Raw genomic sequence first — 137,456 nt, forward strand, 5'->3', positions numbered from 1 at the left:
CCTAACAATGTTAGTATTTGAATATTGTTACTTGAAGACTTATTCCTGGTTACAATTATACTGTTAAGAAAGTATTGTCTTATACTTTGCCTAAAATGAGAATGCATCATAATCAGTGGCAGCTGACAAGCAATTCTATTATGGTCATACTCTTGTTTGCTAGCGGCTACGATTTCAGTACTATTGAAGATCTTTGCTCCTTCTCAACTCTGTGGTAATATTCTTTTCACAAAATCAGAATCAGAATAGTTTTATTGCCATTGTTTGAGAACGGGTTCACAAACTACCCCGATTCCTATTTTAAACAGTCCGCTCATTTGAGCAGGAAAACGCTGAACACCTTTGTTTTCTACCTGTCAACTGTCAGTTTAGGCTGCTCGCCAGCTCCTCATCACCACTTCAAGATGACGGTCGAATTTCTCGCGTCACAGCAGCAAATGCTGCGTCTACTTATAAGATGTCTATGAATACAGCAGTCCTTCTCAAATAGTGGGACAGTGTGCAATGTCGGGGGGGTGGGGGGAATATGATAAAGCGTATGTAGCACTTGGCTTCACTGTAACCACGTTGGGAGACTAGAAAAGGCTGGTGTGTTGATTTATTTGTTAATAACCCTACAATGTCACGCAGAGGTATAGTTATAAAAAATTTTACGAACAAATTATACTATTTATAGTCACGGAGAGTAGAGGGTGGCGCGAAAAATGTTCTTCTTGCAAGAGTGGCTGTTAAAAAAATAATTGAGAAGCACTGCTGTACAGTGAGGAGAATAAGTAATTAATTGATACACTGCTAATTTTGCAAGTTTTCCCACTTAAAAAGCATGGAGAATTCTTTATCATAGGTACTCTTCAACGGTTAGTGACAGAATGTAAAATAAAAAATCTAGAAAATCCCATTGTATGACTTTTTAGATATTTTTTATTTACATTTTATTGCATGACACAAGTATTTGATCACCAACTAACAGTAAGAATTCCTGCTCTCACAGAGCTTTTAGTGTTTCTTTAGGACATCCTTCTGCTCTCTTCTCATTACCTTTATTAACTGCACCTGTTTGAAATTGTTAACTGTATAAAGACACCTGTCCACACACGCAATCAAACAGACTGTAACCTCTCCACAATGGCCAAGACCAGACAGCTGTGTAACGACATCACAGATAAAAGTGTAGACCTGCACAATTGTTAGAAAATGGAAGAAGTTCAAGACAGTCTATCTCCCTCGGCCTGGGGCTCCATGCAAGATCTCACCTCGTGGAGCGTCAAATGATCATGAGGACGGTGAGGGATCTGCCCAGAACTACACGGCAGGACCTGGTCAACAACCTGAAGAGAGCTGGGACCACAGTCTCAAAGAAAACGATCAGTAACACACTACGCCGTCATGGATTGAAATCCTGCAGCGCACACAAGATCCCCTTGCTCAAGCCAGCACATGTCCCGTTTGAAGTATGCCAATGACCATCGGGATGATCCAGAGGAGGAATAAGAGAAGGTCATGTGGTCGGGTGAGTCATAAATAGAGCTTTTTGGTTGAAACTTCACCCACCGTCTTTAGAGGAAGAAGGATGAGTCCAATCCCAAGAACACCATCCCAACCGTGAAGCACGGTGGTGTCAACATCATTTTTTGGAGATGCTTTTCCATAACGAGGACAGGACGATTGCATCGTATTGAGGGGAGGATGGATGGGGCCATGTATTGCGAGATCTAGGCCAACAATCTCTTTCCGTCAGTAAGAGCATTGGATATGGGTCTTGGCTGGGTCTTCCAGCATGGCAATTACATGAAACACACAGTCAGGGTAACTAAGTGGCTCCGTAAGAAGCATTTCAAGGTCTTGGAGTGGTCTGGCCAGTGTTCGAACTTAACCAACCAATTAAAAATCTTTGGAGAGAGCTGAAGGTCCGTATTGCCCCCCGACAGCCTACAATCTGAAGGATCTAGAGAAGATCTGTATGGAGGAGTGTTCCAAAATCTGTGCAAAGCTGGTCAAGAATTACAGAAAACGTCTAATCTCTGTAATTACAAACAAAGGTTTCTGTACCAAATATTAAGTTCTGTTTTCCTTACAAATCAAATACTTATGTCACGCGATAAAATGCTGATTAATGACTTAAAAATTATCCAATGTAATTTTATGGATTTTTGTTTAAAATTCTGTCAATCACTGTTGAGTACCTACAGATAAAGATTACACTAGTGGGAAAACTTGCAAAATTAGCAGTGTATCAAATACCTGTTCTCCTCACTGTATCTGTGCTTTTGGGCTTGCGCTGCATTTTAAAAGGCTACTGTCATTAGTGTCTCAACAAACAGCATATGTAGTGCTGTTGGACAAAAGCCTAAACCTCCATTTGTCCACCAATTGGATTTATACTTGAAACCGGGGAATAGAGCAGATGTAAAGACTAAATATGCTGGAACTGAAATAGAAAGAAAATGTAAAGAAGTGTGCCTGTCTGGTGTTTTTCTGTTTTAGAGAGGGACCATATTTTGCAGGTGTAAACCTAATGAATGTTACTTGGCTAAAGTTAGTTTTTGCTGGCCCCATTGAGATAAAATATTTAGTTTTGGTCATGGAAATTCCATAAAAAGTCATGAAAATTATTGATAAACAAGTGTAAGAACCCTGGTCTATTTTTCCCCGGTCTTAAGATTTTGTTCAGAAGTGTATATTTTCTATTTAAGTTGGTTGTGTCATTCGCTGAAATAACACATGGTCAGACATTGCATCCCCAGATCGGTCGCATGTTTTTTTTATCTACCGTTTGGTTTGTAAATGATCCTCCGGGCAAAAGCGACCGCATGTGTAATCAAGACAGACAGCTGTTGACAAGTAGATGCGAGCCTCATGAATATTTGACATGTCATGGCAGATAACTTGAGATGGACGGCGGAGAAGATATGCGAGTGAATGCTACCCCCTACTGCTGGTCAGCCCGCGAAGGAGGCAACATCGCTGGCGGCCGCCTGGCTCGACGCAGCAAGAAATCCCGCAGTCTGAGCACTTCATCGGCCGGCAGCTCGTCTGATTACAGGTAGTTGACAAGCTTGAATCTTCGCCTAGTAGCGAGGGGTGTTTATTTACTCAATTGCAGAGAATAACAGTCTATTAGGGCTAGTGATGTAAAGATATAAAACATGTCCTATCATGGTTATTGTTATCGTCAAATTGTTAATTGTGCTCAAAAAGTACAATTAACACACTGAAATATTTTAACCATTTTATTTTTTTTAAATAAATAAAAGTAAAAACACCTGTCTCGTATTCTGAGTTTAGAACGATCACTCTGTGGTAGGAGAGCACAGCTTGTAGGTTCAATGTACAAAGTTAAATCTTAGTTGCTCAGACAGCAATGTGTTTATATGAGTTTAGATTGGGGTTTGTTGATTGGGAAATACTTTAATGTATTTTGTTTTCTTGTTAGCATTTAAACTAGCGAGCTGGCACCAGTCAGTCATTTCCCCTATCAACTATGGGGAAGATTAATAATCCCTTAACTGATCATTTTTTGGAATATGTTTTTGATTTGAGTTGCTATAGAACAGTGAACGAGATGAGATCAACAGCACCTCTGATGGCTGCAGTCTAATACTGCACTTAATTTTCCAAATAATTACCATTTCAGGGCATTCAGTTGATCGCAACTTGACTGCTTGGTTTGTCTTCAAACTTAAAGTGTTTACAAAGTACAAAGAAGAAGAACCATGACAAACATTCTCAATTTATTCATCCATCCATTCATTAATTCTTAAAGTAATCTTACTTATCTCATCATATGAAATATGACTTACTTCACCAATTATTATTATTAAATTCTTACTATTATTTATTTATTTATTTTTATTGTGATTACTTATGGAGTTTATTGTGAAAAAATTGTGAACAGGAAGTGAACAAAAAGTTTTGCAACTGTTATGTAAAGAAAAGGGGTAGGATTAAATAAGCTCTGCTTCTTCCTACTCCTTTTCGAACATGTTGAAAAGAGAAACTGGAAATTGTGATGTATCATGTTGTATGCTTGCATGTTCGAAATAAACTCAAACTCAAACTCAGATGTTTCGCCGCTCATCCGGGTAAGCTTCATCAGTGTGTGCTGATTAGATTGGTCAGATCTGGTCCAGCGGCCGGTGCCAAAACCCCAAATATTTATACTCCAAAAACCAGGAGGGTGAGCCTGGGCAAGGATGGTTTCGCCCAATCGTAGTGAGAAAAACAACTGTTTTAATGCAAACGAGCAATCCTAACTGCCAAAGCCAACAACAGTCGAAGTGGAAATTCCCCTCGTTAGTATTGAGGTATTGTGTGGCAGAACAATCGCTGTGGATCGACTACGATGCAGTCATAGATAAATAATTACTGTCATTTTCGGTCTATAACACGCTCATTTTTCCTCTGACTTTGAAACATATTGTTTATACAATGATGCGCCTAGTTTAAGGATATTTCTGGGTTCACTAGCCTTACTTGACGGCAATAAATTCAGCCTTGTCACATCAGACCAATGAAATTGCTGAACGGGTAACTGTGACCCAATGAAATTGTTTACATTAAATCGAAAGCACTGTGTGCACTCACCCTAATCTTGGAGAAGACGCGATGAAATGCTCACAAGTCACGGACCACGATCAAAAAAGTAAACGGCCACCGTACAGAACGGAAATCCACCACCAATACCGGGGCCTGAAAGTTTGGACTGCCGTGTGTAAAAGATGGCGGCACAAGCCGAGAGGCGGTCTGCCTTGAGACAAAACTCTCACCGCCAGACGAAGCAATCCCGAGTCCCCTCACCTCCGATAATATATGTACAAAATAACATTTATCCAAAAATGAGATGGATGCGGCTTAAAAACATGTGCGCTCTGTAGCTCGGAAATTACCATACTTAATTATTGTGCCCAACCCAAGCTTGTATGATAGTTTTTTTTATCATATTGCATACATATGTTTTTTTCCATGAAAAAAATACAGATAATTAAAGTTATTTAAGCATTATATACCGCCCTCTACACCTCATGTAACACCCATGTACACACATTAGCTTGGTTAGTTATCAGCTAATGATAAGGATGTAGCAAAGTTTAGTTACTAACGTTAGCTATCATTAAATGTAGTCTATTGTAACAACACGACTGCAGTTGGTTACAGTAGTTACTTCTCTGGGACTGATTTTTGTGTACGAGACAGTGGTGAGTGACAGCCTAAAAGCCAGACTTTTTCCTCGGGCCGACAACCAATTTTTATTTACTGTAATTAGTAAATGTAAAAATGATAGGCATTTAAAAAAACAATACATGTTCTGTTAAACCACTAATGGTAAAATAAGCTAGCTGATGGTGTTGATTATTATGTTTTTGCTTTGAAATATGTAACTTTGAGCTAGTTGAAAACAGACCCTTCAATAAGACTACCGTATTTTTCGGACTATAAGTCACAGTTTTTTTCATAGTTTGGCCGGGAGTGCGACTTATACTCAGGAGCGACTTATGTGTGAAATTATTAACACATTACCGTAAAATATCAAATAATATTATTTAGCTCATTCACGTAAGAGACTAGACGTATAAGAATTCATGGGATTTAGTGATTAGGAGTGACAGATTGTTTGGTAAACGTATAGCATGTTCTATATATTATAGTTATTTGAATGACTCTTACCATAATATGTTACGTTAACATACCAGGCACGTTCTCAGTTGGTTATTTATGCCTCATATAACGTACACTTATTCAGCCTGTTGTTCACTATTCTTTATTTATTTTGAATTGCCTTTTAAATGTCTATTCTTAGTGTTGGGTTTTATCAAATAAATTTCCCCAAAAAATGCGACTTATACTCCAGTGCGACTTATATATGTTTTTTTCCTTCTTTATTATGCATTTTCGGCTGGTGCGACTTATACTCTGGAGCGACTCATAGTCCGAAAAATACGGTAATATGTATTACAATAAATATATGGTGATATACAGTACTTAGTCCACTGGTCATAAAGATAAAAAAGACAATTTCAGAAAAAAAAACAATTTCTTGAAGAGTTGTATTTTCCAACAGTCTGAGAGTCCGTAAATGGTGATTGGATGAGCATGGGAAAGACCAGGAAAAAAGTCAAGTCATTGTGTCTGTGCAGTTAAGAGAGACTGCTGTAGATGTTGCTTGTTAAGTGATTATGAACTCCCTCCTCGTCATCCTTTCAACATCCAAACCAAAGCTACTGTATTTTATGTGTACAAAAACATCAGAATCCTGAAGATTTGTAACTTCAGTCCGGAGTCTTCCGCAGAATCCGGAAGAGTTGGCAAGTCTGAGGAGAATGCATTTCCCAGCATGCTTTAGTGTAGTTCCATTGATCACTTTTGAATGTGTTAACATACATCTTTTATGTATTATTTTGTGCAGACAAGCGTTTATAGTTAAAGTGCTCTATTTTTTAGTTATGTAAAGTTAAAATATTGCGACTCTTTGGTGGTAATCTAAAAACCCTTTAGAAAGAATGGTTAGTGCAATGCATCTTAGTAATACCACTATCATCAATTGTTAACCAAAGTTACATTTATAAATGATGAATGTGGGTAATGTCACTCCCTCACCTTATTTGACACCTTTGTTGTAGTTCATGCTTTCCTTCAGGGTTTCCCGCTGTTTCCGTTTTTGGGTGTGGCACTAGTGTTTTCATATATTTTCCCACTCATGTGTTGTGCTTTATTTGGGTTAGGTTAAACATATTTGTAAAGTTGTTAATAAGTCAGCCCTTTGTCAGCTTGACTTTGGGTTTTCTTGGATTTTACCGTCACTTGTGTTTGATCAAACCCTCCATGACAGACTATTCAGAAACATAATAATTTGAAATTGAGAGCAGTGTGTGTTTGTGTTGCACCTGGGTGTGTCCAAGTGTTAAATGCCTTATTTGGACTTGACTTAAAAGCATCGGCCCGAGCGACTGCACTGTGATATTTCCAAAACCTCCAGAGTGGCCTTGTGACATATGAGCTAAGTTGCATCACCCACGCACGTTGCATAAATGTCCGTCTTCAAGGAAGCATTTAGTTTGAAAATGTGTGTTCATTGTCAACGTTGCAAAACCTCCGCGGGTATGCTTTAGCAAGCCTGGTGGGGATTTTTCTCTGAGAGGGAAGTGAAACATTAAGGGCTTGTTTTCCCTTGTCCTCAACACACCATTCTTGTTATAATGGGTGTAGGGATACAAAGACACATAATCACATTGTGTTGCTCAACAAACCTGGCAACATTTTTGTCATTTTTTTTCATAAATGAAAGGAATTTAGTGTTGTATCTACCTTTTATTATTGAGTTGAGTTCAGTTTATTTCGAACATGCATACAATACAATTCAAATCAAACTTTATTTAATAAAGCGATTTTCATACATAAAAGAAATGCAATGCAAAGTGCTTTACAAACTTAAAAACAATACCCCGATGACCCAGATCCCCCATTATCTCAGACACACACACAAACACAAATACCAAACAAAAAACACACATATACAGCAATATGAACAATTGAATGCATGGCTGAGTACAGAGGAGACAGGTGAGTAAACACTATCACAGCAGCCATCTGCACCAAGAGGTCATCAGACCATGGCCACCAGGACGCTGACACAAAGCGCCCCCACAGCTTGGCTGATAACCCCTGATGCAGATGGCTCCCTCTTGAGGAACGCTGGAAAGTAAAAATAATAAATCCTGTAAAATAGTAAGAACCAAGAGTAGAGATAAAGGATAAAATACAAGCAAGACAAATTAAGATAATAAAAAATAAACAATAAATACATATATTATATAGACCTAAAGATAATCTTGCATTACTAATAAGATCAAAAGTAAAGTAAGAATGACTTCAATAAAATTAATAAATATTAGAAAATTAATAAATATAAGGTAAAAGCCTAATCAAAAAGGTGGGTCTTAAGCCTACACTTAAAAACAATGCATTACAATGTAATGCATCACATGCAGCTGAGATAGGTTCCCGCACCCCCGTGACCCCGAAAGGGATAAGCGGTAGAAAATAGATGGATGGACATATTTCCAGTTGTTTCAATACAGCATGTCCGAAAAGGAGTAGGAAGAAGCAGAGTTTATTTAATCCCACCCGTTTTCATATCATAGAGGTTTTATCCCATTTGTTTTTGTTCTCTTTCTCACAGAACAGTGAATAAATAAATAAATCATAAGTAAGTAAACAAATATTAAATACATAATCTATCTTTTTTTTTTTTTTAAAGGTTCAAGATATTTATTATAATTGTTCTTCTTTGTACTTTGTGACCACTTGTTTGAACAGTCTCTTAATCTCAATCATTATAGTGTAAGATTTATTTGCTTAATCCATAACATAATTTAATTCCACATACTTATATGCTAAAGTTCTTAAGTGTTGTTCGTGCATACAAATGATTTAAATTTTAGATTTTTCTCTAAGGTTGTATTTCTCCTCTTTTGTTGAGAATAATTTTTGTACATTATTGGGGAGCAGGTTATAGTTTGTTTGTTAGTTTAATAATAGTTTTGTTTACCATATTTGGCCCACATTAATAGCTAAAAAATGTAAGCAGTTTAAGCCTTTCTAAGCCTTAAGGGTTAGAAATGTATGTGTCAACATATTGATATTTACCAGTGCAGGCAGGTTTAAAATGTTTTTGCTCTTAATTTTTCCTACACTGTTGCACCTCTGGAGTCTTCTGGTGTTCACCTCAATCTCTCTCTACAATGGCTGTAATAGATGATCAGTGGAAAGAAGTGTCTTTGTGTTAACATTGTCATGCAATCTTGTGTAATGAAATTTAATCGAAGTTCATGCAAATAAGTGGTGCACCTGATTGATTGATTGAGACTTTAATTAGTAGGTTGCACAGTGAAGTACATATTCCGTACAATTGACCACTAAATGGTAACACCCGAATAAGTTTTTCAACTTGTTTAAGTCGGGGTCCACTTAAATTGATTCATGATACAGATATATACTATCATATATACTATCATCATAATACAGTCATCACACAAGATAATCACAATGAATTATTTACATTATTTACAATCGACCTGCCCAAATATAATAATTTCATTAGAATGTATTTTATCTGCAGTATCTCATCGTCAGCCAAATCTGTCTAAAAATGTGTATCGTTAAAAAAATAATAATAATAATAATTTTTAAATGGAAAAAATAAAGAAGTGTGAATACCGCCTCATATTTTTCATTGTAAGCAACCTTCAATGTGAAGCAACAAAAACGGGCATGAAGCTGTTTGTAGTATTTCACTGTCATGTTCTTTCACCTCCGGTAAACCTGATTGGACTATTATTGAGGGCTTGAAAATACTTCTAGCCAATAATGCTCTTTGTTTGCTTTCAGGAGGACCCAGTCGCTACACGGGCCGATCCCTGTGACTACATTTGGCCCAAAGGCATGCATGCTCCAGAACCCACATGCAGTAATGTAAGTACAGAAGGACGTAATTTAATTAGAGCTTTTGCTCCTACAGTAAAATGAGACACAGTGCGGTTGCCTCTGTTCAATACTGGTGATTACAATTTAGAGGAAATCATGGATGGAAAATTATGTTACTGTTTTACCTAGAGAATTAAAACAAAATATTACTTACAATAAATGGTTTAATTTTAAGATTGTTAAATGGGACCTGCACTTCTTTAGGAATTTCATTCACAATCATTATGAAAGCAATGAGGACGGATGGATTTAAAAAAAAAAAAAGCATTCTAAATGTTAAATAAATTCGATCAAAAGGCCGCTTACAATGGAGTCTATCGGAGCCGTTCAATTCTGCCTATAGAGCCCCTAAAAAAACATCCAAAAACCTCAGTTAGGGTTTTATATACATGATGTAATGTACAGGCATGTGATTTTTCCGTCTAAAGTCGGAATTCCGTCTTTTTTAATCTCGGGAAAAAAATTAAAAAAATATCTCCCGTTTTTCCGTTTTTTTTCCGACCCTAAATCAAGATTCGAGACGTAGTTTATATTACGCCTTAGTTTATATTACGCCGTAGTTGATTGGTCGATATGTTCCTTGTGACCAATCAGGACATCTGTTATGAATGATGACGTTAATAACGTCATCATTCATAATGGTTATTAGCGCCATTTTCCATTTGTAAACGATGTCGGTTCTCGAGAGAAAGGACGCTTTACGAGTAAAAGAAATTGATAAACATGTCAAAAATAAGTTTCGATGGGACTGGATGGAAAGGGAAATCACTGATACTGTTGGGAAGAAGGAAGTTACGACTTTGTTCGGTGATTTTATTCGGAAAATCGATCGTCCCGGAAAGGTTTTGTGCATGCGGTGTCATGATAATATTGACTATGGATCACGAGGTCTCAAGGCTTTGGAAGTACATGTGAAACGCCAAAAACATATGAAACAACTTGAAGCAAGGAAAACGGACTTTTCACTAGCTGGTACTTTTGGATGTCAACCGAAAGTGAGCAAACCTTACGGACTTCATCTTGTTTACATCGACAACTGCCGTAGACATCGAGAGGAAAGATCCACCCACTTCAGTTGCAGACAGTGTTGTTAATAATGAGGTAAGCTAAAAAATATTGGCTTGCGAAATACGCATGTTTGTTTTAAATATTAACCAATTATTGCTTTGCGAAATATAAATGGGTTTTTCTAAAAATAAAAAGCCACGTGAAAATATATTATGAAATTACAGAAATTCAAAGAGTCGCATTATTGATTCTAGTTAACAATTTATTTGAAATAAATTTGCATATAATACTATTTTGTAATATTAAGTTCTTATGTAGTCTGTTGAAACTATTGTCAGTGGTGTAACAATCTTGAAGGTAAATATTTTCACACTTGTTTCATGCAATATGTCAGTGTCCTCACATTATTATTATTTCCTATTTTCAAATATGAGTAAACAATACTAAACATGTTTAATTATTTTCATAAATGTATATCCTATTTTGGCGAAAAGAATGAAATGTTTACATTACATTACATGAACTGAAGTAATGTGGTAATACTGTAAATAAACTGTAGATAACACTGATCAATGTGACACCTGTGGATGTGAAATGAACACAAGATGTAAATATTAGTGACTAAATACTGTTGGGACTGAACCATATACAGTGATTCATTAGGATAATTGGGTTATGTATGTTCTATTAATGATGTTTTCATGTCTTTAAACACTAAAATATTTTCTTCAAATGGTGCTGTCTTTGTTAATTTTAGCATGTTAAATTGGTGAAAAACCAGGAGCTTCGGGGGGCGTTGCCCCCCTTGTCCCCCCACCAGGGCACTGGTGCCCTGGACCTGGCCTTCGTCCCCCAGACCCCCGGAAATTTTTTCAGTCTTTTTCATTGTGGTCAAATCACATGCCTGATACTCTGATGATTAACTTGTGTGATGACTGTATTATGCTGATAGTATATATTTGTACCATGAATTGATTAACATATAGAATACGTATATAGTACAGTACATATTCCGTACAATTGACCATTAAATAGTAACACCTGGCTTTCGTCCCCCAGACCCCCGGAAATGTTTTCAGTCTTTTTCATTGTGGTCAAATCACATGCCTGAATGTAGTAAGAAGCACTTTTATATTCGTATTTAATATTCACGTATTTTGATCATTTTAAGCATACGCGGCACATTATTTAAAAAACGTATCACAACGTTTGCCTTTTTTTTTTTTTTCTTAATCACTTATTTCTGCTTACTACAGACTTCATGAGAGCCGGCAAACATAATAAAACAGCACTTAATGTACAATGTCTGCAGTCATTAGGATGCTGACTGCTTGGATGTTCATATATTGTCATTTAGATGAAAAATGGCTCATAATCCTCGTGAGGAAACGGGGTGAGGAGTGGGGGAGACAAACACCTTTTGTGTCGTTCTTGCCAGTTCCAAGTGTCCCAACTTGTCAGATTATATTCTCAGCCATCTACTTTCCAGGTGGGATGCATGATTTATGATCTACAAAAAACAAACGGAGAGCAAGGAAGCGAGGAAACCGTAGACCAGTGGTCCCCAACCTTTTTGTAGCGGGGGACCGGTCAACGCTTGAAAATTTGTCCCACGGACCAGCGGTGGGTGGGGTATTTTTTTTTTCTTTTTCCATAAATAAATACAATCATGTGTGCTTACGGACTGTATCCCTGCAGACTGTATTGATCTATATTGATATATAATGTATATATTGTGTTTTTTATGTTGATTTAATTTTTAAAAAAAAATATATATATATATATATATATTTTTTTTTTTAATTACATTTCTTGCGCGGCCCGGTACCAACCGGTATCGGGTGGCGGCCCGGTGGTTGGGGACCACTGCCGTAGACCATTCGATGATGTAAACATAGAGACAAACTGAAGTGATCACGTCGCTGCTATAAATAGTTATTATGCGTTAGTGCATATAATAACAATCACCAATACTTGGTTAATTTTCAAGTCACGAAATGTAAGTTCAGTAATGTTAGTGTTTTTTGAAGGGTTATTTATCAGATTTTATGGGCGGAATTGTAGAGCTCCCATTGGCGGATTTTTATTTATGTTTATTTAATATTGAAAATGTTTTTCTTTTATAATCCATCCTTTCTCATGTCTTTCATAATGATTGTGAACGATAGGCAATGTTAAGATGAGGACAGTTGAAGATATTGTGAAGTTACACTAAAAGCATACGTTTGACAAACAAATCAATATTTTTTAGCAGTTTTTTTGTAATTGTGCCAACATTCTGAGAAATAACTACTCATTGAAAACACCTCTTTTCTGGATGTTGTCCTATCATCTAACCAGAAGTGTTTTTTTTAACCAAATATTTAGTGATAGTACTTTAAATTGTTAGGCACCGACTGTTGCCTTCAGCTTTGTGTGGGAATTTTGATAGTCATTTTATTAAAAAAACAAACTCAAAAACTGTTCTTTCTATTCATAGAAAGTAAGTCAAGTTTTTTGTTATTTCCTGTTTCCCACTAAGTGGCAGTGGGATTGTAGGGGTGCTCAAAAAATCTAATCACATCAAAATTTTAATTTTTGATGATTTTCAATCGATTCATAATTTTCAAAAATCTATTTTGAGAAAAAAATAATTTAGTGCAACATTTTTCAATTTTTTAAGAATACATTTTTGATTAAAAATAAAATATTAATTGTATTATTATATGTATTCATACTGTTGCTTTTATTCATATTTGGCTTTCATTTTTTTAGTAATAGTATTTGTATGCCAATTCAATTGCTTTTTAAATGTCTATCCTAAGTATTGTAAAGCTGGTGTTGGAATGGAGATGCTCTTGTTTGTTTCATTAGATTGATTAATGCCAAGCAGGGAGGTAATGGGTCCCATTTTTATAGTCTTTGGTATGACTCGGCCGGGATTTGAACTCACAATTTACCGATCTCAGGGCGGGCAGTCTAACCACCTCAGCATCAAGGGTTGGAATTGGGGGTTAAATCACCAAAAATGATTCCCGGGCACGGCCACCGTTGCTGCCCACTGCTCCCCTCACCTCCCAGGGGGTGATCAAGGGTGATGGGTCAAATGCAGAGAATAATTTCGCCACACCTAGTGTGTGTGTGACAATCATTGGTACTTTAACTTTAACATTGTGGGCTTTTTAGAAATAAAGTAAAACATTTTAAAAGATGTCTTTTAGGCCAACACTGCCCCTGAAAGTCGTACATTGAAAAAACACATTTATTTGGGTATAAATGTCACAGGTTATATCACCAACAACATCTTTTTACAATCAAGGCATGAGAGTAACAATCCATCCATCCATTTTTTTCCGCCGCATACCCGAGTCCGGGTCGCAGGGGCAGCAATTTAAGCAGAGATGCCCAGACTTCCCTGTCCACCTCCTCTAGTTCCACAGGGGGGACACTGAGGTTTTCCCAGGTCAGCTGTGAGACATAGTCCCTCCCACGTGTCCAAGGTCTTCCCCGAGGCCTCGTCCCGGCTGGACATGCCCAAAACAACTCACCAGGGAGGGGTCCAGGAGGTATTTGTAGTAGATGCCCGAGCCATCTCAGCTGGCTCCTCTTGACATGAAGGAGCAGCACCGAGCTCCTCACCCTATCTCAGCGTGTGATCCCAGAAATCCTGCGGAGGAAACTCATTTCTGCAGCTTGTATTCACTACCTTGTCCTTTTGGTCATTACCCAAAGCTTGTGACCATAGGTGAGGGTAGGAACGTAGACTGGCCGTTAAATCTAGAGCACCAGTAAATCAAGAGCTTTGCCTTTTGGCTCAGTTCCTTCTTCACCACAACAGACCGGTACAGCGACTGCATCCCTGCCGATGCTGCGCTAATCAGTCTGTCAATCTCACGTTACATTCTTCCTTCACTCTTGAACAAGACCTCGAGATACTTGAACTCCTCCACTTAAGGCAGAATTTCATTCCTGAATAGGGGGATGCATTCCACCCGTTTCCAACTGAGAACCATGGCCTCGGATTTGGAGGGGCTGATCCTCATCCCAGCAGCTTCACACTCTGCTGCAAACCGCCTTAGTGATTGCTGAAGGTCCCAGCCTGACAAAGCCAACAGGACCACATCATCTGCAAAAAGCAGAGATGCTGTCCTCTCGCCACCAAACTGGAAACCCTCCACACCCTGCCAGTGAATTGATTTACGTGGACCCCGACTTAAACAAGTTGAAAAACTTATTCGGGTGTTACCATTTAGTGGTCAATTGTACGGAATATGTACTGAACTGTGCAACCTACTAATAAAAGTTTCAATCAATCAATCAATCAAAAGTGTGGTCCCCCTTCTTGAAAAGTGGGACCACCACCCCGGTCTTCCAATCCAGAGGTACCGCCCCAGACTTCCACGCTATGTTGAAGAGACGTGTCAGCCACGACAGTCCCACAACATCCAGAGCCTTGAGGTATTCGGGTCAAACCTCGTCCTCTCCTGGGGCCTTGCCGCTTGGCAGATTTTTGATTACCTTAGCAACCTCGGCTCCAGTAATGGACATGTCTGCGTTTGTGACCTCAGACTCTGCCTCTTCTACAGAGAGTGTATCTGTAGGATTAAGGAGATCCTCAAAGTATTCCTGCCACCGCCCAACTATATCCTCAGTAGTGGTCAGCAGGTTTCTTTCCCCCACTATACACAGTGTGGACAGGGCACTGCTTCCCCCTCCTGAGGCGATTTTTTGTATCCGCCACTGCCAAGGCCGCGACTCGCTTGGCCTGTCGGTACCTGTCAGCTGCTTCGGGAGTCCCACAAGCGAGCCATGCTTACTAGGACTCCTTTTCCAGCTTGACGGCCCCCTTTATCTCTGGTGTCCACCATCGGGTTCAGGGGTTTCCGCCATGACAGGCTCTCTCTTCACACGAGTGTCCAAGACATGCGGTTGCATATCTGATGAAACGACTACAAAATCGACCTGCGACCGAGTGTGTCACATGCACTTGTAGGCACACTTATGTTTGAACATGGTGTTTGTTATGGACAAACTATGGCTAGCACAGAAGTCCAAAACCAGAACACCACTCTGATTCAGATGGGGGACACCATTCCTCCCAATCACGCCCCTCCAGGCCAATTTGGGCGTTGAAGTCACCTAGTTGAACGACGGAGTACTTGGGGTGCCCTGCAGCACTCCCTCCAGGGTCCCCAAAAAGGCCGGGTAGTCCGAATTGCCATTTGGTGCATACGCGCAAACCACAGTCAGAGCCTGTCCCCTGACCCGAAGGCTCAGGGAAATAACCCTCTCGTTCACCGGGGATGACTCCAACGAAAAAGCACCAAGCCGGTGAACCTATAATAAGCCAACACCTGCTCGTCGCTTATTCCCCACGGCAACTCCAGAAAAGTCCAACCCCTCTTAAAGCGTTTGCTTCCAGAGCCTATGCTGTGCGTTGAGGTGAGCCCGACTATATCTGGACGGTATATTTCGACCTCATGCACATGCTCAGGCTCCTTCCCCGCCAGAGAGGTGACGTTCCGTGTCCCGACAACCGTTTTTTGCAACCAACGACCGGATCACAGAGACAATCGCCTTCGATTGCTACCCAGTCCACATAGCACCTGACTCTCATGGATCCCCCTACAGATGGTGGATCAGTTCCACATTTCTCTTTCCAAGGAGGAAATCCCGGGCACCAGGCGCTCGCTGACGAGCCCCTGCTCCATATTGGGGCCCCGGTATCGAGGTGCAGTTCCTGGGTCTTCTTTTCTTAATAAGACTCTTTTGAACCGCTCTTAGTCTGACCCAGGGGCATGTAGCCCCCGACAACATCGCTCCTTGCTTGGTTCATTTGGGTACTCAAAACTCCTCCACTATGTTAAGGTGGCAATTCATGGAGTAGCCTTGTAACAATCCACATTTTGTATAACTACTATCACTAACAAACAGCATAAGTAGTGTCCAAACACGGTGTTGCCTCTATCTCAACACGGCACATGGTTCCGCCCTCTCTGAAGACGCCAACTAGTGGTGAATATAGGGAAAGGCAAAGTGACGTTACAGACAACTCTTTACAACTTTGGATTGCTGAACGGACAGACCACTCTTAGATGGCAGAAGTGTCGCAAAAGGCACGTGTAAAAAGATTAGGGTTCCTGCTTCGCACAAATCTGATTACAGACACATTTTTTTACGCACACACAACTTTTAGACACGGATTGCTTTACACATACACAAACCTGAAAACCTATGATTACGTACACACAACTCTTTTACGGAATAATCATAGCATAAAGTCACATGTAAGTCACATCTCTCTATTTTATGCTGTGCTGTCACAAATTTTATTTTATGCTGCTGCTGTCACATATACTGTAATATTGTACATGGTAATTGTTATATATTGTATATATGTTATAGACATAATATATCTGTACATATAATATACTGTACACATATGTATATATTCATATTTATGTTATAATTTATATCGCTATATTTAGTCTATTTATACCTGCATTGTCCTTTCCATCCTTACACTTTCCATCATTGTAACTGAGCTACTGTGTTGAACAATTTCCCTTGTGGATACTTAAAGTTTGTCTAAGTCTAAGTAAAAAGACAGCCAATTAAAAAAATGCGGACAGACATATATTTTTTATAATCACAGGCAAATCATAATACGGACAGACAACTTAAAACACGTATACGCAGTTCAGATTTTACACACACACATTAAGATACAGACACACACATTAGTACACAGACACGTAAATAGAAATCACAGACACACAGATTGAGATACGCATTTGCAAATAAATTTGCCCAAACTAAGCATCCTGTCGTAAGCGGCTTGAAGATTGTCTGTAAAACATAATCTATATTAACATTTTGACAGAAGAACCACCATTAAATGTTATGTAGACCACAAGAAAGTGTTTTACAAGTGGAAAAAAATCTAAACCCCTTTAAATGCTCAGCAATTTGTTAGTGTCCATCTTTTTGGTACCTATGATGTTGGTTTGGGCTCAATTGGTCAAAGTCTCTGGGTGGAGGGGTTCGGCAAAACATCACTCTTGATTTAATGGCCAGTTCAAACCAAAATGGCTGACTTCCTGTTTGGTTTAATGTGCGTTTTTGTCTCTTTGTCTCCTCCAAATTGTGTGACGATTGTTAAAACTGGTGGCAGGGTTACATTTTTTAAAACAAATTATAGGACTGCTGAATCCAATTTTACCTCAGATTTAATGCATGTTGGGGCCCCCTAAAATGCATGCAAACATACAGATTTGTAATAACAACATAATCTTTCCAATTGGGCCCTTGCATTGCTATGGCTCTGGGCTCAGACCCTAATAATAAACACATTGTCACATGAATACCTCTCTGGCAGTGTCAACCAAAAGTGAGCTGTGTTATGATATTATGCTACAGCTGTTGTATTGGATAGTGTGATTATACTGTTGCAGGTGTACTTCATGTTTCTAATGTTTCATGATGAAAATGTCAGCCAGCAAACTCTAAATGACTTCTTGCTTTGAATTTGAACAAAGCAGGGTTGGTTGTATCCACCTGGGACTGCGCTACAGAGAAACTTGTTCCACCTTTTTCAACAATGTTGTGCCACTGTGACTTTCTTTTCAAGCTCTCATTCTTTCTATGGAAGGGGTGTGGTTGCGATACTTTTATTTTACCTTGGGAGCCCGCAACTTGAAATCAGTAATGATAATTAGCGGACTATATTTTACCCATATATGCGTCTCAAAAGTGAGTGTGTCTATATATGGTATAAGTGTCTGTCATCTCAGCTGTTTGTCACGCAAGTCAGATGCAGGGGTGTGGTTGTGATACTTGTTTTACCTTAGATAATGACCAGCTTCTATTTTACCCTTTATAAGGCACTCCTTGCATCTCATAAAAAATAGTGTGCTTGTACACTGCATCCGGAAAGTATTCACTTTTTCCACGTTATTACAGCCTTATTCCAAAATGGAATAATTACATTTTTGTCCTAAAAATTGTACACACAATACCCCATAATGATAGTGTGACCATGTGAAAAAAGTTTTTTTTACAGATTTTTTGCAAATGTATAAATACAAATTCACAGCCTTTGCTCAGTACTTTGTTGATGCACCTGTATTTGCTGCCAACGGTGCATCAACAAAGTATTGCGCAAAGGCTTTGAATATGTATGTACTTAGTTTTTTTTATTCTTAATAAATTTGCAGAGATCTCTAAAAAAAAATGTTTTTTTAAAAACGTTTTCATTTTGTTATTATGGAGTATTGTGTGCAGAATTTTGAGGACAAAAAGGAATTTATTCAATTTTGGAATAAGGCTTTAACATAACAAAATGTGGAAAAAGTGAATCGCTGTGAATACTGTCCGAATGCACTGTATATAGTATGAGTGTCTGTCATCTCAGCTGTTTGGTAGCTCGGTTGGTAGAGTGGCCGTGCCAGCAACTTGAGGGTTGCAGGTTGGATCCCCGCTTCCGCCATCCTAGTCACTGCCGTTGTGTCCTTGGGCAAGACACTTTACCCACCTGCTCCCAGTGCCACCCACACTGGATTAAATGTAACTTAGATATTGGGTTTCACTATGTAAAGCGCTTTGAGTCACTAGAGAAAAAGCGCTATATAAATATAATTCACTTCACTTCACAAGTCATGCATGTCTAGCAGTTTAATTTGTTTAATCTTCTGTCCTATTTTATAAAGAGGTGACACGCTTCCCTTACAGACTGGCAAACACAAACCGATGATAGATACCTTGCCTTGAGCAACTTCCGTGTTGGTGCTCATTGTGAATGCAAAAACACTCTCTCACACACACACACACACACACACACACACACACACACACACACACACACACACACACACACACACACACACACACACACACACACACACACTATATATATATACTGGATACACCATGCTTGGATGCTGATTATTACGATCCCAGCAACTAATTATTACAACATGCAAGATAGACAACAATCATATCCTCATACAAGAAGCCCGTTAGCTGGTCATGTAGATACAAGTCTGCAAATATTTAGTAACGCCTCTTATCTGCTCTGCAAAGACTCCTTTATAAAAACATGTCTGCGACATAACCAAAAAACCCAGAAGATTCATCGTCTTTCAGGAGCAACAGCAATACGTAAGAGGTATTGATGCCGCGCAATGCCTTTTCTTGTGATTTCAGAGTAGGGAGTGGACCTTTGTAACTGTCTGTTTCAACATTTTAAACCAAAATACATTATACATTTTTTCCATTGACATTTGTGTGACAAACTGCTTGTAGTTCCACTTTATGGCATGTTGTATAATCCAAAGATGTACTTACATCATTTACCCTTTTAACAGAATTCACTTCCCCTTGCTTAACTTTTTTCTATACAAACATGAGTTTTGGATTTTATTTTTAACATATCTAGTAGCGTCCCTGGTTTGTTTAGGCATGTGTTTTGAAGCTCACCCGCACACATTTGAAGTTATTTTTTCCTCTACTTGTATTTCCTGTTTGAACAAAGCCTTTCATTACAGTGCATAAACTGCTTCTGGGTAAAGCAAATCAGCGCTGTCAACTGTGAAACACACCTGTTGAAAAAAATGGATAAAAAAAAAAGGACAGGCCTTCCTTGAAATGGGCACACAGAGGAGAGTGGGCGGGGCCTTGAGGAAGCTTAAAAGCTGCGAGAGTTTTGATTCAGCAGCAGAATGCACTGGGAGGCTTTAGTCTTAAGTCCTCACTGGGACAAATATAGAAGCCGTGCGTATAGATAGTAAGGTTGTTTGTTGGAGCTTCACCACAGCGGACACAGCCTCAGCCCGGGTATCGACTCGACCACCGGAACCGGCTCGTCGACTCATGCGTCTCGTATTCAAAGATGGCTTTGGGGCTAGGATGATTTTTGGAGGGTACTCCAGCTGAAAGCCTGAAACAGCGGCACCCTTTCCAATTACATGTGTACAGCCATGAAGGTGTTATTGCAGGACGTGCCGGGCAGCGACAACACCGACAACAAAATGTGGAAATGGTGAGAGGACTTTTTTCACAAAAACAATCTTCCTTTTTGTCAGCTGAGGGGACTTGTTTTCTGGGTGAAATATTAACGTTGTGTGGAAATATTCAATCCAATCACTTGTTCAAACAGTGTGGAAGAAAAAGGGAGCTGAGCGTCTGCTTTAGACTGAGACCACCTGCTGAATGAAAGAGGAGCTGGTTCGAGTGGTTATGAATGGATCAAAGATTGCCCATGTTTAAAATGCTGATTGTATGTGATATCATTGTGAACACTGGTTTGGTGTAGTGGTTTGTTGTGTCTGGTTTAACTGGGTTGAATTGACTATTTAGACTACTCTCCATTCTGTGGAATTGATTGTACATTTTGAAGCAAATGAGGCAAAATTGAGTGCACTACTTTGCTGCAACAAGCATAAGTGCTGTTAATACAGTTTCAACTAGGTTCCTATCTCATTGTGTGAGTGCCCACAGACTCGTTAGCTTGTTGTTCTACAACTGAAGTGATCTATTTATTATTATTATTCTTCTGTAGCGTTCTTCGTCCGCGTATTCATCCGATTGATCCCGTTCAAACGACAAAAAGTTCATTGCTTTAAGGACACGCAGGCTCATTCAACAAACATTTTTCAAAATGAATGGTTTTACAGTAATTCCTAATTGTCCTGTATTTCACCTTTTTTTTCTTTAGACTACTCCTCCCATGTCTTTCCACTAATGTCAACCATTCCATCATTAAGGCATTTGTCTTGATTAGGATAATATAACTTGCTATTTTTTTAACCAAACATTCTCGTTTTTTACAGTATTCATGATTTTCCAAAATATTGGACAATATAATTGGTACTCCTTCCATCATTCTCACTTGCGGTTCCACACTATCAAGAAATACATTTACTGTAGTAAAAAAAACATTTATTCTGAAATTACCTAAAAAGCAACACTTTCGCAGAAATGCATTCTGGGTAATGTCATTTTGACCTATTGCGTTAGGATACGGGCAGCACAGTGGGCCTGGGGTTAGTGGATGTGCCTCGCAATACAAAAGTCCTGGGTTCGATCACGGGGCTCGGGGTCTTTCTGTCTGGAGTTTGCATGTTCCCCCAGTGACTGCGTGGGTTCCCTCCGGGTACTCCGGCTTTTTCCCACCTCCAAAGACATGCACCTGGGGATAGGTTGATTGGCAACACTAAATTGACCCTAGTGTGTGAATGTTGTCTGTCTATCTGTGTTGGCCCTGCGATGAGCTGGCGACTTGTCCAGAGTGTACCCCGCTTTCCGCCCGAATGCAGCTGAGATAGGCTCCAGCACCCCCGTGACCCTGAAAGGGACAAGTGGTAGGAAATGGATGGATGGATGGGCTTTAGGGTACGTTGGCCATTTTTGTATTTCAATAAATACACCCTTTTGCAGCTCATATGCATTATCTTAGTGATAATTTAATTGTCCATATCTTAGGTATTTATTTAATTGTGCTTGTGTAACATTCTTCACGTGAAGCTTAACAATGGAGTATTCTTGTAATGACAAACAGCAGGAATCCAGCAGCAACAAGTGTAGGGATGTAGTCATCTCATGTTGGCTGACTTACAGATTCTAGCATAAGGTGGTAGCATTTAGACTGGGAGCTCTTTATTACCCCTATCAATATAAGCTACGGTTTTAACGTTTTCTCTCTCTAAATGTTAGCTTGTTTGCTAGTAAATGTTTCATATAATGAAGTAACATAATCAGGTAACATATTTAATTGTAAAAAAAATTTGATTTTACCCCAAAATTAGATGAAAACGTACTGTTGCAGCAAATAATTTTGGGATGTCATTTTCAACTGTTAAATCACTCCCGTTAACAACCAAAGTTGGACACCTGCTGGGGAGCTCGGTCTTTCAGTTAAATGGAATTGACGGCCACCTTTCACCCCAGTGACTTAGGTTCATATCCCGGCGCACCCAAAAGCATTAATCCTATTTACGGTAGATCATTTTGCAGCCATCGATGAGTCATTTAGTTAAATTCCACCTATTACAACATGCATTTATAATTTCTTTATTCATAGTATGTTTTAGTACAGTTTCCGATCTTCCATCCATCCATTTTCTACCGCTTATTCCCTTCGGGGTCGCGGGGGGCGCTGGAGCCTATCTCAGCTACAATCGGGCGGAAGGCGGGGTACACCCTGGACAAGTCGCCACCTCATCACAGGGCCAACACAGATAGACAGACGTTCACACTCATGATTTAACATTTAAATAATTTCTACAATCAAAATATTTCTATATTCAAACCATTTCACTGTCAAACTGTTTCCACCCTTCCTTCTACATCCCACTAGCATTTCAACTAGCATTTATCAATATTCAAACCATTCCTACTGTACATTCAAACATATTCTTAAAATCATTCCTTCAATACTTTCTTTCAGCATTTCTATTCAGCTGCAGCATTGAGGCATTCATTTTCTAGTTATTATTATTCAAATGAAAATTTCTCTTTCTTGAGTATCATCTCTAAACTAATGACATTTATAATTCAAAAAATATTAATTATATAATATAAAATTAACACATTATTGATTATTAGTAGGGATGTCCGATAATGGCTTTTTGCCGATATCCGATATGCCGATATTGTCCAACTCTTTAATTACCGATACCAACCGATATATACAGTCGTGGAATTAACACATTATGCCTAATTTGGACAACCAGGTATGGTGAAGATAAGGTACTTTTTAAAAAAATGAATCAAATAAAATAAGATAAATAAATTAAAAACATTTTCTTGAATAAAAAAGAAAGTAAAACAATATAAAAACAGTTACATAGAAACTAGTAATTAATGAAAATGTGTAAAATTAACTGTTAAAGGTTAGTATTATTAGTGGACGAGCAGCACGCACAATCATGTGTGCTTACGGACTGTATCCCTTGCAGACTGTATTGATATATATTGATATATAATGTAGGAACCAGAATATTAATAACAGAAAGAAACAACCCTTTTGTGTGAATGAGTGTGAATGGGGGAGGGAGGTTTTTTGGGTTGGTGCACTAATTGTAAGTGTATCTTGTGTTTTTTATGTGGATTTAATTAAAAAAAACAAAAAACAAAAAAAACGATACTGATAATAAAAAAAACCGATACAGATAATTTCCGATATTACATTTTAACGCATTTATCGGCCGATAATATCGGCAGACCGATATTATCGGGCATCTCTAATTATTAGTTAACAACTTCTTGCATAGAGCATGAGCCAATACTGCAAAACTGAAACATAAGATCAAAAATCCTTTTTTTATTTGGCACTTTATATATCAGACCAATATTTATAATCAAATGTACTTGTCAGCCAGCAAGGAAAAATTAATAATTTGACATCTCAGTATGGCCAGTACTGTTTGTATATGCAAATCAAGTTCCCAGAAAGAGTTATTTTGAATTGTATTGTTGCTATAGTTGAACTTCTGCCTGCTCAAAAATCTTGGGGATGTTCGGCAGAATCAGTTCTTGTTTTTTTACAAAAGGAAAAGGGGAAAAAAATATATACAGCAAATAATTAAATCTGGGGTTTAACCTCATGCACATTGTGTTATGCTGACTTAGTTTTGGATCTTTATTTTTCTCTTTAAACATAAACCCTCCTTACTTTTTCATAACATGGTCACTACTGCCTAGTTTCTCTTGTTATATTCTTATTTTACTGTTATATTTTTATTCTCATCGTTGCTTTTTATTTTTATTCTATTGTAATATTTTTCTATTTTGTCTCCATTTATACCCCCATTATTTACTTTTTACTTTTTACAATTTTGTACACTGCTGCTGGAATTAAAATTTTCCTGAGGGAACTCTCTTGAAGGAATCAATAAAGTACTATCTATCTATCTATCTATCTATCTATCTATCTATCTATCTATCTATCTATCTATCTATCTATCTATCTATTTATCTATCTATCTATCTACTATCACAGTTTTGTGCCGTACTGTCGCTCCTTTCACACGGACCGCATTGTTTTCCTCTTTCTTTTGTGTATTTTATTGATGCCCACGGTGTCATTATCTTTCCATTTTGGTCAAAAGTGAGGAGCTCTTTACATTCTGGTCCAATTTGAGAAATATGTGCTTGTAAATACTGTGTAATTTGTAAAATGTAAAAGCTCTCTAAACCCACCAGGCTCCGCATGTGACCGGTCTAAATGTCACACTGGGATACTGTAGCTAATATGCAGTAACTCAAATAGCCTTTAGGGTGAAAAATTATAAACACAGTTTTGGTTTTTAAGACTTGTCTGTAACTTCATTGTCAAATGCTGTAAAATGTTCGTCACACAAACCCAAGGAGCTTGTTGACGTAAGAAGTTTAGGGAATGAGTTTAAAATACGTTTGTTTGTTTTGCTTGCTATATTTTCTCCCAGAATCTGCTCTTATTTTGATTTAGGATTTTCTACTGATTTATTTTTCCACTTTCTACCTGTCAGTTGTTTTAGTCCAAACACCCGCCAGACTTTGCTGAACCCTAGCGGACCTTAAGCCACTGCCTTTATAATAGGATAGCACCCACACACTGCTTATTGCATTCCCGTTAGCTTCTTAAGAGGCTTAGGAGATGTGTGTGTCTCTGCCCCTGAGGTGAAAGTTGTTGTTTACCTGTCCAAAGGCACATTCAGGACCCTGCCACCCAGAGACTGACGTGGAACACGCCCCCCAAGAGCGTCCTGGTCATCAAGAAAATCAGAGATGCCAGCCTGTTTCAGCCTTTCAAGGAACTCTGCACATTCCTCACTGAGGTAATGCAGAAATTAGATGCTGAATTGTATAGTCTTGAGAGGTGGGTGATAAAACTTTGAATGTCTCTCAGGTCAAAAAGATGATTGTTTATGTGGAAAAGAAAGTTCTGGATGACCCAACCATTTCTGGTGATGAAAACTTTGGGACTATGAAGAAGAAATTCTGCACTTTCAGGGAAGGTATGAAAAACCTCTTGGTGTTACACTGAACAAAAATATAAACGTAACACCTCTTGTTTTTTCTCCCATTTTTCATTAGTTGAACTCCGAGATCTTAATCTTACACAATATACACAAAAAACCTATTCCTCTCAAATATTGTTCACAAATCTGTCTAAATTTGTGCTAGTGAGCATTTCTTCTTTGTCAGGATAATCCATATCAAGATGCTGATAAAACAGACTGATTTTTGCACAGATGTGCCTTAGGCTGCCCACAATAAAAGGCCACTCTGAAATGTGCAGTTTTATCACACCGCACAATGCCACAGATGTTGCAAGTTTTGAGGGAGCGTGCAGTTGGCATGCTGACTGCAGGAATGTTCACCAGAGCTGTTGCCTGTGAATTTCATTTCATTTCTCCACCATAAGCCGTCTCCAAAGGTGTTTCAGAGAATTTGGCAGTACATCCAACCGGCCTCACAACCGCAGACAACGTGTAACCACACCAGCCCAGGACCTCCACATCCAGCAGGTGCATCTCCATTATCGTCTGAGACAAGCCACCCGGAGAGCTGCTGCAACAATTGGTTTGCATAAACAAAGAATTGCTGCACACATTGTGAGAAACCGTCTCAAGGAGGCTCATCTGCATGCTCGTCGTCCTCATCGCGGTCTGGACCTGACTGCAGTTCGTTGACGTAACTGACTTGAGTTGGCAAATGCTCACATTAGACGGCGTCTGGCACATTGGAGAGGTGTTCTCTTCACGGATGGTTTCCGGTTATCACTGTTCAGGGTAAATGGCAGACAGCGTCTGTGAGGTTTTGATATTGGTTTGCTGATGTCAACGCTATGAATCCATTGGCCCATGGTGGGGGTGGGGTTATGGTATGGGCAGGCGTATGTTATGGACATCGAATGCCAGTGCATTTTATCGATGGCATTTTGAATGCACACAGATACCGTGACGCGAGCCTGAGGCCACTGTTGTGCCATTCACCCGAGACCATCACCTCATGTTGCAGCATGACAATGCACGGACCCATGTTGCAAGGATCTGTACACAATTCCTGGAAGCTGAAAACATCCCAGTTCTTGCATGGCCAGCATCCTTACCGGACATGTCACCCATCGAGCATGTTTGGGATGCTGTGGATCGGCGTATACGACAGCGTGTTCCAGTTCCTGCCAATATCCAGCAACTTGGCACAGCCATTGAAGAGGAGTGGACCAACATTCCACAGGCCACAATCAACAACCTGATCAACTCTATGCGAAGAAGATGTGTTGCACTGCGTGAGGGAAATGGTGGTCACACCAGATACTGACTGCTTTTCTGACCCCCCCAGATCCCCAATAAAGGAACACTGTACATTTCACAGCGGCCTTTTAACGTGGGCAGCCTAAGGCACACCTGTGCAATAATCATGCCGTTTAATCAGCATCTTGATATGTGGGATCTTGGCAAAAAAGAAGTGTCCACTAACACAGATTTAGACAGTTGTGAACAATATTTGAGAGGAATAGGTCTTTTGTGTATATAGTAAAAGTTGTACATCTTTGAGTTCAACTCATGAAAAATGGGAGCAAAAACAAAAGTGTTGCATTTATATTTTTGTTCAGTATATATGGTAAAGGCATATGTGGGAAAACAACACCTTTTAGTGTAATGAATATGTGAGGTGCAGACAGACTTAGATGTGCTAGTAGTGCTGTCAACAACAAAAAGTATGCAAGTTACAACCTCGCCTTAGAAAAATCCAGTCAGTCCTGTGTCATGCAAGTTAAACCACAGAATGTAAAAAGCTTGAACTAAACATAAATTGGTTGCAGATTATTTCCTTTCTTTACAATCAGCTAATGAGCAGGACGGCATGGTTTTGTTTGTGTTTCAGACATACTTACAATGTTTCCCACACATTCATTTATTTGTGGCGGCCCGACACGAAAGAATTACGTCCGCCACAAATAAAAAATAAAAAAATGTTTTATTTATTTTTTATTTATTTATTTATTTTTATTTGTTTTGTCCTCTTCAGCTTCTCAGGCAAATCATATAGTTGAAGTAGATGCCCATATCGGCTGTTCAGATTTACTTTACAAAAGAGAAGTGTAGGATACTTCTCTTGTTGCCTTATTTGTATTTGACTTTATTAAATGTATTTATATTAGAAACACAACATGTGTATATAACAAAGGGTGCAAAGTCTGCAGGCAGTAGGAAACACATAGTTAAGTGTAGGGAGTAAAACTGATGGCAGTCTAAAGTTCAAGATTTTTGGAGCTCTTTGTTCAGTGGATCAGATGTTTGATGAAGCTCTGTGTCTATCTACCACCACTACTGTTTTCTGTTTATTTGTTACTGACTGTGGCAGGACACCTCTGCCTCTGTTTCACTTTATGTTGCTGGTAAATAATATGGTTGTAGTAGTAGGCTAAAGTTAAATGATTTAGTATGCACTAATTAAAGTGGCAGAGCTTTATGAGACATTTTAGCTTTTATATTTTATAAGATATATTTTTTGTAAGAACCACAATTAATAAATATATTTCAGTGAATAACTTATTGTTCACATCTGTATATAAATATGTACATAAAGTGTTGTAATTATATTGTAAAATGGATGGATGGATGGACGTTTGAAACAAAACTGTTATTATTAATTAGTAAGTATACATTTTTTGAGCCTTTTTAGAGAAAATCATATCATTGTAGTAAATTATGCAAATTACTCAATGATGTCATGGTGACCACGCCCATAGCCACGCCCCCACCGCCACAGGTATCTTGGCAGTTTATGGGAAACACTGGCTTATATTAATAAGTTACATTAAGGAACATCGCATGTTTGCCCAATATTACATGTCTGAAAAGGAGTAGAAAAAAGCGGAGTTTATTTCAATCTTGGCCCTTCTCCATATCTGTAACTCACAATTAATTCTGACCATATCTTTTACTTGTAGACTTGCACGATATTTTGTTTATTTAATGTTGTTATTTCAATTTTGTTCAAGACAAGAAGGGAAAGTGTTGAACAAAATGAAATATAAAAAATGTCAGCTTGTGCAGTGTAAAGTAAAGGATAAAATAAGGATTAAAGTAAACATTTAATAAGAGTAAGAGTTTATCACATTCTTTATCAAAGTGTTGTCAATTGCAAATTTCTGTGGTCTCGTGGTGGCTTATTCTGCAGCTGTGCTCATTTGAAAAAAAAAGCACAGAGACTCAGGTGTGTGACTTTTTGTTTTGGAGCTCGATTTCACAGATTGACACACATCCAAACAGACTGGCTTGTTAGGTGTCATGTTTGACGACTGAGATGACAAATATTTGCCAAGAATGGAATGATGCGGAAAGTGTGTAAGAAAACCAAGGTAGCCGCATACTAAAATTCAAGTAAAGACTTGACACAAAATTTAACTTGCACATTGGAAAATCAATAAACTGATGACTGAATAATACCCATCTCAGCATGTATTAAACCAGGGGTGTCCAAAGTGCGGCCCGGGGGCCATTTGCAGCCCGCAGCTAATTGTTTACCGGCCCGCCACACATTCTGGAAATGCTATTGCAAAAATGAAAAAAAAAAACATTAAAAAAAGTGGAATGAGGTGAAATCTAATTAGAAAAAGTTGCAACGTTGACACAAAGCTGCCATGCAGGCTGTTTTTTTTTCTTTTGTCTATCTTTATTTTAATTTTTTTGCCATTGCTCCAAAAAAAAAAAAAAAAAATCAATGTTATAATGAATTATTGACCTATTCAAAGCTCCAATTATTTCAAATATTTCACTTTAAAATGTTTTATGTGGAAAATATTGCATATATTGTGTGGTTACTGAACTATCTATTAAACAAGACAAGAAGCAAGGAATCAAACAGAGACAGGATTCAATTTAGCTCATGAGGAGAGTGCGTCGACCTGCACCCTCGCGCAGTGTCACCCTGCCGCTCTGAGGAACAAGCTCCACACGCCTCCTCATTTATTTGGGCCTTTCCTGATTACATGGCTGCAGCTGCTTCTAAGGGGAGGGGTCATAAACAGCTGCTGCACTGGGTCATAAACAGTTCAAACAAAAAGGTGCTTGGAACAGTGTCAGGTTTGCCCCCTTTCTGCTCGTAGATTTTGGGTCCTGATAAGGTCCTTCCTGTGGCTGTCCAAGATCTGAGAAACTGACACCTCTATGGCGCATTCCGTCGCACACAGTGGAGGTTTACACGCTGTCTGCCTTTTGCTCGATAAGATCAAAGACAGCTTTTGTCTTCACGCAGGGCAACCTGAACTCATAGCAAACAAGTTTCGTGATAACTTCTATACAATTATTCTGACAAAAACATTGTTTTCTTTGACAAAAGGGCATAAAACAAACAAAATAATAGTTTCAAAGTAAAATCGACCGATGTATCTGAAGTTGATCTCGTAACTTAAGTGTTGAAAGTAAAAGAAAAAACCAATAAATATGTATCACTTTATGAGTGAGGCACCTTTTGGATCCCAAATATATTTAATGGGATTATATTTATCTTATCACTGTGATTACTCAGTAATAATAATGAATTGAAATCAATGGTGTCCTGCATTATTGATCTTTTTAGGGCTCCAATTACTTTCTGAATGTTTTGGGCGGTGGGGGTATTACTGCAAAATTCAGTTTTACTATAAAAAACTAATTTGAAACTAAGTTTTTTTTAAACTTTATATCAACCTGAAGTAAAAAATGAAAATAATAATTTGACTTATTTTTATCAAGTTAATGATAAAAATAAAAAAAAATCCATATATTTTGTTATGGTTTGAAAATGAAAAATATCCAAATGGCCCCCCGCATGCTTTCATTTATCCGCGTGCGGCCCTCAGTGGGAAAAGTTTGAACACCCCTGTATTAAACTATTGTTTGATATTCTCAATACCACCAACAGATCTGGATGACATCTCCAACCGTGTGGACTTCATCATCTGTCTCGGTGGTGATGGAACTCTGCTGTACGCTTCTTCACTCTTCCAGGTATGGACATGTGACCACACATTGTGCTTCTGCAACACTCGTTCTAATGCTTTGCTGTCTGAGCAGGAGAGCGTTCCACCAGTGATGGCCTTCCATTTGGGCTCCTTGGGCTTCTTGACCCCTTTAAAATTTGACACTTATCAGTCTCTGGTCACCCAAATTATTGACGGTATAATTATGTTTCTCCAGCATTACACCGCGTGTAAAACACATTTTAATTGCTCTTTTTATTTCCAGGAAATGCTGCTATTGTGCTGCGCAGTCGCTTGAAAGTACGAGTACACCGAGAAAGGGAGAAGGCCGTCATTGTGACCAACGGAGATGTGGACAGCAGCCACAAAACTGCCAACTATCAGGTAACGCCTCACGTGCACACAAGTGACTTTAGGTTGCCCAAACATTGACACCACAGATGACGACATCATGACTCAGCTGTGGCCTTTGAGCTGAGGCCAGAATGTTGCTTTACATGTCAATGATACACAGGACCTGAAAATTAATCCATTCATCCAAGTGAATTAAACTTAACAGGGCTGTACGGTGCGACAAATTTACTCTCAAATGCGACTAAAAATAGACTGTGCGACTTAAAAAAACAAAAAACAAAAAAACCTGTCTCACATGTGCAAATGCGACTAAAAATAGACTGTGCGACTTAAAAAAAACAAAAAAACCTATCTCACATGTGCAAATAGGGATTTCAAACCCATCACATTGTGCTCCTAAAAGAAATCCATCCAAATTTGATCAAACTAGAGTAAAATGTTTGCCCACCTGTGTTACGTGTTTGAAATAAACTCATAACCATTAACAAATGGACTAAGGATTGACGTGGAAGTGATCACTCAGCGCGCGCTGAAACTGTATGTGACTGTATGTATTCCTCCTGCGCCACGCCCAGAGGGGAGCCCCGCTCCTCTGAGATCACACACTCAGGCCCCGTTCACGCTAAGCCGACTGTTATCCAGGGCAAATCCCACCTAACCTTATCCTTGTCCACACACAACAATGCCACCGTTTAAGACCCCCGCCCCTTTCCGTCCGCCGGCGCAACGCGACCTAATACGCATGCGCGGAAAATGCGTACATCATAGTCACATCCAGTGTTGCTTTGAGTGCAAGTTCTTAAATTTAAGTTATCTGAACAATATCCAGTTTTGTGGTAATTCAATTAACTGGAATCCAGTGTGCTCTGGGACCCTGTTGTAGTGAATCACACCTGAGACATCATAAATTAGTAAAATCTTTATTAGACACGTAAACAATGTGATAAAGAACATTTTACATCAATCAAACTAGGGATCTAAACACTCCTCACTCTTTTGCCTTCACCTTCATTGTCCATTCGTTTTTGGTGACTTTATATACTCTGGACCTAAATGTTGAGTCCGCGACATACATGGTGGACAATAACTGATACAGTCTGCTTTGCCAGTCCAAAAGCATTCGCCGTTTTCTGTAGTTTTCCCTCGTTGGCCAGGTAATACAAAGCACATGCTACCTTTTTTATCACACCCATGGAAGCCCGCATTCTTGTTGACTCTTCTTCGACAAATGGACGAAGTTTTTCGCTAAGTAGAATCGCAGCTGACCTGGACATTGGAAAGTTCTCTTTCCGCCTGAGAAGTGTTGTATCCTAAATAGCTGCAATCACTTTCTTTTAAGGTATTCATGTGTGATTTCCACAAGCGTCTGTACAGACGGAAGAAGAAACTCGGGCATGTCTGGATGACTCTCCTTCATATTTCTAGTGGTTACCTCTGAGTTACGAAACCGCTTTATAATGAAGCTGGCTGTGGCGCGTTCTTTCTGACGTCACTTCCTGTGTGGGGAGCGTTTTTTCTGGCGTCACTTCCTGTGTGGGCGCGGTCTTTCTGGCGTCACTTCCTCTATGAACTCAGTTTGTAAACGATCAATGAGTGCCGAAGATTCAAGAAATACACGCCACACTTACCCGTGTAAAAATTTGCCCGAGGAACGGGACCTTAAACGCTGGTTTAGTGTGGCTGAAACGAGGCTTAGGCTAAATAATTATTCGTTTAAAGGGGTTAAACGACTTAGTGTAGACATGGCCTCAGGCTGACTAAGCCTTCCCAACAGGGACGAAAGAAATCTTAACCCGTCAATAAAAAATGTTTTTTTCACCACCTTAAAGGCCTACTGAAATGAATTTTTTTTATTTAAACGGGGATAGCAGATCCATTCTATGTGTCATACTTGATCATTTTGCGATATTGCCATATTTTTGCTGAAAGGATTTAGTATAGAACGACGACGATAAAGTTCGCAACTTTTGGTCTCTGATAAAAAAAAAAGCCTTGCCCCTACCGGAAGTAGTGTGACGTAGTCAGTTGTTCGCCTCCTCATATTTTCCTATTGTTTTCAACGCAGCTAGAGCGATTCGGACCGAGAAAGCGACGATTACCCCATTAATTTGAGCGAGGATGAAATATTTGTGGATGAGGAACATGAGAGTGACGGACTAGAATGCAGTGCAAGACATATCTTTTTTCGCTCTGACTGTAACTTAGGTACAAGCTGGCTCATTGGATTCCACACTCTCTCCTTTTTCTATTGTGGATCACGGATTTGTATTTTAAACCACCTTGGATACTATATCCTCTTGAAAATGAGAGTCGAGAACGCGAAATGGACATTCACAGTGACTTTTATCTCCACGACAATACATCGGCGAAGCTCTTTAGCTACGGAGCTAACGTGATAGCATCTGGCTCAAATGCAGATAGAAACAAAATAAATAAATCCCTGACTGGAAGGATAGACAGAAGATCAACAATACTATTAAACCATGGACATGTAAATACACGGTTAATAATTCTCAGCCTGGCAAAGCTTAACAACGCTGTTGCTAACGACGCTGAAGCTAACTTAGCAACCGGACCTCACAGAGCTATGATAAAAACATTAGCGCTCCACCTACGCCAGCCAGCCCTCATCTGCTCATCAACACCCATGCTCACCTGCGTTCCAGCGATCGACGGCGCGACGAAGGACTTCACCCAATCACAGATGCGGTTGGCGACTAGCGTCGGCTAGCGCGTCTGCTATCCAAGTAAGTCCTCCTTGTTGTGTTGCTACAGCCAGCCGCTAATACACCAATCCCACCTACAACTTTCTTCTTTGCAGTCTCCATTGTTCATTAAACAAATTACAAAAGATTCACCAACACAGATGTCCAGAATACTGTGGAATTATGAAATGAAAACAGAGCTATTTTGTATTGGCTTCAATGGGCTACTGATACTCCTGTTTCACTGGCTACGTCACGCGCATACGTCATCATCCAAAGGCGTTTTCAACCGGAAGTTTAGCGGGAAATTTAAAATTGCACTTTATAAGTTAACCCGGCCGTATTGGCATGTGTTGCAATGTTAAGATTTCATCATTGATGTATAAACTATCAGACTGTGTGGTCGGTAGCAGTGGGTTTCAGTAGGCCTTTAAAACTTGACACAAATTGCACTGCGTGCTAGTAAGATTGTAGGGAATATTGAACAACAAATCAATGATAGAAGTGACACTCTTGCCATCTAAACAATACACTGTTTGTTGACAATAACATACAGCCATGGAAGCACATTCAATGTATTTATTGATCAGAGAACACAAACCAGTGAAAGGTTTAAAAAAGCTGCTAGCCTGCAAAGCTAACAAAACAGCTCAAACTCAGACTCGCTGACGTCACATGTCGCTAGGCAACAGGCACCGCCTTTTAAAGGGTTTGACGTGGTTTGTGGAGCTCCACAAACCACGTCAAACCCAGATTCCGATCTAACAATGGTCTTAACTCATTCTCCTTCTATGCCACATCAATATGGAATGCACTCCCAACAGGTGTAAAAGAAAGGGCATCTCTATCCTTCAAAACCTCACTAAAAGAACACCTCCAGGCAACTACAACCCTAGACTAACACCCTCCCCCCACCACATCCCACCTCCCCGGATTGTAAATAATCAAATGTATATACTTGTTCTTATGCTTTCTGAGCTCACTATGTTCATTGCTCGCTGTACATATCCTACCAAGTCAGACCTACACTGTTTCATTGTCCATTTCTCAGATGATATTATTGTTGATGACTGAAGTGCTGACATCAACCAAACTTAACCCCCCCCCCTCCACATACCACCTCCCGGATTGTAAATAATGTAAATAATTCAATGTATATACTCTGATGATAAACTTGTGTGATGACTGCATTATGCTCATAGTATATATTTGTACCATGAATTGATTAACGTGGACCACGACTTAAACAAGTTGAAAAACTTATTCGGGTGTTATCATTTAGTGGTCAATTGTACGGAATATGTACTGTACTGTGCAATCTACTAATACAAGTTTCAATCAAACACACAATGCTCTCTCAAGACACTTACCTCAACTGCACTATGCCAAATATTTAAAGGTTTTTTTCAAGCAACACATTAAATAATTTTCTTAGTAATTAATTACATTTATTAAAGAGTAATTCTGTAATTTAATCACTTTTTTGGTAAAGTAACTATAATTAATGACTTTTTAAAGTAAATTTCAGAACACAGCATGTCACACAACATCATGACGCAGTTGGCAGGTTGGTGTTCCTGGCTAACATCTTTGTGTGTATGTCCTATGATAATGTTTATTGTTACAAGTCTATTATTTTAATGTTGCTGCTGGCGTTTAAACAAGTCCTCCTAAACCAGGGCACTTTATTTACATTTTGTTTTCTTATATTTGTGTTGGCTGAAAAAATTAGCATAGCTAAATGTTTTTTAAAACAAAGATTGGAGATTATATTTTATTTTTCTTATATTATTTTCAAGGCGTTTCCTTTTTTACTATCTCAAAACACCTCTTAAGTTTAGATACTATTAGACAAAATCTACTTTTCTTACTTGTTTGCACAGGTTTTTGTGTATTTGGGATCCCCATCATTCCCAAAAATTGAAAATCAAGGCGTGGTAAAAAATATTTCGTCACGTCAACGGATATTTCCATTAATGGGTTAGTTCAGTGGTCCCCAACCACCGGGCCACGGCCCGGTACCGGTCCGTGGATCGATTCGTACCGGGCCGCACAAAAATTTAAAAAAAATAAAAATAAATGTTTTTTTTATTTTTTATTAAATCAACATAAAAAACACAAGATACACTTACAATTAGTGCACCAACCCAGAAAACCTCCCTCCCCCATTTACACTCACTCACACTCATTCGCACAAAAGGGTTGTTTCTTTCTGTTATTAATATTCTGGTTCCTACATTATATATCAATACAGTCTGCAGGGATACAGTTCGTAAGCACACATGATTGTATTTTTTTATGACCAAAAAAAATAAAAATACCATAACGTGCCTTGAGGAACGCCTCAGTTATGTAAATCACAAGTTTGAACCCCAGTGTTCAATGTGTGCTAACAAGGTTAAAATAATCTGTGTTCCACACTGCAAAAAGTGAAATCTAAGTAAGATTAAATATCTCAAATAAGGGTGATATTTGCTTATTTTCTGTCTGATAAGATCATTCTTCTCACTAAGCAGATTTTATGTTAGTGTTTTACTTGTTTTAAGTGTTTTGGTCCTAAATGATCTCAGTGAGATATTACAGCTTGAAAAAAATCATGACTTTGACACAATTGTGTCTCATATTAAAACAGATGACAGCCATATGGACTTTGCAGTTTTACTTTCAATGAAACAATAGACAACACGTACATATAGTAGTACAGTTGTTATTAGTGAGAATATACTTATTTTAAGGTATTTTGGGTTTCATTGAGGTTAGCTAATTTTACCTGGTTTGGAAAGTCTTGACAAGCCAAATTTTCTTGTTCTATTGGCAGATAATTTTGCTTACCGTAGTTCAAATAAAATACCCCTACAGGGTTTCCCACACATTCATTTATTTGTGGAGGCCCGCCACGAAAGAATTACGTCCGCCACAAATAAAAAAATAAAAATTAAATAAATAAAAAAATTTAAAAAATAAAAATAAATATTTGTTTTATTTGTTTTGTCCTCTCCAGCTTCTCAGGCAAATCATATAGTTGATGTAGATGCCCATATCGGCTGTTCAGATTTACTTTACAAAAGAGAAGTGTAGGATACTTCTCTTGTTGCCTTATTTGTATTTGACTTTATTAAATGTATTTATATCAGAAACACAACATGTGTATATAACAAAGGGTGCAAAGTCTGCAGGCAGTAGGAAACACATGGTTAAGTGTAGGGAGTAAAACTGATGGCAGTCTAAAGTTCAAGATTTTTGGAGCTCTTTGTTCAGTGGATCAGATGTTTGATGAAGCTCTGTGTCTATCTACCACCACTACTGTTTTCTGTTTATTTGTTACTGACTGTGGCAAGACACCTCTGCCTCTGTTTCACTTTATGTTGCTGGTAAATAATATGGTTGTAGTAGTAGGCTAAAGTTAAATTATTTAGTATGCACTAATTAAAGGGGCAGAGCTTTGAGACATTTTAGCTTTTATATTTTATAAGATATATTTTTTGTAAGAACCACAATTAATAAATATATTTCAGTGAATAACTTATTGTTCAAATCTGTATATAAATATGTACATAGTGTTGTAATTATATTGTAAAATGGATGGATGGATGGATGGACGTTTAAAACAAAACTGTTATTATTAATTAGTAAGTATACATTTTTTGAGCCTTTTTAGAGAAAATCAAATCATTGTAGTAAATTATGCAAATTACTCAATGATGTCATGGTGACCACGCCCATAGCCACGCCCCCACCGCCACAGGTATCTTGGCAGTTTAAGGGAAACACTGCCCTAATTTGTTTTCTTGTTTTTGAACACTGACTTTTTGCAGTGCAGGTTCCTCTAAACAGGAGCACTCTTGTGTTTTTAGGAATTTGCTGCAAAAATGTTTCTCTCAAGTTTGGAACTGAACTCGGTATGGTGTACTACATATTGCTACTACGGTACATTTTTAGTCTACTTTATACCTGCATTATCCTTTCCATCCTTACACTTTCCATCCTTTGTAACTGAGCTACTGTGTGGAACAATTTCCCTTGTGTATCAATAACGTTTGTCTAAGTCATCTTAGAATTGATTTTAAAACCTTGCTGTTCGTTTTTAAAGCTTTACATGGACTGGCACCTCCAATATATCTCGGACCTCATCCAAATTTACACTCCTGCGCGCGCTCTGAGGTCCGAGAGCCAGCTCCAGCTCGTGGTGCCCAAGACCAGACTTAAAACCAGGGGAGACAGGGCCTTCTCTGTGGTCGGCCCTAAGCTCTGGAACAGTCTGCCCCTCCATGTTCCAACTGCTCCCACAGTGGAGTGTTTCAAGTCTCGTCTTAAGACCCACTTTTATTCTTTGGCTTTTAACACTACGTGAGTTGTCCTGTGTTTTTAAATGTTTTATTTTTATTTACTGTTTAACGGTTTTACTCTTTAAAATCATTTTTAATCATATTTATTTTATATTGTTTTGTTTTATATGTATTTATTTTTTGTTTTTATTCAGTCATTGGTGGAGCTAAGGATAATATTTTAAAAAAAAAATTAAAATATTGTTGTGCAGCACTTTGGAAACATTTTATTGTTTAAATGTGCTATATAAATAAAGTGGATTGGATTGGATAAGTCATTGTTGAATAGCTCTGCTTGAGTGAGCTGTGTCCATATCAAAGTGTCTATCCATTACTGGCAACAGGAAGTAGCAGGCTAATAAAAAGGTGTGGGCGCAGGACTTAATGAGAGGTTTTCTTTTGTTTCAGGTACTGAACGAAGTGGTGGTGGACCGAGGGCCGTCCTCCTACATCTCCAACGTCGACCTCTTCCTTGATGGACACCTCATCACCACAGTGCAGGGAGACGGTGAGCCACGATGTTATATTTGTCCCCGGGCTACTTCTTTTGTCCTGCTTTCTTTCAAGCTAAGTGAGGCTCAGCAGGGACACGTTGGGGAAAACCCGCGTGGAAAAAAGGTGTGTCACTTCTCTGACGACTGGCTTGTCTTGAAGACTCCGCTGTTGCGCAACATGTCCGCTGCAATAAAGCTCTTTCAAAAGTTTTTTTTTTTTGTCGGCAGCTTGAGGGTGCACAAATGTCCTTTTTTAATTATGCATCCGGTCCACAGGTGTGATCGTGTCCACACCCACTGGCAGCACCGCGTATGCAGTGGCTGCAGGAGCCTCCATGATACATCCAAACGTACCAGCGATCATGATCACGCCCATCTGCCCACACTCGCTCTCCTTCAGACCCATCGTGGTGCCCGCTGGAGTGGAGCTGAAGGTACACACACACACACACACACACACACATGCTTGTATTTGTTACCTTCTTGAGACCTTCCGAAAAATGCCTACCTCTTTGGAACCACCCTTTCTAGATATATAAAGATTTGTATTTACAACATTAATAATATATACATATTATGCAAATATAAAAAAGGTAAGCTTTTAGTTGTTGTTTGTAATTGTTTTTTAATCTTCATTATTTACTTCAAGTTATGTCTCTGTATAAAAAAAACAATTATTTATTAATTTTGGCCAAAGGGGATGCATTTCAATTTCTTACACACACTTGTTATTTCGTATGTTGACCAGAGGGGGAGCACTTTTAAAACCATACTTGCCAACCCTGCCGAATTTTCCGGGAGACTCACGAATTTCAGTGCCTCCCCCGAAAATCTCCCGGGACAACCATTCTCCCGAATTTCTCCCGATTTCCAGCCGGACTTAAGGCACGCCCCCTCCAGGTCCGTGCGGACCTGAGTGAGGACAGCCTGTCGTCACGTCCTCTTGGCCAACCAAAAAGTAACCATAGAACACTATACCGTATAGTGTTCTATGTTTACTTTTTGGTTGGCCAGCGGTTTAGGTTGTATTGCGCACCCTGACGGCAAGTGTGGGAGTCGCTTCTGAAGTATGAAGTAAAGAGACGTAACTTTGTCACCTCGCCTGGTTATTGACTCCAACCCAGAATATTACACTGCCCATACCTATGCTCCTTCAAAGGCTGTGCTACTGGCTGCAAAGCATTGCACTTTCAAATACAACAATGAGTAGAGTGTTTTGTGTGTATATGTGTAAATAAATGAACACTGAAATTCAAGTATTTATTTTATTTATATGTATATATACATAATAAAAAATTTAAAAAAAAATTAAAAAAAAAAAATATATATATATATATATATATATATATATATATATATATATATATATATATATATATATATATATATATATATATATATATATATATATATATATATATATATATATATATATATATATATATATACACATATATATATATATATATATATATATATATATATATATATATATATATATACACATATATATATATAAGAAATACTTCAATTTCGGTGAATTGTAGCTATAAATTTACTCCTTGACGCGATGATGTCATGTTATCGATGGAAAAATGCATTTTTAGACAATATGATTTGCCTGAGCGGCTAGTAGACCCCGAGAGTAACAAGCGGTTGCCTTGTTGCCTTTCCATTAAGAAAAATAAACTAGTTTTTAGTATAAGTTTGCTGGTTTCAAGAAATGTAATGCCGAGCGCATATCATTATGTCAAGATAATGGCACTAGCATTTACTTAATTTAAGAATATTTTTCAACATATTGAGAAAAAAGGTCTCATATAATTTTTTTCTATCAAGAAAAGTGCACTTGTTATTAGTGAGAATATACTTATTTTAAGGTATTTTTGGGTTCATTGAGGTTAGCTAATTTTACTTGTTTTGGAAAGTCTTGACAAGCCGAATTTTCTTGTTCTATTGGCAGATAATTTTTGCTTAGTTCAAATAAAATACTTATTTTTTTTCCTTGTTTTTGAACACTGACTTTTTGCAGTGTAAGAAAAACTGCAGGGGGTCCATCGTCTGGCGGTGGTTTGGCTTCAAGTGGGAATATGTCCAACAGACAACCGTAACTTGTCAAAAAGTAGCATTACTGCTAATATGTAGCATCGTTTGAAAAGTCACCCGCTAGAGAATGAAGAGTGCTTACTCCGCATGTCAACATCTCCGTTCGGTGCCAAACCAACAAAATGCCGAGCAACCATTTCCACATCAACACCGTATGAAAAAAATAGTCCACGACATAAGGAGATGACGTCCGCAGGAACCTACCACATAGCGAAGGACGTCCACGAATTGATTTCCAATTATGCAGCTCATTTTTATTTGACACTTATTGAAATATCTTGTGTGACATCATGCACAAAAATGCACTTTATTTGTTTTAAACTATTGTAGTGGCGTTCTGTACAAAAAGTGCACTTTAATTTAGTGTTGTTTTGATAAGTCATCTTGGTGACATCATGCAGAAAAGTGCACTCATAGCTTGTTTTAAAATGTCTCTGACAATCTTGCACTTTCTGTTTTGGAAATGACATGAATGTTTGTGCTTAATAACTGTTTAATAAATACAGACTTAGTTGTGATTTCCCTCTCTGCATGAAAGTTTAAAATGAGCATTTATTAATGCAGTATGAAGAAGAATGTTTAGAAATAGAATCATCATACTGCTGTGATTATATGCATCGTGTTCATTTAAAGCTAAGGCAAAATATCCAGATATATATCGTGTATCGTGACATGGCCTAAAAATATTGAGATATTAAAAAAAAGGCCCTATTTTGTACAGCCACTTGTTGCCAGGCAGATATTATTTTCTATTTCCTTTCCACACAGCAAAAAAGGACTGACTTGACCCTGCTCTGTATTGCATGTAAAAGATGTCATACTCCTCCTCAGATAATGCTGTCACGCGAGGCCAGAAACACGGCCTGGGTGTCGTTCGACGGCAGACGACGCCAGGAGATCTGTCACGGAGACAGGTCGGTTCCCCCGAGACATCAAAAAGTCCAGTCTTGCTTCAACCAGGAAGTCACATGACTCTTCCTTTCTTTCCAGTATTACCATCACCACTTCCTGCTTCCCCGTTCCTTGCATCTGCTTCCGCAACCCGGTCAACGACTGGTTCGAGAGCCTGGCTCAGTGTTTGCATTGGAACGTCAGGAAGCAGCAGAACTGCCTCAGCTCCGAGGACGACGACATCATCTGATTCTGGGGGTTTGGGTTTTCCTTTACTTTCACTTTGCTCTCTCTCAGCTGTTCTGTGTTTTTAGCTCTCAAAGTGCATTGGAAACTTAATTGTCTCAGTGGTGAAACCAGCACCTTTTTTTACCAGCACGTCACAACGGGACGTCCTCAAGTGCAAGCGGCTAAAAACAGCGGAATTTTCACAAGGTTCACACACACATAATGACATCATCGTAACACTACAACTACCTGCTCAGTGAAAAGGACTTTGCACACTGTGCCTTACATAATTAATTCCAACACTGGTATGATGATGAATGTATGGATCTAACATGTCAACGTTTACATCACCCGTATTTTTCTACTTTCATTCATTCACAATCGTGTAGTTTTATCACTCAGCTGTGTTTTTATGACCAATACCAACCAATTTATTTTATTATTATTTTTTTACACACGACTCCTCTAAAGCCATAGCAATACACGTGTGTGGCCTAACTTGACCTATCTTGTTGCCATGGCAACATTCCGTTGCATTTGGAAATGAGCAAGAGGACCAACTAAGCTCTTAAGTCAAAAAGTATGTACTGTGTATGTATTAATATATATAAATATAGATATATAAATGATGCTTTAATAAGATGTATTTTTTAAATCTCTAAATATTGACCTGTTTACAGCATTGGGAAAAATAAATGTTGTTTGCTACCTTTTTTAAACACGTCAACAAGTTGTCTTCTTTTGTTGTAGCAGGACTTTTATGTCTTCATTGTAGACAAATACAGGATTTACTCATAAAAGTACAGTTGGAAACATGCCAGCTCCAATATTTACAATCATTGTATCATATTTCCACTCTTCAGCCTTCATTTCATTTGAATTCAAGTATTTCCTTCCACTTGAAGCACAGAATATTCTAGTAAACAAAGTCACTTTTTCAAAAACTTTCATTAAAAACCTTAAAAAAAACAAAAAACACACCATATTTTGAATTCAGAAATTGTTAGAAATTGTAATCTAATATGAATATAAATATTACTAATTGTACATTCCTTTAAAAAAAAAAAAAGAAATGCAGAAATGTAAAATTTTGCTAAAATAATTATAAGAACATTTAAATGTTAGATTTTCATATTAATATTGAGAATGTATTTTTTTTTAAAAAGTGCAATTAAAAATGTAAATGAAATATACATACATATAAATACATTCCTCAAATGTTATTCATGGAAAGATTTTTAATTTAATTCAAATGTTTATATTTCTTATATTTTTAAAATTACAAAAAGTATAGTGCATGGCTGTTAAAAAAAACAACTTTAAATTCCAACATTAATAAGTGCAGAATCATTGAAGTGCAAAGTTAAAACCAAAAATATTAAGTTAAAAAAATGTGTATTTTTCAAAAGTCCTCATCACATGAATTAGTGGAAGAATAAGATGAACGTTGGGGAAAAATTAAGATGAAAAAAACAAAAGCCTTAAAAAGTTTTCTGCAGCAGCAGAAGAGTTTTGTTTGTTTTTACATAAAAATAGTAGGTCTTCATGTGCAGCTGTGACCTTTTGACCCCTGGCATCTTATCACTGGCTGCCTGCAAACACTGCAAAGAAGAAATGTTTATTCCCCAAACATGACTTGAAGAGTATTCCTCACTTTGACACCAGCGTCATTCTTTTAAGCACTCACTTCTTTCTCGGAGGCCTTGACCAAAGCTGCAGAGCAGCCTGACGAGGCTCCACAGCAGAAGCACTTTAATGAGCAGAGAGACGACAGCAGCCGCCTCCGGCGTGTACGACGTGTCCTCCTGCCACTGCACCACCAGCTAAACAATGTGCAGCTCGTTAACAGGCATCCCGAACACACGCTCACTGGCTGGAATTCATTATTAAAAGTACAGTGCGGTGAAACCTCCATTTACAAACTTAATGGGTTGTTGAACTGGGGTTGTAAACTAGAAAGTTTATATAGTGGAGCGTATTTTTCTATAAGAAACAATGGAAACGTGAATAATGGATTCCAGCCTCGACAAAAGTCCATATTTTAGGGAAGGTTTGTACTGTACTGTACTGTACTGTGTATCAAACAAACATATCTTTCTTATAAATTATCACAAAAAAACAAAATAAATTTAAAACGTGTTTTTTGTTTTTTATGATCAAAAATTGCTCACTTTCCAAAGAAAAATGTTTATTGGATATTATTTAATTTTTTTTAATCCATTGTTGTATTACATTTTATTTTCAAAATTTGAAACATGTTTTTATGAGTAAAAAAAAAAAAAAAAGCTCACTTTCCAGAGAAAAACATGTATCTCCAAATTTAGATTTAAAAAAAAGATTTTCATAAAAGACAAAATTTATTAAATGTTTTATTTTTTATTTTAAAAAAATAATTTAAAAAAAGAACAAAAAACTCATACCCATTTTTCAAATTTTTAAAAATGTGTTTTTATGATTAAAAATCTAAAATTGCTCACTGTCCGATGGGGGGGAAATTTGAATTTTAAAAACTTATAGAGGCACAAGCAGTAGAAAATGGATGGTGGATTTTGTCAGGAACACAAACTATCAATTTTGCGTTTTATTGTAAACAGAATTTAAAAAATCTGGTCACTGTCCAATGAATAATAGTGTATGTGGGCTATCACCACCTAATACTGTAAATATCAAAATCAATTGTATTTTATATTACCGGTATATTTTTTTAATCCATTGTTTTATTACATTTTATTTTCAAAATTTGAAACAAAAAAAAAATGCTCACTTTCCAGAGAAAAACATGTATCTCCAAATTTGGATTTAAAAAAAAAGATTTTCATAAAAACAAAATTTATAAAATATGTTGTTTTTTATTTTTAAAAAAACAACAAAAAAACTCATACCCATTTTTTACATTTTGAAACATTTGTTTTTATGATTAAAAATCAAAAATTGCTCACTGTCTGATGGGGGGAGGAAAAACGTGTATCTCCAAATATGAATTTTAAATATAGTATATAATGTATAGAGGCACAATCAGTATAAAATAGGTGGATTTTGTCAGGAACACAAACTATCAATTTTGCATTTTTATTTTAAACAGAATTTAAAAAATCTGGTCACTGTCCAATGAATAATAGTGTATGTGGGTTATCACCACCTAATACTGTAAATATCAAAATCAATTGTATTTTATATTACCGGTATATTTTTTTAATCCATTGTTTTATTACATTTTATTTTCAAAATTTGAAACAAAAAAAAAAAAGCTCACTTTCCAGAGAAAAACATGTCTCCAAATTTGGATTTAAAAAAAAGATTTTCATAAAAACAAAATTTATAAAATATGTTTTTTATTTTTAAAAAAACAACAAAAAAACTCATACCCATTTTTTACATTTTGAAACATTTGTTTTTATGATTAAAAATCAAAAATTGCTCACTGTCTGATGGGGGGAGGAAAAACGTGTATCTCCAAATTTGAATTTTAAATATAGTATATAATGTATAGAGGCACAATCAGTATAAAATAGGTGGATTTTGTCAGGAACACAAACTATCAATTTTGCGTTTTTATTGTAAACAGAATTTAAAAAATCTGGTCACTGTCCAATGAATAATAGTGTATGTGGGCTATCACCACCTAATACTGTAAATATCAAAATCAATTGTATTTTATATTACCGGTATATTTTTTTAATCCATTGTTTTATTACATTTTATTTTCAAAATTTGAAACAAAAAAAAAAAAGCTCACTTTCCAGAGAAAAACATGTATCTCCAAATTTGGATTTAAAAAAAAGATTTTCATAAAAACAAAATTTATAAAATATGTTGTTTATTTAAAAAAAAACTCATACCCATTTTTTACATTTTGAAACATTTGTTTTTATGATTAAAAATCAAAAATTGCTCACTGTCTGATGGGGGGAGGAAAAACGTGCATCTCCAAATTTGAATTTTAAATATAGTATATAATGTATAGAGGCACAATCAGTATAAAATAGGTGGATTTTGTCAGGAACACAAACTATCAATTTTGCGTTTTTATTTTAAACAGAATTTAAAAAATCTGGTCACTGTCCAATGAATAATAGTGTATGTGGGCTATCACCACCTAATACTGTAAATATCAAAATGATGAATCAATTGTATTTTATCCATCCATTTTCTACCGCTTGTCCCGTTCGGGGTCGCGGGGGGTGCTGAAGCCTATCTCAGCTGCAATCGGGCAGAAGGCGGGGTACACCCTGGACAAGTCGCCACCTCATCGCAGGGCCAACACAGATAGACAGACAACATTCACTAAAGAAGCGTTTATCACTTGTAACTAAAAGAAACTGCTCAATTAATTTCCACATGTATTAAATGAATGAAAATGTATGCAAAACTGCACCATAAGTGCCCGATAGTAAAGGAGTTTTTGGATCTCTCGCTGCAGTCAGTCAAATTTTACTACTGTCTGCATTTCTTTATTTACAATGTAAGTGTAAGAATATCGGCTGTGCGGCCGTTAATATACAGTATATTATATATCAATATCACATTTGTCTTTTTACTTGATTTTTTTTTTTTCAGATTAAAAAATGAAGAGGTAGAGAGCAAATGATTGACAATGTTAACAATGTCGCTCATCATAGCACTAACACCGACGCTGCACCTGACAAGGTCGCTGAGGTGGTCTCACCGTGTAAATGAGGAGGACGAAGAAGGCCACTTGAGGAAGGTTCAGTGTCATGAAGATCCACACCAGGACTTTGGACTCCTTCAACACCTTTGGGACACACATGAAACACAATGTAGTACACTGCAATATTATTCACTTTAATAGTGACATCATACTTACTGCGGCTGCTCCGACAGCAGCGGTGAGGCAGGCCCAGACCACGCCCACTCCCAGGAGGACGCCATTGCGGGTGGACAAGGTGGAGTCCCACGTTGTGACGAGGACGCACAGACACAACTGCAACAACACGATGAGATGAATATGCCATCTACGTGTGTGTGTGTGTGTGTGTGTGTGTGTGTGTGTGTGTGTGTGTGTGTGTGTGTGTGTGTGTGTGTGTGTGTGTGTGTGTGTGTGTGTGTGTGTGTGTGTGTGTGTGTGTGTGTGTGTGTGTGTGTGTGTGTGTGTGTGTGTGTGTGTGTGTGTGTGGAGGTCAGTCACGGGGAAAAAAGGCAATGTAAATATTACAAACCCCGTTTCCATATGAGTTGGGAAATTGTGTTAGATGTAAATATAAACGGAATACAATGATTTGCAAATCCTTTTCAAGCCATATTCAGTTGAATATGCTACAAAGACAACATATTTGATGTTGAAATTCATAAACTTTTTTTTTTTTTTTGCAAATAATAATTAACTTAGAATTTCATGGCCGCAACACGTGCCAAAGTAGTTGGGAAAGGGCATGTTCACCACTGTGTTACATGGCCTTTCCTTTTAACAACACTCAGTAAACGTTTGGGAACTGAGGAGACACATTTTTGAAGCTTCTCAGGTGGAATTCTTTCCCATTCTTGCTTGATGTACAGCTTAAGTTGTTCAACAGTCCGGGGGTCTCCTTTGTGGTATTTTAGGCTTCATAATGCGCCACACATTTTCAATGGGAGACAGGTCTGGACTACAGGCAGGCCAGTCTAGTACCCGCACTCTTTTACTATGAAGCCACGTTGATGTAACACGTGGCTTGGCATTGTCTTGCTAAAATAAGCAGGGGCGTCCATGGTAACGTTGCTTGGATGGCAACATATGTTGCTCCAAAACCTGTATGTACCTTTCAGCATTAATGGTGCCTTCACAGATGTGTAAGTTACCCATGTCTTGGGCACTAATACACCCCCATACCATCACACATGCTGGCTTTTACACTTTGCGCCTATAACAATCCGGATGGTTCTTTTCCTCTTTGGTCCGGAGGACACGACGTCCACAGTTTCCAAAAACAATTTGAAATGTGGACTCGTCAGACCACAGAACACTTTTCCACTTTGTATCAGTCCATCTTAGATGAGCTCAGGCCCAGCGAAGCCAGCGGCGTTTCTGGGTGTTGTTGATAAATGGCTTTTGCTATGCATAGAAGAGTTTTAACTTGCACTTACAGATGTAGCGACAAACTGTAGTTAGTGATAGTGGTTTTCTGAAGTGTTCCTGAGACTATGTGGTGATATCCTTTACACACTGATGTCGCTTTTTGATACAGTACCGCCTGAGAGAACCAAGGTCACGGCATTCAATGTTACGTGCAGTGATTTTTCCAGATTCTCTGAACCTTTTGATATTACAGATGATGAAATCCCTAAATTCCTTGCAATAGCTCATTGAGAAATGTTCGTAAACTGTTCGACAACTTGCTCACGCATTTGTTGACAAAGTGGTGACCCTCGCCCCATCCTTGTTTGTGAATGACTGAGCATTTCATGGAATCTACTTTTATACCCAATCATGGCACCCACCTGTTCCCAATTAGCCTGTTCACCTGTGGGATGTTCCAAATAAGTGTTTGATGAGCATTCCTCAACTTTCTCAGTCTTTTTTGCCACTTGTGCCAGCTTTTTTGAAACATGTTGCAGGCATCAAATTCCAAATGAGCTAATATTTGCAAAAAATAACGTTTACTATTGTAAAGAGCATTGTATTCTGTTTTTATTTACACAACGTGCCAACTTCACTGGTTTTGGGTTTTGTATATGTATGTAAATATAAATATATATATATATAGACATATATAGATACAGACATAGATATAGATGTGTATATATATATATGTATATATATATGTATATGTATAAATATATATGTATATATATATATACATATATGTATATATATATGTATGTATATATATATATATATATATATATATACATATATGTATATATATATATATATCTACACACACACACATATATATATATATATATATTGTATATATATATATATATATACATATATGTATATATATATATGTGTGTGTATATATATATATATATATATATATATATATATATATATATATATATATATATATATATATATATATATATATATATATATATATATATATATATATAATCCTACAAGGGAAAATAAAACTTTTAACAAAGTTTGAATATGTATTTTCTTGTAGTCTTGTCAAATTTTAGCGTCGACTTTCTTCTTTCGTCTTGTTTTAATCTGTCGTGATATTAAGCTTTTATTCTCTTAAAATTTCAATATTTTTCTCTGAATATTGACATTTTACTCACACAAAATTATAATTTTTATTATATAGTTGTAGTAAAATTATATAGTATTATATAGTATATAGTTTTCAAAATAATTTTATTTTGAGAACCCAAAAATTCTTACATTACTGCAGTATTATTATAATTTTTTCGTGATAAAATGACTTCTTGAAGTGAGTATATGTGCTTGCAAAGTTTTGACGGTCTTCTCATAGAACGCCAGTCAGAGTTGAAGTCACGTTACTTCATTCAGGAGGTTTACCAACTGGAACGACCTGTTGTTGTACGTTTGCACGCTGACAGGGAGCGTTGTCAGCGGAAGGCAAAATGGCGCACCGACCTGTGCTTGCAGGTCAAAGGTCACCATGGAGAAGCAGAGGTTCAGCACAAAGTACTGCTCCTGGAGGCTCTCCAAGGCCCCGCCCACACGGAAGGCCATGGTGTTTGGTCTGCGGATGAGCGGCGTGGTGCAGAAGATGTGGACCAGGCCCACGCTCACGATGCACACAAAGCGCACCTGACACACACACACGATCGTTTCAGGGTGGAGAATCTTTGGAAGTATTTGAACATCAGCCGACAGATGAATGCACGGAAGTTGGCAAGCTTGAACATATTTGATTACAATCCAAGCAGTGGCACAGTGAGCACGTCATAATTACCTTTAATAAAATAACTAGCAGCACATTTGCAGACCGGATGATAGAGACACTCTCAGTAGTAACCTGCTTGTTTGTTCACGCACACAATTACTGAAATGCATGTAGCACCTTTCAGCTTATTGTCCGACTCCAACGTGCACAACAAAAGTCTGTAATGAATAGAATCAATCAGCTTCATTTGAAATCAACAAACTCCTAACTAAACTCTTTACATACAAAACTGATGGAAGTCCGATCTAATTGACTGAATTACTGCAGCAATATATTAGATTAAATCGTTATTTCTCACCTGGAATATATGTGAATATATGAATAAAGGATTAGTAACATTACACTAATGAAATATGCAGATATAAAATGAAAAGACAAGATTTGTTTTGTAAATGGACTGAAAACATTGTAAAGATGAAATGTGGAAATGTATTACTTGGTAGATATTAAATAATAGTTATTAAATTATATATATATATATACACCGTATTTTTCGGCGTATAAGTCGCACCAGCCGAAAATGCATAATAAAGAAGGAAAAAAACATATATAAGTCGCACTGGAGTATAAGTCGCATTTTTTGGGGAAATGTATTTGATAAAACCCAACACCAAGAATAGACATATGAAAGGCAATTTAAAGTAAATAAAGAATAGTGAACAACAGGCTGAATAAGTGTACGTTATATGAGGCATAAATAACCAACTGAGAACGTGCCTGGTATGTTAACGTAACATATTATGGTAAGAGTCATTCAAATAACTATAACATATAGAACATGCTATACGTTTACCAAACAATCTGTCACTCCTAATCGCTAAATCCCATGAAATCTTATACGTCTAGTCTCTTACGTGAATGAGCTAAATAATATTTGATATTTTACGGTAATAATTTCACACATAAGTCGCTCCTGAGTATAAGTCGCACCCCCTGCCAAACTATGAAAAAAACTGTGACTTATAGTCCGAAAAATACGGTGTATATATATATATATATATATATATATATATATATATATATATATATATATATATATATATATATATATATATATTCATGCTTAAAAATATAATTACCTCATATTTGTAAAACAAACAAATGTAAGATAGGTTTTTTTGTGTGCATATTTTACATGTTTTTTGCCTAAATTAAGTCTTATTAATGTTTTATATGTGTTGTCTCATGTAATTTGTGTTACTAAAATATAGCAACAAAAATAAAAATATGATATTTTAAATAACATATTTGTACATTTTAATCTGGGAAATTTTACTGGAAGCTGGAAGAATTTCATGAACCAAATGACAATGACAGAAAACGCAAAAATAAAAGCCAAAACAATTTACAATTTCATAAACCGGAGGGGGAATGTCCCAAAATCGCAGCTTGACAGCCAAGTCAGCCAATCATTGTGTTCATATCCGCAGAGAACGGATGAGGAAGTGAAGACTCAGCGGATTGGCGGATTTAGCTGTCAATCTATCACTTTGGGACATTCCTTTTCCGGTTTATGAAACGTTTGTTTCGGCTTTTGTTTTTGCATTTTCTGAAATTGAAAAGTTTTTTGTATTTTGTTTTTGTTTAAGTTGTTAAGTGTTGTAGTTTTTTTGTTCATTTTTTTAATGAAATGCTACGTTGTTTTTGTGTTTTCTGTCATTGTAGTTTGTGTCATGAAATGTTGTTTTTCACTTCCAGGCCACCGTATGAATGGCATTTGGCGTGTATACGTCATACGCAAAGGACCAAATTGTTTGGAAAATTATTCAATGACTTTTTTCTGTCTGGTGGCTCATAAATACAATAATGTGTAGTCCTAAATAGCAAATACAGGGATATTGTTCAATAACATCGCTTTTCATGGTTTAACAAATTAACACATGCCATTTGCTGCACATGCAGTATGCATCTCCGTCCACAAGAGGGCGACCTTCTGCACATACCAGCAGCTTCTTCCTGTCCTCGGAGTCCAGCACGCAGAAGTTGACCAGGGACCGAAGCATGACTCAGCACAAACTTGACCAGCTCTTGTCTGTTGTCCTGGAGAACCCCTCGGCTGATGTAGTACACGCAGAACACTGCACAGGCGGGACACACACAGCAGGGGGCGCTCTTTTATCAGCTGTTTCTACATTAACTTATTTAGCTACCTGGGGCAGTGTTTTTCCAACCTTTTTTGAGCCAAGGCACATTTTTTGCGTTGAAAAAATGCGGAGGCACACCATCAGCAGAAATCATTAAAAAAAACGAAACTCAGTTGACAGTAAAAAGTCGTTGTCGCAATTGTTGGGTATGAATTTAAACCATAACCAAGCATGCATCACTATAGCTCTTGTCTCAAAGTAGGTGTACTGTCACCACCTGTCACATCATACTGTGACGTATTTTGAGTTTGTTGCTGTTTTCCTGTGTGTAGTGTTTTAGTTCTTGTCTTGCGCTCCTATTTTTGGTGGCTTTTTCTCTTTTTTTGGTATTTCCCTGTAGCAGTTTCATGTCTTCCTTTGAGCGATATTTCCCGCATCTACCGTATTTCCTTGAATTAGCGCCCAGGCGGTAATTCATTTAAAACCTCTTCTCACTCCGGCGCTTACCAAAGGCATGCGGTAAATTTAGGCATGCGCTTATACATTTTAGTGTGATGTAAGGATACCATCATGACATCGCTTAATGCCGCAATAAAATTTAAAGCACAATGAATCATCCCGGGAGTTCTTTTTGTTTGGGTCTGAAAATGCAATTAAAATAACATTATTACCGCCTGTTAGCAGGTTTTCTTAGCTCATGATTTGTTTCTGAAATGTTACTCGTACAACTGCATCAAAATGACTCATATTTGATGCACGCCGCTATATTAATAAAACATTTTTTCAAAATAAAGCGCTTTGAGAGATGCAACTCCAACAACAAAAAGTCAGCTCTCCACCACTACAAACTAACACAATATTAATAATAAGAATTGCAATTACCTTAAATCGCACTGAATAGCTCTTTATCTTCTTCCCTTAATGCGATTTTAAATTATTGAAATTAGCCTCCTCCATTTTGAAAATGATGCCTTGAAAGGTGAAGTGTCACTCGTGACGTGACGAGTTTGACCCGGCGGTAATTCTAGGCATATGCTAATTATTTTGCGAAACGAATTTGACCCGGCGGTAATTGTAGGCATGCGCTATTTATTTTGCGAAACGAGTTTGACCTGGCGGTAATTGTAGGCATGCGCTAATTATTTTGCGAAACGAGTTTGACCTGGCGGTAATTCCGACCCGGCGGTAATTGTAGGCATTCGCTAATTATTTTGCGAAACGAGTTTGACCCAGCTGTAATTCTAGGCATGCGCATATTATATACCCGGCGGCAATTCAAGGAAATACGGTACTTTTTTTTAGCAGTCAAGAATATTTCAGTTGTTTTTATCCTTCTTTGTGGGGACATTGTTGATTGTCATGTCATGTTCGGATGTACATTGTAGACGCCGTCTTTGCTCCACAGTAAGTCTTTGCTGTCGTCCAGCATTCTGTTTTTGTTTACTGTTTAGCCAGTTCAGTTGAAGTTTCGTTCTGCATAGCCTTCCCTGAGCTTCAATGCCTTTTCTTAGGGGCACTCACCTTTTGTTTATTTTTGGTTTAAGCATTAGATACCTTTTGACCTGCACGCTGACTCCCGCTGTTTCCGACATCTACAAAGCAATTAGCTACCGGCTGACACCTAGTGATATGGAAGAGTATTACACGGTTACTCTGCCGAGCTCTAGACAGCACCGACACTCAACAACAACACATCATTTGCAGACTATAATTACAGGTTTGCAAAAAATATTTTTAACCCAGATAGGTGAAATTAGCTCATCACCCGGCGGCACACTAGTCAGTGGTTGAAAAACACTGACCTAGGGGACGTAAACATGCATGTTTGCGATTTTTTTAACGTTATTTTCTGTTCTGGTTTGCAGATTATTGGTAGAATGGATAAAAGTTGTGCAAAAAGGGATGCATCACATGACTACAAAAAAAAAAGGTCCACTCAGGACAACCGGTGCAACCGTCGACTTCCTAAAAATGGCCTCTACTTGTTGGAGCGCCTCACATATTCCAATGAGCTGGATGAGAGAGACGGTCAAGTTGTCCTGGTCCGAGGCGGCCGTGCCCGAGTGCTGCTTGTAGACGCTGGACACGGTGAGGCCCAGCAGCACCAGTAGAGACGCTACGGTCAAGCAGAAGTAGGACTTGAGCGGGCATGACAGCTCCGACCAGCGCTTGATCTGCCAAAAAGAAAGAAAGAAGAAGTTTGATCAGCACAGGAGAGGAGGAAATGGATGAGAGTGTTCTGTTGGTACCGGTAGGGATGATACTCGAAACCGGTTTTCCCGGTTGTTTGATAAGAAAAGAACCGAGTCCTCTGACTCGAATCCCTTTTTGAGAACCGGTACCCGTTATCGAGACCACTATAGTAAAGGAAAAGAGTTGATTCTTTATTCGAATCCCGTCCCGACCAGAAATGCTCCGTGGGACATCACAAGAAATGACGTCACGTAGCTCAGTCATTAGGCGCAGATAGCGAAAGCAGGAAAACAATGGACGGGAAAAAGCGCTCCAAGGTGTAATAAAGTTCAAAACAAAAGCTATAATCCATCGAATAACTTTACTGAGAGATTTCAGCAGGGTACAAACACATGACGAACACTTTTACGACCAACCGGAAACATAGCAACCAGGCTAGCAACGCACCTCCTTTACGGCAGCTGTCGCAACGTTCTTAAAACAACCGCAGCACATACATATATATACAACATATCTCCCTTTTTTAACTTTTGTTTTTCTTTCCTTGTAAACAAAACAAAATCACACTGTATATGTGTTGTTTGTCTAATTATAAATAATGCAGACGAGGCGTGTTGGCTGAGTTCTTGACGTTTACTTTCACAGCTTGGCAACATGCAACACTTTTCGGGGCTACCGCGCATGCTCGTAACTCCCGTTGCATGCTGGGTAGTGTAGTTGTTATATTCTCTAGCTCACAACATTTTTCCCCCTATAGAGAAATAATGTTAACTCAATAAAGTGTATTTCTTTTTTTAGCTTTAACTTTTCATTTTTTAGCATTGTAACCACATTTGCAAATAACTTTTCTCTTCATAGAATTTTCTTTCAATAAAGAAATAAAGTGCAAAAATGTCAAAGCATCATAACAAACAGTTATGTCAAATAGCAGCAGAAGTGCACTTTTTGGAGAGCTGTATTATTTCCAGTTTTGTGCCCAAGGGACTGATTTTATTTAACACTATATTATTATTTATACACCTATAGTGATCACAGAGACAGGTTGTTTTTGTGTTACTGTATATATTTGTTTCTCTGAAAAATCCCACTTAATATACTTTGGTAACAACAGCCAATATTTATTTATTTTATTTTATTTGATTGTTTTAGGTGGGTAACAGTCAATATTTATTTATTTATTAGATTTTATTTTTTTACTATATAATAAAAGTGAGCTTTTGTTAAACAAAATATTGTGTGTTTTTTTCCATATACAACAACCTATCTGGACTCGATAAGAGAATCGATAAGGAATCGGTTCGATAAGAGGATTCGATAATAGGCTCGAACTCGATAATTCCTTATCAAACATCATCCCTAGGCACCGGTCCACATGGCGTTGGGATCAGTTCCTGGTGTCTTGGCCGCAGATTCGGAGACAGAGGACCTGAACCCTCGCGTGACTGATTGTACAGCAATGGACTGAAAAATGTACAAAGACAGAACCCTCGCGTGACTGATTGTACAGCAATGGACTGAAAAATGTACAAAGACACGTTATTTAAATTTTTTTAAATACATTAAACTAACGGGTTTTAAAGTATACCAGGGTTGTCCAACCTCACGAGTTTATCAATAAGGAATCTGGGTGTTTTCGAGTATTTTTAAATATCACACTATCTGCTCGCTGCAAATGTGACGCCCTTTCATGGACAACGTAGGTAAATCAGGTCAATGACCATGAATTGTGTGTGGACGTGAACACGGCACAGCATTTTCTTATATGGCACAATCCAAACAACCTTCCCTACAAAAAGTCAACACACATGAACACAAAAAGCAAAACCTGCTCACTGAACTTTGTGGATATACTTTTTTAAACTGTCCAAGCAACATAAAAAACAAATCAAAATTACACACATTTAAATACATTACAATGCATCATGGGAAAAATGCTAAACACTCCACACTTATCCATGTTTACCGCATTTTAGCTGCATGATATTTCTGACAAAACTTTAAGGTGGTCGTCACGGAAGTAAACAAGATAGGAGTCAAACTTTCACATACTCTTATCCGCTTATATTCATTATAAATTCTATATCCATTATAGACTTAGACAAACTTTAATGATCCACAAGGGAAATTGTTCCACACAGTAGCTCAGTTACAAAGGATGGAAAGCGTAAGGATGGAAAGGATAATGCAGGTATAAAATAGACTAAAATGTACCGTAGTAGCAATATAAAATATAACATATATGTAATATTTACATAATATATGTACGGTATAAGATATATACCGATATATTATATTATATGTTTATATCATATATACAATATATAACAATTACCATGTCCAATATTACAGTATATGTAACAGCTGCAGCATAAAATAGAGTGGATTATATTATATTAATATAATATGTACACATATAAATATATAGGCTATATATATTGTTACTTTACATGCAGTCTGCTTTCGGCCCCCAGCCGAGTCAAAGAGTTTGGACACCCCTGAAGCAATGTTCCCTCTTATTTTTCATGTGTGTGAGCAAACGCAAAAACTCCCTGAGCATTGAGTGGAGTCCATGTGAGCAACATCAGACGTGCACACTGTGGCTACACCAGCAGCACACCTGTTCCAAACCTGACTAAATAACAACTTCAATCTCCATCCATCCATCCATTTTCTACCGCTTGTCCCTTTCGGGGTCGCTGGAGCCTATCTCAGCTGCGTTCGGGCGGAAGGCGGGGTACACCCTGGACAAGTCCCCACCCATCGCAGGGCCAACACAGATAGACAGACAACATTCTTTTATTATTATAATCAAATGACAGCAGTCATTTCCATTTCTAATATAAGTGTTTAGGCCCACTTACAATGACAATAACAAAAAATATTGTTTTTCATGAACTGTGTACTTGTATTGTTTGTCTGGGTGGAGGTTCTGCTTTGGAAATAGTTTGTACCCCATTCAGACATTGCATTTAGTTCCCATTAAAACATTCACATGTTGCACAATGAGATGTAAGCAGGGGATCATGCGTACATTCCTGCAACTTCCTGTTTGTAAAAAATATATTTTTATTAGTATTTATTTAATATACTAACAGCATTTCATGATTAATATTTATAAATTAAGATTCCTAATAAATGACACTAGAATAAGCACACATTTGATTGGTAAATCATAGTGTAACGACCTGGAATGACACTTTATGTGTGGTGTTGGAGTTGTTCGACTTTTTGTGTGGCTGTAAACGCATCACTGGCTAAGTGCCATATGTGCATGTGTTGGCGCAAGTGAGAAAGAGCGAGCGGCTGCTGTTAATATAACAAAGTTGCTTTTGGTCTGGTTTGTGCTGCAGAAAATGACCACTTTTGCTAGATATACTTTTTTTACTAATGTTTTGGTGATGTGTTTATGGCCGACAATTAGGGATGATACTCGAAACCGGTTTTCCCGGTTGTTCGATAAGAAAAGAACCGAGTCCTCGGACTCGAATCCCTTTTTGAGAACCGGTACCCGTTATCGAGACCACTATAGCAGTGGTTCTCAAACTTTTTTTTGTCATCCCCCACTTTTTACTAGGGGGAGTTTTCAAGCCCCACCTGCCCCCACCGCCCCAACAGAACGCTAATGCCAAGCTTAACATTTTCAAATTTATAGAACATCAAGTAAAATCAAGTTGTATACATTCAAACTCAATAACATAAAATAACATCAAGTTCAATAATAAATAAAATAACTGTGCAGCTGTGGTATAACTTGCATCAAGTTCAATAATAAATAAAATAACTTGCATCAAGTTCAATAATAAATCAAACAAAAGTGTTATAACTTGCATCAAGTTCAAAAATAAATCAAATAACTTGCATCAAGTTCAATAATGAATCAAAAAAAGTGTCATAACTTGCATCAAGTTCAATAATAAATCAAATAAAAATGTTATAACTTGCATCAAGTTCAAAAATAAATCAAATAACTTGCATCAAGTTCAATAATAAATAAAATAAAAGTGCCACTTTGCAATATTTGCACACAAAAAAAAGGAGGAGCTATGCTTTTGGCAAGACAGGGCAAGTGAACGTGAGTTTTACAGTACTCCAGCATTAGTGGCTGCAATGAGCCTGTTTTGCACTGCACAGCTTTTCAAATCGGGGTTGCAGGCTTGACACTGCCACTCTTAGCCTGCTACCCATCCCCGCAAAAGTTTGTTCCGCTTAGCCCCGCCCCCATTTGTTGCTATGTCTGTCAAACTTTCGCTCCTACCTAGAAATTTAAAGCCTACAGGAAAAATAAGTAATTTACATTTATTTATATAGTGGATTTCACAGACAGAATCACAAAGTTATTTACAGTGTGTATAGAAAATGAAAGCATAGTAAAAAAAAAAAATCTAAGAATATAATAATAAATAAAAAAATGTAAAGTGAAATTTCCTCCCGTTCCTCGCGCCCCACCTGTCATGTCTCTATTCCCCACCAGTGGGGGGCGCCCCACACTTTGAGAAACGCTGCACTATAGTAAAGAAAAAGAGTTGGTTCTTTATTCGAATCACTTGGAACGAATCCCGTCCCGACAAGAAATGCCCCGTGTGACATCACAAGAAATGACGTCATGTAGCTCAGTCGTTTGTCACGGTGGGGTCTACTCGTCCAGCGTGCTGCGGTTAGTTCCCGGGACGCAAAACTGACGGCTCCAGACGAAAGCGTGCAGGTAGGAAATGATTTATTTCTCATAAATCATACACATTACAACAGACAGGAACGAAACAAAAGGAAAGTGTGCCGTTCGCACGAGAAGCTAAAGCAAAAACTTAACTTAGCACAGGAATACTAGACGCTAAGGTAACTTTAGCACAGGAATCATGAGCTGGAAAACCAGAATGGCAACATGTTGCAAATGCAAACAATGAAGCCACGACGAGTGAGCGGAAAAGGCAGGCTTAAATAGTCTCTGATGAGCAACAGGTGCGCGTACAAGGCAGGTGAAAATCACAAGTAACCATGGTGACTAAAACAAACCCCCGAAGTGCACAAAACAACTAAGGAAGTCCAAAACTAACAGAACATAACTAAACAAAATATGATCCGACCACATCATAATACATCACAGTTTCATATCATTTCACTTTACAGGAGTAGGAAGAAGTAAAGCTTATTTAATCCTTCCCCTTTCCCACTTCATACAAATATATACATCATTTACTGACCTTTTTATAATAAAATATATGTGAATTAGTATATACAACAGTTTTGTAATATGTAATTAATTAATTCAGTCATTATTAATATACTGAGATGAAGAATATATTATTTACAATAAGGTTGAAAGTGTTTCTCATAATTCTTCTTTGTACTTTGTAAGCACTATTCATTTGAACAACCTCTTAAAGTGGATCATATCAGTACAATGTTTAACCTCTTTACTTAATCCATTCCATCATTTAATTCCACATCATTTTAGCTGTTTGCAATTTTACCAAATCATCGAACTTTAATATTTTTTGTCTCAATAAATAAAGTGTTTGTATGTTCTCTATATCCAACATTATGTATCAGTCTAATTACATTTTTTTGTAACACGGTTAACGAATGTAGCGCACATTTGTAGTTATTTCCCCACATTTCTGCACAATAACTCAGATATGGTAACACTATAGTAGCGAGCAGTAGAGAATGTGAAGTGATTTGTTAAACCAAATATTGTGTTTTTTTCCATATACAACAACCTATATGGACTCGATAAGAGAATCGATAAGGAATCGGTTCGATAACATCATCCCTACCGACAATAAAGAGTTTTGCTCAGTAAAGTGATGGATGGAATTCATGTCCTCAAAGCGTCTCGACAGGCGTTACAATATTTGAACAATGATGACGAAAAATGTTCTCTCTGTCGTGTCCGTGTGTCGAAAATTGTTATGCGCTTATTTTTTAATTTGATTTTGTGCGTGGCATAGATTTGCCGTGCGCAGAGGACGCTTGAGCAGCGCGCAATAGCACAGGCGCGCACCTTAGAGGGAACATTGCCCTGAAGTACACTATGCATTTTCAGAGGAGGTGAAGCAGCTTGAAAAAAATTGAGGAAAACAAACTGTGGGTGCGGCCGTGGGGACACCCTGGGATTTTCATCATTTTTGTTTTACGGTCTACTTTTCATCTTAGAACGCTACACAAGCCTGCAGCTAGGCGGTAGCCGTGCACCATCTAATCATCAGTGCACTTACCCAGTAGAAGTAGTAAGCATGCAGCAAGGAACTCACGTATGCAGAAGTCACCATTGCAAAGAGATGGAGACGTTGTACGGCTAACTAAATAAATATTATCAATTAAGTTCTGAATTGTAATTCAATTCAGGAGGGGGGTCATGGAAAATGTCTGTCACGTGCAGAAAGTATAATATGATAAATTATAGTAAGTTACAACCATGCCCCAACTTAAGAGTGTTTGGAGATAAGAGTTGACTCTTGGCTAACTGAAGTCGCAAGCAAACAGTGATGTTGACTGGGGAACTCCTGAATAGATAGAGGGACGCGGGACCTATACCTTATAGGGCGAGACTGTAAGTGTGCAGCTCCATGCGTTCTCCTCATGAGCTAAATTGAACTCTGTCTCTGCATTATTCCTTGCTTCTTGTCTGTTTAATAGATGTCATCAGTGTTTGAACCTGACAACAAGTCCACCCTCCAAGGCCAATTATTTACAGTATTTATACATTATTCATAAAACTACTGTGGTTGTTTGTAGTACGTCCTATTGTTTGTTTTTTGTGCCATATTTATATTTTAAAAACCATGCTACATGTCTTATTTGTGGTGTTTGGGGGGCCGTGCTCCAATTAAATTGAGTTTGACTAAAATCAGTGGGAGATGTTGATTTAAGATACGAGTAAAGCTCGTGAGTTGAGGCACTTTTGTACTATGTAAACTTGTGGTAAATCAAGTACTGTTTTAGTACACCACTCCCAAACCACAACAATAGCATAGTTAAATTAGTAACTCGCATTTTTGTAAAATCGGGATGAATATTTGAGATGTTATATTGTTATAGATGTGTTGTGTATGTAATGGAGAGCTGATAAATACAACAGTTGACAGGGTAGCTACTCGGCCACCGTAGTCACAAATAAACGTGATACTGAGTTCATTACTTACCTTGTCTCGTCCATTTCCACAAGCAACGTGAATGTTTATCAAATTCTACCTTCTTCATTTTCTTGTTTTCACGAATCATGAAAAAGTTGTCAGCTCTCCAGCCATCTCAACGGTAGTGGGAAGTGCTCTCCTTCTCTTTTTTTTACGGGTAGGCCGTAAAATGTGTGCGTAACACTGCCACCACCTGGCGGGCAAGTGTCATTAACGCTCCATACTATTGGGTGGGTAGACGCCTTCCAGTCCAGCCATGTTGCTTTCAAGGAATGTAGGATTTCCTGGGTTCACGCCATTGGCAGTAGGTTGAGTGACATTTTCGACACGGCGATATTCCATCAGGGACATGTAAATACAAGAGGATAGTGAGATTGTTGTATTATGTAACCTCAATGCAAATAGATAGATAATTTGTGGTGTACACTAATCAAGGGAATATATTTTTTTATATATTAATTTTGTGATTGAAACAAACCCAACTATTTATTTTAATTTAATTTAAATACATTTATTTATTTGAATTAGGACGATGCATATTGTAGCTACAATATTCATCAACATAAAGCAACAATGTAAATAGGCCGGAGATTGCACAATAGCTAATCAGAATCAGAATAGTTTTATTGCCATTGTTTGAGAACGGGTTCACAAACTAGGAATTTTTCCGTTGTCCTAAGGCAGGTTAATACAGTAAAACATTCAACAGAATACATAAATCACAAAACAATACACATTACATGCATACCATAAGCACAGACAAAAACAACTTTTTCAATTAAATAAAACAAACAACAAACAAAAAAGAAACGTGAATAATATCTAATTATGCGTGCATGTCTGATTAGTTTTCAACTAGAGATGTTGCTTTAAAATGTAACATTGGAAATTATCGGTATCGTTTTTTTAATTATCGGTATCGTTTTTTTTTGTTTGTTTGTTTTTGTTTTTAGTTTTTTTTAATTAAATCAACATAAAAAACACAAGATACACTTGCAATTAGTGCACCAACCCAAAAAACCTCCCTCCCCCATTTACACTCATTCACACAAAAGGGTTGTTTCCTTCTGTTATTAATATTCTGGTTCCTACATTATATATCAATATATATCAATACAGTCTGCAAGGGATACAGTCCGTAAGCACACATGATTGTGCGTGCTGCTGGTCCACTAATAGTACTAACATTTAAAGGCCTACTGAAACCCACTACTACCGACCACGCAGTCTGATAGTTTATATATCAATGATGAAATCTTAACATTATAACACATGCCAATACGGCCGGGTTAACTTATAAAGTGACATTTTAAATTTGCCGCTAAACTTCCGGTTTGAAACGCCTCTGAGGATGACGTATGCGCGTGACGTAGACCGGCGAACACGGGTATGCCTTCCACATTGAAGCCAATACGAAAAAGCTCTGTTTTCATTTCATAATTCCACAGTATTCTGGACATCTGTGTTCGTGAATCTGTTTCAATCATGTTCATTGCATTATGAAGAAGGAAGCTGAGCAAGCAAAGAAGAAAGTTGTCGGTGCGAAATGGACGTATTTTTCGAACGTAGTCAGCCACAACAGTACACAGCCGGCGCTTCTTTGTTTACATTCCCGAAAGATGCAGTCAAGATGGAAGAACTCGGATAACAGAGACTCTAACCAGGAGGACATTTGACTTGGATACACAGACGCCTGTAGAGAACTGGGACAACACAGACTCTTACCAGGATTACTTTGATTTGGATGACAAAGACGCAGACGTGCTACTGTGAGTATGCAGCTTTGGCTTTTTTTTGCGTATGTACGTAACTTTTTTTAAATATATAAGCTTTATGAACCTTGGGTTAGGTGAACGGTCTTTTGGGCTGAGTGATTGTGTGTGTTGATCATGTGTTTGAATTGTATTGGCGTGTTCTATGGAGCTAGGAGCTAGCAGAGGAGCTAGCATAACACGTACCGTACCTACGTGCGCATCACGTACGTAACTTTTTAAAAATATATAAGCTTTATGAACCTTGGGTTAGGTGAACGGTCTTTTGGGCTGAGTGATTGTGTGTGTTGATCAGGTGTTTGAATTGTATTGGCGTGTTCTATGGAGCTAGGAGCTAGCAGAGGAGCTAGGAGCTAGCATAACAAACACGCAGGTGTTATTATGCAGGATTAATTTGTGGCATATTAAATATAAGCCTGGTTGTGTTGTGGCTAATAGAGTATATATATGTCTTGTGTTTATTTACTGTTGTAGTCATTCCCAGCTGAATATCAGGTACCGTGAGTATGCAGCCTTGGCTGCTAAACATTCGATAACTTGACCCTATGTGCGCGTCACGTACGTAACTTTTTAAAAATATATAAGCTTTATGAACCTTGGGTTAGGTAAACGGTCTTTTGGGCTGAGTGATTGTGTGTGTTGATCAGGTGTTTGAATTGTATTGGCGTGTTCTATGGAGCTAGGAGCTAGCAGAGGAGCTAGGAGCTAGCATAACAAACACGCAGGTGTTTTTATGCAGGATTAATTTGTGGCATATTAAATATAAGCCTGGTTGTGTTGTGGCTAATAGAGTATATATATGTCTTGTGTTTATTTACTGTTGTAGTCATTCCCAGCTGAATATCAGGTCACCCCCGGCTCTCACAGCATCTTCCCTATCTGAATAGCTTCAACTCCCCACTAGTCCTTCACTCGCACTTTACTCATCCACAAATCTTTCATCCTCGCTCAAATTAATGGGGAAATTGTCGCTTTCTCGGTCCGAATCTCTCACTTCATGCGGCCATCATTGTAAACAATAGGGAACTTTGCGTATATGTTCAACTGACTACGTCACGCTACTTCCGGTAGGTGCAAGCCTTTTTTTTATCAGATACCAAAAGTTGCAATCTTTATCGTCGTTGTTCTATACTAAATCCTTTCAGCAAAAATATGGCAATATCGCGAAATGATCAAGTATGACACATAGAATAGATCTGCTATCCCCGTTTAAATAAAAAAAATTCATTTCAGTAGGCCTTTAACAGTTAATTTTACTCAATTTCATTAATTACTACTCAATTTCATTAATTACTAGTTTCTATGTAACTGTTTTTATATTGTTTTACTTTCTTTTTTATTCAAGAAAATGTTTTTAATTTATTTATCTTATCTTATTTTATTTTTTTTAAAGGACCTTATCTTCACCATACCTGGTTGTCCAAATTAGCCATAATAATGTGTTAATTCCACGACTGTATATATCGGTATCGGTTGATATCGGTATCGGTAATTAAAGAGTTGGACAATATCGGAATATCGTCAAAAAGCCATTATCGGACATCCCTATTTTCAACTACTATTGTGAGAAAAAGCCAGGGTTCTGTCGGAATGTTAGCAATTTCAAAACTACATGAGATCTTGAACGCCCCCTTTACTCGTAACTCATTGCCAGCTTGGTCAAGTTTTGATAGTTTTTCCTAAAGCACAAAATATTTGTTTAAAAAAATAAAATACACACAGACTAAATTCACGTCAATTAATAAAAAGATAATTAAATATAGTATGTCACCTCTTCATGTTAATTTCTATTTAGACAAAGCACATCCAAAACTTACACTGGAATTCGACACAAATGACCAATAATTTTGACGCTGATATTTTACTTTGAAGGCGTTAATATTTCGCCACAGAACAATGAGCTTGACGTCGTTAGCCGCCACGTCCAAAAATCAGACTCTCCGGAACAGATTAGAATCTGGTTATTGTGTCACAGTATTCCCTCTCATGCCATGAAAACCGACGTGAAAGCTCGACTGGCCTTTCGCCTCCACACCTTTGCACCCCACGTTACCGTGAAGAGCCGCTAGCTAACGCCAACTGACAACTTCCTGCTTGTGTTACCGTAGCGGTTCGTGGTAAGATTCTATTCTTCCCTGTTTCTTTTCATAACATAATGTCATTTATTGTATTTGCTTGTGTTACCGTAGCGGTTCGTGGTAAGATTCTATTCTTCCCTGTTTCTTTTCATAACATAATGTCATTTATTGTATAAGTGAACTCTGATCAATGTTTACAATGGTTAGACTGCAGTAGATGTGTCGCCATGATTAGGCTTTGGTGAACAGTAAAGAGTCGCTTTGAAAACCTAAAATGTGCTCATTTGTAATATATGTGGTGCAAATAACATTGTAGCATTAACTTCCTGACTTTGGTTTACCTTTGTTGGGTTGCAGGTGCTGCATAGATACCAGAAAGCCTCAAGAACATCAGAAGATGCCTTAGTCACACAACCCCTGCTTCAGACCCTTTTGCCTATTTCCTGTCAGGCCCCTTCACTCCACCAAGGGGTCCAGGGCAGCAGGGGCAATGCCGGGCAGCAGGTACTCGCTGTGGCGCCTTCTGGTACCGCCTCGTATCCGCCAGGAGCGAGTGGTGTTGGCTCGCAGCGAGAGCCTGCAAAGCGACCAGGTGCTGAAGATCACGGTCACAGAGACCACCGTGATCAAGGCCGGCTCCGGGGTCTTGAATCGCCGCTCCCTCGCCTACCTGGGCCTCTGGTATTTCTTCAGCTTCTGCACCCTCTTCCTCAACAAGTACATCTTGTCGCTGCTGGAGGGGCAGCCGAGCATGCTGGGTAAGGATAGCATAAGTAGAGATGTCCGATAATGGCTTTTTTGCCGATATCCAATATTGTCCAACTCTTAAATACCGATTCCGATATCAACCGAAACCGATATATACAGTCGTGGAATTAACACATTATTATGCCTAATTTTGTTGTGATGCACCGCTGGATGCATCAAACAATGTAACAAGGTTTTCCAAAATATATCAACACAAGTTATGAAAAAAAATGCCAACATGGCACTGCCATATTTATTATTGAAGTCACAAAGTGCATTATTTTTTTTAACATGCCTCAAAACAGCAGCTTGGAATTTGGGGCATGCTCTCCCTGAGAGAGCATGAGGAGGTTGAGGTGGGCGTCCTGTAAGAGTTAGTGCTGCAAGGGGTTCTGGGTATTTGTTCTGTTGTGTTTATGTTGTGTTACGGTGCGGATGTTCTCCCGAAATGTGTTTGTCATTCTTGTTTGGTGTGGGTTCACAGTGTGGCGCATATTTGTAACAGTGTTAAAGTTGTTTATACGGTCCCCCTCAGTGTGACCTGTATGGCTGTTGACCAAGTATGCCTTGCATTGTCAATCAATCAATCAATGTTTATTTATATAGCCCTGAATCACAAGTGTCTCAAAGGGCTGCACAAGCCACAACGACATCCTCGGTACAGAGCCCACATACGGGCAAGGAAAAACTCACCCCAGTGGGACGTCGGTGAATGACTATGAGAAACCTTGGAGAGGACCGCATATGTGGGTAACCCCCCCCCTCTAGGGGAGACCGAAAGCAATGGATGTCGAGTGGGTCTGACATAATATTGTGAAAGTCCAGTCCACAGTGGATCCAACACATCAGCGAGAGTCCAGTCCATAGTGGGGCCAGCAGGAAACCATCCCGAGCGGAGACGGGTCAGCAGCGCAGAGATGTCCCCAACCGATGCACAGGCTAGTGGTCCACCCGGGGTCCCGACTCTGGACAGCCAGCACTTCATCCATGGCCACCGGACCTATGCAACTCCCCCTCGCACGGGACAGGGGAGAAGAGGAGAGAAGAAAAGAAACGGCAGATCAACTGGTCTAAAAAAGGGGGGTCTATTTAAAGGCTAGATTATACAAATGAGTTTTAAGATGGGACTTAAATGCTTCTACTGAGGTAGCATCTCTAACTGTTACCGGGAGGGCATTCCAGAGTACTGGAGCCCGAATAGAAAACGCTCTATAGCCCGCAGACTTTTTTTTGGCTCTGGGAATCACTAATAAGCCGGAGTTCTTTGAACGCAGATTTCTTGCCGGGACATATGGTACAATACAATCGGCGAGATAGGCTGGAGCTAAACCGTGTAGTATTTTATACGTAAGTAGTAAAACCTTAAAGTCGCATCTTAAGTGCACAGGAAGCCAGTGCAGGTGAGCCAGTATAGGCGTAATATGATCAAACTTTCTTGTTTTTGTCAAAAGTCTTGCAGCCGCATTTTGTACCAACTGTAATCTTTTAATGCTAGACATAGGGAGACCCGAAAATAATACGTTACAGTAATCGAGACGAGACGTAACGAACGCATGAATAATGATCTCAGCGTCGCTAGTGGACAAGATGGAACGAATTTTAGCGATATTACGGAGATGAAAGAAGGCCGTTTTAGTAACACTCTTAATGTGTGACTCAAACGAGAGAGTTGGGTCGAAGATAATACCCAGATTCTTTACCGAGTCGCCTTGTGTAATTGTTTGGTTGTCAAATGTTAAGGTGGTATTATTAAATAGATGTCGGTGTCTAGCAGGACCGATAATCAGCATTTCCGTTTTCTTAGCGTTGAGTTGCAAAGAGTTAGCGGACATCCATTGTTTAAGACACGCCTCCAGCTGACTACAATCCGGCGTGTTGGTCAGCTTTAGGGGCATGTAGAGTTGAGTGTCATCAGCATAACAGTGAAAGCTAACACCGTTCTTGCGTATGATGTCACCCAGCGGCAGCATGTAAATACTAAAGAGTGCAGGGCCAAGAACCGAACCCTGGGGAACTCCACACGTTACCTTGACATAGTCCGAGGTCACATCCTCAGTGTGACCTGTATGGCTGTTGACCAAGTATGCCTTGCATTGTAAAAAGCCGCAGATATCATGTGACTGGGCAGGCACGCAAAGGCAGTGCCTTTAAGATCTATTGGCGCTCTGTACCTCTCCCTATGTGCGTGTGCACAGTGGTGTTGTAAAAAGTCATACATTTTACTTTTTGAAACCGATACAGATCATTTTGAAACCGATACTGATCATTTCCGATATTACCTTTTAAAGCATTTATCGGCCGATAATATCGGCAGTCCGATAATATCGGCAGTCCGATACTATCGGACATCCCTAGTTATGCCAAATCTAATACCGTTACAATAACGCACAAAAAGCCAAATTACTCACAGTATTTCAATCTCTGGTGATTTCATGACGGAATTTCAAGTTAAACATTTTGGTGCGACATTCGAGGCAAAATCCGCATGGAGCTTTGAACTGTATATAGAAATAGATGCCATGATATCATGTTTTTTTTCCCCCCACTCGTCCTTGTCAGGTGCTGTGCAGATGCTCTCCACCACCATCATTGGCTTCCTCAAGATGTACGTGCCCTGCTGCTTTTACCAGCACAAGTCCAGGAACGAGTTCCCCCCCAATTTCATTATGATCATGCTCTTTGTTGGACTCATGAGGTAAGACTTTCCCCCAAGACTGGTTATGCACAGTCTTACGACATAGGACTACGCTACTTCTGCATTATTAACAGGAAGCAAGTAAATACAACTGCTCAAGTTTCTTGTCCAATCCGGTGGTGACAAGCTTTGTGTCGCATCGCCAGGTTCACTACGGTGGTTTTGGGCTTGGTGAGCCTGAAGAACGTGGCGGTGTCCTTTGCAGAGACGGTGAAGAGCTCTGCCCCCATCTTTACTGTCATCATGTCCAGGTTGATTCTCGGAGAGTACACAGGTACATAAATCACCCAATATTAAAGGGGAACTTTAATATATTCTTACCGGTACCAAAATGGATAGTGATACTTTTCAAAAATTGTCATTATTGGCTTCATTTTAACAGAAAATATTACGATACATTTAACATATACTTGCTATTGCACTCAAAGATCAATTTACAAGTTTGTATATTACAAACCCCGTTTCCATATGAGTTGGGAAATTGTGTTAGATGTAAGTATAAACGGAATACAATGATTTGCAAATCCTTTTCAACCCATATTCAATTAAATGCACTACAAAGACAAGATATTTGATGTTCAAACTCATAAACTTTATATTTTTTTTTGCAAATAATAATTAACTTAGAATTTCATGGCTGCAACACGTGCCAAAGTAGTTGGGAAAGGGCATGTTCACCACTGTTACATGGCCTTTCCTTTTAACAACACTCAGTAAACGTTTGGAAACTGAAGAGACACATTTTTGAAGCTTCTCAGGTGGAATTCTTTCCCATTCTTGCTTGATGTACAGCTTAAGTTGTTCAACAGTCCGGGGGTCTCCGTTGTGGTATTTTCGGCTTCATAATGCGCCACACATTTTCAATGGGAGACAGGTCTGGACTACAGGCAGGCCAGTCTAGTACCCGCACTCTTTTACTATGAAGCCTCGTTGATGTAACACGTGGCTTGGCATTGTCTTGCTAAAATAAGCAGGGGCGACCATGGTAACGTTGCTTGGATGGCAACATATGTTGCTCCAAAACCTGTATGTACCTTTCAGCATTAATGGCACCTTCACAGATGTGTAAGTTACCCATGTCTTGGGCACTAATACACCCCCATACCATCACAGATGCTGGCTTTTCAACTTTGCGCTATAACAATCCGAATGTTTTTTTTCCTCTTTGGTCCGGAGGACACGACGTCCACAGTTTCCAAAAACAATTTGAAATGTGGACTCGTCAGACCACAGAACACTTTTCCACTTTGTATCAGTCCATCTTAGATGAGCTCAGGCCCAGCGAAGCCGACGGCGTTTCTGGGTGTTGTTGATAAACGGTTTTCGCCTTGCATAGGAGAGTTTTAACTTGCACCTACAGATGTAGCGACCGACTGTAGTTACTGACAGTGGGTTTCTGAAGTGTTCCTGAGCCCATGTGGTGATATCCTTTACACACTGATGTCGCTTGTTGATGCAGTACAGCCTGAGGGATCGAAGGTCACGGGCTTAGCTGCTTACGTGCAGTGATTTCTCCAGATTCTCTGAACCCTTTGATGATATTACGGAGCGTAGATGGTGAAATCCCTAAATTCCTTGCAATAGCTGGTTGAGAGGTTTTTCTTAAACTGTTCAACAATTTGCTCACACATTTGTTGACAAAGTGGTGACCCTCGCCCCATCCTTGTTTGTGAATGACTGAGCATTTCATGGAATCTACTTTTATACCCAATCATGGCACCCACCTGTTCCCAATTTGCCTGTTCACCTGTGGGATGTTCCAAATAAGTGTTTGATGAGCATTCCTCAACTTTATCAGTATTTATTGCCACCTTTCCCAACCTCTTTGTCACGTGTTGCTGGCATCAAATTCTAAAGTGAATGATTATTTGCAAAAAAAAAAATGTTTATGAGTTTGAACATCAAATATCTTGTCTTTGTGGAATATTCAACTGAATATGGGTTGAAAAGGATTTGCAAATCATTGTATTCCGTTTATATTTACATCTAACACAATTTCCCAACTCATATGGAAACGGGGTTTGTACATTTGATTTTGATTAGATTTTGATTAAGGATCCCCATTAGCTGGTTGCCACAACATCCCACTAGTCTTCCTGAGGTCCACAAACTCAATACAACTACAAGTAAAAGCACATAATTATAACTACACAATACAGAAACCAATAAAAGCATCAACAAGCAAATAATTTACAGTCACAGAATAATAATTACCATATAAATATAACTACACAATACACGGCAGACAATATTATATTGTCTGCCATCTCAGGGCATTCAATCAATCGCAACTGGACTGTTGTGGCTATAAGTTGAATGTCACAGATGAACAACTTCTCATTCTATGGCCACAGCCTTCTATTATCCAGGTGAGAGGCATGATTTATAATCAAGAGTTAACTTTCACCATCTTCCGAGGCGATCGTGATGCAGCAGCTCAGTATGTCAATACGTCAAGACTATAGCTGTAGGGATGATGTTCGAAAACCGGTTCTCCCGATTGTTCGATAAGAAAAGAACCGATTCCATGGATTCGAATCCCTTTTTGAGAACCGGTTCATGTTATCGAAGCCACTATACCGTATTTTCACGACCATAGGGCGCACCGTATTAAAAGGCGCCGTGTCAGTTACGGGTGCTATTTCTGTATTTAACGCATAAATAAGGCGCAGCGTATTTTTGGGCGCAGGCATGGTTAAACATACGCTAGCTTAAAACATACGCTAGCATGCATGGACGCTGTTTTAAACAGGCAGCAGGAGCAAAGCTGAGTTGGGTTGTACTTTATTGAAGTATTTATCAATGTACTCACATTAGTTTTTGATCAATCCTAATCCACAAATCTTCTGTGTCCGAAATGAACAGCTGGGCAAGTTCTCCATCAAACACGCCAGATTCCCTCTCCTCCTTTTCAAAGCCAGTCTCGTTGTCCATTAGCATAGCAAGCTAGCACAACAGTAAAAGCCGACTTCTCTTGCCCCGTTGTGCGTATGGATTCGCTACGTGCTGGTCCCCTTCTCCACAGTGTGCTTCACCGGGATGTCGAAAGTGAGCGGCACCTCGTCCATGTTGGTGATGTGTTTGTGGGCAATTTTTTTTTATTTACAACGCACATAGCAGCACTATATGCTCACCGGGGGCGTGCCTTTAGCGTCCTCTCTCACCTGAAACCTTCACCCTATAACGGCCGCATGCTGTCCTCAGTCACGTCCGCGTTTCCTCCATCGTGTAACGACCTGCTGAGGTTGATGTTGTGTTCTTGAGTGAGTGATATTCAGAATTCCCATTGCTGTGAACGTAGCACGCCTGTAAGGTGATTGGCAAAGAAGGAGGAAGCGTTGTTGTTGCCGAAATGAGGAGTGAGGAGCTGTGTTAGTATAGGTTGGTCAATAAAAGTTTAAAAAGAGCGTCAGACTTGGTGTGCACTTCTTCTGGACGCTAGAATATAAACAGCGTGCCGGCCCAGTCATATAACATCTATGGCTTTTAGAACTCAGTGCACACACAACAACCTATCTGGATTCGATAAGAGATTCGATAAGGAATCAGTTCGATAAGAGGATTCGATAATGGGCTCGAACTCGATAATTTCTTAACGAACATCATCCCTGTATAGCTGCACAAGCTAGCTCTTTGGTCACGGCGTGGGCTGAAAATATTTTGCCTGCGTTAGCGCCGAGCGCTTTTAACAACAATATCTCTTATGCTTGATTAATAGTCCGGTTACGAGATGTAAACAAAGTATTGTTGGTGTTTTTCGGATGCATTTTTAAAGTGATTTAGAGGCAGAATTGATTACTCCCACTATCGGCATTGTTAGCCACCGAATACGAGCCAATTATTACAAATTAAAATGCAAAAAAATAAAAAAAACATGTTCTTGTCTTTCATAAAGACAGTGAATGACAGGCAGTAATACAAAAAAAAAAGTGCAGTTCCCCTTTAAGTTAATGGGGAGAAAGCTGCGTAGCCAGAATATGAGCAATTGTCCATCTTGTTGAACTTAAGCACATGGGACAATAGGGTCTTAATTGGATTGCTAATTGCACTCAGTTCACCTCTTCCATCAATCCTCCCCCTACAGGCCTGTGGGTGAACCTCTCCTTGTTCCCCGTCATGGCGGGCCTGGCCCTCTGCACGGCCACAGAACTCAGCTTCAACTTGCTCGGTTTTTCCGCCGCCCTCTCCACCAACATTATGGACTGGTACGACTAGCCCCAACCCACCAGCACCACCACTGCACTGTATTTCTACGGCATGCCACTTGACTGAACTCTCTACCAGTTTACAGAATGTTTTCTCCAAGAAACTGCTGAGTGGCGACACCTACAGGTTCAGGTAAAAACACAATCTAGCCGTTTACAACTCAAATTCTACTTTGTTGATTTGAATTCACCCGTCGCAGCCCTCCAGAACTACAGTTTTACACAAGCGCAGCAGCAATCATCATGCTCATCCCAGCATGGATTTTCCTCTTGGTAGGTCCACTTAACTATTTCTAAGTGTTGAATAAAACATCTCACTTGCTAATAACTTCACTACATACACCTTACACTAATGTTTATTTCATATAGTTCTATATTATATGCTATATTTACACAAGTATTGTCATTCTTTAGTTGACAACTGCTGCACCAGCAACCCCCAGACTTAATGGCTAAATGAGTTGCGCCTTCTGAAGAAAATAACCTTTCTGTCCAAACTCAGAATATTGTCTGATGTTTGTCTTGTTTTCCAGGAAACTCCAATGACTGAGAAGAGTGGCCAGAGCTTCACTTTCAGTCGAGACATCGTCTTGCTGCTGCTCTTTAACGGCGGCCTCTTCCACCTGCAGAGCGTCACCGCCTACGCTCTCATGGGACGCATTTCTCCCGTTACTTTCAGGTAGCGTACAACCTTTTTTTGATCGCTATAATTGTCCAGGCATTGTTTGAGGTGGTGATGGACATAATCATGGACTGATTGCTTGAAGGGGAAGTGCACTTTTTTTGGGGAATTTTGCCTATTGTTCACAATCGTTATGAAAGACATGACGACGGATTTATTTTTTATTTAATGCATTTTAATTCGTAAATAAACTTAAATAAAAGTCAGCTTACAACGGCGCCATGGGTAGGTCCTGTACTCCATCGATAAATAACCATACAAAAACTGCCAACAATACTCCATTTACATTTCCTGACATGAATTTTACCAAGTATTTGTGGTGTTGTAGACGCAGACAGACTATTTATAGTCTATGTTGCCGACTCACGACTGGTCAGCTGTTTTCTTGCTTCCATGCTTGTGAAATATCATTGTAGATCATAAATCATGCCTCTCACCTGGATAGTAGAAGGACGAGGACATATTCCAAGTAGTTGGTACATTTTGACAGCCAGTTTAGACCTGGAAATGGCGATAACGACACGAAAAGACGCTTGGTTTCATCCCACTTTTTTTCACAAGGATTATGAGTCGTTTTTCATCTAAACAGGAATATAACAACATTCTATCAGTCAGCATTCTAATGACAGCAGACATTGTACAGTAAGTGATGTTGGCTCTCGTAAAGTCTGCAGTGAGCAATAGTTTGTACACTTTGACAACCACTTTAGACCGGGAAATGGCGATAACAACAGGAAAAGACGCTTGGTTTCATCCCACTTTTTTTCACAAGGATTATGAGTCATTCTTCATCTAAACAGAAATATAGCAACATTCTATCAGTCAGCATTCTAATGACAGCAGACATTGTACAGTAAGTGATGTTGGCTCTCGTAAAGTCTGCAGTGAGCAATAGTTGGTATACTTTGACAACCACTTTAGACCGGGAAATGGCGAGAACGACACGAAAAGACGCTTGGTTTCGTCCCACTTTTTGTCCACAAGGATTATGAGTCATTCTTCATCTAAACAGGAATATAGCAACCTTCTATCAGTCAGCATTCTAATGACAGCAGACATTGCACAGTAAGTGATGTTGGCTCTCGTAAAGTCTGCATTGTAATCAGTGATGTTGTTGAAACAAACAAAAAAAGAGAACGTCGTAATGCATTTTTGAAATTAATGCGCCGCATATGCTTAAAATGATGAAAATACATAAATATAAAATGATATTATAAATGTGCCGGTTACTATATTACATATATACTTACATCATGTATATACAACCTTAATGGAGGTGTTTGGATGTTTTTTAAGGGTTTTATAGGCAGAATAGAGCGACTCCCAATAGTTCCATTGTAAGCTGACTTTTGATCGCATTTATTTAATATTTAAAATGCATGAAAAAAAATTAAAATACACGTGTTCTTGTCTAACATAAGGATTGTAAATGAGGGCCAACATTTTTTAAAAAGTGCAGTTTTCCTTTAAATGTGGGGAATTGTTTGGTAAAATGTGTCTTGAAAAGAACCGAGGTAAAAGGAGAGTGCACTACTTGGCTGCAACCAGCAGAGGCACTGTTTATTTTTTTTCTGCTAGTTTGATGTCTAAATCAGCCAACTTGACTCATCCGGAAAGCATTACTCTGCTCAATACAACACCGGCATTAAAAGAGGAGTTCAGAACACTCAAAGAAACTCGCTTGAATTTTTTTTTAATTGAACCATTAACCCTGGAGTGTATTGGGGACTTTTTCGTCCTTTAACGTCCAACTTTGCTTCATTTTTGGCCTTAAATTTGGTTGTGTGTATTTTTTTCAATTTTCAATTTTAGTATTTTAATTTCAGTATCTTTTGTGCATCCACAACACACTAAATTATTATACCCCCTTTAAGTACCGCCAGGACGAAAATTTTTGTTTTGTTTTCTTCTGTGAGTTATACCGAATACTGGTATTTTTTTGGTACCGGTTCCTAGGACCATTAAGATTCTGGACAAATGATACGGCCATCTGTGAATTTTTTATTCAGCTGCTCATCATAATTATGACACGCTGTCACATTCACTTCAGGAGCATAAAAAAAGACACGGGCAGGTTCTGATAATTAACTTGGAATAATCACAAATAAGGATGCAACACCACACAAAGTTTGTAACTCAACACTATTTCTTCCTCAAAAGTCTCTCTAAATCACGCACGCTAATAATAGTAATAATAAAAATAATTTATTAATAATAATAATAGTGTCAGTTTGAATTAAACGTGCTTTACTCACAAGTCACGACCTCCGCTACCGCGCTTCATCAACCGTCCTTTTAGCGATCCTGTCACCCACAGAACAATAATAATACACTCAAAAAAGTGAAAAATTTAAGTTATTTAATAATTAATAAAGTTGCTCTGAAGCAAGATAGAATCCCCTGACAAATATGGATGAAAACACTCGTACAGACATCACACATGGGCCGATACATCGCGTTTGCGTGGCATCAAAACACACCTCGTTTAAATGCACACCCACTTAACATGCTAATTGATTGTATTCATTTATTTGATATATTTCAGCGTTTCTTAACCACAATTTGTTGGGCCACAAGCTGTTTCTCAGCTGTGGTCGGTATGGGACGCTGCGGTACTCCGCTGTAATACACTTTTCCACCACTTGTAGCAGTAATGACAATATCAAACAAAGAGAAGAAGTCTTGAGCTAAAGTCATAGACACGTTACTTAAATGCAAAAATGATGAGTAAAGTGGTGAAGCTATATTTTCATTAGCACTTCAATTTTAGTTTAATTTTTTTTTTAAATATATATGTTATCATTCATTATTAATTAAGTTAGAATTTATTTATTTTAGTAATTGTTTGTACCGTACATTTATTTTTCATCAGATTTTATGAGTTCCATACAATCCAGTATGTTTGATATGTATTCATTATTGTAATCAGCCTGACCTAAACCTTGATCATTTGACAAGTTTACAAGTTATCTTGTTAAGTTTATCTTGTTGAACTGTGTGTTGGTTAGATATAATAATTGAAAACAATTCAGATCAGACTAAAATTACAAATTCTGTGTAAATATTTAAGGAGGCACTGTACTGGAAAAGTTGGGCCCCAGGTCAATAAGGTTAAGAACCCCTGGAACTCTCCTGAAGGAATCAATAAAGTACTATCTATCTATCTACAGTATATTTGATGTGACATATCATGTAAAAGGTCTGGTATCTGCACACATAAATCTTATTTCCAGCTGACTGTAATTGTAACGAATAGAAACACAGTGATGGATCTGTGTGCTCTTTACAAGATGATGACATAACAACTTGTTGTAAGTTGCCTAGGACCTTTACTTTTTTCTATATTCACCAATGATTTACCTTGGGCTACCGGGCGTGCAGGATTGGTTCTTTATGCTGATGATGCAACCTTATATCATGCTGCACCATCATGCAGTGTACTTAATGTAGTATTGAGTGAGGAACTAAAAAAGCTGTGCATGACTGGACAGTATGTAACAGACTTGTCCTTAACATCTCAAAAACTAAAAGTATTATATTGGGGACTAGGCAAGGGTTATCTTGTGACCCAAAGTTGGATCTGAGGCTAGGTATTTCAACAGGTCAGAAGTGCCAAGCTCCTTGGAGTGATGCTGGACTGCACTCTATCCTGGTCAAATCATATCAGTGATATAGTTACAAAGATGGGAAGGGCTGTTGGTATTTCCAGGAAATGTGCTGCTTTTGTTGATCCACCTCTTCTTTGTCAGATTGTTAAGAGTTTAGTCTTGTGTCATCTTGACTATTGTTCTACAGTTTGGGCATCTGCTGCAAGTGGTGAGATCAGTAAGCTCCAGATTGTCCAGAATAGGGCAGCAAGACTGGTTCTTGGTTGTTCACTGAGAACCAATGTGAACCAAATGCATGCTTCTCTTTCCTGGCTAACAGTGCAGAACAGGTTGTCAGCTAATACTCTTATATTGTTCAAATCAGTAACCGGTAGTAAAACTCCTGCTTTTCTCATGGCCCAAATAGTTCACAGTAGCACTATACATAATCATAATACCAGGGCGTCCTGTGAGGGGCATTTTGTACTCCCTCGTCCCAGGAAGAATGCTTTGCGGAAATCTTTTATTTATAGATCTTTATCGCTCTGGAATAACCTGCTTCAAATTCTCACCGGCATTGAAAGTAAACAGGTTTTTAAAAAGGAAGTAATATTTTATTTGAGTCTTTAAATTAGTTTGCTCATTATGATTTGTTAGGTTTTATATTGTGTAGTAATATTTATATGGTAATTATTATTCTGTGACTGTAAATTGTTTGCTTGTTTTCTTATTGATGCTTTTATTTATTTTTTATTTTTTTCTGTATTGTGTAGTTATAATTATATGCTTTTACTTGTAATTGTATTGAATTATGGACCCCAGGAAGACTAGTGGGTTGTTGAGGCAACCAGCTAATGGGGATCCTTAATAAAAATCAAAAATCAAATCAAATCAACTGCATTGCACCTAGCACATGCACACATAGTTGACTTATTTGGACTTAAAAAGCAGGTGTTGATAAAATACTGTATTTTCTGGACTGTAGAGTGCACCAAAGAAAAATATACATGTAAGCCGCAGATATATATGTTGTCAAATGAGTTATTTACATAGAAATATTATTTAAATGTTTATTTACATACCTTAAAGTGTTTCCAAACCGTTTCTGTAACACGGAAGTAAAACTGCTGATAAAAAAAACCCAAAGTCATCGTCATGGACCCACTAGCTGCAGAAGCTAGCTCTCCAATCTGCTAAACAGACTCAATAACTCCACTGTGGCGTCTTAGTGAGTTTATTGTGGAATTTGTGAAACTAAAACAATACCAACAGAATGCCGTTGTGAGGTAAAATACTGAACGTGTCGTAAATGTGTTAGCACATTAGCTAATGCTAACATTGTTACATTACGATAGCACGCACAAATATGGATGAAAACACTCGTACAGACATCACACACAGGCCGATTTAGTAAGTAAACAGTTTTAGTTATACTGTCAAACTGAAAAACGTTGCTTGAAGTGATGAATGAGAAATCCATACGAGTAGAAACGCTATGCACGGCTGGAAAAGGAACACGGCACTCCGGTTGGGGGGGGGGGAGGAAATAGGACACCTGCAGTGAGTGAACTCGCCCACAAGATGGCGCCATATCACAAACAATGAAACACTTTCTATGTGTGTTTGTTTGTTTTGTTTTTTACTATTTTTATTATGGCTGTTAACGGAGTAAAATCGAAGAATTAGCCACACCGTCTTATAAGCCGCAGGGTACAAAGTTTAAGTAAAAAGTAGCGGCTTACAGTCCGGAATTTACGGTACTTCCCTGCTGTGAGATGTGACATGATGTTGGTGGTGTACAATCTCTTGTGCTAATAAAAATGGTCATAAAAATGCATTTTTTTCACATCTTTGTGTACATACAGTACCGATAAGAAATAATTGATAGTTTTGGTCACGATAACCGTGACATGAAATGTTCGTAGCGCTTCAAACTAAACTTTTATGCGACTTGGGACATTTTTGGGGTCAAATTCCGTTTTTTTCACATCTTTATGTACATACAGAGCTGTCTCGGAAAATTAGAATATTGTGATAAAGTTCTTTATTTTCTGTAACGCAACTAAAAACATGAAAATGTCATACATTTTGGATTCATTACACATCAACTGAAATATTGCAAGCCTTTTATTATTTTAATATTGCTGATTATGGCATACAGCTTAAGAAAACTAAAAAATCCTATCTCAAAAAATTTGAACATTTTCTCAGACCAAGTAAAAAAAAACAGATTTATAACACCAAAACAAAATCAAACATTTGAAAATGTCAATTAATGCACTCGGTACTTGGTTGGGAATCCTTTTGCACTGATTAATGCACCAATGCGGCGTGGCATGGAGGCAATCAGCCTGTGGCATTGCTGAGGTGTTATGGATGCCCAGGATGCTTCAATAGCGGCCTTTAGCTCATTTGCATTGTTGGGTCTGGTGTCTTTCAGCTTCTTCTTCACAATACCCCACAAATTCTCTATGGGGTTCAGGTCAGGGGAGTTGGCAGGCCATTCGAGGACAGTAATGCCATGGTCAGTACACCAGTTACTGGTGGGTTTGACACTGTGGGCAGGTGCCAGATCATGCTGGAAAATGAAATCATCATCTCCATAGAGCTTTTCAACAGATGGAAGCATGTTTTTTTAATTGCATTACAGTTAAATAAAGAACTTTATCACAATATTCTAATTTTCTGAGACAGTCTTGTACAGTACCGGTAAGAAATAACTGATAATTTTGGTGACGATAACCGTGACATGAAACGTTCGTAGCGCTTCAAACTGAACTTTTATGCGACTTGGGACATTTTTGGGGTCAAATTCCGCTGCCGGAGTGCGACGGATATAGATGTATCGATCAATGGCGACAAGTTCTAACCCTCGTCTCTCCTTCAGCGTCGCTAGCACGGTCAAGCACGCCATGTCCGTCTGGCTGAGCGTCATCGTGTTCAGCAACCACATCACCCTGCTCAGCGCCACGGGCACCGTCCTCGTCTTCATCGGGGTCTTCTTGTACACCAAATCCCGGCAGGCCCAAAGGGAGCGCTTGCAGGCCATGGCTGCTCAACAGAACTACAAACAACTAGCGCAGGACCAACAAGACCCTCCGTCTCACTGAAGACTTGAAACGGAATCAAAAGCTGAGGATCCATGCACACTTTCCAGTAATTCCACTAACTTGTGTATTTACTTGACAGACATTTTCATCATTCAGTCAGGGAAGAGGAAGCCTCCTGTGGAATATTTCTCCGCAACCTTCGAGCCTCTTTCTTTTGCTTCGACGACCACTAAAAACGGAGAAGCTCAGGGCGTCCGTCTTCTTAAGAAGAGACTTGACCAGCTAATCTCATCTGTGGTCCAGCAGCTGCCGAATGTACGCCAACGGTTTGACGTCGGCGCCTTACAGGCGAGTCTTAAAGCTACGCACACACAAGGTTCTCCTGTCAAAACACTAGACGTCGAGCACAATGACACATTTTTAGAAGACTTGTCTTAAAAAAACATATTTCTGTATTCTAGGAATGCTTGTCCTCAAACCCCTTTTTCCCAGTGCATGCTGGGATTGAAGCTGAAACGTTTGCGTGAGCGATGTGTCGGGTGCAACTTTCCAAGTAGCCGCGCACAAAATACTCCCGACACAAGGATCTACAAAACGTGTCCTTTTTTATAAAGTGTCTCACGCATGAAAATACACCATACGGGCAAAAGTATTGAGACACCTAGCCACTACAGATGCAGGGACTATTTTTTTTTCTGTTGTACGCCTTTAATCTCTAAAACGGGTAAATATACGGACATGCTCACGCTTTTGCAGCATCTCCTGTGAGGTCCCTAAGAGAGGGCCTGCTTAAAATGTCTTTGTTAATCAATTAAGAGGTGTTTCTCACTACTTTTGTTCATTTAAATCCATTTTAAGGACGCAAGAAGGTGGTGACGGAGCACACATGCTGTTTTCATTCTTTCATACAAAACATTTGAGCGTCACATGCTGCACCAAAGGCACCTTAACAACCAATAAAACATTGAATTATTTCATTATGTATCTATTATCACCACAAGCGGGGCTTTTCTTTTCTTTTTGCACTTTGCAGTGTTTCAAAAGACAGTATATTTTACTTGTATTGTCATGCCTTTTTTTCCATCCATCCATCCATTTTCTACCGCTTGTCCCTTTTGGGGTCGCCGGAGCCTATCCCAGCTGCACATGGGCGGAAGGCGGGGTACACACTGGACAAGTCACCACCTCATGGCAGGGCCAACACAGATAGACAGACAACATTCACACACGAGGGCCAATTTAGTGTTGCCAATCAACCCATGCCTTTTTTTTGTCCTCAAAACATATTTGTATAATTTATAACCCCTCCATGTTTGTTTTTTCATTTCATCATAGTCTTTTTGTTTTTCTTTTAATTCTGCCTTAAGCAAAGGTTGAGAAAGTGGTGTTTTCCTGTGTATACGAATTAAACAAATATGTGCGTGCTTCGTAATAAAGTGTCTCTGGGAGCGTGCCAAGCGAAGACTTAAAAACCATGTGTAATCTTACCTTGCAGGAAATAAAACGTATTTTCCCAGCAGCTCATTGTGTCCTTCGATATAATCATGCCAGTAATTACCTGACTTATTTGTGTGGCTGTTGTCAATGGATGTTCTGGCGTGCGACAATTAAAAAGTAATCTTTCTTGTTTTACCCATGTCAACTTTAAAATATTTGGCTACTTGTTTGAATTACCATTTTAAAGTAAACAGTAAAAATATGGCCATTCATTTTAAATTTAATTTATAATATATTTTAGACTTGTGCAGTGTTGTACCTTGATTTAAAAAAAAAACAAACAAGAATATCACTACTTGGTTGTTGTAACAAATTAATCACAGTAAAATTTAAATTAAAAAAAATAGTATTTTTTTTGTTTTGTTGCAGTTTTGTTAAACTTGTGTCTAACTATTTTTTGATGACATTTCTAGTGTGTGATTGTTGTCTGTCTATCTGTGTTGGCCCTGTGATGAGGTGGCGACTTGTCCATGGTGTACCATGCCTTCCGCCCGAATGCAGCTGAGATAGGCTCCAGCACACCCCACGACCCCGAAAGGGACAAGCGGTAGAAAATGGATGGATTTCCACTTTTTTGAGTATCTTTTATGAAACATATACTTTTTCAATTTACTTCACTGCGTTTTAATCTGTTTTTCATATTAATTCATTGCGGTATTACTAATTAGGGGCGTAGCACCAATTTTTGCCCCCGATTTTTGTAATCAGCCAAACCTAAGCCTTGATAATAGTCTTTGTGATTTTTTTATGGCTTCATATAATTTGAAAATGTTTATCCTATTAAACTGTAAGTAGGTTAGATATAATAATTGAATATGATTTAAATCAAGAGTATAAGAGTCCTAATTCAGTGTTAATATTTGAGTGGGCCCGGTGCCCCTCTGTAGTGGAAAATTTAAGCCCTGCGGTAAAAAAAATAAAAAAAGATTAAGAAACACTGCCCTAAATAATTTGTTTTTGTTTTGAAAAAAAATTTGTTTATATAAAGTGGCCAAAATATTAAATTCAGATAATGACATAAGATTTCATTGATCATTATTCACTTAAATACAATTATTTGAATCTGTCAATAGATAATAGATAATATCATCAATAGGTAATATGAATCATAATATTACAACATTCTTAAAATGATTATATTATAATAAGTGCATCTCCCGGGAGTTAAGTCTCCCCCGGCCTTTCAAAACTAGTGACGCCACTGTTGTAACTTAAATCGAGGGTCTTTGAACACACCACAGTTATGGCCAATGGGATGCAAAAGTGAAACGTGTACATAACTTTATCATATGCGCTTATAGTTCCCCTGGACATCCACCCGTCTGTCGTGAGCGCAACAGATGATGCTCGGGATAGTTCATCCACAACATTTTTCTTCTCCTGCTCATAAAGATGTGGCACAAACTTATCGCTGAAGTGGGTGCGTTACGGGATGTCGTAAGGTGGCTCAAGCACGTTCAGCATGTGTTTAAAACCCTCGTTTTGCACAACCGAGTCTGCACCTATAAACACACCGATTAAATGGCGCGGGGCGTTGAAGCTCTTCCGTTACTCCGCTCGCCATGACCACGCTGTGTGTGGTCTGAACGTGCGACCAACTTGTTTTTTTTGTTTCATATATCAAACCGCGGATCACGTGTCTGCCGAACCGAAGACACGCACCCCCCATCCCCTCCCCACACCCACACCCACACAGAGCGCCTCTTTTCTTCTCTCCCGCTTGTGACACAGGAAGATTCAGAAGGACGACACCGCAACTCTCCAATAAAACACACTCAGATATTTTGTTTCTAGCCGATACTACATAAAAAATAACGTAAAATAACGCAGTAACGCATCATGTAGTAACGGTAACTGAGTTACTGAATATAAAAAATAACGCGTTAAATTACTAGTTACCGCCGAAACTACTTTGTAACGCCTTAGTCCCAACACTGCATACAACACACAAAGACAAAGATATAATTCCAAAGGGCCAATTTATTTCGGGCCAGAACAAATTGACAAAACTATTTTAAATAGCTGCAACATAACATACATAAGTAACAAACCGCATAATAACATGTCACAACATAGCTGTAAACCTGGCTGCACCCAACTAAGGCACACATGACATGATTATATGTCATGTCACTATATACCACAGATACTGCTATACACACGCCTAGCCAGGCGTTTTTTTCTCTCAAGGAATTGTGAAATAAAATCATGTCTTCAGGAGATCAACACTGTACTGAAGCCCAGAACACTCTATGCATTTCCTAAGTTTTAGTTTAGAGAAAAGGAAATATTGGCCTAGCCCACTAGGATCCCTCTTTATGTTTGTGAACTTTATAGTCTATACATTTAGAGTGATGTGATAATCAAACACTCTAGAAGTCTAGAATGAATTAGTACATAAAATAATTTACAGTGTGTGTGTACCTTCAGTGCTGAATGATGAGCAGAGGCAGAGTTTTGAGTGTTTTCTTTAGCTCGCTTTCCATGTTTATGTTCTCACTGTCCACTGTGTCCAGCTGCCTAAAAGCGGGTGACTCCACTGTAGAAATAGCCTGCATGTCTTCTAGCACATACGCTCCAATGGCTCTATCAATGTTGTCCTGGCTAGCAGTCCCTCCGTTAAAATCCAGCCGCTGTTGGAGGTGGAAGTGAAGTGTGTCTCTCTTTACTAGCTTTGTTGAAGCATGTTGCTTTTGTAGCTGTTTCAGCAGATTTGAATTGCTGTTTTGTGCAGTAGATGGGAAACACAACACAACTTACGAGACGGGACGGTATAGCTCGGTTGGTAGAGCGGCCGTGCCAGCAACTTGAGGGTTGCAGGTTCGATCCCCACTTCCGCCATCCTAGTCACTGCCGTTGTGTCCTTGGGAAAGACACTTTACCCACCTGCTCCCAGTGCCACCAATACTGGTTTAAATGTAACTTATATATTGGGTTTCACAATGTAAAGCGCTTCGAGTCACTTGAGAAAAAGCGCTATATAAATGTAATTCACTTCACTTCACACTAACTTACATTTAACTAAAATGTTCTTTTCTTTGTACTCGACAAAAGAATAGTGAGAATATCTCCATGTTAAGAAACTCAAATTCTGCTCCGCCATGATGTCTTGTAAAGCTTGAGCTTATCCCAGTTGACTGTGGGTGAAAGGCAGTCTTTACCCTTGGCTGCTCGGAACAGACATTAGGCTTCATTCACACCAAGACTAGGTTCAGTTAAAAGCAACAAAAAGTGTGATGTCCTCCCAAATTGGCAAGTTTGTTTGGTCACGTAGGAATGCTAAAATTTCAACCGTGATGTGCTACAAACAAACCGACAAACACTGCTAAAAGATGTTCTGTTTGGGTGAGTTGCGTGTGAGCACACAGACCAGAGTTCGAATGAGTTCAGAAATCAAAAGTTATTAAACGATAACGAAAATAATATCAATATGGCCACATAAACTCAGTACTTATTTGCAGATTGGCATAGTCAAACATGTCTGGTCAATCTTGTCAAAAGTTATTCGAAGTTATACAGTCAGTACTCGGAGAACAGGTTCTCGAACTGATCTCATGTACCTAAGCAGAGGAATGACAACACACCACATGTTTTGCCTACCTTGTATTGTTTGGTTCGAAGGTTCCTAGGATCGTTATAACTCCTAAATGGTCAGAGAGTAGCTTCTTTATGGAATGTCGGTGGTTCCATATGTTATCAAAGCGACAAACGTGCATACATCACACAGCCCTACGATGTCACGGAACCACCTATAGCTAAGTGATGTCACATAAGTTACTTCATTAGCGCTAATGACACAAGCCCTTTCATCCACAACCAATGCATCTGAAAGCCACTGTTGATCCTTGGCAGAGTATTGTGCCTCTGAACCCCCTTCTTCGGAGTTTCCGGCTTCTACAAATTGTAACGTTTTCTGTGCAAAACAAACATAATTCGAAATGGATTCTAGGAATGTGTTGCCGTACGGCATCAGGAGCCAGCTCGAGTGTATTTCCCGCGCGGTGCTGCTCTCACAGCCAGGTGACATCCCTGGATTCTTAGAGGTACATTTAGCCCAAATGAAACAATCCGCAGGAGAGGATTTGACTGATCTTAAAGAGGTTGCCTTTCGGTATCAAGAGCAATGGGGTAAGTGACAATGATTTGTAGATGTTATTAAAGTCAACGAAAAACCAGATAATTTGTTCAGTATGTAAATGTACTAGATATCTGTTCAAAAATGTGGATCAATACAGCCAGTTCCAATCATTATTTATTGGTTACATTGAATTTGAGCTTGAAAACCACCTAAATCCTTCTTTGTTGCTAAGTTGCGCAAAAGGTTTGAATATTTTAAGCCGATAGAAGCTAAGTCAAAGATGTTATGCAATGCCCCGTATGCCCACATGCCTAGTATGATGATTATCTATTGTCCTTTGTAGAGAACGACTTCCTGGTACGGATCAGCAAACGAGGACAAATGGGAGAAACAGCAACCGTGAGATTGTCTACGTCGTCTGTCGCCCTTTCCAAATCATTGACCTTGTTTGAGGCTGACAATCTATCAATACCACTGTCAGTGCCGTATGAAGAGATTCCCCTATCTGCAACCGTAGACACTTATGGATCAGTACCGAGAAAAAAGTCCCAACAAGCGTTGCCAGTCAGGATTCCCAGCCAAAAGGAGACAAAGCCAGTTAAAAAGACTACAGTGGCCGTCCAGACTCAACTGCCGTACAAAGCTCCTTCACAGGGGACACAAATAAGAGTGTGCAGTGAATACACAAAAGATGAGAGGAAAGGGCTGCACACCCTTAAACACCCCCAACCTACGCTCTCACCCAACTCCCAGAAAACCTCTCTACATAAGAAGTCGAGGGGGAAAAAGTCCAAAATAATGAGTGACAGTTTCAATTGCTCGCTGGAGGATTGCTTGTATCATAAACCCAAAGATCAGTCTGATCAGGACAAGAAATTGGAGGGAGTCCAAACCACCACAGTGCCAACAGTCCATAGGTATCGGGGTGTTAAAAAACCAGAGGTAGGGCCTGGATCTGAGATACGGGTCCCATATAGACCCAAGGGAGGAATGATTTTTGATCCAGAACTCTTGCCACAGAGTCCTAAAGTATAGTGCTGGACTATTAATACTGTATACGTTTAATGGTATTTTCCTCAAATGAAATCACCTTTTCATATAGGTGGATTTTTTTTTGATCAAACAAAGGAGTGAGAACAAACTCAATGTGGAACTGCACAAATTCGAAAGACAAAAAAAGAATGAGTTGGAACAGTGGAATATAGGGAAACCAGTGCCAGTCATGGAGTTAAAGGTTCTGTATCGAACAACTTCGATGGGATTATTGAAATGACAAGACTTGAACTGTGTCTGGCTCAGGTCACAGATCCACCAAAACAGATGGAAGTTTGAGAAAATAGTACAGGTCCCACAATCAACAAACTTCTGCTGTCGAAGCTAGTATGGTGTAAAAGTTTTTACATTGGTTTGGCCATCTTTATGTCTGTACAAACTTGTGTATGCGGTTATTGTGGCGGATTTTAAATTGCATTGTGTAGGTCAGTCGTGTCAAACATGACAAAAATGATATATTTTTGTTAATGAAACTGCTGAAAACTTGGAAAATAATTGTCCTGTTTCCACCAATTGAGTTTATTCTAAATAATTTTTTGTATCTGAACAATGTATTCTTGTTTTATTACTTGTATTACTTAATTTACTGAACACTGTACAAGCTACGTATTGTATTTTTTCAAATATTGCTTGTTTAATTTTCAACGCTTTTCTTTTCAAAAACGTAAATTTAAAATGAAACATTTTTGCCAAAAAAAAAAGTTGTTTCAGCATGTAAAAAATAATGTGAAGGAATTATCAGTGACAGGGGTAGGATTAAAGATCTGCTTGTTCATACTTCTTTTTGAACATGTTGAATTCTGTAAATGTAAACCACGGAAATAAATAAACCATACTATACCATATGGTATGGTTCAGTTGGGTACTGTTTTTTATAATTTTTTCGTAAAAGGTCTCTATCCAAAATGTACATTTTTATTAAGGTGTCAGACACTGCTGTCTATTGACTGGTTGACAAGGATTGTCACCTCTGGGTTGAAGAGGACATGTCGTTTCCTTTATATTTGTTTTATTCGTTAGCAGAATTTTTCACCGCTTTGAAGTCTCACTATGTAGCTGTTGCAGCTATTGCCATCCCAACCACACCTCCCGCTGTGGAGACACAGGTAAGATCCACCTGCTCAGTAGAATTGAGACTATAGATGCTAGGTAAGTTCTACAATGACAACATACAGCCCTGTGATGCCACATAACCTCATAGCTGGGCGATGTCACACATAATGACATAATGCCTTACATCCATCGAGGAATGCATTTGAAAGCAATTGTTGATGTCTGACACAGTCTTTGTGTCTCTTTACAACAGGAGGTTCAGAGTGATCATGTTCTGCAAACTTCAACCAACAAGCACACAGAGGGTTTTGTAAAAGAAGTAACCATTATTATTTTCTAGAATGGATTCCAAGAATCCGTTATCATATGGCGTTAAAAGTCTTATTGAATGCACATCCAGGACAACAATACTTTCCCAGCCTGAAGACATCCCAAAATGTTTAGAGACACATTTAACCCAAATGACACAGTTTGGGGGGACGGATTTGACCGACAACGAGGTTGCCTTTCGGTATCAAGAGCAATGGGGTGAGTCAATAGTGATGTTTGCTCGTGATAGTAGTAATGACATAGAGCTAAATGGGTAACACATGAGATGTAAACACAGACGAATACATTATGATATCTCGTTATTTACATATCACCTAAAACACGCCCAATGACAACACAGAAGTGAACAATAAAGTTATTAATTACACATTCCGGTGTAGAGAATGGTTTGAATGCCGATACTCCATTGTTTTAATTTTCTCTAAATCAACATGTAATATTTAGAACATATTTAATATTTGCTTTTGCTGTGCTTTTCACTTACTACTCGTGTTTTTTATTCACCTCAGGGTTGTTTTTATTTATTTTTTTAAATAGTTCAAGTAATTATTTCATAGATTGGCGTATTTTGCAGTGACACTGTATTGGATCTGTCTGTTTAAAAAAGAAAGAAGGTACTGATTAGGGATGGGTACTGTTCTCATTTGAACCGATGCGGTACCAATTCCCTATTTGGGAATTGAATTTTTCGTACTTTTGTGTATGTTAATATATATTAATTGTTTTTGGTAATAAAATCTCATTTTTAATTGCAATATTTAAAAGTTTGCTGATTATGATAACTCCTGTCCAGTTGTTATGTTGTTTTATCATCATATAATAATTTGTAAGTATGACATTAATTTGCAAGTCCTAGATGTTAGATGGCAATAGTGTATAGTTTATGGTGTTTTTTTATGGTGCCCCCTAAAAAGTGGTACTACTATAAGTACTTTACTTATTTTACTACGCACCAGCTGTTTAATTGTAACGTGCATCTTAGTTGTAGTTTTCATTAACAAATTTGGAGATGTTGGAATTGCCATATGAAATGTGAAGCCTTACTTTCCTTACATTGGACCGGTTTTTGAGTCAATTACTTTGTTAACATTGACAATTGCAACGTCACGTCGAGGTAGTTTGGCCGATTCCTCTCTCAGTGCTGCTGGAGTGATCGCCAAGTGCAAAGAGCCGGCTAAAAGGCAGCAAAGGGTGTGACGTCACCCGTAACGCAGTTACTTTTAATATGACACCATTGGATTTTACCTGAATTGGTGCCCAGTAAGACCGTCGGGATTCCGTCTGTGCCAAAAAAGTACCGGATTTCGTACCCATCCCTAGTATTGATTGGATTTATATATACCGACTTTCTAGACACCCAAAGGGCTTTACACTGAGAACCCATTATTTCATTCACTCCACAGTAACACACTGATGGTGGTAAGCTACATGTGTTGCCACAGCTGCCCTGGGGTAGACTGACAGAAACGTGGCTGCCGATTCACGACAACGGCCTCTCCGACCAGAACCATATATTTGTTCACATTTATACACCAGTGCGGGCTGCACTGGAAGCAAGGTGGGTACAGTGTCTTGCCCAAGGACACGACCGTAGTGACTGGGATGTAGGAAGCTGGGTTTGGGTGAAGGTGCTTAGACACAAGTACTAGATTAATATAGCTTTTCAAAATGATTAGTTGCATCAGTCTTACAATAATGGTTCCAATTTGCACATCATTAGGTACAGCAAAAAAAGCTTTCCTCTAGCTGAAAACCTAATTAAACAATGTCTAATATACTGTATCTAAAAGAAGAGACCCATGTACCACTAAAAAAACATTTCAATCAATCAATCAATAAAGTTTATTTGTATAGCCCTTAATCACAAGTGTCTCAAAGGGCTGCACAAGCCACACTGACATCCTTGGCTCAGATCCCACATCAGGGCAAGAAAAAACTCAACCCAATGGTCACAATGAGAAACCTCGGAGGGGACCGCAGATGTACTGGAGTCCGAATAGAAAACGCTCTATAGCCTGCAGATTTTTTGGGGGCTCTGGGAATCACTAATAAGCCGGAGTTCTTAGGACGCAGATTTCTGACCGGGACATATGGTACAATACAATCAGCAAAATAGGATGGAGCTAGACCGTTTAGTATTTTATACGTACTGTAAGTAATAAAACCTTAAAGTCGCATCTTAAGTGCACAGGAAGCCAGTGCAGGTGAGCCAGTATAGACGTAATATGATCAAACTTTTTTGTTCTGGTCAAAAGTCTAGCAGCCGCCTTTTGTACCAACTGTAATCTTTTAATGATAAACACAGGGAGACACGAAAATAATACGTTACAGTAATCAAGACGAGACGTAGCGAATGCATGAATAATGATCTCAGCGTCAGTGGTGGACAAAATGCAACGAATGTTTGCGATTTTATGAAAGAAGGCTGTTTTAGTAACACTCTTAATGTGTGACTGAAGTGATCGAGTTGGGTCGAAGGTAATACCGAGATTCTTTACAGATGTAATTATTTAATTGACAAATGTAAAGGTGGTTTTATTAAATAGGTGCCGGTGTTTAGCAAGACCGATAATCAGCATTTCAGTTTTCTTTGCGTAGAGTTGCAAAAAGTTAGTGGACATCCATTGTTTAATTTAATTTCGACACGCCTCCATGTGACTACAATCTGGCGTGTTGGTCAGCCTTAGGGGCATGTAGAGTTGGGTGTCATCAGCATAACAGTGAAAGCTAACACCGTATTTGCGTATGATGTCACCTAGTGGCAGGATGTAGATGCTGAAGAGTGCAGGGCCAAGAACCGAACCCTGTGGAACTCCGCACGTAACCTTAACATACTCCGAGGTCACATTGTTATGGGAAATTTTAAGTGGCTTTTTTCAAAACAACAAAAGACCAAAGTGTTGCTGACACTGACTGGCTACTCATATTCTATTGTATGTCTTTCCTATCATTTCAACTAGACAACTGTGTAACTTTTGTTGAATTATTTTGGGTATATCTTGCAAAAAAACACACCTTTATAACATCACTTGCCCTCACGGGTAACCAGTCATGTTTCTGTGCTAAACTTTATTATATATGCATTTCTAATATACTTGTTTCTTCTTTTGCAGAGTTTGACTTCCTGAGACAAATCAACATAAGGCAAGACGCTCAAGAAAGGACAGTGGAGAATTTATCCACATCCACTATCCAAGGTCCTTCCACCTCAACCTCCGTGTCAGTTTTTGAGAGCAATACCAAAGTAACATCTGCACCAGGAGAATCGCCACGAACATTGAAAACGAGTACAATATCTGGCACAGAGGGCATAACTGAATCAGTGCCTTTGCCACAATCTCATGGAGAGATCAGTGTATCTAATACATATGACCAACCAGAATCAGCAACAGTAGGCAATCAATCGCCACTATCCACTCAGTCAAGATCATCCTCTGTATCAGTACCTGTCAGCAAAATAGGGGAAATGGAAAGTCCACTTTCATTTTACCAATCAAATGGTCAGAACCAGGTATCTCATGCAGAATATATGCCTGGATCAGTGGTATCACCAAGTGTAGAGATTCCTTCATCTGATGCAGAAGTCATAACTAAACCAGTACCACGTACTGAAGACATATCCGCACAAGTACTAACTACTGGTGCAGACTTGACCAAGATCCATGAAATACAAAAAACAGTAGGCAATGAATTGCCACTATCTACGCCATCAAGATCATCCACTGTACAAGTCACTGTCAGCAAAATGGAGGAAATAACAAGTCCATGTTCATTGTACTCATCAAAAGATGAGGTCAATGTAACTAATGCAGAAGTTATACCTGGATCAGTGGTATCACCATGTGTAAAGATTCCTTCATCTGATACTGAAAACAAAGCTAAACCAGTACCAAGTACAGAAGACATATCCACGCCAGTGCTAACTCCCTGTGCAGATTTGACCAGCATCAGTGAAAGACATGATACAGCTGGCAATGAAACAACGATATCCACTCAATCAAAAGAATCCACTCTATCGGTCACGGTCAGCAAAATGGGGGAAAAGTCAAGTCCACTTTCATTGTACCATTCACATGGCGAGGTCCATATAGCTCATGCAGAAGATCTGCCTGAATCAGTAGTATCATCATGTGTTGGGATTCCTTCCTCTGGTAATGAAGACCTCTCTAAACCAGTACCAAGTACAGAAGTCTTACCAACACCGGTACCAACTACCTGTGCAGACTTGACCAAGATCCATGAAAGACAAGAAACAGTAGGCAATGAATCGCCAATATCCGCTCTATCAAGAGCATCCACTGTATCAGTTAATGTCAGCAAAATGGCTGAAATGGCAAGTCCACTTTCATCGTACCAATCACATGATGAGATCAATATATCTCATGCAGAAGACACGCCTAGATCAGTGGTATCACCATGCGTAAAAATTCCTTCGTCTGATATAGAAGATATATCTAAACCAGTACCAAGTACAGAAGACATATTTGGTTTAAGTTCCATTACAGAAAATAAATCTTCAATTAAAAAAGGGTCCGACATCATTATCAAGATCAACACAAGACAAGAAAACCAAGACACATCCAGATCTGAATCCCCTATGTCTGCTGTCTCAAATGCATCCACTCTATCGGTCATTGTGAGTGTAACAGAGGAAATATCAGGTCCAGCAACATTACCGCAATCACATGGACAGATCTCTGTGTCTGATATTCAGGGCATGCATGAACCAGTGAAAAACATGTCCACATTAGTGCCAATTAGAGAAAACATAGGTACTCAATATTCAGGTAACTCTGATGAAAGTCCAGAAACTCAATCAGAGACAGGAAAGAATATGTTGCATGCAGAGATTCATGCATCTGATACAGAAGACAGATCTGGACAGGCAATGCCGGATTCACAAGAAGAGATCCATGTGTCTGAAACCGAGAACCTCCCTGGACCAGAGTCTTTGTCGCCATTACTTGGACAAGACAAATTTGAACCATCGGCACATAAATGTGAAGAGATACAAAATACAGCCGTATCCCGCGTGGGATTTACAGAAGATACATCAACTCCGCTGTCAAGTACAGTAGAATTTGACTTTTCAATTAAAATAAACAAAAGACCAACAACAGCAGACAACTCTCCTTTATCTGCTGCCTCAAGTGCACCTGCTGTATCACTTACTTTGAACATAATGGGGGAAATATCAGGTTCTGGGTCAGTGCTGCAATCACATGGAGAAATCACAACTGGACCAATGCTTTTACCACAGGAAGACATTTGTTCAGTTGAAGCTGCTACCCAATCTGAACCAGTGCCAAATGCAGAGATAATTAAATTGCTAACACCATCACATGGAGAGGATCTATATGGATCAGTGGCAATTACAGAGGATGGACAAGTAAAGGAAAATTATGACTTAGGACCATTGTCAATGCCAAGATCACAGGAAGGGATTGCTGTATTTGATGCAAAAAGCCAATCTGCACCTGTGTCACTGCCTATAGAGTACACATGTGCGACATCATCATTGCCACAATCATCTCAAGAGATCTATATTTCAGGACCAGGTCAAAAACAAATTCAGATCAGGGAAATAGAAGACAAGTCTGTTGAACATGACTTGTCTATTAAGATCAACAAAAGACAAGAAATCAAACAAATACAAGGGGAGGATTCCCCTATGCCTGCAAGTACATCAATTGTATCAGTTACATTGAACAAAACAGAGGAACTATTAGGAACACGGTCAATTATGCCATCAAAGGAAGATATCCATGTATCTGATACACAGGCCACCTGCAGACCAGAACCATCACTACATGCATACATGGACAAAGAAGATATAGTTGATAATGACGTTTCGATCAAGATCAACAAAAGACAAGAACCCCAAGAAACATTTGGAGCGGAATCTCCATTACCCAGTGTATCAAGTTCCTCCACTTTATCAGTCACTGTGAGCAAAACTGAAGAAATATCAGGGGCACAGTCACATGAAGAAATCTATGTATCTGATATAGACAATAAGGGTAGACTCAGGGCCTCGCAACGTGAGGGGATTGTTTTCCCTGATATAAAAGATACATATCAACCAGTGGCCAATAGAGAGGACATACCGGGACATGTGCAAATTGTAGAAGACATCTGCACTCCAATGACTTGTCTAGAGTCAGATATTGTCATTAAAATCAACAAAAGACAAGAAAACCAAGAAGCAACAGGACAGGAAACCCCTATGTCCAATATAAGTTCATCCACTGTATCAATCACTGTTAGTAAAACAGAGGGACCACAATCACACGAGGAGATCCATATATCTGATACAGACAGCATACCTAGAGTAGTGACATCATCGCATGAAAAGATTATTTCATTAGATAAAGAAGATATATCAGGTTCAGTGCCACAACCACATCCAGGAAACAGAGCCGAACCAGTCCCAAGTGCAGACGTATCCACTCCAGTAGTAAATACCTATGTGGAGTCTGACATCCTTATAAAGGTAAATAAAACACAAGAAACCCAGGAATCTCCCTCCACTATATCAAGTTCATCAATTGTATCACTTGTTGTCAGCAAAACAGAAGAAATATCAGAACCAGCCTCATTGCCACATTCACAAGGAAACATCAATGTGTCCGATACGCCGAACACACCAAGACCATCACATGGAGAAACACCTTTATCTGTTCCAGTTGGTGTATCAGAACGAGTACAAACCGCAGATAATATATCCAGACCAGTGCCAAATACAAAGGACATACCTACCCCAGTGCAACCCCCACACGGAGAAACTGTTACGCCTGATGCAGTAGATATATATGATGAAGTGCCAACTACCTCTGTAGAGTATGACCTTTCAATAAAAATCAACCAAAGGTCAGAGACACAAGAAACTGTTGCAGTGGTAGAGTCTCCATCATACACTGTATCTAGTTCATTCACATTATCTGTCACCAGAGGAGCAGAGGAAATGCCAAGACCAACGCCATATACTTGTGTAGAATATGACTTCATGATAAAAATTGACCAATCAGAAACTACAGCAGAGGACTATCCTATATCCACCCTGTCAAGTTCATCCATGATATCAGTCAGTGTTAGCAATACTGAGGACATACCAAGACCTATGCCACTGCGACATTTACATCAAGAGGTCCAGGTACCTGATGTGAGTGCTGGACCAATTATAGAGGAAGTACCTGAACCAGAGCCATCACCACGCAAAGAAAGTCCTGTGCCTGAGCCTATACCAGAGCCAGAAGTGGAGCCTCCTGTTTCTGATACAGAAGACCTATCCATAAAGGAAGAGAGTAGCTCATCCGATTCAGAGCCTATGGAGGACATACCAGTGCTGTCACCACACGGAGAGATCGCTGTGTCTGACTCAGAATCGTCGCTCAACAATGAAATTGCTGAGTCTGATGATGAAACAGAGGAGCCATCACCAGAGCCCATCGAAGATATAGAAGACTCAGAGGAAGAACCAGTTATATCACCTTTCCAAGATTTTAGCCCAGTGCCCATTATAGAGGAATTATCGGAATCATCACCATCACCAGACATTGAACCTGAGATTATAGAACCAGAGGAACCACCATACAAAGATGCCGCCACATCAACTTCACTGCCAGATCTAGATGATACTGGCGACGAATTGCCAATGACACCGCCACCTGAAGAAATACCACAGCCCCCACAAGAGTCCCTTTTACCTCCTCCTATTCCGGATTCCAAACCAAAGGTCTCAATCAAGGAGCCCGCAAAACAGCTACGACTCCCTCCTATCCCAAAAAAAGATGCTGTACCAAAGAAAGAGGAGAAAAAAAAACCACTCCAGTCAAAGCCAAAGGTGGTGCTCCCACCTATACCTGTCAAAGCTGCTTCTCAAAAAACAGTAAAAGTCAAAACGAAAGCGATACAGACCAATTTAATGCCAAAGCCACAGTCTGTTACACGAAGACCAGAAAAGCTACTCCCACCTATTCCTCAGAAAAGTGCGAAATCAAAGACTGTTCGTAGTGAATTATCAAAGGAGGAGCACAAGGGACTACAGACCCACAAACAAAGAATGCTTCCACCTATCACGCACAGATTATCACAAAAACCAAGGGCAAAAGTCATGCATCACAAACCCAAACCTCCAGAAAAGAAATTAGAATCAAGTCGGTATCCCAATATAAAAAAATCTGATTTCAATGAAGTACGCGCTCCATACAGGCCGAGAGGAGGAATGATTGTTGACCGAGAACTGATGCCACTGCGATGTAAGGGAGACACAGACAAAAGCATATTGGACTTTGGTGGTCGCAGGAAAGCAAATTTGTCAGAGATGAAAAGGACAATCAGGTTCGCACAAGACTCTCTTGAGTCATCTACAGTTCTATGCCCAAACTGTGGGCATAATGCCTCTTTAATTAAATGCAAGCATAAGGCATTAAGATATGAAACTTGGGGTTCATTCTCAGGGACCTAATATTGAATGATCCACTTTGCTCTCATAGACCAAAACTAGACAAATGTGCAAGATGAGGCCTATTGGCCACGAGCACTACCTGGTCAGCAGACTTCAGGTTAACAGGCTGGGGCCCGGTGCACCGCGATGTGTGGTAGTGTGATGACAATTCCTTATCGAGAGGGAGAGTATGCTGCGTTTCACCACCTCCAGTCTCCAATCAGTTGGAGTGATACTCAAGTCTTGTATCTTGGTGTCCATCTGCATAACTGGAATGCTCAACACCAAGAATATCTCCCAGGGCTGGCTTGAGCCCTTTAAATGTGTGCAATTAATAGATAGACGCAAGCACCATCTTTGATGGTTTGGCAGGCTGCGATGGACGCATCACAGCTACAGATGCTAACAGACTGAACGCGATCAAAAAGGTCGAGTACGTGGTTGGGATTGAGCGCAACCACAGATTTATTTAACCTCACTGTGTCAGTGAACTATACAGAAGGTGATTACTATCAAATACCTTTAGATTTTATTTTCACATAGCTACCTCCAACAGGACCGCAATTACCTGGACTACATAAAGTCCCTATATTTTTGTACGTAAACATTGCACATTGCCATGTGTATTGTGACTGTTTTTTATACTGCCTTTTTTTTTTATGAAAAATTTTACCTTTTGGGGCTTTTAAAAATGTTGTGGTGCTTTGGAATTTAAATGTGATAGCATATATTTTTGCATTATTCTTTCTTGTTTGTATGACTACAGTTCCATTGAGGGGAAAAAAATGCTTTTCCAGACGGAAAGAAAATTAAAACACGGAATGTGTTGTGTCAGTGTTTTGTGCCTTGTTATATTATTCCATGGAGGTGGTTGTATTATAAATCAACCTATTACAATCACACCTATTTTAGATGGTAGTTAATTGATGAGCAAAACCAAAATAACATTCAGCTGACATTAAATTAGTTGCAGCAATGTTCCACATAGGCATGAGATATTTTATTTCAGTGTGTCTTTGTTTCTTGTGACGTCAAGTGCGTAACTGCATGACAACTGATTGAAGCAAAAGTCATATTTATTCCTGCCCCACAATTTGCGAATTACTTGACTAAACTATCAATATAGGATGAGTGCTGTTGTGTGAGGAAAAAAGACAAGCCACGAAACCCTTTATCAGCAGTCTTTACAAGGCGATGTCAAACTCTGTTTTAAAAAAATCTGAATAATCACAGGGTTGCTGTAGAATCATTTTAAATACTTCTAAATATAATTAATAATTTTAGGGGTTAGTGCGTCTGCCTCACAATACGAAGGTCCTGAGTAGTCGTGAGTTCAATCCCGGCCTCTGGATCTTTCTGTGTGGAGTTTGCATGTTCTCCCCGTGACTGCGTGGGTTCTCTCCGGGTACTCCGGCTTCCTCCCACCTCCAAAAACATGCACCTGGGTATAGGTTGATTGGCAACACTAAATTGGCCCTAGTGTGTGAATGTGAGTGTGAATGTTGTCTGTCTATCTGTGTTGGCCCTGCGATGAGGTGGCGACTTGTCCAGTGTGTACCCCGCCTGCCGCCCGATTGTAGCTGAGATAGGCTCCAGCGCCCCCCGCGACCCCGAAGGGAAGAAGCGGTAGAAAATGGATGGATGAGTCATATTAATGGTGTTTTATTTTGCATAAGTAAAGGGTCAAGAAAAGGGGATTATATATATATGCACTTAACATGTCTTATAAACACCTTTAGTATATCAAGTTCATAACAAAAACGCTGTCTATTTTTTCACAAAATGTATAGGATTGGATAGGATAGACTTATTTATCCCACAATGGGGAAATTAGATTGTTGCATTGGAGGATTTCACATACAGTAACAGAAGTAAAAATAGTAATACATACTACATATTGCTCACTAATATGTATAGATAGAAGATAAAATACAACAAAAAAAAAACTAAAATCGGTATTGCACACCACAAAAAAACTCAGTTATCACATAAGTGATAACTGACTTATGGCTGTGGGTAGAAAGGACTTGCGATAGCGCTCTTTCTTGCACTGTGGATCTAACATTCCAATGCTGAATTACTCATGTGAACTTGTTACTCTTTTTGTGTTAATTGGATTTTTTAAGCCGCATTTGTGGACAACGTTTAATGTCACTCGACTGTTATGTTTTCCTGTTGTATAATTTCCCATTCATCATGAGGGCTTCAGTTGTTTGGTTCTGCAGGTTGTCACTACCAGATCAACTGCCCATCTGCGCATGCACGACGGTAATAATACTTGAACAAGCTGCTCGACATGCATTGCCAATTTGCCACAGATACTCTGATTTAGACATCAAACTAGTGTGTGAATGTGAGTGTGAATGTTGTCTGTCTATCTGTGTTGGCCCTGCGATGAGGTGGTGACTTGTCCAGGGTGTACCCCGCCTTCCGCCCGAATGCAGCTGAGATAGGCTCGCGCAACCCCCGCGACCCTGAGAGGGACAAGTGGTAGAAAATGGATGGATGAATGAACGTTTCAGGGATTTTGAGTCATTCTGCCCTGCAGATGCGTTAATTGCATGAACGTTTTTCAACAGATTAAGAACGAAGGATTACTATCCATTAAAACAACCAAACACTTTCAAACTTCTCCACAAACAAGTTTTTTTTCTGTGTACTATAGAGATGGTCCCATCTATTAATTCCAATGCTGATTTGCAGTAATGCAAACGCTGTATCGATCCGTTGTGGTGAAGGAGCTGAGCCGGAAGGCAAAGCTCTCAATTTACCGGTCGATCTACGTTCCCATCCTCACCTATGGTCATGAGCTTTGGGTTATGACCAAAAGGACAAGATCACGGGTACAAGCGGCCGAAATGAGTTTCCTGCGCCGGGTGGTCCTTAGAGATAGGGTGAGAAGCTCTGTCATCCGGGAGGAGCTCAAAGTAAAGCCGCTCCTCCACATCGAGAGGAGCCAGATGAAGTTGTTTGGGCATCTGGTCAGGATTAGGGATGTACGATAATGGCTTTTTGCCGATATCCGATATTCCGATATTGTCCAACTCTTAATTACCGATACCGATACAAACCGATACCGATACATACGGTTGTGGAATTAACACATTATTATGCCTAATTTGGACAACCAGGTATGGTGAAGATAAGGTCCTTTTTTAAAAAAATAATAGAATAAGATAAATAAATTAAAAACATTTTCTTGGATAAAAAAGAAAGTAAAACAATATAAAAACAGTTACATAGAAACTAGTAATTAATGAAAATGAGTCAAATTAACTGTTAAAGGTTAGTACTATTAGTGGACCAGCAGCCCGCACAATCATGTGTGCTTACGGACTGTATCCCTTGCAGACTGTATTGATATATATTGATATATAATGTAGGAACCAGAATATTAATAACAGAAAGAAACAACCCTTTTGTGTGAATGAGTGTGAATGGGGGAGGGAGGTTTTTTGGGTTGGTGCACTAATTGTAAGTGTATCTTGTGTTTTTTATGTTCATTTAATAAAAAAAAACAAAAAAAAACCGATACCGATAATAAAAAATAATTTCCGATATTACATTTTAAAGCATTTATCGGCCGATAATTATCGGACATCTCTTGTCAGGATGCAACTCGAACGCCTCCCTAGGGAGGTGTTTAGGGCACGTCCAACCGGTAGGAGGCCACGGGTAAGACCCAGGACACGTTGGGAAGACTATGTCTCCCGGCTGGCCTGGGAACGCCTCGGGATCCCCCGGGAGGAGCTGGACGAACTGGCTGGAGAGAGGGAAGTCTGGGCTTTTCTGCTTAGGCTGCTGCCCCCGCGACCCGACCTCTGATAAGCGGAGGAAAATGGATGGATGGATGGATGGATGGATGGGGATGGTGTGGCGCTGTTGGGAGAGTGGCCGTGCCAGCAACCTGAGGGTTCCTGGTCCGGTCCCCACCTTCTACCAACCTCGTCACGTCCGTTGTGTCCTTGAGCAAGACACTTCACCCTTGCTCCTGATGGGTCGTGGTTTAGCACCTTGCATGGCAGCTCCCGCCATCAGTGTGTGAATGTGTGAATGTGGAAATAGTGTCACAGCGCTTTGAGTACCTTGAAGGTAGAACAGCGCTATACAAGTATAACCCAATTTGCAGTACAGTATTTTTTAACATGGTGGTCATGAAAATGCTATTTTTGTCCTGACTTTAGAATAACATGTGGTATCGAGATACCGCTCATTAGAAAATGTGGAAGTTCAGCATGTCAACCTCAGACATTTTAAATATTTTCTTGTATAGCATCTGATTATTAAGGTACTATAATGTTGTTAAAAGTAGATTTAAGTCTTTATGTTCGTTTTGATTACATACAATACTCAAAACGATTTAGAAAGATGCCACCCATATTGATTCTGCTGAAATGGTTGGAGAAAAAAGGAACGACTGAAACGTCATCACTAGTGGACACCAAGCAGCAAGTAAACAACGTTAGTCTTACGTCATTGGCATGCGCCCCATTTTGGACGAAAAGCAAAGACACAAACCATCGCCGCCACCACCTCACAAAGAACCGATTCAGAGCAATGAAATGTATTTTTATGTCTTTCTAATTCTGCTGAGCGTCTCATTAAAAGCTCGACAAGAAGTGAAAGTGAGCTAACTGGAGTGGAACGCTGACTTTTCCTTCACATCACAATCGTTGGACTCGATACACCATCATGACAACTTTAACAAGGCAAGACCTCAATTTTGGACAAGGTATGGCACAAACTGGTCTAAATTCATTAATACTCACATATATATATATATATATATATATATATATATATATATATATATATATATATATATATATATATATATATATATTAGTTGTGAAACCAGTGGTGGTAATGTTGGCAACAGTTCATATATTTTTTGTTAGACACATTGTTTTTGTATCCAGTCCTTCTACTATGAATTGATTAACGTGGACCCCGACTTAAACTTACTCATTCACGGATGTCATTTTACTATTAAAGAAAAGTCAGTAAATGAATGGATATATTTGTAAACGCTCTGAAGTGGGAAAGGGGTAGGATTAAATAAGCTTTGTTTCTTCCCACTCCTTTTCGGACATGATGTAAAGTGAAATTATATGAAATTGTGTGATGTATTAAAGTTAAAGTACCAATGGTTGTCACACACACTAGGTGTGGTGAAATTTGTCCTCTGCATTTGACCCATCTCCTTGTTCACCCCCTGGGAGGTGAGTGGAGCAGTGAGCAGCAGCGGTGGCCGCGCTCGGGAATCATTTTTGGTGATTTAACCCCCTAATTCCAACCCTTGATGCTGAGTGCCAAGCAGGGAGGTAATGGGTCCCATTTTTATAGTCTTTGGTACCGATTCAGGGTGGACACTCTTAACCACAAGGCCACTGAGCAGGTCTATTATGCTGTAAGTGTGTTCATGTTCGAAATAAACTAAAGAAACAAAGAAAGAAACAAGTTGAAAAACTTATTCGGGTGTTACCATTTAGTGGTCAATTGTACGGAATATGTACTGCACTGTGCAATCTACTAATAAAAGTTTCAATCAGTCCCCAATCCCTTAACCCACTGCTTTAAAACTCAAGGCCCGGGGTCCAGATCTGGCCCACCACATTGTTTTATGTGGCCTGTGAAAGCCTGGAAATACTTTGCATCATTAAAGTACTAAACATATTCGCTCATTCAATTTTGACAGAACAATTGCATGTCTTTTAAACTTGAGAATTGTATGACCATGCAAAAACCTTTTATTAACACAGGGTTGCCAAAGTGTATATGTGAATATTTGCATATTTTTGGAATAAAAAACAAAACAATAGTAAGGATGTACAAAAATAGCAAAAATGTGTGATGTCATGAGAAAAAAAAGCTGACAATTAGGTACCAAAAACACAGGGGTGTCCAAACGTTTTTCATTAAGGAAAAGTCATGGTATGTGGGGGCCATTTTGAAATTGTTTTAGTTTGTTAATAATAGTAAAACAGATAAAAACAGACATTATGTATATTTAAAGACAAAAGTTAGGATCAGTTGAGTGACAAAGTGAATTATTTATAGTTATTAATATCCAAATTTCTGCTTTTCTCATTACATTGTCTTTTTTTTTACATTTTACTGTTGTTTTTCTTACCCGTGTATTAATCAATAATAGTGCACTTTGTCAACTATAACACAAAACTGACACAAATTTTAAGTTTTAGCATTTCTTTTTACAAAATCAAACATATATCAAAATGGCCGTCGCATACGTTGACTTTGTAGTATGCAGCCTTTGGTGAAAAAGTTTGGACACCCCTTTATTAAGATGTAATCCAAACACTTTTTGTTAAAATAAAATGCTCCTTCCTCGGACTGATGAAAAATAAAATGCTCCTTCCTCTGACTTGTGATTTCAAAAGCAAGTACCGTGTGTTACCCATAAATATTTATGTTAAAAAAAAGTAATAATCAAATTAGGGCTGCAACTAACAACTAATTTGATAATCGATTAATCTGTCGATTATTACTTCGATTAATTGATTAATAATCGGATAAAAGACAAACTACATTTCTATCCTTTCCAGTATTTTATTTTTTTCTAAAAACGGCATACTGGCACCATACTTATTTTGATGATTGTTTCTCAGCTGTTTGTAAATGTTGCAGTTTATAAATAAAGGTTTATAAAAATAAAAAAAAGGAGCCTCTGCGCATGCCCATAGTATAGATCCAACGAATCGATGACTAAATTAATCGCCAACTATTTTTATAATCGATTTAATCGATTAGTTGTTGCAGCCCTAAATCAAATGCATAGGGAATTGTGTAATGATATCATGAGGAGTTTATACATTAAATATATTCACTGGTAGAGGCGACCCTCAGGGAGTAGTCATAACTGCGTTGTGGTCCTAGTTCTGCTTGAGGTTTTTCCCTAGTGGGTGTTCTTTCTTGTGTCTGTCGCCAAGTTGATGTTCATGAAGGGTTGATTTGATTTTCAATAATCTACTGTATGGAGAGTGTGGTTCTGGAGCCGCTCATTGTTTAAAGTGCCTTGATATTAATCAATTGCGCTATATAAATACAATTAACTTGAGAAAATTGATTAACAGCCCTCCTAAAATACTCACAAGTACACTAATAGTTTAAAAATATGTTTATTATTATGGGTGGTGTTTCAAGCTGTGTGAAACTGACTGTCTCAACACACCATTTAAAACAATAACAACCTGCTTCCTCATTTCCAGTGGTTGCTGACATTTTGTGTGAATTCCTGGAAGTTGCCATTCATCTTATCCTGTACGTCCGTGAAGTTTATCCCTCTGGAATATTCCAGAAAAGAAAGAAGTACAATGTCCCAGTCCAGGTGCTCTACATACTTGAGCCTATTCTAGTTTCTGTTTGTACCTCCTCCAACCAAACCATTGTTTTGTAGATGTCATGCCACCCCGAGTTGAACCAGTACATCCAAGACACACTTCACTGTGTTAAACCACTCATTGAGAAGGTAAGACGTGGTGCTGACAGCTTGAATGATGCAGATACTTCTTTGTTCTGATCTCTTTTTTTCCTGGCAGAACGATGCAGAGAAGGTGATTGTTGTCATCATGGACAAGGAGCATCATCCGGTCGAGAGATTTGTGTTTGAGATATCTCAACCACCACTGCTGTCCATCAGGTTTTCATGTCTTTTACTTTTAACAGTATCAATAGGGCTATTTTCTTACACAAGTAGCTTGCATCCAGTAGCTTGTGTAACAGTAAATTGAGAATTAATGCTTTTTAAGATGTAGTTAATTTGAGTGTTTTATTTTTAGCTCCGACACATTACTGTCTCATGTGGAGCAGCTGCTGAGGGCGTTTATTCTCAAGATCAGTGTGTGTGACGCTGTTTTGCACAATAACCCACCAGGTAAGGTCACTCGTATATAAGAGGACAAATATAAAAATCTATCTCACTCTCTATCTACTGATGCATGCACATGTCTTTCTTTTATGCATCTGTCTGGACATTTCCGTATTTAAAATTACCTTTGTGTTAGAAGCTAAGGCTTAACTGAAAACAGAATAAAGTCAGAGCAAAGTACCCTGCGAGTATGGAAATTTAGATTTTCTTTTAAGCTGTTGTATGTCATTGCAGTGTTAATTTTGACAGCTGCTTTTAATTTAGTTTAGTCATAGTCTTTTGACAAAAATGTATTTTAGTTGCAGCCATATTTTAGTCATCTAAATTGTTTTAGTTTTAGTGTAGTTTTGGTCGACTAAATTCTTCAACATTTTAGTCGACTAAAAAGACAGTACATTTTCTCGACTAAAATATATAAAGTATTGGGGTTAACGCATACTTGAAGTTGTCTTGATACCGCTTTTATGAAGGTTATTACAATTACTGTAGAATGTAAAAAATCAACACTGCATAACTTAGCATCTACAGATGCATTTCAATAAGTCATCTTCTTTTTTTTCTTCTTTTTAAAAAAAAAAAAAGTATTAATCAATCAAACAAAACAATACACAACAATACCATAATAATGCAATCCAATTCCAAAACCAAACCTGACCCAGCAACATTCAGAATAGCAATAAACAACAGAGCAATTGATTGGACACACAAACATGACACAGAACAATCTAAAAGTAGTGAAACAAAAATGAATATTATCAACAACAGTATCAATATTAGTAACAATTTCAACATAGCAGTGATTAAAAATCCCTCATTGACATTATCATTACAGACATTAATTTCAAAAAAAAAAAAAAGCAATAGTGTCACAGTGGCTTACACTTGCATCTCATAAACTTGACAACACATTGTGTCCAATATTTTCCACAAAGATATAATAAGTCATATTTTTGGTTCATTTAATAGTTAAAACAAATTTAAATAATGGATCCCATATTCCAATATATGACTCATTATTATCTAAACTAAATGCATTTTTTTCTACTGATATCATCTCCATAGCTTGTGTGTACCAGTCAGTATGTGTTGGACTATCAACATCTATCCATTTTTTTAATATTACCCTTTTTGTTATTATGCATATTGAAAGAAATGCATTTTTACTCTTTGATGACAAGTTACTAAATTGATGGAGATCCTCAAGAATACAAGTTTGCAGTGTCATTGGGATGTTTATATTAAGGAATGTGATTGCTTCTTTTGTTGTTTTCAACCATAACTCTTTTATTCTCTGACATTCCCACAATAAATGAACAAGAGTTGCCTCGGCTGCCCGACACTTCATACATAACTTGCTATCTACTACACCAATTTTAAACAGCTGAGAAGATGTAAAATACAATCTATTCAAGATCTTAAATTGACTCAGCTTATTTTTAATGCTTCTAAAGTCTGAATATGGTGCATTACGTTATTTTAGAATCAATTCAGATTAAGAGAGTAATTAAAGCTTCAGAATCTTTTTCACTTAATTTCCGAAAGTCCATTCAATAGTGTAGTATGCAACGAAGCAGATCGTCCACCATTTTATTAATAAGCAAACTAGCTGGGTAGAGCTAAGTGCATGGCGGGGTATAACATATTCACTTGCTCTGAGCGGAGTGCAAAATGAAATGATGCTCAGTGCGTACACCTGTATTAAAATAACTATTTATTTAACAGAAAATAATGGAACATTAACATGTATTTGACGCTCATATCTTAACATTAAGAATGTATTGAGTACTGCTATAAAACAGTGTTACATTGTTTACAGTACATACAAAAATGTGTCTACATTAACTGTTGGCAATTTGGAGTGCATAACTTAAAGAAATCATTTTAGCTATTATGTTCAATGCCATTGTAAATGTTTTCTGTTCCTTCATTAAAATGTCATGTGTACATTTTATCATGTAGGTCTACTATTTTTTCAGACAATTATGACCAAAGAAAAATATCACTCATTTATATTTTGTTTAAAAAAAGAACACTTTCAGTGCATGCACTGCAAAAACTGAAATCTAAGTAAGATTAGTAAGTGTATATGCGCACTAATTGACTGAAAGAGCACGCACTTGGCGCGATGATGTCTTGTTATCGATGGAAAAATGCATTTTTAGACCATATGATTTGCCTGAACGGCTAGGAAACTTGTTGCCTTTCCGTTAATCAATCAATCAATCAGTCAATCAATCAATGTTTATTTATATAGCCCTAAATCACAAGTGTCTCAAAGGGCTGTACAAGCCACAACGACATCCTCGGTACAGAGCCCACATACGGGCAAGGAAAACTCACCCCAGTTAAGAACAATAAATTAGTTTTTAGTATAAGTTTGCTGGTTTCAAGAAAAGTAATGCCGAGCGCATATCATTATGTCAAGATAATGGCACTAGCATTTACTTAATTTAAGAATATTTTTCAACATATTGAGCAAAAAGGTCTCTTTTTTTCTACCAAAAAAAGTGCACTTGTAATTAGTGAGAATATACTTATTTTAAGGTATTTTTGGGTTCATTGAGGTTAGCTAATTTTACTTGTTTTGGAAAGTCTTGACAAGCCACATTTTCTTGTTCTATTGGCAGATAATTTTGCTTAGTTCAAATAAAATACCCCTAATTTTTGTATTTTTTTTCTTCTTGTTTTTGAACACTGACTTTTTGCAGTGTGAAAAAATGTGTGCATGTTTATTGTCATATGAAGAAACTAACTTTATTCTATATTGTTTATAACTACACTGAGTGGGCACAATAATTGGCATCTTGGCCACTGTCCCGTGTAAATACATATAAAACTAACTATATGTCTCATAGCTGGCTGTCTTTGTGTATTAGCTTGAAAAATGACAAATCTCTCAACTCTCAAGTTGTGCATTTAATAGTTGAACAGTGTGCCGAGGACATAATTAAAGTGAACTGTACGAATATATTATTGGCGGGTAAGCTCGGCTCATCTTGCGGCATCACGGTCTACTACAAAAGTAGTTTGTTTTTAAATAAGAATTCATTTTCTGACATGTGGTAAAGTAAGCGGTCTTGCTCCTGCTCTAGCTTCTTTAATAGTTACAGTAATTCAGTGCACTATGAGTCATTTCGAAATATTAGCTTCGGCCTACTTATGTTGCATAGATGTCCTGATGGTTAGTCTGCAGATGGTGCTTCAAGTTTGTTGTATTTTTGCCAAAGAAAATCGAGCCACTGGGGTTTACAAGTTGTTTTTTGTCTAGCGCTGCAAAGGTGAAGTGTGTCCATATGTTTTCTCTTGTCTAATTTTTCTGGTGTATAAGACATATTGTATTGATGTCTTGTATTGATTCTTGCTTTTCCAGGTGAAAAATAAAAACAGTGTGCCTTACAAGGCGCTAGTTCTGATTTAATACTGTTCGTGCTTTTCCACGCCGCCCCTCTCCCACATGCAACTGTGTTTGGCTCTTTTGTCCCACCCACTTAAAGACAAAATTAAATATGATTTAATATCTGACAACATTTTCGTCTTGTTTTAATTAGTTGACTAAATTGTCAATTAGGTTTGTTATTGTTATAGTCAAAAGGCCTTTGTTTTCATTTGTTATCGTCCTAATTTCATCACGGGAAAATACGTTGTTGATAATAACGAAGACGAACATTTTTTGTAGACAAAATTACCACTGTGTCATTGGCATGTTTTTTTGTTTTTGTTTACAAATAGGCCATAGGCCAATAAATTGAGAGCTGTGTGCCGCAAACAGCTCCCAGGCCGGACGTTTAAGATCCCTGCTATAAGGAATGTTTGAATAACTCTGTGATTATAAGCATTTAATACATGTGAAATGATCATGATATGTTTGATGCAATTCAACTTAGCAAGAATGATAACCATGCCAGAATTGTAGAGTGGAGCTGGGCTATAAACCCACAATGATGTAATAACTTTTCTTGATAGAAATACGAGACAATTTTAATTGAGGGACAAACTGACATCTGTACTTTGCTTGGCGAGTTGACTGTGACGAGACTTGTTGGAAAGAGGACAACTTTGTCTAGCAACATATAACTTCTAGCATCACGGCGGTTTCAGGACATGGAAAACACTCGCAGCAGCAACACTTCTTGCCAGCTACTCACACACACTCGCTCTGTCCAAATGTAGGGTTTACAGCCTTAGCATTGCACATTAGTGGGCTGCTGACACCCCAAGACTCCTTAAGTGTGTCCTCCTTTTCCATTTAATTGAAATGTGCATTCAAACCCTTCTACTGTCTTCTAAATATCGATAAACCACGTCTGCTTTTGAGCATTTTTGTCTTTTCTTTCTTATAAATGTCGGTACAATGTCAGATGCTTGTGTTAAACAATGCAAAAGCATCCAATCATGAGGGTCAGTAGAGAGAGCAACATACATTGACATATAAGCTGCTATAAGCAGCTGTTATTATGCACCTCTGAATTGTTGCGAGTGTGCGCAGTTGTGCCTAATGCTTTGACCGAGTGAATCTAAATATAGTTTATGAAGTTCATTTTAGAATGTGTCTGGAAAACAAATAGCGGTGACAACTTCAAGATATATACCATATTTAAACATTGTACATTTGTAAAAGAAAAATTCCAGTACTTTTGGAGAGGTTGCGTGGTAGTTTCATTTGAACTCTGCGACCTCAAGGAACAAACATTTTTGCCAATAGACAAAAAACGGATTATAAATGTGACTGTGGAGCAAAATTTAAGCAACCTTTTATCACCATAGATCCCCTTTGAATATATGCACCCACTTTCTTTATCTGAAACGGTTGTATATTGTGTCATGTTCTTGAGTACATCTGTCAAGTTCAACACATAATCAAAAATAACCTTCTGACGTCTTCATATCTCTCTTGTTAGCAATGTAACATTCAAACATGATAATGATAGTGATTTTTTTTATGCCATTATGCATATTAATCTTAACTGATATTGAAAAACATATTGTGATAATTTTACCCCTAGCTCTATCGTAAAGGAGGTCATAGGTCAAAAAAACTGAATTCCTTGGCCATAATTGTCAACCTTATTTTTACAAGTTTATTTGGCTGTTTCAGAAGTAAAACATTACTATCCCATATCTTTCTTGCATCGTAAACATAAAGGTTGTAATGTTTTTTCCTCCTTGTCACAGATTGTTCATTCACGGTATTAGTTCAGACGAGAAATGCCGCTACACGCAACATGGAGAAGGTTCAAGTCATCAAGGTGAGCTTTAAAGAACGCATGTTTACTGTAACTGTCGAAAACAATTTTGAAGCCGTATGCTGGGATTTCCACAGGACTGCAAGCTGATTGTGGTGGTAGGTTAAAAAGGGCCACTGTTAGTCACACACACACTAGGTGTGGTGAAATTACTCCCTGCATTTGACCCATCCCCTTGTTCCACCCCCTGGGTTGTGGGGGAGGGTGGGTCGTCATCATCACATAAATGGTTATGACATATTTATTGTAATGAACGTGGGAAAGACGAAAAACGAAAAATATATGTTTAGAATTTAGGGGTGATGAGGTGGCGACTTGTCCAGGGTGTACCCCGCCTTCCGCCCGAGTGCAGCTGGGATAGGCTCCAGCACCCTGCGACCCAGAGAGGGGCAAGCGGTAGAAAATGGATGGATGGATAACGTGATGCGATTAATCACAAAAAGGAAATTGCATTAATCATGTATAAATGCAGATTATTCAGGCAATTTACATGGTTAGGACTTGATGATCAGCTTGGAATAATCACAAATAAGGAAGCAACACCACGCAAAAGTTTGGAACACAACAATATTTCCTCTACAAATGTCCCTCAAAGTCACGCACGCTAGTAAGAGTTAGTGTCATTTTGAATTGAACGTGCTTTACTCATGATTCATGACCATTGGTACCGCGCTTCATCAACCGACTTCTCAGCGATCCAGTAATTCACAGGCCAATATCAATTCACAAAAAAAAGTGCAAAATGTATTTAATATAATAATCAATAAAGTTTCTCCAAAGCAAGATAGCATAAGCTGACAGGTCTCCATAGTCACCGTTTGACGCCACTCTTTTGCGCTGTGATTGCGTGGCATCAGAACACACTTTGCTTAATTGCACACCCACTTAACATGCGAATTGAATGTATTCATTTATATGATGTGATTGATATGATATAAAATGTAAAAGGTATGTGCTGTGCACATGAATGCTATACATAAATTGTATTTGTAGCTGAGTGTAATTGTAATCAATAGAAACACATTGATGGATCTGTGTGGTCTTAACATGATGTTGACATAACTGCATTTCACCTTGCACTGCAAACATAGTTGACTTGTGTAAGATAGTTCCCTGCTGTGAGATGGTACATGATGTTGGTGGTGTACAACCTCTTGTACTAATACAAATGGGAATAAAACATGCATTTTTTTCACATCTTTATATACACCAATTACATACAGTACCAATGAATACTGAAATTGAAAAAGGTACATTAATATTGGTATCGGTATTGATACAATCCTAATGCTATACATCCCATTGGGGCAGTATAGCTCGGTTGGTAGAGTGGCAGTGCTAGCATTCTGAGGGTTGCAGGTTCGATCCTGCTTCCGCCATCCTAGTAACTGCCGTTGTGTCCTTGGGCAAGACACTTTACCCACCTGCTCCCAGTGCCACCCACACTGGTTTGAATGTAACTTAGATATTGGGTTTCACTATGTAAAAAGCGCTTTGAGTCACTAGAGAAAAGCGCTATATAAATATAATTCACTTCTAGGGTTGGGTATCGAGTATCAAGTATCGATTGGAACCGGGACTAACTTTCCGATTCTCCCGGAATCGTTCAAAATTTTAAATTTCGATTCCTATTTTCGATACCCAGTCCGCCGACCGGAAAAAAATATGTCCGCCGAACCGGAAGAAGAAGCCGCTGAACACCAACGAAGAAGCGCCCACCGCCGGAAGTGTTAGCATAGCCGAGCGAGTCAGTCAAGCTCAAGCATGGATAGCGGGCGTTGGCGGTCGAAAGTGTGGCTTTACTTTACAAAAAAAAATGAAATAACCGCAAAATAACAGAGCTCCATGTCCATCAAGAAACGAGTGGAGAGAGAGCTGCAGATGTACCAGGACGTTCCACCGATACTTATGTCTGATGACCCTGCTGCATGGTGGTGGTCCGGTGGAACCAACAAAAGACTTATTCTTTGCTGTCAGATCGCGATTTTCTCCTATTTATGCGTTCAAGCTTCTTCCACACCCAGCGAACGTGTATTTTCCACAGCAGGAGACACTATCTGTCCAGAACGCTCACGCATCCTGCCTGAGAAGGCGGATATGGTCATTTTCCTAAACAAGAACTGTCTCTGATTTTATACTGTACCTGCTGCTAATCTGGACTGGGTTTTGCAAGTTGTTTCTTATTGTTTATTTGCTTTTCTGCACCAGGTTAGCCCATCAGTGGGAGGACGGTAACATTTTTAAGTACCTGCAGCATCATACACTTGTGTGTAAATGTGTTTTCATGAGGTTTCCTGCAGCATCATACACTTATGTGTAAATGTGTTTTCATGAGGTTTCCTGCAGCATCATACACTTATGTGTAAATGTGTTTTCATGAGGTTTCCTGCAGCATCATACACTTATGTGTAAATGTGTTTTCATGAGGTTTTCAAAAATAAAGCTCTCTTGAGGAAAGTGTACCCCTGGGAAAATGTATTCATAATTTATAATATTTATATTCAAGTTCATAGATTTGATATTTATATTCTAGTTGAAAACAGCCCTGTGAGGAATTTATAGTAAAGTTCATAAAAAGTTAATATAATTAAAATTGATGGAGAATGTCAGACTATTTCATTCAGAAAGACTGTAGGTTAGCTAGCTCATTTAAAATATCCTAAACTTTTTTTGACCCTGCCTCTTAAAAGAATCGGAATCGAGAATCGTCAGGAATCGGAATCGAAACAAAGAATCGGAATCGTTCGAATTCAAACGATACCCAACCCTATTCACTTCACTTCACTTCACCCTAACAATAATACCAGAAAAAGCTGCTGGATTTGTCTTTTTTAAAAAAAAAGAAAAGTATTCCGTGTTGTTAAATACTCTCTAAATCTAACGTCAAAGTTGCTAAATTGACAACATTGACTCTTTCTGCTACGCCTTTATTTTCGCTGGCAGACTAGGGAGTGTGATTTACTAAGATTCCAAATAACAAGCGTGTGCAAAAAATAAAATAACTTGTACGTGTGATCTCCTGCATGTACAATTGAAAAGTGGCGGAGACCGCCCTATTTAAATTAGGATTTTGCGTGCATACGTGGGTGATTTTACCACGGAGACAATCATTTTCTGAACATTCAATGTTTTAATGCTCCTCCCTGTGTGTGATGTGTTAAACCAGCAGCACACTTCTATAATCTGTAACACCTTTTCAGAATTGCAATCTAGACAACAGATACATATGCACACTGATATTTGATTCTGCAATGATGAAAAAAAAAAGGATGAACTAATAAAAGACACATTTTCATGTTGGGGATATATTATAGTAAAATAATTTTATAAATTAAAAACAACATTTAAAAAAAACACGAACAGACACCAAAATGCATCAGTTTATCATCCATCCATTTACTATTTTACTTAGTTTTAATTTAATTTCCCTCGGGATCAATAAAGTGTCTGTCTGTTCGTGTGTCTAATCAGCCTCATAAGTCATCCAGCAGCACTAAAATTATAAAAAGAAATTGCTGAATAGACAATACGTCTATAATATAAATATTTGTAACTACTGTCAGTCCAAAAGATTGACAGACATGTAGGACGGAGGATTCTCATCTGTCCATCGTCTGTGCACATCTCCTGCAGCTGTGTGTGGAACTGTCAGTTTGCGCGTCTTTCTGACACGTGCTAAATAAAACGCAAAACGGTGATGAGTTTTGTTAAATCACATTGTGCGTGCTAAATAATTATTTTTGTCTTTTCTCCTCCCAGCATTGTGGACTTTTGATGATCAGCAAATATTTTGCATATTAATGAGTACAGAGACATAAAATGGATTACACGCCTTATTCTGCTCAATTAAGAGACGCAATTCACTTTGCACACGTTTAGTAGATCAGCTTTGCATGTGCAATCAGGTTTGCACATGTTTTAGTACATGCAAACATTTTGTAAATCAAGGCCTGGGTGGTATTAGGTGTGTTTAAAGCGTATTAACCATACATAGTGCCATCTACTGTGCAGAGTTGCAAGAACAAGCTACATTCACAAACAGTACCATTTGAAATTGATTTTTTTTATGAAAAAATGCAAATTTAAGCACCTAATCCAGGGGTGTCAAACTAATTTTAGCTCAGGGGCCGGATTTCTCCACTTCGCGCACCTGCTCAGGCTCCTTTCCCCCCAGCGAGGTGACGTTCCATGTCCCAACTCCCAAGAGTTGCTCTTTGTCTGGTCCCTCACCTTGGACCTGTTTGTCCTGGGAGATCCTACCAGGGGGCGTAGAAGCTCCCAGACAACTTAGCTCCTCGGATCATTGGGACACTCAAACTCTTCTACCACAATAAGGTGGCAGCTAAGGAGGAGCTCAGGGACCACATGGAGGAAAATCTATTCCCAAGTAGGCCAGACTGGTAAAATCATGGCATAATAACTTAAAAATAAAAACAACTTCAGATAATTTTATTTGTTTAAAAATAGACCAAGTACATTCTGAAAATGTTGCGGTTAATAGTATTATATCTTCATTTGTCGTTATTTATACTTTCTGAATGAATGATGTGATAATGTTCATCAGTCAAATAGGTGGAATTGAGTGTGGCAGAGTTTTAAAATGCTCCCATTGGTACTAATTTTTAATCCATCAGAAGATGAAATAAATAATAATATAAAAATCAAATTACGAGATTTTATTAATGTACTTTACTCAATTTAATCAACTGATGTACTTACATCATGTGGTTTATTATGTGCATACGTAGCATCATCTACAACAAAACGTGTGAATTTGGGCCCATTTCATTAATCACACATGAAGTTAGAAGGTGATACATATTATTTCAGCATATTTATGTGCACCCAGAAAATGTGTCCCCATGAAGTCACAATTAGAACACGAAATGTAGATAATCAAAATAAGTTTTTGGGGGGTAGAAATGTCACAGGTTACATTACCAGCAACATATTTGACAATCAAGGCATGAACGTAACAATCCACATTTGTATCATTACTACTACTACTACTGGCATCCGTAAGTCTCGGAAGACAATGGATTGGCGCCCCTTGGATATGATTTAGTTGGTCATGCAGCGTCTGCTGTGGCTGTACAGACCCACACGGGAGTGACAGTCTTTGTTGCACTTGGTGCATTTATAAGTCGAGTCAGCGACAGGATGTAGTTGCTTGCTCTTTCTCTGAGCTCGCTTCTCATCTGCAAGCTGGCGGAGTTTTGCCTCGCCAGCTTTCAGTCCAGTGTTCATGGTGTGTCTCTAGCTGGATCTGTCCTGAGCAAGCTCTTCCCAGGTGTTCAGGTCCATGTCGAGCGCTTTCAGGTCACGCTTGCAGACATCCTTGAAGCGGAGATGTGGCCGTCCCGTTGTCCTCTTGCCGGAGGCAAGCTCTGCGTAGAGGATGTCTTTGGGGATCCGGCCATCGTCCATTCGACGCACATGGCCCAGGCATCGAAGGCGACGCTGACGGAGCAGAGTGACCATGCTGGGAATCTTGGCTTGCATCAGCACCTCGTTGTTTGTCACACGATCGCTCCATATAATCCAGAGTATGCGACGGAGGCAGCGCATGTGAAAGGCACTTAGCCTCTTCTCCTGCGAGGAGTACAGAGTCCAGGATTCGCTGGCGTACAAGAGAGTACTTAGCACGCAGGCACGATACACAGCGATCTTGGTGTTGATTGTCAGCATGCTGTTGTTCCACACTCTTTGCGACAACCTGGCCAAGGTTGTGGAAGCCTTGCCGATCCTCTTGTTGATCTCTGCTTCTAGTGAGAGGTTGTCAGTGATGGTGGAACTAAGGTATGTGAACTGGCTAACGACCTCAAGTTCATAGTCGTTGATGGTGATACAGGGTGGTTCAGCATCTTGGGTTATCACATTTGTCTTCTTTACCATTACCATCACTAATAAGCAACTGTCTATGTGATGTCAAGGCTTGGTTAGCCCAGAATTTTTTAATAATGAATGAGGGAAAAAAGGAAATTTCAGTTTTTGGTCCGGCCCTCACTGACTTGGGACCATTGCAAAATGATGTGCGTCCCAAAGTCACCAGCCTTGGCGTCACTATAGACAGCGATTTTAAATTTGACAAACAAGTCAATGGCGTTTTAAAATCGTGTTTTTATCATCTTCGTCTTTTAGCAAAGGTAAAACCATTTTTATCTTTTAACCTTTTTGAACAAGTCGTGCATGCTTTTATTTCAAGTCGCCTGGACTATTGCAATGCACTTTATGCTGGCATTAGCCAAAAAGCTCTCTCCCGGTTGCAGTTAGTCCAGAACGCGGCAGCACGACTTTTAACAGGGGCCAGGAAACGCCAGCATATAACCCCAATTCTTCGGAGTTTGCACTGGCTCCCTGTTCATTTTAGAATTGATTTTAAATCCTTGCTGTTTGTTTTTAAAGCTTTACATGGACTGGCACCTCAGTATATCTCGGACCTCATCCAAATTTACACTCCTGCGCGCGCTCTGAGGTCCGAGAGCCAGCTCCAGCTCGTGGTGCCCAGGACGAGACTTTAAACCAGGGGAGACAGGGCCTTCTCTGTGGTCGGCCCTAAACTCTGGAACACTCTGCCCCTCCATGTTCAAACTGCTTCCACAGTGGAGTGTTTTAAGTCTCGTCTTAAGACCCACTTTTATTATTTGGCTTTTAACACTATGTGAGTTGTGTGGTCTTCTGTCCTCTGTTGTCCTGTGTGGTTAGGGTTAGGGTTATAAATTTTGATGTCTATTTTACTGTTTTAATTGGTTTTACCCTTTAAAATCGTTTTTAATCATATTTATTTTTTATATTGTCTCTGTATTGGTTTTCTATTCATTTATTCTTTGTTTTTATTCAGTCATTGGTGTAGCATAATATTGTTTTTAATATTGTTTTTAACATGGCTGTGCAGCACTTTGGAAACGTTCTTGTTGTGTAAATGTGCTATATAAATAAAGTGGATTGGATTGGATTGTATTGTCCAAACATGCAATTGTTGCCTCTATTCTCCCATCTTCACTCTACACAAAGCTCCGCTCCCTCTGAAGAATTGATATTGCGACATCATTTAGAACAGCAGTTTCTTTCATTCAAAAAATTCAGCTCATTTTTATACTTGGCAAGATCATTTCGCGGGCCGGATAAGACCTTTTCGCTGGCGGGCCATGCGTTTGACACCGCTGGCCTAATCTGTCAGGCGGTCCGCCACAAATAAATGAATGTAAAGGAAAGAATGATTTGGATATGTATGCTGTGTCACATTTTAAAATAGTTTTTAATTTATTTATTTATTTGTTTTAGGATTTCCCATGGATAGTCGCTGATGAGCAGGAAGTCCACATGCAAGAGCCAAGACTTATCCCATTAAAGACGATGACCTCCGACATAGTCAAGGTGTTGGAAGAGAACATATCCTTAATGAACAGCTTAACTTCACTTACATTAGATCAGGGGTGTCCAAACTTTTTCCACTGAGGGCTGCGCACTGAAAAATCAAAGCAAGCGGGGGCCATTTTGATATTTTTTTATTTTAAAAACCAACACAATATATGTATAAAAAATATACATTAAGGCCTCCACTCAGGCTTGATCCCGGGGACCCCAAAGGGTTTTGGTCCAAAAAATATTTAAAATGTGTCATTATTCAGTATTATTATCTCTAGATCAACATTAGGTCTATCGTCAATATAACGTTTAAAAGATTTAAGTCGTATGCTCTTTTTGTCAAAGAAAACCCTGTTTTTTTTATGGAAAAAACACACATTATGCAATATTTTCACCCAATAAAATTTTTAAGAGGAATATTTCAGATTATATAATAATTGGAGCCTTAAAAAGGTCAATAACTCATAACACCATTGATTTTGATTCATTATTATTTTTTGAGCAATGACACTTAAAAACAAATCACACAAAAATTATTGGGGAACCAAAAGGGTCCTACTCATTAAAGTGTTAAAAAATAAATTATAAATTTTTTTTACTGTTTACTTTTAACACAATAATCTCGAGATCAACTTCAGATCCATCCGTCAATTATACATTGTATTGTTGTTTAAGTTTTTTGTTTGTTCATTTTAGGCCCTTCTTTAAAAAAAAAAAAGCTCAATTTTTTATATGGCAAACACAAAATATGCAACATTTTCCCAAAAAAAAATCTCAAAGTGCAATATTTAATGTGACGTAATTGGAGCCTTGGATAGGTCAATAATTCATAATAACATTGATTTTATGACGCTTCCGTCAGTCTACCCCAGGGCAGCTGTGGCTACGAAAGTAGCTTACCACCACCAGGTGTGAATGAATGATGGGTTTTTAACATGTAAAGCGACTTTGGGTACTTAGAAAAGCGCTATATAAATCCCAGGTATTATTATTATTATTATTATTATTTTGATTCATTATTATTTTTTAAAGAAAGAAACAGCCTGCATGGCAGCTTTGTGTTATTAGAGTAAACATTGCAACATTTTCTTGTTACATTTCACCTGTTTGGTCTTTCATACCACTTTTTATGTTTTGAATTTTTTTAATCGTATTTTAAAATGGGCCGTGGGGCCATTAAAAATTACCTGCGGGCCGCAAATGGCCCCCGGGCCACACTTTGGACATCCCTGCATTAGATGCTTGGATATTTAGGGCTTGTCCACACACACACACATAAGAATTAAAAACACATATTATTCTTTGTTTTTTGGCATTTCATGCATTTTAAGACTCTATTGAAAATAAAAAAAGAATATTGGAACAAAAATACAATAGGCAAAAAATTTAGATAATTGTTTAGAAGTTTCCATTGACTGCTAATTTCTTGAGCGGACATAGTTAGCCTTATTACGTTGTTGGATGTCCGTGACATCCCTTAAAAGAGTTAAAGCCGAAACAAGCGCTAGAAAATGGATGGATGGATGGAATATTAGAACATTGCTGTTACTGCATAATAGTTAAATTAATATTTTTTATGTAATTTGAATGAAATGAATGTACTAAAGAGATCAATTTAATTTGTATTTTAAAAATGATGTTGGCAGAACAGAAATACAAACATTTTCAGTATGTAATGGAAAAAATAAGAAAAAATGATGATGATATTCTTTGACATGGGATGGGTCTTCACTGTCTTGTCAGAGAACTTCATCAATTGTACAAAAGTCCATATTTGAAGTATTTTCTTTCATTCTCTTCCACATACTTCAGTCCAGTCCAGTATTTGTAGTCTCTTAGCACTATCCATCTCTTTCCTAAAACTATGTGTTTTGTTTTGAACAGATGCAACTCTATGTGGAGGAGCGAGCCCAGAAGACGCATCATTGATGAGTGAAACACGAGGCAAAGTGATGAATTAGAGATGGAAGGAAAGTTCCATGCGGAAGGTATTTGGGGAAACTCAAAGGTATCTGGATACTTTTAATGATTAATTAGTTACATTACAAATGCTGCTGAATGTTTCTTCTGTATGTTGTTGTGTGTGTACATACTGTGTATACTGTACATCTTGCAAACATGATCATTTTTATGATTGAAATGTACTTACCATTAAAATGAATTCACTGTGCTACAAAAATAGACGTTTTAATGATGTGTCCTTCGAGCCTGTTTATGAGCACCACATGTGAAAAAATCTGTAATTTTTCCTGACTTATTTATTCCACTTTTTAGAGAAGGGGCGCTCAAACAGTCGCTTTTAAAGTTCTGGGTTTTCATGACGACATGAAGGCAAAACATGCTACCCTCTTCTGACCCGCTCTCTAGCTCGATGGGCCCACCACCACGTCACAGAAGACAGCTTTGTAATTAAAGGTAAAGGAGGCTTCACTACATATCTTAAAATAAAGCCTGGAGCTCTGCCAACTATCCCATCAGTCAGCTAAAGATGTAGAAGCTGTAAGTTTGATCATTTTGTTTTTCTTTGGTGAATAGGCTCGCCGAGCATGATCTGGTAAAAAGTGACTGTAATGTTAGCATTGTAGCTCGCATAGCCTTGCTAGTGTTGCTAACATCTGTGTTTAACTGTCCCACATTGTTGTATGTGATATAGCTTATTTATTATGCTGGACAAGTGCAGAGTTACAATCTATAAAGTACACACTAGCACTTCTTGCAGACACACAATCTGATAGAGATAGATGGATAGATGGTACTTTATTGATTCCTTCAGGAGAGTTTACCATGAATTGATTAACGTGCACCCCGACTTAAACAAGTTGAAACACTTATTGGGGTGTTACCATTTAGTGGTCAATTGTACAGAATATGTACTGTACTGTGCAATCTACTAATACAAGAATCAATCAATTCCCTCAGGAAAATTAAAAACGACAAACAGGCACAAAACAGCGTCTTCCCAGTGGGGCTTATAAAAGCACTTTTAAACTGTAAATATTCCAGCATCACGGCTCCATTTTTGCCAACACACTTTAAACAATGGATGGGGAATCTTACAACAACTCTCGATTTCATTCCGATTCTTGGGTGACAATTTGATTCAGAATCTATTCTCGATTCAACACGATTCTTTCAATATATTATTTGGTATAAAGATTATAATACTACTTTTTTGAAACCGGTTGCTAAAGGTGTAACTATGTAAACATTTCATATCACAGGTATCGTGACCAAAATGATCACAGTTATTATTATCATCACGGTATTGTTGAATGTGCTCAAAAACTACTTATACACACACTGAAATATTTTGACCATGTTATATATATTTTTTAAATAACTCGAATAAATAGACAAACTTTTAGAAAACCCACTATTTTGCATATTTTGTGTTCCTTATGCTTAACTGATAGTGCTTTAGTCTTAATAATAATAATAATGCATTTTATTTATAACGCACTTTACATTTGCGTACAAATCTCAAAGTGCTACAGCAGGGTTAAAAACAGACACAAAACAATATAATAAAAGCTTTACAAAGCAAGTATAGTATTAGTATTTTATCTGTTTCATGGTTAAGCTTTTATTTTTTTAAATATTGGTTTGTACTAGAGTACTTTAAGATGTATTCAAATGAAAAGTGCATAAAAAATAAATATTTGATATTTTTTGTTGGGTGTTGTGATGTCCTACTCTGTTCAGCGATCCTTGAACACACTTAGAAAACACCTCCATCTCATACCTCGGAGTATAGAAAGAGCACTCTGTTCAAAGAGAGCACATGTCGTAGGCTCAATTATCTTAGTTTTTCAGACAGTAATTAGATTGGGCTATGTTGTTTCTTAATGTGGAAAGATGTCAATATCTCTTGTTTTCATGTTGGCATTGAAGCTAGCAAGCTGGCGCCAGTCAGTCTGTGAGTTAATCAAAGTAGTTATCAATCACAGTTTTTTGATAATTGTTTATTTAAAACGGTAGGTAATACTAACCGTCGGGAGTTTTTTTTAGCTGTTGTCAATACCGTTTATCGTTATGTCCCCAATGCGCAACTATGCGCGAAAATGACCTTAAAACTTTTTTTAAATTATTATTTTAAAAAGTATTGAAATTAATGAATCGATTTAGAATCAGATTAAAAAACGGTCGCAAGTTGGATTTGAATGGATTTTTTGAGCACCTCTGTTGTTGGACTTTGTTCGAATTTCAATACTACTATTAGAATTGAACCATTTTAGACATGAAAGGTTGCCAAAATGGTTATTAATCCAAATAGGTAACCGGGCCAAAACGTATAATACAAGCGACCATATCTTTATTTGAAACATTAAGACACATTACAGTCTTTTTCGGTGGAAAACATGTCTCATCATAAATAGTAGGGCTGTGAATCTTTGGGTGTCCCACGATTAAATTCAATATCGATTCTTGGGGTCACGTTTTGATTCAAAATAAAAAAAAAATTCAATTCAACACGATTCTCGATTTAAAAAGGATTTTTTTCCCGATTCAAAACGATTCTCTATTCATTCAATACATAGGATTTCAGCAGGATCTACCCCAGTCTGCTGACATGCAAGCAGATTAGTAGATTTTTGTAAAAAGCTTTTATAATTGTAAAGGACAATGTTTTATCAACTGATTGCAGAGAGGAGAAGGGGTTACCTTATGTCAAAAAAAGATTTACGACCTTAAGGTCAAAAGGTCACAGGGGGGTGGGGTGAAGGGGAGGTCAGAAGGAGGCGGGGCTGAGGGGGAGACACCTTATGTCAAAATGTGATTGATGGCCCTGTAAGAGGAGGGGTGGGGTGAAGGGGAGGTCAGAAGGAGGCGGGGCTGAGGGGGAGACACCTTATGTCAAAATGTGATTGATGGCCCTGTAAGAGGAGGGGTGGGGTGAAGGGGAGGTCAGAAGGAGGCGGGGCTGAGGGGGAGACACCTTATGTCAAAATGTGATTGATGGCCCTGTAAGAGGAGGGGTGGGGTGAAGGGGAGGTCAGAGGAAGGTGGGGTTAAGGGGGGAGACACTTTATGTCAAAATGCGATTTACGACTTTTTGAGTATTAACACATGTACGTACACACACACACATACACTGGTATATGTGAATGGTAAGTCTTTGTTAGTACGAGCATTAAGAGAAAATGGAAAAGATGGAGAAAGCTGTTGTTTCAGTAGGCATGATTAGCGAAACGCCAGTTTCAATTTATAAAAATGATAAAACTTACTACGACGCTCCTCGGAAAAGTAGGATTTTTTTGAATCGTACTCAAATTCCTCCAACCGAGTCTTTGCGTGAGAAGTGGTGCTTGGAGGGTTATGGAATGATTGGATCTTTTGGATACGTTTTCCGATACCAGATGGGAGATATCTGTTTGTTTCAGCTGAAAGAGAGAAGAGACGAAAGCCCTTTTTCGATTGCATCGTCGCTATCAACCGTGGATTGGGATGTTTTAAGTTTGACAATGCCTGATATTTTGTGGCATGATCCTTCTCCGATGGAAAAACGTGTAAAAGGAAGCTTGTTTACTTACCCGACGCTGGATGAGTTGCGTGAGAGAAGAATTTTGTTTAGCGCTACTTGGGAGACGAAATCTTCTGCCTCAGGTCGTTGGTTTTTTCGTGCCAGTCTCCGTGCTCCTAAAATCAACGGATCCTATCAGCCTCAGTCGACCGAACCAGACGTCTTTTCTTTGGAGTCTTTTAACTCTGAATGCGGGGTGTTTACTCCGGTGGTGGTGGTTCCTATAGCGGCATGGCGAGAGTGTATGGGAGAAATGAAGGAGAAGATAGACGTCTTGTTTCGAAGCAGCCGAAATTGGAAATGCGTACTGACGACGAAAAGAAGGTTGTCTTTTGAGACCACACCCCCGACGGAGTACAAAAGGACCTCCCCTTGCCAATACATCAACCAATAGTATTTGAAAACAATCTTTCTACTAGTCTGATTGGTCGAAACTTTTTACGGGGCTCCTCCCCTTTGAAAACAATACGCCCCGTAATTTTTTGACCAATCCACAACGGTTTCTTTTTTTTCGTACCCTTTAAAAACAAGACAATCTTGCAATTTTGACCAAGCCACATCGGTTCCTTTCTGAACGGGCGATCTCTCAAACAAGAAAATGGCAAACAAGACAAGCAGACGCGTACAGACTTCTTTTATACCACAGGACAAATTTAAACCATCCGTAAACACGGCTGATGAACCATCCGGCATTACGGCTGATGAAGCAGCCCTGAGAGAGATTTTTAATCCTCCCGAGACGATGGTGGATGCAAACGGCGAAGAGACCCCTTCAATTCCGCCGTGTCGCTTCAGCAGATGCTTCGCCAGACAAGGGACGAAAACCAGCGAGGTTACACCGTCTTTGTCAGACAACGATACGGAGGAGGAGGAAAAGGAGAATTGTTTTGTAAACATAACTCCGCCATCATCCCAGCCATCATCTCCGTTACTCTTGGAGCCTACATTGCACATTGACGACGAAACCGACGGGGGTCTGTGGTTGTTTTTCGCCAGCACGGTGAAAACGGCTGTGTTTCATCTCCTCAACCACGCCATCTACAATTTCAGGCAAAGCAAGTGCTACGGTTGCTGGGTAAACCATCCGAGCCAAAGACAACACCAATGCTTGGAACCGTACGAGCAGGACTTTTTGTTGTACAACTACGACGGAGTCATCAGGAGTCTACGCAGGCCTAAATTCATTCAGGCCATTCAATGCTTGCTGATGCTTCGTTGCATCAAGGCTGAGGATTCAAAGGTTGAAGCCTATGCAGACTCTTTGCTGTCTCAACTGGGATCTGAGACAAATATCTGGGGGGCTATAGATGGCATGTACAGCGAGCTGGTGGGAAATGATGAAACGATTTTTGGACATTTGGGTATGGTGACAGAGTGTTGGAAAAAATAAAAAAAGATGGGTAATTATTGGGGAAATCTTGTCAACTTTGTGGAGAACCATGCTGTTGTATACCCATTGACGGACATGATAGAAGCATTTATTTTAAAACGCGACAAACCTCAAAAACTACAAATTATTCTTGACTTTGCCCGCTCTAAGCCCACCTGGGAAACTGTTGTTTCTTATGCTTCTGACTTTGACATTTTTGAAATGATTTTGTTTGAATGGTCTAAAGAAAAGTCTTTTCAACCTTCACCTTGTCATGTGTTTGTTTTATATGCTCTGTTTGTTGATATGACGATGTATCGGCTGCGCTATGGCATCTCCGTTAATGTTTTGTTTGAACTACAAAAACTACATAATGCGATTAAATGTACCTACGGTATACCTGTTTTATATCAAACGTTGATTATAGTTTATAGTTTATAGAAAAATTGTTTTAGATACAATGTGTTGTTTTTTATAATAAAAACAAAATGTTTTAGATACACTGTGTTGTTTTTTATAATAAAAACAAAATGTTTTAGATACACTGTGTTGTTTTTTATAATAAAAACAAAATGTTTTAGATACACTGTATTGTTTTTTCATGAATGAATAAAAGAAATGTGTACCAAGCAAACCGAGGTCATTTTTCTGTGTCTTTTCACAATGAACAAAGCTATGGAAAAAGCGTACTATACACCCGCACACCCTGGTAGTTTTGGAGGGGTAGATCGACTCCGTAGAGCTGTACAGGATGAAACGGGGCAACATGTCAAAAGAGAAAAAGTTCAAGAATATTTAATGGGTCAAGATGCCTATACACTCCATCAACCGGTTCGCATCAATTTTCCAAGAAACAGAGTCTTTGTACCTAGACCATTAAATCAATTTCAAGCTGACCTTTGTGACATGCAAGCCTTGGCTAAATATAACGACGGTTTTAATTATTTAATAACGGTCATTGATGTATTTTCCAAGAAGGCTTACGCAAGGGTTTTGAAGAGAAAGACAGCCGAGGATGTGGTTAATTCGTTTCAATCGGTGTTAGAGGAAAGCCAAATCCCTCTTAAACTACAAACTGACGCGGGAAAAGAATTTTTTAACAAAAGTTTTCAAGCTCTGATGAAGAAATACAATATTGTACATTTTTCTACAGCCAGCGATCTCAAAGCCTCGGTGGTTGAAAGATTTAATCGTACTTTGAAAGGAAAAATGTGGAGATATTTTACAGCCAATAATACTAGACGGTACCTAGACGTCTTACAAGACTTGTTAAAAAGCTACAACCACGGATATCACAGCAGTATTAAAATGAAACCCGCTGATGTAACTTTGGAAAATACTCCTCAAGTGTTTGAAAATCTTTATGGTTCAAACACAGCGTCCAAACACAAATACAAATTTGTCACGGGAGATACGGTGAGAATATCTAAAGTGAGAGGAGTATTTGATAAAAAATACGAACAAAGTTTTACAAACGAGGTGTTTACAATAAACAGACGCCTCCCTCGCACTCCCCCTGCATACAAACTGAAAGATTTTGACGGAGAAATAATAGAGGGTTCTTTTTACGAAGCCGAACTCCAAAAAGTAAAAGAGAGCGAGAACAAGCTCTACCACGTGGAAGAAATTTTAAAACGACGGACGGTTAATGGCAAAAAACAAGTTCTAGTGCGCTGGAAAAACTGGCCCGAAAAATTCAACAGTTGGGTGGACGCTGACCACCTTACAAATGTATAAAACAATCTGATGCCGTGATGAGACTCCCAGTCGTGAGGACAAAAGATCAACGAGCATTATGGATCATTCCTACGAGGGTTTTTACCTCACCTTACCTTCAAATGCCAGCCTCAATGTGTTTAAAAAAAACAAAAGTTCCCATTACCAGATAGATTTGACTCAACATATAGATTTAGCAGGGTCATGGGAGGTGGGGTTAACAGAGATTTCATACCCTCACTCATGGTATAATGTTCGTAGCGGGGTGTTTTATGAATGGATGAAGATACCCCCACCTGAGCCCAACTCTTCTAAGGATTCTAGCAAGAGCCCTGTATTTAACTCACAAGTTTTTCATTCTCATACTTTATACAAAGAAGCGGATGAAAATTCTAACAGGCGTCCCGTAAACATCCCTCAAGATGGGGTAGTTTTACCCCTTCGGGCGCGCGAGACCTCTAAAACCGGGCACACCTTTAAACGAAGGGAAGGAGGGGTACACCCCGCACAAGATGATGCCACATCAGAAGACGACTCGCAAGTTTTTCATTTTCCTACCTTAAACACAGAAGCGGATGAGGATTCTAACACGGGTCCCGTAAACATCCCTCAAGATGGGGTAGTTTTTTGTCAAGAAATGAGAGGAGGGTGTTATGAGACCGTTAAACGATTCATAAATGAGCTGAATGAATCTTTACAAAAAATTGACCCTGATGTGAGGATAGCCTTTGACGACGTTAAAAAACGAATCTCCTATCAATCAGGGGGTCAAACTATTTTTTGTTTTCCCCCTCCCCTGGCTTACATTATGGGAGTGGAACCAGGAAAGTGGATCAAGTTTGACCGAGGGTCGGCCCCCTATCCGATGGATATAAATGCTGGTTTCAACCATCTTTACTGTTACACTGACGTGGTGCGTCCTCAGATAGTAGGCGACGTTTATGCACCTCTCTTGAGAATCGTGAGTGTACAAGGAGCTTATGGAGACGTTGTCACCAAGTATTTTAACCCTGTCTACTATTTACCCGTCTCGAAAAATCACATTGAAAACATACGGGTGGAGATTAAATCTGATCAGAACAAATACGTCGACTTTACCTTTGGCAAGACTATTGTGAAGCTCCACTTTAGACCCGTCAGAAAGTAAAAACAACAACATTGAAAATGAGTCAACCCATGCACAACCCTCTACGTTTAGTGGGTTATTATGAAAGCCAAGTGGGGGGTTCCCTCCCCGGTTTCGCAGGTTCGCCTGTGATGTACGGGCGTGGGATAGGCTCTGTGTTTTCAAGGTTGTTTCGTTTTGTTTCGCCTCTGGTGAAAAGAGGTTTCGCCTTGGCCAAACCTCATCTTAAAACAGCGGCAAAAAATATCGCTTCCGACGTATTCAGTCAAGCCGTTGGAAAAACGGGTCGAGGAGTACAAGATGGATCGGGGGGAATAATGGTCCTGGCTAGACAACCCCGAAAGAGACCCCCAGGGCGACGTGTCTCGAGGGTTAATAAAAAACGTAGACGCCTAGGGAAAAAAAAATCAGTCGGCGAAAGACTTACAAAGAGAAGGACCACTGACACCTCGCACGATATATTTTAAAAAAAGATGGCTCTTTTACATCAAAATTCATCCGAATGCACGATGGCTGAACTGGATTTATTTTCAGCTCCTATGACTCAAATGTCTATCGAAGATAAAACCTACACAGAAGTACGACCATTATCTGCCATATCAGATGGAGGACCTATCGAATTTTTTATCCCGGGAGAAGGTGAAAAGTACTTGGATCTGAATGACACATTACTTTACCTGCGGGTTAAAATTACCCGCGCCGATGGAACAAATATCCCCAACGACGCAAACGTGGGTCTCATCAATTATCCTCTAAACACCATCTTTAGCCAATGCGACATTATGCTCGGGGATAGACTGATTTCTCAATCCAGCGCCACTCACCCCTACAGAGCAATAATTGAAACGCTACTAAACTATTCTGAAGCTACCCTCAGAAGTCAATTTTCTGCTGGTTTATTTTACAAAGACACCGCCGCCTCTATAGACTCTATAGCAGGGGTAAATGGACCCAACAAAGGACTTAACATTAGAAGCGGTTACACGGTCGAATCTAAAGAAGTTCACCTGCTGGGACCGCTTCATGCCGACATTTTTTTCAGCGAGAGACTCCTTCTCAACTCGGTGGATGTGAAAATCAAACTCACGCGCGCCAGTGACGCCTTTTGTCTCATGGGGGCTGTGGACAGTACTTTTTGTCTAAAAGTGCTGGGCGCTTCTCTCTTTACAAAAAAGGTCACCGTTTCTCCGGCCGTGCGATTGGGGCACGCCTCAGCCTTACTCAAAGGAAACGCGCTCTACCCTTTGTCAAGGGTCAGCGTAAAAACGTACTCTATCCCTGAAAATTCCAGAGTATGTACCCAAGAAAATTTGTTTTTGGGGACGATGCCTAAATACGTTGTTTTGGGCATGGTGAATCACGAAGCTTTCACAGGAAGAAGGGATCTCTCCCCCTTTAATTTTCAGCATTTTAATGCAGAATACATCACTCTCTGTCAAGCAGGAAAACAAATTCCCTCCAAAGCTTTTCAACCTCAATTTAACCAGGGGGCTTCAGTTAGAGAGTTTTACAACATTTTTAGTGCTACAGGGAGGCATCTGAAAGATTTACCTCTATGCATAAACAGACAAGATTTTGAGCGGGGGTATTCGTTGTTCGTGTTTAATCTTAATCCGGGAGAGGACAGCGACGCATTGTCCAGGGTTTCAAACGGAACTTTAAGACTGGAAATGAGATTCAGAGTGCCCTTACCCAACACGGTCACTCTTGTGGTTTACGCCTGCTACGACTCTATTTTGGAAATTGATTCTAAACGACAAGTGCTGGTGGATTATTATTGATGTTGGAAATGAATAACCATCAATTGGAGAAGCTTTTGCAACAAGTGTTGGGGGATGTTTTTTGTGGTGTATGGGCCTCCGACCAACTCATCTCGCTGACTCACTCCTTCACCCCACCCTCCTACTTTATCGTCAACACTCACGAAGGACATCGGCCGGGGGAGCACTGGTTATCGATGACTCTGGAAGAAGATGGGACCGCCACTTTTTTTGATTCTTATGGATTTTCTCCCAATTTCGACTACTATCCACGGAGCATCTTGAGCTTTTTGGAAAATCGGTCTGATCGGATATTGTACCATGACCTCCAGCTTCAACACCCTTTGTCCGTAGTGTGTGGTCAACACTGCGTTTATTATCTGTACCATCGATTTTGTGGACTGTCTTTTAAACAAGTTTTGTCTTTATACGATGATGATGTAGTAAAAAATGATCTTGAAGCATATACCCTGGTTAAAAAATTGCAACGATGTACTTGCTTAAATAAGAATAATAGTAGGAGCTGCAACGTACAATCCGTCTGTTGTTTAGAAACTTTTTTGAATCGTTGAAATGAAAATGCTGTACACAATGCGTTTGATGAATAAAAACATTTTATTAAAACAAAAGTTTATGTCACATCATTCAAGGTTTAACCAACGCGGGGATAATGTCACTTTTTTACTTTTTCTTTTCCTCTCAGGGGTTAGAAATGTTTCATTTTCCAAACCAACCCGTTTCTCTTCTTCATTCCATGCCGGTTCAAACTCCACACCCGCTTTTAGACGTCTGTATTGATCTCGTGCTCCTGGGTTATGAATGGTTGAGACAGGGACGTTTAGCTCCGACAACGCTGTTAAAAATGTTTTCCATCCCTCGGGTGGACGGTTTTGTGGTCTTTTGGTCCGTTGCATTAGGTGTTTTAGTAAATCGATCATATGAGATCCTTGCACCGGTGTTCCGCTTTGAACAAACTCTCCTTTGGCGGTCCATCCCTTATCATTCTCGGATAATTTTTTCATAATGTACTCGGCATTGCTACGATCGCGATGGGGGAGGTTTTTTATAACTTGGGCCATCGTGACATCCTCCGGCTCCCCGGCTGTGTTCCTTGGTTTATCCAGCGTTTTATCATCAGGGAAGTTCCACGGGTCATCCTTTGAATCCTTGTGTAAAGTCACAGTCATCTTTTTTTCCTCACGCTGGCCCTGCTTTACCAAACTAAGATATCTTTGCATTAAGGTGTCGTACATTTTTATTTTTTCATGAGGATTCATTCCATGTTCGTTTAAGACGGTTTTCATTTTAGCGTCCAGATCATCCTCTGCCGAGTGTCTGATGCTCTGCTCAGTTCGAGTTAAACGATTTAATTGGTGGGGAGATAGGAGAAACATTTTTTGAGCCTTTTTCATCTTTAACCTTTTCCACTCAATCCTCCGATAAGACTTCCTATAAACGGTATGATTGTAGAGAGCAAGGGTAAAAGAAAACCGCCCGACTGTTTCATTAGAGTCTGACGTTTGCGTTTTAGTCCGGTCCTTTTATCAGCCAGCAGTCTGATGATTTTCTTTTGTTTTTTAAGTTTAGCAAATTGCGATGGAGATAAGGGAACATTACCCTTTAAAATGTTTAAAGCAATTTCACACAGCGTCCTAATAAAGTCTGGAGACCCGTAACTCAAAATGTCTCGACGTTTTTGAGGCGCTGCATGGTACAGAGCTTTTAACATAGGACCATTCCTTTTTACACGCTTTGACATTTTTGAAATTATGTTTTTGGCACGTACACAACAGGCCACTGATGCGGAAGCAAGCCCGACCTTAGTCTGTATTGATCTGGGCAAAAAGGTGTCAGGTCAACCAGTAAATACCCATGCTCGTCCAAAGTAGCGTCCGCAAAACTTTCCAAGAAAAAACTTTTTTGTGAGGGAAACATTTGCTGAGCCAACACGTTAATCTGCAATCTGTCCCTCGGGTTCTTAAACAGTATCATATAATTACAGTTTAAGCTAATTGTGCGTGAAAATTTACCTTGATAAAAAACATTCTGGGTCAGCATCATAACGCTCATATTTCGATGATGTCTGTACTGAGTGAAAATTTTAACCACTTCAGGATGATTGGAAGCTTCAAAAATAACATCGTCCAAAATAACCAAATGAGTCTGATCGTACGGAAACAAGTTTTCATCTTCAAAAGAATCAGGCAATCCTTTAACAAATTTTATTTTTTTATTCATCTTTTTTAGTTCAGCATAGATGGGCTGGAAGGAAGTATAAATCCACACAATGTTATCGGGTACAGAATTCATGACATGTTCACAATTTTCCAATATACGTTTTACAAAAAAAGTCTTTCCACAACCGCTAGGCCCTACAATCAAGCATGAAAAAGGTGTATAAAATCTAGGCTCAAAGTCTACTTGTTCCATTTTTTCAATTTTTTTTCTAATACCCAAATGGCAACGTTTTTCCGTTAGAAAAGAGACGTCTCTTGTCGTACACCACTCTAAACTTCTTTTCAAATGAAGTGTTTTTTAAAAGGAAGCCCCTTTTATCGCGAACAATTTGTTGATGTGGCGTGTATATCTCACCCGTTTCCTCTCCCTGTAGATAACCCTCCACCAAATCTTTGACACTGTCAAAGTTGACCCTCTCGCAACACTCACGGGTTTGAGTGATTCCCTTGGCACGCAGCACAGTTTTTTTACCCTGAAGGGTTTGGTAGGCATAACTCTTTGGACCGGCAGAGGCAAATTCTTGAATGCTGTCGCCCCCCAACTCATCCGTCAACTCCCCTAAATACGAACCCGTCTCCAGAGAAGCTTCCCCCTCATTTACCGTGTAGATTAAACTATCGGTGTCTGTGTAAAGAACTCTCTCTTGCAGCCTCTCTAGGTACCCGTACATTTTTAAGCGTGCGTAAGCGGTGGTAAAAGCGGCGATAAATACATTATTTGTGCTACCGGGAAGCACCACGCTGTTTTTGCCATATCTCCACTGTACCATAGCAATCTTATCGCTGAGCAAGGAGAAATATTCAACCTTATATTTTCCTGAAAATACAAAGTCGAAAAATTCAGCACTTTTTTTCACCAAGGTGGTCTGAGTTCGTCTCAAAGGTACGAGCCAATATCTTGTAGTTTTGTTTGATCTGTTGTATTTTTCGCTCCAGTCTCCTCAGCTCACGACTCTTCCTCTTCTTCTTCTTTATCTTCTTAGCGCCTGCAAAATAAAAATAAAAAACAAACGACTTTAGCCGCATGTGGCGCTGTCGATTTCACTCAACACTTTCACATTCGTACTCGGAAACAAACCCCCACCTCCTAAGTACGACCCCGCCTACTTCTAAGAGCGCCAAATTCATTTTGCAAAAAGACAGTCTAGTGTGAACATCTCCTACAGCCGCTTAAAAAACATGCAAAAAGCAACAACAAAAAAAAACTTACCGCAGATAGGTGTAGGACTTTTGTCGTCTTTTTCGATGATGTTGTCCTCGAGCAAGTCTTCGGTGTGGAGAGTATTTTGTGGGAAAAACCCCTCTTCTTTTACCGCGAGCAAGCCTTCAGCCTCCGCTGGAACGTCATTGGTGAGTAGCTCTTCAATGGCGGGACATTCGGCGTCTTTTTCGACAATGTTGTCCCGGCACAATTCTTCAATGATGGCACTCTTTTGTAGTAAAAAAGCTTCCTCGTCTTCATCCTCTTTTGCAACCAGTTCTTCAATGTCAACCTCCTCGACACTTTTTGGCGGGAGACCCGTTAAAGGCGTCCAACGCGCCAGAGGCGTAAAAGAAACATCTGTAAGTAAATGTGTATATATATATATATATATATATATTGTATGTTTTTTCTTGTAAAATAAAAATCGTACCTATCAAACTGTGATTGTAAAAATGCACTCGCTTTAAAATCTTCCCATATTCCCTCTATAAAACAAAATAATGAATACGCATAATATTAAACAACACCCTGTGAGTCATTTTCCAACTTTGTAAAATCAAACGGACATAGTTTTTTTCCAGTTTAAATATCTACTGCTCGCTAGTGTTACCGTATCTGAGTTATTATACAAAAATATATTTCAATCGTCCTGCAACTTTACTGGGGCGTTTTGGACATGTCAGCACCCCCGGACTCACGATGCCTGCGGCGGGACTTGTTGGAGTGGTATCCGGGTGTAATTTTTAGACTTTTTGGGGACTTTTGACCACTTTTCCAACTTTTCTCCACATACCAACCATTTGCTGACAGTGTGTGTGTGTGTGTGTGTGTAATATGACTCTCTCAGTCTTAGGTCCCCCCGAAATTAACACCCACTCCTCTTCCAGAGCCAAGTGTGTGCGTGTGATTTCATCCCGCCAAAAAAAAAAAAAACTAACAATAAAAATGGTAACTTTGTTTAAAAATATGTATTCATACCGTAAGTATATTGTATGTTTTTTCTTGTAAAAATGAAAATCTGACTCCTCAAACTGTGTTTGTAAAAATGCACTCGCTTTAAAATCTTCCCATATTCCCTCTATAAAACAAAATAATGAATACGCATAATATTAAACAACACCCTGTGAGTCATTTTCCAACTTTGTAAAATCAAACGGACATAGTTTTTTTCCAGTTTAAATATCTACTGCTCGCTAGTGTTACCGTATCTGAGTTATTATACAAAAATATATTTCAATCGTCCTGCAACTTTACTGGGGCGTTTTGGACATGTCAGCACCCCCGGACTCACGATGCCTGCGGCGGGACTTGTTGGAGTGGTATCCGGGTGTCATTTTTAGACTTTTTGGGGACTTTTGACCACTTTTCCAACTTTTCTCCACATACCAACCATTTGCTGACAGTGTGTGTGTGTGTGTGTGTGTGTAATATGACTCTCTCAGTCTTAGGTCCCCCCAAAATTAACACCCACTCCTCTTCCAGAGCCAAGTGTGTGCGTGTGATTTCATCCCGCCGAAAAAAAAAAACTAACAATAAAAATGGTAACTTTGTTTAAAAATATTTATTCATACCGTAAGTATATTGTATGTTTTTTCTTGTAAAAATGAAAATCTGACTCCTCAAACTGTGTTTGTAAAAATGCACTCGCTTTAAAATCTTCCCATATTCCCTCTATAAAACAAAATAATGAATATGCATAATATTAAACAACACCCTGTGAGTCATTTTCGAACTTTGTAAAATCAAACGGACATAGTTTTTTTCCAGTTTAAATATCTACTGCTCGCTAGTGTTACCGTATCTGAGTTATTATACAAAAATATATTTCAATCGTCCTGCAACTTTACTGGGGCGTTTTGGACATGTCAGCACCCCCGGACTCACGATGCCTGCGGCGGGACTTGTTGGAGTGGTATCCGGGTGTAATTTTTAGACTTTTTGGGGACTTTTGACCACTTTTCCAACTTTTCTCCACATACCAACCATTTGCTGACAGTGTGTGTGTGTGTGTGTGTGTGTGTAATATGACTCTCTCAGTCTTAGGTCCCCCCAAAATTAACACCCACTCCTCTTCCAGAGCCAAGTGTGTGCGTGTGATTTCATCCCGCCGAAAAAAAAAAACTAACAATAAAAATGGTAACTTTGTTTAAAAATATTTATTCATACCGTAAGTATATTGTATGTTTTTTCTTGTAAAAATGAAAATCTGACTCCTCAAACTGTGTTTGTAAAAATGCACTCGCTTTAAAATCTTCCCATATTCCCTCTATAAAACAAAATAATGAATATGCATAATATTAAACAACACCCTGTGAGTCATTTTCGAACTTTGTAAAATCAAACGGACATAGTTTTTTTCCAGTTTAAATATGCTTGAGTACCTAATCTAAAAAACATATGTTTGTTAAGAACCTGTTTTAAAAGACATGGTTGCTTGCTTCGACAAATTCTCCCGCCTTAAATCTGTCTCTACCACTCTCTTTGAGCATAGTTTTGTCAGCAAAAAACCACCTGTCTCTACCTATCTCTTCGAGCATGGTTTTGTCAATAAAAACCAGCTGCCAACAATAAACCGCATACCAACCAATTTGCTGTGTGTGTGTGTGTGTGTGTGTGTGTGTGTGTGTGTGTGTGTGTGTTTTCATCCCGCCAAAAACAAAAAAAATAAAACTAACAATAGAGATGGTAACTTTGCTTAAAATATTTATTCATACCCTAATTGTGCTGTTTCTTACGCGTGTATTTTTTAAACATGTTCATGACTTTTGCTGTGTATGTCTTCTCACTGCTGCTGTGCTGCTGTGAAAGTCCCAAAAGGGTGTTCTTACCCCTCCAAACTCTCTCTCTCTGTTTATAATGCATATTTTCTGCTAGATTTACTCTCTATTTAATCCAAAGAAAAAAACTAACCATCAATAGTAAATTTTTACCATCGGTCTCCAAACTACGGCCCTACCCCAAACGCGGTACGCCGACGTCCAAAATCCGGCCCCCTATTTTTTGAGATATTTTAGATTTTTCTGGACATATTGGGCATCCATAGACTCACGAGGTCAGCGGCGAGACTTATGGTAATGGTATCAGTGTCATTTTTAAACATTTTCATGACTTTTGACCACTTTTCCAACAAATTAGTCAAAAAATTACGGGGCGTATTGTTTTCAAAGGGGAGGAGCCCCGTAAAAAGTTTCGACCAATCAGACTAGTAGAAAGATTGTTTTCAAATACTATTGGTTGATGTATTGGCAGGGGAGGTCCTTTCGTACTCCGTCGGGGGTGTGGTCTCAAAAGACAACCTTCTTTTCGTCGTCAGTACGCATTTCCAATTTCGGCTGCTTCGAAACAAGACGTCTATCTTCTCCTTCATTTCTCCCATACACTCTCGCCATGCCGCTATAGGAACCACCACCACCGGAGTAAACACCCCGCATTCAGAGTTAAAAGACTCCAAAGAAAAGACGTCTGGTTCGGTCGACTGAGGCTGATAGGATCCGTTGATTTTAGGAGCACGGAGACTGGCACGGAAAAACCAACGACCTGAGGCCAAAAAATCCTACTTTTCCGAGGAGCGTCGTAGTAAGTTTTATCATTTTTATAAATTGAAACTGGCGTTTCGCTAATCATGCCTACTGAAACAACAGCTTTCTCCATCTTTTCCATTTTCTCTTAATGCTCGTACTAACAAAGACTTACCATTCACATATACCAGTGTATGTGTGTGTGTGTACGTACATGTGTTAATACTCAAAAAGTCGTAAATCGCATTTTGACATAAAGTGTCTCCCCCCTTAACCCCACCTTCCTCTGACCTCCCCTTCACCCCACCCCTCCTCTTACAGGGCCATCAATCACATTTTGACATAAGGTGTCTCCCCCTCAGCCCCGCCTCCTTCTGACCTCCCCTTCACCCCACCCCTCCTCTTACAGGGCCATCAATCACATTTTGACATAAGGTGTATTCCCCCCTCAGCCCCGCCTCCTTCTGACCTCCCCTTCACCCCACCCCCCTGTGACCTTTTGACCTTAAGGTCGTAAATCTTTTTTTGACATAAGGTAACCCCTTCTCCTCTCTGATTGCAATAATGTAAATTTGTTTTAACTATTAAATGAACCAAAAATATGACTTATTTTATCTGTGAAAATATTGGACACTGTGTGTTGTCAAGCTTATGAGATGCGATGCAAGTGTAAGCCACTGTGACACTATTGTTCATTTTTATTTTTTTTATAAATGTCTAATGATAATGTCAATGAGGGATTTTTAATCACTGCTATGTTGAAATTGTAACTAATATTGATACTGTTGTTGATAATATTCATTTTTGTTTCACTACTTTTGGTTTGTCCTGTGTCGTGTTTGTGTCTCCTCTCAATTGCTCTGTTTATTGCAGTTCTGAGTGTTGCTGGGTTGGGTTTGGTTTTGGAATCGGATTGCATTGTTATGTTATTGCTGTGTATTGTTTTGTTGGATTGATTAATTTAAAAAAAAAAAGAATCGATTTTTTAAAAATGAGAATCGATTCTGAATCGCACAACGTGAGAATCGCGATTCGAATTCGAATCGATTTTTTCCCACACCCCTAATAAATACAATGTGATGGTTAAAACAATCAAGTCAAGGGCAGATAATGTAAAAAATAACTGAGTCTCAGTTGATGCTCAACACCAGAAAGGACTTCAATGACATAATAATGGACACAAATGCATACGGTGATGACATGCACTATGTGAGAAAGCAATGACAAAAAGAGATAACTTTTGGTGTCATCAACATAAATCAGCATCGGTGGACGTAGTACCCTGTCACGTATCCTACTTTGTTCGTATTTCAACACTACTTTGTCACAGTTAGACAATAAAGGTTGCCAAAATGGTTATAAATCCAAATGGGTAACCGGGCCAAAACGTATAATACAAGCGACCATATCTTTATTTGAAACATTCAGACACATTACAGTCTTTTTCGGTGGAAAACATGTCTCTTATCATAAATACAATGTGATGGTTAAAACAATCAAGTCAAGGGCAGATATTGTAAAAAATGAATTAGTCTCAGTTGATGCTCAACACCAGAAAGGACTTCAATGACATAATAATGGACACAAATGCACACGGTGATGACATACACTATGTGAGAAAGCACTGACAAAAAGAGATAACTTTTGGTGTCGTCAACATAAATCAGCATCTGTGGACGTAGTACCCTGTCACGTATCCTATCATGTAGATTGCCACCAGGACAGCCGCAGCTCCAGCTGTCTTCACTGCAGCACCAGCGTTGCCCGTACACATTATGTTGTAGAGCCTGAATGCAACATAAAGCCAAGTTCTGTTAAAATAAGGCCTCTCTGGAACTCTGACCACTATTGTTACACACTGGACTTTGTCTCACCTCGTCTTGGTGGTCTGTGTCGCCTCCACGTTCATGTTGATGTTGTCCTCGTTCCAGCGGTCATATTGCACGCTGCCGGCGTTGCTGGCGTCCATGTGGAGAACTCTGTGGAATCACTGCAACACAAGTGCTTTAAGAAGACGACCGCAATTCCCAATGTTAAGAATGCTCACCTGTACGAGCCTGACAACCTGCCTTAGCACTTTTTGCGTCTGAGAGTGGCGAGACCTTGTCCTTGGTTCATATGTTCACTGGGCTCAGCCTGCCATAAATTCATTTGTTTCCTTCTGGCGTACGCAGGCAGTGCCTTTATATGACTTTCACTGTGACAAAGGGGAATTACAAAACCCAAAACCAGTGAAGTTGGCACGTAGTGTAAATCGTAAATAAAAACAGAATACAATGATTTGCAAATCCTTTTTAACTTATATTCAATTGAATAGACTGCAAAGACATGATATTTAATGTTCGAACTGAGAAACCAATTTTTTTGTTGTTGCAAATAATCATTAACTTAGAATTTAATGGCAGCGACACATTGCAAAAACGTTGGCACAAGGACATTT

General features: G+C 38.8%; 5 protein-coding genes and 1 long non-coding RNA gene across 11 annotated transcripts in view; all 6 read left to right on the forward strand.

The window, feature by feature from the left end:
* The window catches only part of nadka (NAD kinase a), a 50,161-nt gene extending 7,918 nt beyond the window's left edge, over positions 1-42,243 (forward strand). For 2 of the 4 annotated variants that reach the window (XM_062054515.1, XM_062054514.1), the window contains 10 exons: positions 2,882-3,043; positions 9,385-9,468; positions 25,154-25,283; positions 25,355-25,463; positions 30,364-30,618; positions 30,687-30,805; positions 38,214-38,313; positions 38,576-38,733; positions 41,237-41,319; positions 41,396-42,243. In XM_062054515.1, the coding sequence (XP_061910499.1) occupies positions 2,892-3,043; positions 9,385-9,468; positions 25,154-25,283; positions 25,355-25,463; positions 30,364-30,618; positions 30,687-30,805; positions 38,214-38,313; positions 38,576-38,733; positions 41,237-41,319; positions 41,396-41,546 (1,341 nt within the window). In that variant the 5' untranslated portion in view covers positions 2,882-2,891 and the 3' untranslated portion in view covers positions 41,547-42,243. Of the gene's footprint in view, positions 1-2,881; positions 3,044-9,384; positions 9,469-20,193; positions 20,507-25,153; positions 25,284-25,354; positions 25,464-30,363; positions 30,619-30,686; positions 30,806-38,213; positions 38,314-38,575; positions 38,734-41,236; positions 41,320-41,395 lie in introns of those variants that run through there. The other 2 variants (XM_062054516.1, XM_062054517.1) reach the window with 2 other exon arrangements.
* Positions 42,244-58,258: 16,015 nt separating this feature from the next.
* On the forward strand, positions 58,259-81,507 carry LOC133654276 (solute carrier family 35 member E2A-like). Of its 3 annotated transcripts, none has more exons than XM_062054520.1 (9): positions 58,259-58,362; positions 65,001-65,401; positions 67,950-68,085; positions 68,232-68,359; positions 72,170-72,290; positions 72,370-72,423; positions 72,491-72,563; positions 72,824-72,969; positions 79,447-81,507. In XM_062054520.1, the coding sequence occupies exons 2-9, from the start codon at positions 65,134-65,136 to the stop codon at positions 79,667-79,669; spliced, it is 1,149 nt and encodes a 382-aa protein (XP_061910504.1). In that variant the 5' UTR covers positions 58,259-58,362; positions 65,001-65,133; the 3' UTR covers positions 79,670-81,507. The 3 variants fall into 3 exon arrangements, with proteins under 3 accessions (XP_061910504.1, XP_061910502.1, XP_061910505.1); XM_062054518.1 differs by lacking the exon at positions 58,259-58,362 and adding an exon at positions 64,350-64,682; XM_062054521.1 differs by lacking the exon at positions 58,259-58,362 and adding an exon at positions 64,739-64,763.
* A 335-nt stretch (positions 81,508-81,842) lies between these two features.
* Positions 81,843-87,058, forward strand: LOC133654277 (uncharacterized). The gene is made up of 2 exons (XM_062054522.1): positions 81,843-85,234; positions 85,528-87,058. Exons 1-2 carry the CDS (start codon positions 85,045-85,047, stop codon positions 86,217-86,219), a joined length of 882 nt encoding a protein of 293 aa, XP_061910506.1. The 5' UTR covers positions 81,843-85,044; the 3' UTR covers positions 86,220-87,058.
* Positions 87,059-89,081: 2,023 nt separating this feature from the next.
* Positions 89,082-96,837, forward strand: LOC133654274 (titin-like). Its single transcript, XM_062054513.1, has 2 exons — positions 89,082-89,178; positions 90,734-96,837. The coding sequence occupies exon 2, from the start codon at positions 91,087-91,089 to the stop codon at positions 96,085-96,087; it is 5,001 nt and encodes a 1,666-aa protein (XP_061910497.1). The 5' UTR covers positions 89,082-89,178; positions 90,734-91,086; the 3' UTR covers positions 96,088-96,837.
* Positions 96,838-100,515: 3,678 nt separating this feature from the next.
* mad2l2 (mitotic arrest deficient 2 like 2) lies at positions 100,516-118,744 on the forward strand. Its single transcript, XM_062052241.1, has 8 exons — positions 100,516-100,798; positions 103,296-103,414; positions 103,484-103,555; positions 103,626-103,726; positions 103,866-103,960; positions 109,127-109,200; positions 116,482-116,574; positions 118,450-118,744. The coding sequence occupies exons 1-8, from the start codon at positions 100,759-100,761 to the stop codon at positions 118,492-118,494; spliced, it is 639 nt and encodes a 212-aa protein (XP_061908225.1). The 5' UTR covers positions 100,516-100,758; the 3' UTR covers positions 118,495-118,744.
* Positions 118,745-131,256: 12,512 nt separating this feature from the next.
* LOC133654280 (uncharacterized) lies at positions 131,257-135,070 on the forward strand. Its single transcript, XR_009826870.1, has 3 exons — positions 131,257-131,644; positions 131,773-131,857; positions 134,898-135,070. It is a non-coding gene; the product is annotated as an uncharacterized LOC133654280 (long non-coding RNA).
* Positions 135,071-137,456: the final 2,386 nt, after the last annotated feature.

This window comes from Entelurus aequoreus, linkage group LG07, assembly GCF_033978785.1.
Source record: "Entelurus aequoreus isolate RoL-2023_Sb linkage group LG07, RoL_Eaeq_v1.1, whole genome shotgun sequence".
Lineage (NCBI taxonomy): Eukaryota > Metazoa > Chordata > Actinopteri > Syngnathiformes > Syngnathidae > Entelurus > Entelurus aequoreus.

Coding starts and splice junctions, on each gene's coding strand:
- LOC133654274 (XM_062054513.1), top strand. CDS start 91,087: ATGGAAAGTCCACTTTCATTTTACCAATCAAATGGTCAGAACCAGGTA.
- mad2l2 (XM_062052241.1), top strand. CDS start 100,759: ATGACAACTTTAACAAGGCAAGACCTCAATTTTGGACAAG. Junction 103,415..103,483: donor AGTACAATGTCCCAGTCCAG/GTGCTCTACATA, acceptor ATTGTTTTGTAG/ATGTCATGCCACCCCGAGTT. Junction 103,556..103,625: donor TTAAACCACTCATTGAGAAG/GTAAGACGTGGT, acceptor TTTTCCTGGCAG/AACGATGCAGAGAAGGTGAT.
- LOC133654276 (XM_062054520.1), top strand. CDS start 65,134: ATGCCGGGCAGCAGGTACTCGCTGTGGCGCCTTCTGGTACCGCCTCGT. Junction 65,402..67,949: donor GGGGCAGCCGAGCATGCTGG/GTAAGGATAGCA, acceptor CGTCCTTGTCAG/GTGCTGTGCAGATGCTCTCC. Junction 72,564..72,823: donor CAGCATGGATTTTCCTCTTG/GTAGGTCCACTT, acceptor CTTGTTTTCCAG/GAAACTCCAATGACTGAGAA.
- LOC133654277 (XM_062054522.1), top strand. CDS start 85,045: ATGGATTCTAGGAATGTGTTGCCGTACGGCATCAGGAGCCAGCTCGAG. Junction 85,235..85,527: donor TCGGTATCAAGAGCAATGGG/GTAAGTGACAAT, acceptor TGTCCTTTGTAG/AGAACGACTTCCTGGTACGG.